The sequence below is a fragment of the Neoarius graeffei genome, chromosome 17 (genome assembly GCF_027579695.1).
Source record: "Neoarius graeffei isolate fNeoGra1 chromosome 17, fNeoGra1.pri, whole genome shotgun sequence".
Lineage (NCBI taxonomy): Eukaryota > Metazoa > Chordata > Actinopteri > Siluriformes > Ariidae > Neoarius > Neoarius graeffei.
Genome location: NC_083585.1, coordinates 34732380 through 34876558, shown reverse-complemented (window position 1 = coordinate 34876558; position 144179 = coordinate 34732380). Strand labels below are relative to the sequence as shown.

The 144179-nt window shown below is 40.0% G+C and overlaps 5 protein-coding genes across 8 annotated transcripts in view; 1 reads left to right on the top strand and 4 right to left on the bottom strand.

Annotated features, from left to right (window-relative positions):
- The window catches only part of arrb1 (arrestin, beta 1), a 73052-nt gene extending 62172 nt beyond the window's left edge, over positions 1 to 10880 (bottom strand). Inside the window, exons 1-5 of the mRNA XM_060944098.1 lie at positions 10791 to 10880; positions 1355 to 1385; positions 958 to 1018; positions 710 to 754; positions 365 to 561 (exon numbers count right to left, since the gene is read on the bottom strand). Coding sequence (XP_060800081.1) covers positions 365 to 561; positions 710 to 754; positions 958 to 1018; positions 1355 to 1385; positions 10791 to 10795 — 339 coding nt within the window. The 5' untranslated portion in view covers positions 10796 to 10880. The remainder of the gene's footprint in view (positions 1 to 364; positions 562 to 709; positions 755 to 957; positions 1019 to 1354; positions 1386 to 10790) is intronic.
- Positions 10881 to 13968: 3088 nt separating this feature from the next.
- LOC132901596 (protein Atg16l2) lies at positions 13969 to 69114 on the bottom strand. 2 transcript variants are annotated; one of them, XM_060944095.1, is made up of 18 exons: positions 68712 to 69112; positions 68276 to 68342; positions 65037 to 65088; positions 64553 to 64626; positions 60598 to 60849; positions 58434 to 58499; positions 56299 to 56391; positions 54565 to 54618; positions 43436 to 43541; positions 39715 to 39820; positions 34879 to 34949; positions 34643 to 34714; positions 29975 to 30095; positions 27740 to 27845; positions 23108 to 23257; positions 21841 to 21888; positions 15439 to 15540; positions 13969 to 14856 (listed from the first exon to the last, which is right to left on the bottom strand). In XM_060944095.1, the coding sequence occupies exons 1-18, from the start codon at positions 68863 to 68865 to the stop codon at positions 14763 to 14765; spliced, it is 1788 nt and encodes a 595-aa protein (XP_060800078.1). In that variant the 5' UTR covers positions 68866 to 69112; the 3' UTR covers positions 13969 to 14762. The 2 variants fall into 2 exon arrangements, with proteins under 2 accessions (XP_060800078.1, XP_060800079.1); XM_060944096.1 differs by lacking the exon at positions 13969 to 14856 and having other exon boundaries at positions 15451 to 15540; positions 21841 to 21883; positions 68712 to 69114.
- On the bottom strand, positions 44861 to 50820 carry LOC132901597 (uncharacterized). Its single transcript, XM_060944097.1, has 2 exons — positions 47209 to 50820; positions 44861 to 44972 (listed from the first exon to the last, which is right to left on the bottom strand). Exon 1 carries the CDS (start codon positions 49683 to 49685, stop codon positions 48540 to 48542), a length of 1146 nt encoding a protein of 381 aa, XP_060800080.1. The 5' UTR covers positions 49686 to 50820; the 3' UTR covers positions 44861 to 44972; positions 47209 to 48539.
- Positions 69115 to 75903: 6789 nt separating the features above from the next.
- wdr62 (WD repeat domain 62) lies at positions 75904 to 134587 on the bottom strand. 3 transcript variants are annotated; one of them, XM_060944094.1, is made up of 31 exons: positions 134101 to 134587; positions 128531 to 128622; positions 128368 to 128430; positions 126230 to 126287; positions 125719 to 125889; positions 125146 to 125283; positions 123462 to 123644; positions 123145 to 123305; positions 120803 to 120974; positions 118373 to 118498; positions 118112 to 118272; positions 116236 to 116324; positions 108435 to 108563; positions 108232 to 108302; positions 106522 to 106643; positions 106353 to 106428; positions 104622 to 104733; positions 104465 to 104528; positions 104040 to 104165; positions 103717 to 103847; positions 103412 to 103473; positions 98412 to 98711; positions 98156 to 98289; positions 95353 to 95459; positions 93035 to 93157; positions 92053 to 92161; positions 91527 to 91617; positions 91020 to 91062; positions 88924 to 89598; positions 86590 to 86675; positions 75904 to 76920 (listed from the first exon to the last, which is right to left on the bottom strand). In XM_060944094.1, the coding sequence occupies exons 1-31, from the start codon at positions 134239 to 134241 to the stop codon at positions 76675 to 76677; spliced, it is 4362 nt and encodes a 1453-aa protein (XP_060800077.1). In that variant the 5' UTR covers positions 134242 to 134587; the 3' UTR covers positions 75904 to 76674. The 3 variants fall into 3 exon arrangements, with proteins under 3 accessions (XP_060800077.1, XP_060800076.1, XP_060800075.1); XM_060944093.1 differs by having other exon boundaries at positions 91020 to 91086; positions 98421 to 98711; XM_060944092.1 differs by having other exon boundaries at positions 91020 to 91086; positions 134101 to 134586.
- Positions 134588 to 142817: 8230 nt separating this feature from the next.
- LOC132901141 (melanocortin-2 receptor accessory protein-like) lies at positions 142818 to 143569 on the top strand. The gene is made up of 3 exons (XM_060943494.1): positions 142818 to 142920; positions 143017 to 143113; positions 143506 to 143569. Exons 1-3 carry the CDS (start codon positions 142818 to 142820, stop codon positions 143567 to 143569), a joined length of 264 nt encoding a protein of 87 aa, XP_060799477.1.
- Positions 143570 to 144179: the final 610 nt, after the last annotated feature.

Sequence of the window (144179 nt, the reverse complement as noted above, 5' to 3'; positions counted from 1 at the left end):
TGCTGACGTCGGCAAGGGAAGAGCTTCTCAACGCGCCGTTTTGACGCGCCATTCTCAAATATTGGGCATAGTTTGGTTTACACATTATGAAATTTCTAGCCACTGGGGTGACTTAAGAAGGTCAGAGGAACTCATTTTAACGTTAAAAAACCTCAGAAAGTGAAAATTTCATGCCATGGGACCTTTAAAAAATGTCTTTGTACTTTTGTCAGTTAAATAAAAGTTCATGTGAATTAACAAATCACAGATTTTTGTTTTTATTGCATTTGGAAAGTTGGAAAATATCCCAACTTTTCTGGAAATGGGGTTTCGATAATATCATGAGTAGTATCTGTAATTAATGGGACATCAGCAAGGAGTTAACCTCAAAGGTGAAGGGATAGGCATGCTCTCCAAGCTTTTTAATCAGCCGCTCCTGGAGGCGTGTCAGGATTTTCTTCTCTTCAGGCACAGGAGGGAATGCCTGTATATTGGCCACAAAGAGGTCCTTTCGAAATGTTAACCCAAGAACATCCAAGTCCTCTCGCCCATAGCGGAAAGCACATGTCAGCGTTATAAACACTGTGGATGAATGACAAGGAGCCAGACACACTAAGTACTCTACCTGTTCAATTATTAACATAAAATAGAAAAAAAATCCTATTTGCTAATATAAAAACATGCTGAAAAGAATATACTGGCCATAAGGTTTCATAAAACCTTTTCTCACCTTTCCTTTCTTTTAAGTACTCTGGATCAATTAAAACCACACCATCTACAAAATGAAGGGGAAAGAGTTATAGGTCCAAAGGGCAGGCTACAGGTTCAGTCTCAAATGTTTAGCCAGAGCGTAGATAGAATACATCAAACTTTTTTTTGTTTAGTTTTGTTTTTAATAAGTTAATTTTTCAACATTTAACAAAACATTAAAGACAAAGGATAATATAAAAACAATAACAAATAAAATAAAAGGCATACCAACAGGCTCTACAATGTCGACATGGTCAACAAAGTCCCTCTTGCCAAGATACACAGTTAGCTTAAAAAGATGAAATTGAAGCGAAATTGGGGTTTCAACACAATACTGCATTTCAAATTATGTTTGACATAATATTAACTACATATGGTGAAATGTAAATCTGTAATGCTTATATTAATAATATTGCCTTTAATTAATTTTAAGACATTTTTTGTTATAATCATGGAAAATAAAAGTATAAGTGAATTTGCATAAATGGTAAATTATGCCATCATGTTGCATAATGATCTATTTCAACCAAAAGAACAGCAGGTAATCAATATCACTTATCACTTTAATTCATTCATGGAAGAGATTTTACACTTATGTAAATTGGAAAAACAGAATCTAAATTACCTTTCCATTTGGACTTGCCTTCTTGAATACCCTGTGTGAAGAGGGGGGGAAAAAAGCAGTTCAGTAATGTTCTTTTTCATCTCCAGTTTCAAAAAAGCATATCAGTCACAATACCCATAACTGCAGCTAAATGAACCTATAAACACAGACAGCTTTTGTGGATGTGAAGGTGAAACACAGTATTAGGGTAGGAACTGCAGTTTATAAGTGACATTGTTAATCTGACATGGTTTTCCTGTTCATAAATATGGGGTGTCACCTCAGTGACAGTTTGTCTTTTCCTTTAGCCAATGGACCACTTTCTCCAAGCACTGATGAGTGATTCACCAGATCTATTCACGTCACTTTATCTAACTTGTCAGGTTGCATCCGGGCAAGTATATTTTTAGCAAAAGCATAACTTTTAAAATGGATAAATTGTTAAAGTTTTTATTTTTAATTTAAACATGCAGAGGGCACATCAGGGCACTTGCCGTAATCAGCAAACAGCGTTTATTTTGGGATTTTGTTTGACTTTAACTGTAGGACTTTAGACATGTTAAGAGAGCCAGTGAAACAAAACACAATAAGATTTAATTAATGAAGTGTAAAGATGTATAGAGATTTTAAACATCTCAGCATACTATATATCAGTATATTAAAGCATGGTTTTTAACCTGTGTAAATGTATAAACTTAAAGTATCAAGATATTTATGAAACTTCTAACATAAATCCAGTATGAATACGCAGCTAGCTAATGAAGTTTTAATTTAAATATAGCTCATGTACAAATAATGTATTACTCTAACCATAGTAGTATACCTGTAGTATATCTCAGCTAACAAAAAAAACAGACTATATTAATAATGCTATGTTTTTAATATACCATAAATTATTTAATTATGAGAAAAACAAATTGGTCGAGGACTAAAATATGAATAGCTTGTAATGTTCTTGGCTACCTTAACTATTGTTGCATTTGACTTGCCTCTGAAATGGGAAGTCAGAGCTTGAAATCATGTCATTTTTTTTTTTTTTACCTCCATGCATTTGAAATACAAAGTAAAAAAAAACATGGACAACCCAAAGTCCAAAAATGTTGGGACAGTGTATAAACAAAAAACAGAATGAAGATTTGCAAATCATGGAAACACTATTTCATTGAAAATCGTACATAGACAACAGATCAGATGTTGAAACTGAGAAATTTTATTGCTTTTTGAAAAACATATGTTCATTTTGAATTTGATGTCAGCAACACATTTCAGAAAAGTTGGTACAGGGGCAACAAAAGGCTGAAAAAGTTGTGCAAAGTCAGTAACATGACTGGGTATAAAAAGAGCATCTCAGAGAGGCCAAGTCCCTCAGAAGTAAAGATGGGGTGGGGTTCACCACTCTGTGAAACACTGCATGGGGAAACAGTGCAACAATTTAAGAATAATGTTCCTCAATGTAAAAATGCAAAGAATTTGTGGATCACGTCATCTGTGGTACATATCATTAAAAGACTCAGATAATCTGGAAAAATCTCTGTATACAAGAGACAAAGCTGCAAACTAACATTGGATGCCTGCGATCAGGGACACTGCCAGAAATTTTGGGCCCCCCAACTTTGCCCACCCTGGTCACAATTGCACTATTGTCATTATTTGACTTTTGATAGCCCATGGACCTTGAGTTTGTGACTTTGTTATTACATTTTATGTATTAACCTACCAGGGACTAGATGAAAACTGGTCAGTGACTAATTCTGGTGCATTTACAATCACACATGAAAATTCAAGATTTTGCCACATGCCTTCTTGTGCTAGGACAATTGGTAGTGAAATGTGTGATGTGACTGCTAATAAATCATAGAAAAAGTTTATTAGCAACACTTTAATCTAGCAAACTGTATATGGCGCTCGCTCATTAAAAACTTCAATCCTAAAGCATTTATGGGTTGTATTGCTGCTTACCTCCTTCTCCAAAGGGGGGTTCAGTGGTTTGATAGGGTGGAGGTCTCCCTGAGGCTGAATCTCTGCATATTTAGGGCACCCCATTAGTTATGAAACTGGTTATTAGCACTAGTTATTAGCACCACCATAACGTAATATTTCATCTTGTTTATCACACAAGTCAGTTCAGTTATTAAAATGGAAAAAATGTCACTGTACAAACTGTAAAAGTGTTCTCTTGATAGGCTAATCCAACCACGTTCATACTGTTCATTTACCATTCGCTAATATTTTGAACACACGTGAGCGATCGCTACCTTTCTTTGGGAAAAACTGAGTGACCAGTTGCCTGCCTCTCCGGTCCCTCTCAGCTTTCAGCTGCCTTTCTTTACGTTTTTGACAGCCACTCTTCATATTTAGCGATCATAGACTGTACGCACTCCACTGCTGGCTGGCTGGCTGCTGCACCGCGACACAGTAGCAAGTAGCGTTGCACTGATCAGCACACAGATTTAACGCATCGCGCTTCTACCAGAACTGGACCGTACCATTTCGCAAAAAGGGGAGGGTTAAATGACAATATGTTGAAGAACTCAAGAAATAGACAACCTTGTTCAATTAGCTCATTTTACCAGATGGAATATTGCATTGTTGTTGTTATTTCAAAAGTCTTATTAAAATCATTAAAAGCATATTATCAGCCCCTTAAAGGGCCCCATGGCAGTGGTGGGCCCCTAGAATTGTTCTAACTCCCCCCGGCGGCGCCCATGCCTGCGATCATCCGGCCCTCAGGCGACACTGCATTAAAAGTAGACACGTGTCTGTAGTGGAAATCACTGTATGGGCTCAGGAACACTTCAGAAAACCATCTGTGAAAAGAGTTCATTACTTCAGCCACAAATGCAAGTTAAAACTAGGTATAAACAATATCCAGAAACACTGCCACCTTCTCTGGGCCTGAGCTCTCTTACGATGGCCTGAGGCAAAAGTGGAAAATTGTCCTGAGTTCTGACAAATCAAAATTAGAAATTCTTTTCAGAAATTATGGACCGCACATCCTCCAGGCTAAAGAGGAGACGGACCATCCGGCTTATTATCATTGCACAGTTCAAAAGCCAGTATTTGTGATGGTATGAGTGTGTATTAGTGCACATGGCATGGGTAGCTTGTACATCTGGGAAGACATCATTAACGCTGAATGATATATACACGTTTCAGACTAATATGCTGCCATCCAGACAAAATCTTTTCAGGGAATTCCTTCTTTCAGCAAGACAATGCCAAACCACTTTCTGCACATATTAAAACTGCATGGCTCCATAGTATTAAATAAATAAAATTTATTTAAAAAAATGCTAAACTGGCCTGCCTGCAGTCCAGACCGGTCTCCCATTTAAAACATTAAATCACATTATGAAGCGCAAAATATGACAAAGGAGACCCTGAACTGTTGAGCAACTGAAATTGTATATCAGGCAAGAATGGGAAAACATCTCTGTTTCAAAACATCAGCAACTGGTCTCCTCAGTTCCCAAACGTTTACAGAGTGTTGTTAAAAGTAGAAGTGATGCTTTTTGAAATGTGTTGCTGATATCAAAATGATCATATATTTTTCCAAAAAAAAATTTCAGTTTAAACATTTGATATGTTGTCTTTGTACCATTTTCAATGAAATATAGGGTTTTCAAGATTTGCAAATTATCATCACATTGTTTTTATTTACAGTTTACACAGCATCCCAACTTTTTTGGAATTGGGGTTGTACAGCTCCATGGTCTTTTTTTCTTTTCTTTTTTTTTGTTAGCAACAATCTAACAAGCTTGTTATGAGCTGTGATGAGATACATGTTCCTCCTCAAAACCATGAACTGCATAATCAATGTTATAGAATTAACAGCAATGTTTCTGCATGTTGATTGCTTACTTATCGCTTTGCTTACTGTGCGCTGTTCTGTTGATTTGACATCACTCCCTGAACTTGGAGGAACTTAGAGATGAGAAGATTACTCCAAGTTCCTAAGTAGGAATTTCCAGTTAAAGGGACCAACTCACCCTTCCCAGAGGCCTCTGCACCAAGTAGCAAGTCGCCATTTTCTCATCCATCCATATTCCACTGTTTGAAAAACTATCCGCAACAATGCAACAACATCCTAAGCCAGAGATCATAAAGTGTAAAATTAAAATTTAATGAAAATTTATTTTTGAATATTTTTGTCAAAGTAGTTATATTTAAAATTATCTTGACCGATCCATTCCATTTTCATATGGTTATTCAATTGTAATGGACAAGAACCGGTCTTGGCCGTCTTGCAGGTGACCACGAAGGAAAGAAAGTAAAGTATTGGCATATTCTATTCAAAGCTTCCACGTATGACATGTAAATGAAGAAAAAGTTAAGGTGGGTTTCAAAAGGATCACCAACAGTGAATTTGCAAAGTAGAGGTCACATGCTTTCAAAATAAAAACAAAGTAGATTCTGGGAAGGCTGAGATGGCCCCTTTTACCATTGTTTGACATCGAGATTCACTTTCTCCTGGTAGGGTCCCTTTTCTTTCTCCAAAAATACAACATACTGACATAAAAATGGTAATTGTAAATCCATGTTTCGGTGCCTGGATTCCAAATGCTTCTGCAAATTGTAGTGACTCATTTATTTCTCTTTTCCTTAGCTTTTAGCAATCTGTAAAAAGAGCTGGGAGGCTAATTTGTAAGTTAGTTCCACGTACTGTGCCATTACAGGCAGGCATTCTTATTTTCCTCTCATGTACTGAGGACAGACTGGGTGCGACAGTGACTATCACCTCAAGGTAGAAAGTGGTATTACAAGATGGATGGTCAATCCTGACGCAAGGCTAGCTGGTTAGGATGTACTGTAGATATCTCAGCATGATACACAGACATCTTTGACATAACATCAAAACTGTTATTTCTTCCCATTCTGTTGATAATTTCAGTCAAATTTTTTAAACGTTTTAAAATAAAATTATGTCTTTAAATTTTTGTTTTGTCTCATTTGGATAACGTATCTATAGCCCACCCTTATAAAAGAAGTAGGGTTGACAGTCAATGGGCCTCATTTATAAAGCTGGAAAAATGAGATTTTTTTCATAAATTACTCAGGAGCAGTTACACAAGAAAATTGGCATTCTTGAAATGTAATTTCAAGGAAAAACTGTGATACATTTTATGCTTGTGTGTATAAATTTACACATAAGACCTAACTAAACCTCAACTGCCTTTAAAATAAAAAATTGTCAAGAGTTATATACAAGTTACATAGACAAGCTTAAATAGCTTATGTAAGTGCCTTGCAAAGTACCAGTGTTGTAGCTGAGTCACTAAACCTTGAGTCTGAATCCAGTCTCGAGTCCCCAGTGTTCAAGTCTGAGTCAAGTCCAAGTCATTAAAAAAAAAAAAAAATTTGAGTCGAGTCTGAGGTGCTAACCCCCCCCCCAAAATCCATTTTCATTCCAGCTTGTAATATGACAAAACAGGATAAACACACATATATATATATATATATATATATATATATATATATATATATATATATATATATAAAATATGTGTATATATATATATATATATATATATATATATATATATATATATATATATATATATATATATATACACACACACACACACACACACACACACACAGAGCTTTACTATTTATTAGGTATGTGTTTGAGAAACATGAACTTTTTTTTTATTCCATAAACTACTGACATTTCCCCCAATTTCCACATAAAAAAATATTGTCACTTAGAGCATTCAATTGCAGAAAATGACAACTGGTCAAAATAAAAATAGATGAGTTTTTAGACCTTGAATAATGCATAGAAATCAGGATCATATTCAATTTTAAACACAATATTAAATGTTTGAACTTAGGATGTCAGAAAATCAATATTTGGTGGAATAACCCTGACAATTAATCACAGCTTTCATGCATCTTGGTATGCTCTCCACCAGTCTTTCACACTGCTTTTGGGTTACTTTGTGGCACTCCTGGTGCTAAAATTCAATCAGCTCAGCTTTGTTTGATGGCTTGTGACCATCCGTCATGTTGATCACATTCCAGAAGTTTTCAATGGGGTTCAGGTCTGAAGATTGGGCTGGCCATGACAGGGTCTTGATCTTAGGGTCCTCCATCCACACCTTGATTGACCTGGCTGTGTGGCATGGAGCGTTGTCTTGCTCGAAAACCCCTGCCTCAGAGTTAGGGAACATTATTAGAGCAGAAGGAAGCAAGTTTTCTTCCAGGATAGCCTTGTACATGGCTTGATTCATGTGTCCTTCACAAACAAAATTCTGCCCCATTCCAGCCTTGCTGAAGCACCCCCAGATCATCACCAATCCTCCACCAAATTTCACAATGGGTATGGGACATTGTGGTTTGTAGGCCTCTCCAGGTCTCTAACCACTAGATGACCAGGTGATGGGAAAAGTTGAAAATTGGACTCAGAGAAGTTGACCTAACTCCAGTCCTCAACAGTCCAATCCTTATGGTCTTTAGCAAATCTCAGCCTGGCTCTTCTTTGCTTCTCATTGATGAAGGGCTTTTTTCTTGCTTTGCATGATTTCAACCCCACCTATAGGAGCCCATTTTGAACCATACTTTCCATGCACTTAGCCCCCAAAATATCAGAGACCCACCTCCATGCTTCATAGTAGAGATGGTGCACTTTCCGTCATAGGCCTTGTTGACTCCTCTCCAAACATACCATTCATGGTTGTGACCATAAAGGTCAATTTTGGTCTCATCACTCCAAATGACTTTGTTAGATGCTATTTGGCATATTGTAAGCATGCCATTTTGTGGCACTGGTGCAGTAATGGCTTTTTTCTGGCTTTTTTTCCCGACTGTGCAGCCCATTTTTGTTCACGTGCCTCCTTATTGTGGATCTTGAAATAGTCGCACCATTTTCTTGCAGTGAAGGCTGTATTTCAGCTGAAATAGCTTGAGGGTTTTTCTTTGCATCCCAACCAATTTTCCTGGCAGTTGAGGTTGAAATCTTTGTTGGTCTACCTTGGTATCAACAGAACCACTAATTCTCCACTTCTTTATCAGACTTTGAACACTACTGGCCCGCATTTTCAAATCTTTGGATATCTTTTTATATCCTTTTCCTGATTTATACAGTTCAACTACCTTTTCTCACAGATCTTTCACTTTCCACATTCCTCAGTAGCCAGCAAAGTCAGTGCAGCCCCGGGTGAAATGTGCAGAGGTCTCACAAGAGCTACAAAACTATTTATACCCAGGCACTAATTACAATCAAACATGTCACCAGTGTGGAAACTTATCCTTAATAACCAGTTAAACCTGGGTTTGTCAACTTGTGTGTATATCATCAGGCCAAACATTCAGGGATATGTAAACTTTTGATCAGGGCCATTTGGGTGATTTCAGTTATCATTATTTAAAAAGGGAACACACAATTAGGTGACAATAAATGGCTTCACCTGACCACTATCCCTAAATAAAAGGAAGGTCTTCTGCATGATCATTCATTTTCCAAAAACTGGCCAATATTTCACAAATTCTGCCAGGGTATGTAAACTTTTGAGCAAAACTGTACCTTTGCAATTTATCATCACTTACATCTGGAGTTTATCCCAACCAAACTTAAAGGGAATCAGATGAATTCTGTAGATAGAATTTGAAAAAGTTATGTAAAACAAAAACAAAAAAAAGTAAAAATTATAAAATAGCCGACTTCCTGATGGGTGGTAATACAAGCCAGTGGGAAATACGTCTGAGATGGTGATGACAATGTGACCACTAAAAATCATAAATATCAGATGAACTTTGTGGAAACTACAGAGATAAACTCATTCAGAAATGTTAGGGGGCTCTATAGAGTCCACTGCCCACACTCAAGGCAAATGAGCAAACACTAATAAAATGTTTAAATATGCATTTTAAAACTAGGGGCACTGTGGAACTGATGAAACATGCATATGCTGCATGAAATACCAAATCAAAAGTTGTCCTAAAACAACTGCATGTGTCATATATACCCTTCTGATAAACCAAAATCCATATAAACCCTACCTGCAGTATACCTAATTTCATATAAGTGGTGCTATAACTACTGTATGTCTCATAATTGCCACATTGGTGTTATCAGGGTTGGGCCATAAGTAACACTGCATGATTTCAGGCTAATCAAACCAAGCATCAGCAAGTTATGCCCACTTCCTGTTCTGGAGTGGCATCTCATGCAAATCAATTTCCCATCATTACGTGTCCGTTTAAGATATTCAGTATTCCTTCACAGTTTTTCACCACATATGTCTGGAGTTGATACCAAAAAAATTGGCAGAATCCAGTGAAATCTGTAGAAGGGGTTCAAAAGAGTTTGTAAAAATCTTGTGAAAATGTAAAATTTGAAGAACGATTGAAAGGCCAGTATTGCTCTGACATTCATGTCCATGATGATATTCATATCTGCATAAGTAAACTTCTGACCACAATTGTATGTGCGTCATGTGTCCATAAACCGTTGGGCATATAGTGTATTTTGTTTAAACCTATGGTTTTATAAGTGAGGTTGTGTGATACAGTTATTAAGTTATAATTACAAGCCTAATTATTGGGCAGCTAAATTAAAAGCTTATAATAAATTAAATGCTTAAAAGGCTTAATAAAAATTTTCAGTAACCCAGTAACTTAAAAACACAAAGTCAACCTGACTATAACAACAATTTTAACAATAAAACAAATGGAATATGATACACTGGATTTTAAAGTATGTCCTTGAAAACAAGCAATTTTGGTTCTGTGAGAAGAAAGTTTGAGGAGAAAATCTCTAATTGTTATATAAATAAAAAAGGCCCTGGCTGGAAAATGTTTGATAATCCCTATGCTAAACCATGCGAAAGTACATTTCTGCACTGTAATAATCTTATAATAAAGTGTTTTAAAAAAACATTCATGTGTTCATCAATACATTGCAATACAGGGCCACTTACTTGCCTTCGTGATAAAATATAGAAAGTAATGTATTCTCTCCCTGACGGCCATTTACCTTACACTCTTCACCTCATACATAACCACTTTTAGAACAATAGAACCACACAGAAATAGCCCCACAGAAACACATACAGTTTCATACAAACTGAAGTTGACTGTGCAAGTCTTAGAAACAAACGGAGATGAAGATCTAGATAAGGTTTTAGACATAAATAGCCCTTTTAAATGGGATTATGGCCAGCTGTTAGAATGGATGTTTGCATCAAAACCAGACAAATCAAGCAAGACACTTAAAAATGGACTTAATAAATAAATAGATGTAAAGAAAATGGTTGGGGTGGAAATGCATATCCCTCCCATGTGTTTAGCCACTACATACTTGTGTTCAGGGAGACATTTAACAACCAAATGGAATTCTGATGGAAGGACCCATCACAGGCCTCTGGAGGATTTCTCTCCAGCTGTTGTTAATATTTCACTGTGTACTATACAGTAATAGCAGAGAGATTTGCTATTACTGTAAGAGGATAATTACCTCATTATCCTGCTGAGAGCACAGATATGGTATTATAGCTTACTTCCTCTTCAGAGAGGCTCAAGTAATTTAGAACTCTGTTGATATGGTTCCATGCTGTGTGTGAAATATCAACAGTCATGTAGTGACCAGCTGCATCAAAATGCAGCATGACACATTGACAAATATAAAACATTCACAGATAAAGTACTTTTATAGAACAAAATGGGCAAATAGAAAAAGGGGCAACTGCATTACAACATTTCCATATAGAAAATATATAGCTATATACCAAAGAAAATAAGATAATGTGAAAAATAGTGATTCTATAGGACATTGGGCAGATGTGCGTTATTTGTCAACCTTTTTTTGCCATAAAATTTCAAGCATATTTCTTTATCTTCTAAAACCAGCTATAAAGCATCGCACTGGCCACGGATTTAAAAAAAAAAATGTTGTACAGTATATATTTTAATCTGTTATTAAAAGTTATATAAATAAACAAAAAACATTCACCAAGAAAGACAGATGAGGACTAGAACAGTGATGTAATACTCTGCCACATGTTTGGTTTCCCTTGCAGCATTGATTGTGATAAAATGGTTGTCTTACCTTGTGCCTTTATCGCCCATGATAACTTGAGTGCTTTTCTGCTTTGAACTTGCAGAAAAAAGAAATAGATAAATAAATAAATTAATTAATTAAGGGGCTGAGAAGGAGCAAAAGGGAAAATTCACTTATGCACACAGGCAAGATGATGCAGCCTCTGTCATGTAGATATTTTTCCTGCAGTTTAAACACTCTCCAGCTGAATTTAATTACAGAAGCGCTCTACTTTTGCCTGTCAAAAAGGTTCCCCCTTCACAAAGGAAGCGAAAGCTGGTGATTCCCTGTTCTGCTTGGCGACGACCTGCTCTGTTGCTATTCAGTTAGACATTCCTCAAACGAACTGTGTTTGGGGGGAAAAAACTGCATCAGAAATCCTGAGATTTAAGAATCTTCTGTTTGAGGTCCAATGTGAGGCAGTGCTGCTGCTTTTGCTATGTCTCCATCTCCCGCCCACACTCCCTTCCGCTCTCTCCCTCGGTCACATGCATACACAGATGCTCTCCTACACACAGACACGCATGCGCTCACACACACACACACACACATATACATACATACACACAATTTCCCTCCCTCTCGCTGTCTCCTCTTTCAAAATGAAGGGGTATGTGTACTAACAGTACTGAGTGGGGAGTAACTAGCTCTAAATAAGACATTTTCTGCTTACCATTTTGCTCCACCAAGCAATGACAAAGAACCAAAATTCAATCTAAACATTCACTGCCAGCATAAAGGTTCACTGCAACATAAGAAATAGACTTAAAGAAATAAACCTTAGAACAGTTATACAGCAACTTAAATCATTTAAAAAGGTACTGACTGCAAAGTCATCTGAAATTATTATTATTTAATTGTGCATGGCATTTTCCTATGTCCCGCAAGAACAATATCATGCAGACAAGATGTGATCATTTTGATGTGCTGAGGGTCACTTTCTTCCATTTTGGGACCGAATATCCTACTTATCAGAGCCAAATAGTATGGCCCCACGGAAACAACCTAACGCAAGGAGCTTGAACTAATTAGCATAATTATGGAACTGGGTCACACCAAGATGGTGACGTGCAGAAAACATCGTGACTCTGCATCGACATCAGTTTTGCGTCGAAAGTATGCAATTTGTGGTTGACATTCGCAAATAGATCCATGAAACAAAAAGACAAAAATACATCTTTTCTCAGTTACTGTTTGTGTGTTTTCTTTCTCTGGAAGGTAAAAACATTAGGTGTATAACTCCATACTCAGACTCACCAATCCAAGACAAGCACTGCAAATTCATCATCAGATTTCATGCCTGTTTCATCCTTTAGTCGATTCCAGCGGTCAATCTGTCCTTCACAATGGCCTTTTGGTTTTCATCACTTTTCTGGCATGCTTTCTAGCTGATTCACGTTCATATTTTCCTTTTCTTTTCAGCTGGCGGGAGAGCAAAGTCCGCCATGTTTGCCCATCCGACTCGTTTTGGTTAAAAGTAGGTCAAACACGCCCTACAGTGGTCACGTGATATTGTAGCTCACTTGCTTCAGCAATCATAAAATGCAGGACGCATTTTATCTCGGCAAAACATTTACATATAGGATACATGGTGTCTGCAGCAGCGAAACATCTCACAATTCCAACAGCCGTAGAAATAGAACATTTTTGTGCAGAATTCAACTTTGCAGTCAGAACCTTCAAAATATTCTGCAAGACCCATCCATTTACTAGAGTCACAGGGGAAGCTGGAGCTTTGGGCGAGAGGCAAGGTGGACCCTGGGCAGGGTGCCAAACTTTCACAGGGCCAACACAGTGACAAACAACCATTCACACCTATGGGCAATTTAGAGTCACCATTTAAACTCGTCCGCATGTCTTTAGACTGTAGGAGGAACCTGAAGCAACTCTGCAATAATAATGTTTAATTTATATATCATCTTGCTCAAAAGATGCTATATAAAAACAGTCCCATTAGAAATGCACTTTCAGAAAGAATGCTAATATATATAAAATTGAGCTGAATGTATTTACTAGCCAAGCTCCATCAATTTCAGCACAGTTTCATCTCCACAGTTTGTTCCCCATATATTGCTAGATAATTTACAACGTCTACACTCCAGTGCTATAATGTGATTTTGAGAAATGTTATGGTTATCAAAAATGACAAGCTTTATCAAATCATTAGCATAGATAAATCAAATTTTATTACAACCTATATACTGAAAAGCCTGTATTTGTTTCAGTAGTGACTAATAAAGCTATTATTAGGTCAAATTACATTATAATTACTAAAATAAAACTTAAAGAAACATGTATATATGGGATTGTAGATGTCGGCACGATGCAGCAGCAGTTACAGTATATGAGTAAATGGCTTCATAACTTTAAAAAAAAAACCACCTTCCTGCCATTATTCAGTATATTACAGAGCCTAACCTCACACCACAGAGGAAAACAGTGTGCTGACACTGTGATTCATGCTGATGTATCCTCCAAAGTGGCTCCCAGAAGTGCACAATACAAAAAACCATGTATTGTTTAAAAAAATAATAAAATAAAAATAAAAAAAAAATAATAATAATAATAATAATAAAAATCACAAAATAGGACTTGGTAATGGTCAGCAAAATGGTAAGAAATTTATTTATCTAGTAGTTGATATATAAACATTCAGTACAACTATATTGAGAATTAGTATGTAAACAAATCTATACACTCCCTTGTACAAACTTCACTGGATATCTTCAACAAAAGAGAATCTGAATGCATGAGGTTAGGCAAATTAAACCCCTCAGAGTGGGTGAAGAAGCACTGCAGCACAAATCAGGTACTGATACACAGACTAAACTGGTGTATTTTATACTGTACAATTCTAACACAGACATTACAAAAACAGACAGCCCGTATAAAATCTATTTTTACACTTTGAAATATAATTAGCTAATTTCTATGCACTTAAACAGATGATATTAACAATGGAAATATGAGCATTACACAGAATGTAACCAACCATCACCTTTCAACCTAGTTTCTTGCTATTTGTGATTTTGTTACCAGGATTTCAATCTTTAAGGCAGTATGTTTAAGTGAATGTTTGACATATTTTCAGAGCACACTTCAAATGAGCTTCACACTAAGTCAATAATTTTGGGGGAAATCAAGGTATTTAATCAATCAATCAATCAATCAATCAATCAATCAATCAATCAATCAATCAAGACTGCTTTATAAAACCAGACCAAGAGAAATTTAGTATGCTTGTGGTGCTTTGTTTCTATAATTAGTGAATACATACAAGTTTTGGTGTATAGAACATGCTGTTCCTCATATGCTGAACATGGATGTGTGGATGTTCTTGACCCTGGTGTGTAATTCAGCAGTAGAGTGTACAGCCACTTAAATCCAGCTTCAGAAGTCACTCCACAGAATGGCACATCGGCTCTTATCAACACTCACCATATACTCGCCTGACATTGACCAAGCCACTGCGTTAACTGAGGTTCTGAAATACACAGTGAAGTCTTGTTAATCTCAGTGATTTGGCCTAATCAAGATGCGTCACAAACCAAACAACTATGCAAATATTTCTGATGGAAAATTATGCAAGTCATATCATGGACTGAAAAACATCTTTCACAAAATGTAGATAAAGGACAACACTGTCCAAGAATATGGGTAGTAATTAAATTAATGTAAAATGGCAGAATTAGTGTAAAAAGACAGAGTAAAAAAAATGCAAATGACAAGCATTGTAATACACACTGATCTAATCTTAAAATCTCAAGTTGATATCTTTAATGAAACTTGTATAACTCGCTAGACAAGTTGTAAAACGTTTGGTTGTCTGGCTGGCCCATTACTGATAGCAGATTCTATTCACATCAACATAATCTGAGATCCACACAAAAGTACCCCCTTGACAAGCTGTTATTATACAGTTTCAAAGTAGATTGCCAATTAACGATAAATTCATCTACTGGTAATGCAGTTCAAACAGTATTTAGTATTCAATTTCTCTCTGTGTTCTCTTGTCATTAATAAAATAAAACAAACTATTTTAGATTACTAATGGAATTCTGGATACCTGTGCATGTCTGGTAGCCGTGTTTCCAGGTTGCCTGTGCTAATGTTCCAGATGTACACGCTACCATCAGCAGAGCCAGCTGCCAGGTAACTTCCATCTGGACTACAATCAATTGAAGAAAGCAAATATTTGTTAAATCACTTCAGAAATAATTGATACCATTATTTTATGCTATACCAGAATGCATAATGTCACCATTAACACATTTACTGTAAACAGCTAGCAAAAATTATGGGACCACAATACTTGGAGGATGTTCACACAGCTTTTTTACAACATAGCAAATAAACAAATCAGAGAAATGACAAAATTTTTGTTTAATAAACTTTTTGGCTTCATAAAGCATATCAGAATCAATTAAATTATTTTTATTGATGACAATTGTTTTCAAGATCAAGTAGAGGGGGGAAAAATATGGAACCACTCAATATTGAGGAAAAAAAAGGTATGGACTCATCAACCAAAAGACAGACAGACTATTAATTTGTTGGTCCTCCTGGGCAGCTCTAATGACAGCCTGAACTTTTTTGAGGTATGGCCTTGAAAACAATAAATGAAAAACAATATTCTCCATCAAGCTAGTTCCAATATTCTTGAATAGCAGGTGACAGATCAGCTTTGCAGGATGGAGCCTTGTCATGGACCTTTTTATTTCCACCATAAATTATTATTTGTTTACTTTGTTTCTTTCATCCATTTCATGTGCACGGGAAAGAATTTGTGAACACTTAAAATCAAGACATACATTTGTGAATCATATTTTGCGTGTTTGTGTTGAATAAGACTGTTCCAATTCCATATCCATTAGCCCCTCCCTCTCTGGTATGAAATTACACAGGCCTTTTAGGATGACTCAATGCTTTCTGGTCCTACTGTTGCCATAGAAACTGCTAAGTGTATGATTCAACTGGGAGTGAACCGCAGACCTTCATCCATATCATTTCTGAATTGTATCCTCTTCCTGTTCTTGTCTCGTCTTATATTACACTCAGCAATTACACATCATGCATGATTTACAATAAGAAAATGGTAGTCACAAGACCAAAAAAAAAAAAAAAGGCTGTTTTGGAGGGGATAGCTAATGGCCTTTTTCCACTGCATAGTACTGGCTCAACTTGACTTGACGTGGCTCAACTCGCTTTTGGTGTCAGTAGTTCTTTTTCCACTCCAGCTGGTTGTCATAGCAACATAGCATGAAATTGCTGTGATGTAACACAACATGTATAGTAACGTCTTTAATATTATTAATACTACTACTATTCACACGCATTTTTGTAGCTGTGCATGCAAAATGGTGTTATGTCAAGCTGAAGATACTACAATTAGTCACATTTCTAATGTGTTGTGTTAAACAAACAAACAAACAAACAAACAAAAGCTGTTTAAAAAAAAAAAAAAAAGTGGTGTCCGAGCTGTCAGGACGTAAACGGTAATGGCATAAAAAGGACCATCATTTTATAAGCAGCAAAAAAGATGCATTGTATGTTCTAAAATGGTATAATGGTGAAGGCACAGGGCTTTCAATCAGAGGACACAGGTTCATGTCCCTGCTCAGCATATTTTATTTGGGGAAAGTTTTGCTGTAGGTAACTCATTTAAAATTAGCTGCCCTGCCCCGATATTTTGCCTAACTCTCTGTTCTTTTAAAAAACAAAAAATAAATAAAAATAATTACGGGTTGACCGAGGTTTTGTAATAAATCAAACATCCTGGCATGGCATTACTTGGACTGAAGCAGGATTCCATCTCTCTTATTACTAAAACGTTAAGGTCTTGAATGGTTTCTTATGAAAAGCAGGAGCCTTTGGTCTGTGGCTTGCTTTAAAATGCTTACTGACTACAGAGATCGAAGGCAGAGTGGATGTACACTCATCAGTTTTACCACCAGAGAGTTAGACAAAATCTCAGTACAGACTGGCTAATTTTAAATGAGTTAATTGCAGTTACTTTCCCCAAATAAAACATGCAAAGCGGGAATACGAACCCACATTCTCCAACTGAAAGCCCTGTGCCTTCACCATTACACCATTTAAGCATATACAGCGCTTTTTTTTTTTGCTGCTGCTGTTTGTCACTTGTAAACTGATGGCACTTTGACATTACAATTACTTTAACAATTTTTAAACCATTATTTTCTTTATAACAGCATTTTCAAACCTATTTCACTGATTACATACAGTACATACAGTGGATATAAAAAGTGTACGCACCCTGTTAAAATGATTTTTTTTTTTTACATCAGAAAAACCTGAGACCACGATAAATCATTTCAAAACTTTTCCCACCTTTAATGTGACCTATAACCTGTACAATTCAGCTGAAAAGCAAACAAATCTGTTCGGGTGGAAAAAAAAAAAAAAAAAAAGTACAATTAGCTGGTTGCATAAGTGTACACACCCTTAAATTAATACTTTGTTGAAGCACCTTTTGATTTAATTATAGCACTCAGTCTTTTTGGGTTCACACCTGCCATCAATTAAAATGACTATTTGGAGTTAATCAAAGTTCAGACATTTACTCAGTTGCATCCTCCAGCAAAAGCCAGGGTTCAACAGAACGCTTACAAAGCATCAAAGAGATCTCATTGATGAAAGGTATCAGTCAAGAGAAGGGTACAAAATTTTTTTCCATGGCATTAGGTATACCATGGAGCACAGTGAAGACAGTCATCAAGAAGTGGAGAAAATATGGGACAACAGCGACATTATCGAGAACTGGACGTCCCTCCAAAACTGATGAAAAGACAAGACAAAAACTGGTCAGGGAGGCTGTCAAGAGGCCTACAGCAACACTGAAGGAGCTGCAGGAATTTCTGGCAAGTACTGGTTGTGTACTACATGTGACAACAATCTCCCGTATTCTCCATATGTCTGGACTATGGGGTAGGGTCAAAGAAAAACATCCAGGCCCGGCTAAATTTTGCAAAAAACAAAACAAAACATAAAAACCATCAACTCTCCCAAAAGCATGTGGAAAAATGTATTATGGTCTGATGAAACCAAGGTTGAACTTTTTGGCCACAATTCCAAAACATATGTTTGGCGCGAAAACACTACTGCACATCACCAAAAGAACACCATACCCACGGTGAAGCATGGCGGTGGCAGCATCATGTTTTGGGTTGTTTTTCTTCAGCTGGAACAGGGGCTTTAGTCAAGGTGGAGGGAATTATGAACAGTTCTAAATACCAGTCAATTTTGGCCTAAAACCTTCAGGTATCTGCTAGAAAGCTGAAGAGGAATTTCATCTTTCAGCACGACAATGATCCCAAAAAAAGTTTTGGAATGGCCCAGCCAGAGCCCAGACCCAAATCCAATTGAAAATCTGTAGGGTGACCCTGAAGAGGGCTGTGCACAAGAGATGCCCTCACAATCTGACAGATTTGGAGCGCTTTTGCAAGGAAGAGTGGGCAAATATTGCCAAGTCGAGATGTGGCAGACTGACAGACTCCTACCCAAAAAACCTGAATGCTGTAATTAAATTAAAAGGTGCTTCAACAAAGTATTAGTTTAAGGATGTGCACATTTATGCAACCAGCTTATTGTATGTTTTTTTTTTATTTTTTTATGTCCCCCCCCGAATATATTTTTTTTCAATTGAATTGAAAAAAATTGAATTGGTTATAGGTCACATTAAAGGTGGAGAAAGTTTTGAAATTATTTATCATTTTGGAATTTAATTATTTATGGTCCGTTCTTGAGCATATGGGCTTAGGCCCTGACTTTATTAACATGATCAAAGTACTATATTGTAATCCTAAAGCATCTGTGTTAACTGGACAATTATGCTCACGTTCTTTTTCTTTGGGAAGGGGTACGCGTCAGGGCTGCCCACTTTCACCATTGTTATTTGCTTTGTCATTAGAACCTTTAGCTCAGGCTGTCCGTCAATCAGAGCAAATTCTACCGATTAATGTAAGAAATACATCTCATCATATCTCTTTGTATGCTGATGATATTCTTTTGTTTGTAAATGACCCTGTTTCGTCAGTGCCTCATATTCTGTCATTGTTTAATCATTTCAGTGATCTTTCAGGTTATAAGATAAATTGGGACAAATCTTGTTTTCTTCCCTTAAATTTTGACCCTGTCTCCTTGCTTCTTCCTAGCACCGCACCTACCGTAACATCATTTAAATATTTAGGGATAGACATATACCCCTCATTGCATGATATTGCAAGCAAAAACTTCAAAAAAATTCTTTCTGAAGTCAGTACAGATTTATCAAACTGGTCATGTTTGCCTAAGTCATTATATGCACGAATTTCTGTAGTTAAAATGAACGTTTTGCCACGGGTTAATTTTTATAGTGCAATGATACCCTTACCACCCCCTGCACACTTTTGGGACCACCTCAACTCCATTCTAAGGAAATATATCTGGAATGGGAAACGTGCTAGGATTAGGCTGTCCACTATGCAACGCTCTAGGGAGGATGGAGGTTTATCTTTTCCTGACTTTAAAGTTTATGCCCAAGCATTTGTGTTGCGCCCCATATCAGTCTGGTTTAATTTAAATAAAAATGTGGCATGGAGAGCTATTGAAGAGTCAATGGTCACCCCCTATAATTTAAGAGATTTGGTTTTTTGCAATGTTCCTACTCGGCAATGCGCCCTTCGTTTTGGTCCAATCATAACCCATTTGTTATCCACTTGGAAAGCTGTAGAAAGACAAACAGGATCTATATCAAAATGGCATCATCACTTTCCACTTTTTAATAATAATGGGTTTCTGTCTGGGAGTACCCCATTTAGATCTCCTCAATGGTCAGAGTGCAACATCACAATTCTTGGAGACCTGTATGATGACAAAGGCTTAAGAACATTTCAGGACCTGAAGTCGAAATACAATATACCAGCCTCTACTTTCTACTTATACTTACGCATCAGATCAGCTCTTAATGCTCTTGGTGTTCCTCTTGACACAAAATTACCAGTGCATAGTATTCGCAATGTTATATATTTCAATGACTTCATCCCTTCTTCTGCTTCATCTATTTACTCCTTTCTGATGAAGAAGTTATACAAGCCTCTTGGAGTTGTAGCAGTTTGGTCAAAAGATTTAGAATGTGACCTGAAAGATATCTTTTCTGATCAGACATGGGAGACAATCATTATGTCATCTAAGAATCCTAATCATCAAATGATTCATTGGAAACTAGCACACAGAGTATATTTAACACCACTTAAGCGATTTCATATGCGTCTCACTACCTCACCTAATTGTACTTTGTGTTCAGATGGAAAAACTGGAACGTTTTTACATTTTTTTTGGGAATGCTCAGCACTGGTACCTTTCTGGCAATGGCTATCTGTTGATATTTCAACTCTGATAGACACAGATATTATTATAACTCCAAGTCTATTTTTTCTAAATGATTATTCCAACCTCTCACTGACGCTTTTCCAGAGCAGCCTACTTTTGGCTGCTTTTACCGCAGCCAAAAAATTGTTAATCAGCCGATGGAACCCCCCACATGTTATGTGTAGACGTCTATGGGCTCTAAGTTTACTTGATATTATATCTATGGAACTCTCAACAGCCCGTATACATGGTGCCAGATCGCAAACTCTAAAGAGGTGGAACCGTGCTTTTGATGAGGTCAAAACCTTTATTTCTGATACTCATGTTTAAGGTGCTGTGTACAGTTGCTCTGTAACTTTTTTTTTTTTTCCACTTTTTTTTTTTTTTAAATTTATTTACTTTTTTGCTGGAAAATATGTTTCGTTTCTATACACTTGTATACCAATGTACTTTAAATGTTTATATAACATGTAAGATTACAGATGCTCACCACTGGGTTGGGTTGGGGTGGGTGTGAAGTGTTATACCTCTGTATTTGTGTTGATTATGAATATGTGCATCATTATAAAATAAAAAACAATTGGTCAAAAAAGAAATTATTTATCATGGTCTCATTTTTTTTTTACATCAGAAAAACCTATCATTTTAATGGGGTGTGTACACTTTATAGCCACTGTATATTCTTACGCTAGGCTGCTAGGTAGATACTATATGAGATTCTAAGTTCACACAAAGGGTAAGACAGAAGTGATGGTGGAAAAATTAGGCTATATCAAATAGGAAAATATTTTTCCATTAAAATTGTAATTCTTTCAAACAATCAAAAACAAATTTGAACAGTTCGAATGGAATCTGTGCCACATTTTGAATCTGACACTTTACTGATCATCCTAAAACTAGCACTACTCTTAATGTAAAAAAAAAAAAAAAATGTATAAAATGACCCTTTTATCTGGAAGGATGAAGGGGGGAGGGGGGGGGGAACTTAGACTCCTTTACCAAAAGATTCATGCCATACAACTCAACAGTGATGACTTTTGGTCATTTTATTTATTTAACTTTGTTTGTACTTAGGCCCATTTTAGTGTTCGTGTCCTACCTGAAGATAGCCTTGGTGCTGTCACTTCCACATTTGAAGCCATCTGCCCTAGGATGATTATGTAGAAAGAATAAGGAAAAGTGTTAACCTACAGTAATTTAAACAGATCACTAAAACAGATCTGCTATTGTAGCAAACTTGGTTACTATAATATCTGGTCAACTGGTCAGCACAGTGAAGCAGCAGATAGTGCTGACATGTCACCCCTCAGTTCGATCCTGAACTCAAGTGCAGACTTTTGCAGGTTTCTCCCAAAACATGTCAGGAGGTGAAATGGCAACAATAACACTGTCCTTATTGGTGCCATGAGAACAGTGATTGGCATCCCATAATTATTAAAGAGAAATGAATGAATATAATGACACTGAATACACCATTACTTTCTTATCCCCCCCACCCCTTTGCGGCCACTGATCTGTCTCCCCTCACTAGCTGGGCCATCAACTCTCTATTGACCATCTGCATCTCCTATAGCCCCCCCACCACCACCACAGTGTGTCACCAGGAGTTGAAAGTGATGACTGGTTATCCAGGAGGCACGGTGGTGTAGTGGTTAGCGCTGTCACCTCACAGCAAGAAGGTCCGGGTTCGAGCCCCGTGGCCGACGAGGGCCTTTCTGTGCGGAGTTTGCATGTTCTCCCCGTGGGTTTTCTCCGGGTGCTCCGGTTTCCCCCACAGTCCAAAGACATGCAGGTTAGGTTAACTGGTGACTCCAAATTGACCGTAGGTGTGAATGTGAGTATGAATGGTTGTCTGTGTCTATGTGTCAGCCCTGTGATGACCTGGCGACTTGTCCAGGGTGTACCCCGCCTTTCGCCCGTAGTCAGCTGGGATAGGCTCCAGCTTGCCTGTGACCCTGTAGAACAGGATAAAGCAGCTAGAGATAATGAGATGAGATGAAAAGAGACTGGTTATCCAATCTCATTGTGTCTCTTACCTCTTAGCTATGCTTGCGATACTGAACTAAACTCACAAAATCCTTGAATTTTCTATGCTTAAATTATTCATTTCCTCACCAGTAAGTCGCCTCTGACAAATGATCTTAGATTAATGTATAATTCATTAAACTAAGGTGTCAGCAAGTTCGGCATGAACTTCTTGACGATGAACCTATTCACCGATTACTTGATTATACTGTATGTGCAGAATGCACACAGTTTTGTAGCCACTGTCTGGCTAAGTTCCTATTACAAGCCTCAATGCTCTGAAAATAAGATTTAGACTACAGATATCTGTGTTCAGAATTATGTGAATCAATTCTCTGTACCTGAAGACCTTTCTGGTATTGCTCATTCTCAGATCCACCAACTGCAGGCTCTCATCTCTTGAGCAACTTAGTAACTCTCTATGGTTGGGTGAGATGTCAAGTGAGGTCACCCTACCTTGTAGGGGAACCTCCTGAGTGCAGCTCGCTGCCCTGTAGGAATATGGGGATTCAAGATACAGATTATTGCAGAGAAAAAGTGATAAAGTGCACTGAGAGTAATGACTTGGAAGATAATTTTTTATATTTTCATAAAAAGTTTATGTATAACAATTTTTATGCACACAACAACTGAAGAATTAATCAGTTGCCAGCATATAATTTTAAGGATATAAATGTAACAATTATACTGAATATACATTATTTAGAGTTTAAAAAAAAATCAATGACAGAAACTCAAGAACTTTTAACATTTTAAGATAAATAAAATCACTTCAGAGTAAAATCTACACATCAAAACAAGGAAAATGTTGATACTACTATGACAAAAGTTCTTAAGACATCTCTGTTTGCTGCATGTTTCATATAATTCACTGTAAGTGTCCAACATCGACACCCATTTTGAACTCTATAGGACAAGTATGCTTTCACTTAATGATTCCTATAAATTTATCACAGCAATATTTTAACCATCAAAATAATCATTAACATTTTTGTGTACTCAAATGACTTAATAAAGCAGTTAAAAATTCATGTGACTACCGCATTTAACTATGACAATACTTTATTCTATCATTACTTTAAATTATACTTTTTACCCACTTCTTTGAACTTGCTTTTACAGTTTTAGAGTCAGAGCCTTTAATTCAGATACAAAATCAATCAAAAGCTATAGGACAGTAAATAAATTAGCCTTTTCTAATTCTCGCTTAGGCCTTTAAGCAGATTTTTTTCATCCAAGTCTCAGGATAGCCTGGTTGATTTACCTGCACAAACCAGGGGAGTGATCTGTAAAATCTCTTAAATTTGAAACAAATGATCCCAATTTGGCTACAAGTAGTCCATCTTCTATGACAAAGAACAAACTTTACTATACATTAGAACTGTTTTGCTAATATTACATCTTATAAAAGACGGATTCTGTTATAAAAAAAAAAAGTTTTTTTAATGACCTTTTTATTTATTTCAATAACACCACTGAAACCCAGTCCAAAAAAAAAAAAAAAAATATATATATATATATATATATATATATATATATATATATATATATATATATATATATATATATGTAGTATAATATCAATTTAACAAAAGTGGTATGTATACTGGGTGGTGTGTCTGCATGTTAAATCACTGCATAGGTCTTACACTTGGCAAATTTCAAAAAACAGAAAAGCGCTCTGCAATTAAAAAAAAAAAAAGTAATGTATTTTTTCTCAAAGGCATATTATAGCACATCTCAACTCTTAGGGACTCAAGGAGGCAATTAGCATGTGGGCTGATGGTTGCTAGGCGACAGGCAAGCAGTTGGCAAAGCAGCAGCTGGAGGTTACTGCTGCTTAGATTGAATGAGAGATGACAAGGGCTCAGGCGTGGGCTGAATTATACGTTCATTTCTTGAAAATTTCTAAATGCGGAAGCAGCACACAGAAATCACATAGCATTTCTGGCTTAAAAATCAACATCCTCAAGCAACGTTGTTTTAGAATGCATTTCTAAAAGGTTGTTTTAGAATGCATTTCATATCTTAAATCCTTTTTTATGGATACTGATGGTAAATTTTGCCATTGATATTGTAGTATTGGTTGCGTCACCACATGGATTTGTTTATGACTTGCATGCAAAGCAATCAAACTGCACCTCTACAAGATTAGGAACCAGAGGCAATTTTGGATATGACTAGCTCTCTATTACCCCTTTTCCACCAAATTAGTTCCAGGGCTGGTTCGGGGCCAGTGCTAGTGCTGGTTCACAACTCGTTCAACTTGCGAGCCAGCTGAGAACCAGTTTGCTTTTCCATAGCTCGTGGTGCTAATGGAAGCCACGTCATTACGTCGCTGTATACGTCAGTTACGTCGTTGTATACGTCATTACGTCGTTGTATGTCAGTTACGTCGCTACGTTTGCATAAACCTTGGCGCAAATATCGAAGCAAAAACAACACGGAAGAAGCAGCAGCAGCAACAATAATAATGGATGACTTGGCGTTTGTACAGCTGCGGCTTCTCGTCGCTTAAAAATGGCGATCTTTCGCGGTCTTGTTATTGTTGTTGGTCTTAACAACTCCGCCCCCCCGCTGACGTAAGCGGTTCTTTCCTCTGGCCCAGCAGAGAGTTGGTGCTAGCCTGGAACCGGTTTTTCTGGCCTTAGAGCCAGTTCTTTGTCAGTGGAAACAGAAAACCTGGTTCCAAACTAAGCACTGGCCCCGAACCAGCCCTGGAACTGCTTTGGTGGAAAAGGGGCATATACAGGTCCTTCTCAAAAAATTAGCATATTGTGATAAAGTTCATTATTTTCCATAATGTAATGATAAAAATTAAACTTTCATATATTTTAGATTCATTGCACACCAACTGAAATATTTCAGGTCTTTTATTGTTTTAATACTGATTATTTTGGCATACAGCTCATGAAAACCCAAAATTCCTATCTCAAAAAATTAGCATATCATGAAAAGGTACTCTAAACGAGCTATTAACCTAATCATCTGAATCAATGACTTAACTCTAAACACCTGCAAAAGATTCCTGAGGCTTTTAAAAACTCCCAGTCTGGTTCATTACTCAAAACCGCAATCATGGGTAAGACTGCCGACCTGACTGCTGTCCAGAAGGTCATCATTGACACCCTCAAGCAAGAGGGTAAGACACAAAGAAATCTCTGAGCGAACAGGCTGTTCCCAGAGTGCTGTATCAAGGCACCTCAGTGGGACGTCTGTGGGAAGGAAAAAGTGTGGCAGAAAACGCTGCACAACCAGAAGAGGTGACCGGACCCTGAGGAAGATTGTGGAGAATGGCCGATTCCAGACCTTGGGGGACCTGTGGAAGCAGTGGACTGAGTCTGGAGTAGAAACATCCAGAGCCACCGTGCACAGGCGTGTGCAGGAAATGGGCTACAGAGAAGCAGCACTGGACTGTTGCTCAGTGGTCCAAAGTACTTTTTTCGGATGAAAGCAAATTTTGCATGTCATTCGGAAATCAAGGTGCCAGAGTCTGGAGGAAGACTGGGGAGAAGGAAATGCCAAAATGCCTGAAGTCCAATGTCAAATACCCACAGTCAGTGATGGTCTGGGGTGCCATGTCAGCTGCTGGTGTTGGTCCACTGTGTTTTATCAAAGGCAGGGTCAATGCAGCTAGCTATCAGGAGATTTTGGAGCACTTCATGCTTCCATCTGCTGAAAAGCTTTATGGAGATGAAGATTTCATTTTTCAGCACGACCTGGCACCTGCTCACAGTGCCAAAACCACTGGTAAATGGTTTACTGACCATGGTATTACTGTGCTCAATTGGCCTGCCAACTCTCCTGACCTCAACCCCATAGAGAATCTGTGGGGTATTGTGAAGAGGAAGTTGAGAGACACCAGACCCAACACTGTGGATGAGCTTAAGGCCGCTATCGAAGCATCCTGGGCCTCCATAACACCTCAGCAGTGCCACAGGCTGATCGCCTCCATGCCACGTCGCATTGAAGCAGTCATTTCTGCCAAAGGATTCCCGACCAAGTATTGAGTGCATAACTGAACATAATTATTTGAAGGTTGACTTTTTTTGTATTAAAAACACTTTTTTTTATTGGTCAGATGAAATATGCTAATTTTTTGAGATAGGGATTTTTGGTTTTCCTTTACTTTTTTGCCAAAATCATCAATATTAAAACAATAAAAGGCTTGAACTACTTCAGTTGTGTGTAATGAATCTAAAATATATTAAAGTCTAATGTTTATGAGTACATTACAGAAAATAATGAACTTTATCACAATATGCTAATTTTTTGAGAAGGACCTGTATGACTTAGCCATATCTCAGTCTTCACATAGTAACAGAAAGTGATTATTATTAATCTGGGTTTCTTCTTTGTAACTAAAACTCCAATTCCAAAAAAGTCGAGAAGCTGTGTAAAACGTAAATAAAAACAGAATGTGGTGATTTTCAAATCATGGAAACCCTATATTTCACTGTAAATAGCACAAAGACATCATACCAAATGTTGAAACTGAGAAATTTTTTGTGGGGTTTTTTTTTGGAGGGTTTTTTTTTTTTTAAATCTATATGCTCATTTTGAATTTGATGCCAGCAAAACATTCCAAAAAAGCTGGGACAGAGACAAGTTTACCACTGTGTGATATCATCTGTTCTTTTAAGAACACTGTAAACATTTAGGAACTGAGATCAGTTGCTGTAGTTTTGAAAGAGAAATGCTGTACCATTCTTGCCTGATATATAATTTCAGTTCCTCACCTGTCCAGTCTTTCCTTTGTCATATTTTGCATTTCATAATGCACTTAATAACTGCATATTTGCAAAGATAGTCCCATAGGTAGAGAAACTTGGGGAAAACATAGCCTAATGCTTCAATACACCAATCATTCCCATACTGTTCTAGACTGATTATTGATGATTATAGACAATTTGCAATCAGCATCAATGCTAACAAATTACTGCAAGGTATAACAATAAAAGATGTTTTCTTACCGGCTGTCCCAGAAGCGTATTTTTCTGTCAAAATGGCCACTGATTATGTAATACTCTGAGCACACTACGTCACTACAGTAGGATAATACCTCAATCGTCTGTATACCTAAATAAAAATAGAAAACAAACAGGAAATCAAGTGAGGAAACCTTCACAAAGAAGAATAAAATTGTGGATATCCATCAAAAGATGATTAAAAGAATTAATAGAAATTATATTTCTGCCAACAACTGGCTCTCTGTCAAATTGGAAAATAGTGCAACTATCTGTGACATTATCACATTATGCATCAGTGGGCTGTATAGCTTGTTCAGTAGTGGCATGACTATTTCCAAGTGTTGGAATATCTAGATTTAGTGACAGCATGTGCAAACCAAAAAGATCTGAAAGGTGTATGTGAAAGACAAGAGAATTATCTAACTGCCAAAAAAAAAAAAAAATTCAACCATCCACTGCACATAATTTCAAAAAAGTGGAAGATCATAGAAAATAATACAAAACAAACAAACACAAAAAGTGTACATAACACAGATTTAGTGTTATTTGTAAACATTCATTTTGTACTCATCTTTTGTATGACTTGGGAGGTCATACAACTACACGTCTTTCAGGTCTGGCTGAACAGCATGGTTTTTATTAAATTTATTTGTATTCAACTTTTCAATATTTAAAAGATATAATTATAGATGTATTTAACTTTATGTTCATCCAGCTTTATGTTTGGCCTCCAGAGACACACATGGTTTATAGTGCATATATTGTTTAAACGTACATCCCGGTTATAAAGAAAGACATCCTAAATTTAAATCAGGGTATTTTGTTATACTTTGCCAAATACAGTCCCTTTTCAATAAAACATCAAAGTGTAGACTTTTAGCTGATTTGAGAGAGGATAACATGCTGTAGTAATTAAAGTGAGTGACTCATTCACGAATCATAATTATGGGTCTTTCGATTATGCGTCTCATTCACTTGTCACATGACCACTGTATATTTTCAGAGCAAGAACGATTGATTTGTTTACGAATCATAACTGTGGGTCTTTTGGGTCTGAGTGTCTCGTTCATTATTCACATGACTAATATTATTACTGGAGGAGAGCTTGCTAATGTTAACTGGTCAACCAGAACATTTCCATAGCTAGCTAACTGTGTGTAATATAGCAATTGAATAGATGCTTAACTTGTCTTTCCGTTGGAACGAGTTCATACATTAGGGATCTTCAGTAACCAGGTAAGTTACCATAAAAAAAAAAAAGCTACCATACAATGAACAATATGATGTTTTTTTTTATTGATAAGTGCACTGCTCTTATTTGGACAACTGAAGTAATTGGTGGTTTCAATTGAATAACTCAATAGGCTATGGTACAAAAGGTTGCTTTAGAGCTTAACAGAAAAAAGAACTTAACTTATACTTTACCAAGTGAAGCAAATCATGTTTTTATTAGTGTTTGGAAACCATATAGGGTGGCTACAGTGCCACATTAGCACCAATGAATGAAATGAACAAATGATTTAAAAAAAAAAAAATTTTCATTTTACTGAACGATAGTCAATGATCCGCGTTAGTAAAAAGATCCGAACTTCCCATCACTATTACAGCCCTAGCCACAGTGCACATATTGTGAAAAACATGTCCAAGCCCAGTCTGAAATTATGGAAAAATAAGGTACATGTTCTCTACTTGCGAACAGATGGTGAAACAAAGACAATATGCTATTTTCTGATGACCAAGAACTATGCTATTTTCTATGGTTACTTTACTGTAAAATTCATCATGAAGCTTGCAGCTGAAATGGAGCAACTGGATATTGCATAGTAACAACCACCAAGATGCATTCCATAACACAAACTTGTATTAAGCTCATAGGCTTGGATCACCTGGTGCAACTGACATAACGCTAATGTAATAACATTAGCTTTAAGCTGCTTTACACTGTCCATTTTTCATCATGAGGATGCTGCAAACAAAAATTATAAAAGCCTGAAAGAAGTTCTTAGTCATCAGTATCTGTATTACCTGCTCACTGACAGCCAATTTAGCAGCTATGAACCAAAGACAGACAGACAAACAAGGTCCTGCAGTATCAGAAATTCTGGACCAAAATCTCTTAAATGTGAATGCTATGACAAATGTGTGAAAACAGTTACCAATAGGGGCAATATTGCATTTTAGAATTATCATAAGAAAAATCTGGAGCACAGCGCAATACATGTGTGTTGATAGACTTACATGCAGCACGTTGCAGGTCCCAGATTTTTACAGTCCTGTCTCCACTCCCAGTCACCACCTGCCTTAAGTTACATTTAAACCTAGCTGCTGTCACTTTACGAGAATGGCCCGTCAGCGTAAACTAGGAAAGCAGAAAAGAGGCATGGAATTGTAAACATGGAGTTATTAAAGGACATAAAACTGGTTTAACTGGCAGCTTAAATCACTACAGCCACAATATACAAGTCCAACTCTCTCTCTCTCTCTCCCTCTCTCTCACACCTACCTCAGCGTAAATGAGTACACCCCCTTTGAAAAGTAACATTTTAAACAATATCTCAATGAACACACAAAGTTTAATATAACATCTGTTTAACTTATAACGTGAAAGTAAGGTTAATAACATAACTTAGATTACACATTTTTCAGTTTTACTCAAATTAGGGTGGTGCAAAAATGAGTACACCCCACAACAAAAACTACTACATCTAGTACTTTGTATGGCCTCCAGGATTTTTAATGACAGCACCAAGTCTTCTAGGCATGGAATGAACAAGTTGGCGACATTTTGCAACATCAATCTTTTTCCATTCTTCAACAATGACCTCTTTTAGTGACTGGATGCTGGATGGAGAGTGATGCTCAACTTCTCTCTGCAGAATTCCCCAAAGAAAATAAATTTCTTTACACCACAAAAGTGAAGGTGACAAGAAGATCAGCAAAGCTTTACTTATCAGTCAGAATACTGTAGCAAAAGTGGTACAAAAATTTAAGAAAGATGGAACTGCAACCATCTCACAGAGACGTCCAGGTCGTCCACGGAAGTTAACATCTCGACAGGAGCGTCTTCTGATGAGAAGGGTTGAAGAAAATCGGCATGAAAGTTCACTGCAGTTATCTTAAGTAGCAGAAAGCCAAACTGGGGTGACTATTTCCCGTGACACAATACGGCGTACACTGCAGAGGAATGACATGCATGGATGCCGTCCACGAAAGAAGCCTCTCCTAAAGCCCAGGCACAAAAAAGCCCGCCTAGAGTTTGCCAGGGCCCATGCTGACAAAGATGAAGACTACTGGGACTCTATACTCTGGAGTGAGGAGACCAAGATAAATGTTTTTGAAACTGATGGCTTCAAAACTGTATGGCATCGCAAAGGTGAGAAATACAAAGAAAAATGCATGGTGCCTACATTGATGGCATCATGAATTCACAGACATATTGCTCTATACTGAAAGAGAAGATTCTACCATCACTCCGTGCCCTTGGTCGTCGTGCACTTTTCCAACATGATAATGATCCTAAACACACATCTCAGGCCACTGTTGGATTTCTGAAGAAGAACAGGGTGAAAGTGATTCAGTGGCCAAGTATGTCTCCTGATCTGAACCCAATCGAACACCTCTGGGGAATTCTGAAGAGACAAGTTGAGCATCACTCTCCATCCAGCATCCAGTCACTAAAAGAGGTCATTGTTGAAGAATGGAAAAAGACTGATGTTGCAAAAATGTCGCCAACTTGTTCATTCCATGCCTAGAAGACTTGGTGCTGTCATTAAAAATCATGGAGGCCATACAAAGTACTAGATGTAGTAGTTTTTGTTGTGGGGTGTACTCATTTTTGCACCACCCTAATTTGAGTAAAACTGAAAAATGAGTAATCCAAGTTATATTATTAACCTTACTTTCATGTTATAAGTTAAACAGATGTTATATTAAACTTTGTCAACATTTTGGAAATTGTTTATGTTCATTGAGATATTGTTTAAAATGTTACTTTTCAAAGGGGGTGTACTCATTTATGAGCAATCGAGCACTGATTGGCGACTCTATTACTAGAATATCAGCTCATACACCGTGAGTAGAGAAAAACAAAATGGCAGCTTTGTGAGCAAGTATTTAAAAGAAACAGAAATAACTAAAAGAATATACAACCCCAATTCCAAAAAAGTTGGGACAAAGTACAAATTGTAAATAAAAACGGAATGCAATCATTTACAAATCTCAAAAACTGATATTGTATTCACAATAGAACATAGACAACATATCAAATGTCGAAAGTGAGACATTTTGAAATTTCATGCAAAATATTGGCTCATTTGAAATTTCATGACAGCAACACATCTCAAAAAAGTTGGGACAGGGGCAATAAGAGGCTGGAAAAGTTAAAGGTACAAAAAAGGAACAGCTGGAGGACCAAATTGCAACTCATTAGGCCAATTGGCAATAGGTCATTAACATGACTGGGTATAAAAAGAGCATCTTGGAGTGGCAGCGGCTCTCAGAAGTAAAGATGGGAAGAGGATCACCAATCCCCCCAATTCTGCGCCGACAAATAGTGGAGCAATATCAGAAAGGAGTTCGACAGTGTAAAATTGCAAAGAGTTTGAACATATCATCATCTACAGTGCATAATATCATCAAAAGATTCAGAGAATCTGGAAGAATCTCTGCGCGTAAGGGTCAAGGCCGGAAAACTATACCGGGTGCCCGTGATCTTCGGGCCCTTAGACGGCACTGCATCACATACAGGCATGCTTCTGTATTGGAAATCACAAAATGGGCTCAGGAATATTTCCAGAGAACATTATCTGTGAACACAATTCACTGTGCCATCCGCCGTTGCCAGCTAAAACTCTATAGTTCAAAGAAGAAGCCGTATCTAAACATGATCCAGTAGCGCAGACGTCTTCTCTGGGCCAAGGCTCATTTAAAATGGACTGTGGCAAAGTGGAAAACTGTTCTGTGGTCAGACGAATCAAAATTTGAAGTTCTTTATGGAAATCAGGGACGCCGTGTCATTTGGACTAAAGAGGAGAAGGACGACCCAAGTTGTTATCGGCGCTCCGTTCAGAAGCCTGCATCTCTGATGATATGGGGTTGCATTAGTGCGTGTGGCATGGGCAGCTTACACATCTGGAAAGACACCATCAATGCTGAAAGGTATATCCAGGTTCTAGAGCAACATATGCTCCCATCCAGACGACGTCTCTTTCAGGGAAGACCTTGCATTTTCCAACATGACGATGCCAAACCACATACTGCATCAATTACAGCATCATGGCTGCGTAGAAGAAGGGTCCGGGTACTGAACTGGCCAGCCTGCAGTCCAGATCTTTCACCCATAGAAAACATTTGGTGCATCATAAAATGGAAGATACGACAAAAAAGACCTAAGACAGTTGAGCAACTAGAATCCTACATTAGACAAGAATGGGTTAACATTCCTATCCCTAAACTTGAGCAACTTGTCTCCTCAGTCCCCAGACGTTTACAGACTGTTGTAAAGAGAAAAGGGGACGTCTCACAGTGGTAAACATGGCCTTGTCCCAACTTTTTTGAGATGTGTTGTTGTCATGAAATTTAAAATCACCTAATTTTTCTCTTTAAATGATAAATTTTCTCAGTTTAAACATTTGATATGTCATCTATGTTCTATTCTGAATAAAATATGGAATTTTGAAACTTCCACATCATTACATTCCGTTTTTATTTACAATTTGTATTTTGTCCCAACTTTTTTGGAATCGGGGTTGTAGTCCACCCCCCCAAAATGCATCCTGTTCCACACTCCAGCCCAGTCAGTGGCAGTAATGCACCTTTAAGTTGGTTTGCCAACCACCAAAAAAAAAACCCTAAGGAAGAAAAATAAGAACAAAAATGGCGAAGTGTGTTACTGAACCAACTGAGGATGAAATAAAAACTCGGGAAACCCCCCCAAAAAAAATGGCATAAAAGTATTTGATGGTAAGAACGTATCCTTTTTTAAAATTTTTCAAGAATTGTTATTATAGCATTTTTCACAAATTGCTTGTCATTTCGCCGGTTCGTTTACATTCTAAGCAGAAATTATTTTGTCGGAGGTTTTGTATAAAAAAGTTATTTATTTATCAAATTTGCAATAAAATAAAAATGCTCTGTTTCTCAAAATCCAGTAAATGTGGACAGAATAACAGTTATTCCACTCAGTCTCGTTGTACATGGCTTATAGCCAACTCGGCACTACACGCCTCATCGGCTATCAGCTCATGTACGACTCGATTTCATGGAATAACCGTTAAATAAATGTGTGTATATGAGAGAGACATATACACATCCACAAAATGTCACTCAGATCCGTGATTTATTTCGTATGAAAAATGAGTTTTTTTCAACACGAGAAGATAAACTTCATATCTTCAAGCCAATGTGTGATTATTTTTATTATGTAGACACATTCACAAAAAGTACCCAAATTTATCAAAAATAATTAATCAATTTCTTCATTCAGAGATACACACACACTTGCATCTCCACTAGAGATGCTTATAGCGAGTACACACCAAGACAATTTGGTTACACAAAAGAAAAGTCGTCACATCTATATTGAATGTGAACTGAACTGTAAAAATAGTTAAACTAATTATAATTTTAAAAACTTTCAATATCCATCTTTCAAACAACACTCATCAGCTGTTTTTAAACCATCACAATATTCAGTTTGCAGGTACCTTAAGTGTATAAATGGGATCATTTTCTCCATTTACAGCAGCACAAAGTTACATGACACCTCTGAACATAAGCAGACACACCTCACACAGCATGTCTTAATGCAGCTCTGTATGGACGATGCTCTGCAGAGCATGATTCAGGGAAACAGTAGAGTACATCAGTAGTGCACAACCAGACAGAGTGGGGGATGGGGTCTATTACCTTTGGAACAGAGTCATCCAACCGCCATATAAGAGCAGAGTTGTCATAAGATCCCGCTAAAATTCGGCTGCCCTGATGAAGTTAGGGAAAACACGCAAAATGTTAGTCTATAAAGAAATTCACACTCGGCTCAAAAAACCAAGACTCATTAGGCAAAGTTTCGAATCGCTTAAGCTATTATCATCATTCCATCTGATGTGCCTCCTAAACAAAAATGACATCATTTGTACTCATACCGTAGAATCAAACTCAATGCTGGTGATGCCCTCATTACTCCCATCTAGTGTCCCTCTGTAGTGCAGCATTCCTGAAAGACATATTTTCAAAATATCTTGATGTCCATCACAAATATTTTTGTCATAATAAATCACAAATGCTAATATTGTGGCGGCATGATGATGCAGTGGTTAGCACCGTCACCTCACAGCAAGAAGGTTCTGCATTCGAACCTTGCAGCCAACAAAGCCCATTTGTGTGGAGTTTGTATGCTCTCCCCATGCCTGTGTGGGTTTCCTCTGGGTGCACCAGTTTCTTCCCATAGTCCAAGGACATGAGGATTAGGTCAACTGGTTACTCTGAATTGTCTATAGATGTGAATGGTTGCTCGTCTCTGTGTTAGCCCTGAGATAGGTTGGCAACATGTCCAGGGCGTACCCTGCCCTCTTGTCTGAAGTCAGCTGGGATTGGTTCCAGCTTCCCCACTGCCTCTGACGGATAAGCAGTAACATCCAATGGGTGGATGGATTATTTACAACCCCAAATCAGAAAAAGTTGGGATGGTATGGATAATGCAAATAAACAATAGAAAGCAGTGATTTCTAAATTTACTTTGACTTGTATTTCATTGCAGACAATAGGAAACCAAGATATTTCATGTTTTGTCTGGTCAACTTCACTTCATTTGTTAATATACATCCATTTCTGCATTTTAGGCTGAGCAACACATTCCAAGAAAGTTGAGACAGGGCAATTTAGGGCTAGCAATGAGGTAAAACAATGAAATAATGATGGGAATTGAAAAAAGTGAGCATGGGATCATCTACAGTCTCCTCCAAAAGTAAATTCTTTTTTTTTTTGTTATACACTGAAGGCGGGGCGGCACGGTGGTGTAGTGGTTAGCGCTGTCGCCTCACAGCAAGAAGGTCTGGGTTCGAGCCCCGTGGCCAACGAGGGCCTTTCTGTGCGGAGTTTGCATGTTCTCCCCGTGGGTTTCCTCCGGGTGCTCCGGTTTCCCCCACAGTCCAAAGACATGCAGGTTAGGTTAACTGGTGACTCTAAATTGACCGTAGGTGTGAATGTGAGTGTGAATGGCTGTCTGTGTCTATGTGTCAGCCCTGTGATGACCTGGCGACTTGTCCAGGGTGTACCCCGCCTTTCGCTCGTAGTCAGCTGGGATAGGCTCCAGCTTGCCTGCGACCCTGTAGAAGGATAAAGCGGCTAGAGATGAGATGAGATACACTGAAGGCATTTAGGTTTGAGATCAAAAGATAAAGAAGACAATGGGGAAAAAAGCAAGCCATACTGAAGCTTAAAAAAAAAAAAAAAAAAAAGAGGGAAAACTGATCAGAGCCACTGCACAAGCACTGGGTATCGCCAATACAACAATTTATAATGTCCTGAAAAAGAAAGAAACCAAATGGTGTACTACTAACAACCAGAGATCAAACTGGTCAGCCAAGGAAAACAGTTGACAGACAAACTTGAGAGCTTTTTTAGAGCCAGGATTAACCTCTACAAAGTGATGGAAAGGCGAAAGTGTGGAGCAACTAAGGTTCTTCTCATGATCCAAAACTCAATGGTCAAGCACTACAAACATAGTCTTATGACTTGGGCTTGTATGGCTGCTTCTGGAATGGGCTCACTGTTTCAGCCTTTATTGATGTAACTCATGATGATGGCTGCGGAATGAATTCAGAGGTCTACAGAAACATTCTGTCTGCTAATTTACAGAGAAATGCATCCACTCCAACTGAGAGGAACTTCATCCATGTGTTGGCAAGGCCATGTGTCAAATCACACTGCCAACATAACAAAGGACTTCATCAAGGGGAAAAAGTGGAAGGTTTTAGACTGTCTAAATTAATCACCAGACCTTAACCTAATTGAGCATGCATTTCACCTGCTAAAGAGGAGGCTGAAGGATGAAACGCCCAGTACAAGCCTGGAAGACCATCACAAAAGAATAATGCAACAATTTAGTGAGGTCAGTTGGTTACCTACATGATGCACTTATTGCAAGCAAGAGATATGCAACCAAATAAGTGTTATTGACCAAGATCTTCTGTTGCAATACTTTTTTTTTACCGAAAAATTGGATGGTCTCCATCAAAAGGTGCCATGGACCAAGTTTAACACATTTAGCTATAAATATCAGGAAATGAAACCTGAAGTCCTGGTCCATCATCTCATTCATCTTTTGAACTCAAACCCAAAATGTCTTCAGGTGTATAGCAAAAACAAACCTCATCAATGTTCTTCCGAAAACTACAGGTACTCCTAGTGCATCTCAAACAATTAGAATATCATGAAAAATTACAAAAAATCTGAAATTTAATTTAAAAAAGTAAACTTTAAGACATTCTATATTCATTACACACAATGCGAAATATTTCAAGCCTTTTTGTTTTAGTTTTGATGATTATGGCTTATAGCTCATGAAAATCAGAAATCCGGTATCTCAGGTTATTAGAATATTTTCTAAGATCAATCAAAAAAGGAGTTACAATACAGAAATGTCCAACTTCTGAAAAAGTATGTTCATTTATACACTCAGTTGGGCTCCTTTACCACAAATCACTGTATCAGTGCAGCGTAGCATGGAGGTGATCAACCTGTGGCACTGCTGAGATGTTACTGAAGTCTAAGTTGTTTTGATAGTGGCCTTCAGCTCGTCTGCATTTTTGGGTCGGGTGTTTCTCATCTTCCTCTTGACAACACCCCATAGATTCTCTATAGGGTTCAGGTCAGACAAGTTGGCTGGCCAATCGACCACAGTAATATCATGGTCAGCAAACCATTTGGTAGTAGTTTTGGCAGTGTGAAAAGGTGCCAAGTCCTGCTGGAAAAGGATAATGGCAGCTCCAGAAAACTTTGTCAGCAGACGGAAGCATGAAGTGCTCTAAAATCTCCTGGTAGACGGCTGCATTGACTTTAACCTTGATAAAACACAGTTGACCAACACTGAACAGTTGAACTGGCACCCCAAATCATCACAGACTGTCAAAACCTCATGCTGGACTTCACACCTTGGATTTTGTGCCTCTCCACTATTCCTCTAGACTCTAGGACCTTGATTTCCAAATGAAATGCAAAGTTTACTTTCATGTGAAAAGAGGACTTTGGACCACTGAGCAACAGTCCAGTTCTTTCTCTCCTTAGCCCAGATCGGACACTTTTGATGTTGTCTCTGGTTCAGGAATGGCTTAATGATATTAAGAACACGACAGTTATAGCCCCTTTCCTGAAGTCATCTGTGTGGTGGCTCTTGATGCACTGACACCAGCCTCAGTCCACTCCTTATGAAGCGCTGCCAAGTTCTTGAATTGACTTTTCTTGACCATCCTCTCAAGGCTGCAGTCATCCCTGTTGCTTGTGCACTTTTTCCAGCCAGCCTTTTCAGCAACAGCCTTCTGTGCCTTACCCTCCTTGTGGAGTGTGTCAGTGATCATCTTCTGGACAACTGTCAAGTCAGCAGTTTTCCCCATGATTGTGGTTGCGTGTACTGAACTCAACCGAGGGATACACAGTATTTATACTGTTTTACTCAAACGCAAAATCCTCAGTTTTTGTTTTTTATTTTTGTGCTGTAGGCCAGAGTTATCAAAATTAATACAGAAAAATGCTTGAAGCATTTTAGTTTACATGTAATGAGTCTAGAATTTATTAAACTTTAAATAATTGATGGAAAATATTGAACATTTTCATGATATTCTAATTGTTTGAGATGCACCTGCATTCAGAAAACCTTCCTTCTGTTAACCCCCTGCTAATACAGCACGTGTGTTTCTTTTTTAGGGTTTAATTACTGACTGGGTTAAGCCTTCATGTAAGCGTTTATATTAAGGTGGCCTGATATACTGTAATGCATTGCCGTCACTAATGTATTTAATAATGTACATGCATTTAAAAACTACTTTATTATTACTACTTTGCAAATGAAGCCATTTCATTTGAGAACTGTTCAGTAAGACTGAGAATTACCAGTATATACCATCAATGACCGACTTACTGGAACCATTAATAAAGAAATGCCTTAGTAAAAGAATTTGACTGCCGGGGGCATCGTGGCTCAGGTGGATAAGGCGCCATACCATAAATCCGGGGACCCGGGTTCGATTCCAACCCGAGGTCATTTCCCGATCCCTCCCCGTCTCTCTCCCGCTCATTTCCTGTCTCTACACTGTCCTATCTAATAAAGGTGGAAAAAGCCCCCAAAAAATAATCTTTAAAAAAAAAAAATAAAGAATTTGACTGCCTTTGCTTGGCTGAGACTTCCAGCAGGACCATGATCCAAAACTTGTGTTAATATATAGAGAGAAATGTTACATTGGCCACAAAATCAAGCTTTTGATATGGAATCCCAGTCCTCTGACTGAAACTCCTTTGAAAACCTGGGAGAAGAGCTGATAAGAGTCCACAAGATGATCCTGGAGCTGAAGGTATTCTGCGTTAAAGAATTCTCTCAGACTCCCTGCTCTGTATTCTCCAATCTCATCCAGCATTACAGGAGAAAACTCATTGCTATTACACTGACAAATGGAGGTTGCACGAAGTACTAAATGCAGGGATATTTAATTTGTGAAAATGTTCTTGGAATAAGTTTACATCCATTAAAGTTTAGATTTCACACACATTTTTAGTATGAGACTAAACTAATTAATCATAAAACACACATTTTAAAATCATTTTCAACCTAACTTTCCCAAGTATGCCAATAATTCTGGACCTGACTGTGCGCCAAAAAAAAAAAGTGGTCACATATGACCATTAGTTTGACTATCTCAAAGTTGATTATTATAACCTTCTTATAATTTATCACTTCCTCTTCATTACCACTTGTAGTTGTGCAGTACCTGAGCTGATGTCCCACAGCTTAATCACCCTGTCTGTGCTTCCAGTAGCCAGCATATTCGAACTTGGGCTGAATCTCACTGCATTGATTCCAAGCTCATGAGCGTCCTGCACCAACAGAAAATTTTCATATCTGACACAAAACACACTTTCTTTGCCCTGAATTCACACAGCACTTCCAAAATCAGATAACATTAGCAATCCTTGTATTTGAAAATGTTACACAACGAGATTAGAATGTTCAATGAATTCATTCAGACTGTACTGTAAATATACAACAGCATAATTTATTTAAATTCAAGAAAAGAGAAGTGAGAAGAAAATGAAGCCCTAAATTTAACCTGGTGATGAACATAAACTACAGCATAAGCAAACTGACATTTCTAACTATGACTGACCAAGAAGTCCTGAACTACTTGTAGCGAGAATAATTTAGGCTGGAGACAGTGGAATGCATATGTGAAATGAAAACAAAAACAGTGCTGGGTGCCTGTGTGTGACAGAGCTGCACTGTGCAAGAAACTGTTCTGCAGAAATGTATAAAGGCCTTTGTGGCCCACACCATGGAACATGAGCTTCCTTTCTCCAATTGACATAAATCTAAAGCCACATTTATGTCAGTCTGTCTTATTTTCTCCCCTCATGCATTGAGTAGTAATTTCATTTACAAATAATTTAATTTGACTAACTCGGTTTTTCCGAAAAATGGAAATGTGATGCCATGTGGGGTTGACAACTTTAAGTAACTGACTCAGTGGAATAACAGAAGTTGTTAAGAAAACTATATTCTAAATTATGAATTTGGAATAAAAAAGTACAGAGGGTGGGTAAGGCTTGATGTCAGAAAAAATTAATAATGTTCATTTAGGGTCATTTGCCCAAAAAGCTTTGGAACCCCTTGAGTAACTCGTAATATTTATGGTAAACTTAAAATTGGGGATCCTATATCCCATTCTTTTGGCATGAATATAGGTAGCACATTACTTGCGTTGTGTGAAATATTAGACAGAATAATATAGATATTTACGTAGTGCCTAAAAGCAGAGCTCCTAATGAGTGTATGAGCAAAATATTTTCAAGTGCACTAAATCGACCTAAATAGAATAATAATAATAATAATAATAATAATAATAATAAAGCATATGAACCATCGACTTGCGTAGTGTATTTCGTGTCTACAAATTCCCACATTGTCTTGTGACAGTGATACAATACTGAGATACCCAGCACAGTTACGAATACATATTTATTCCCTTCTTCGATACTGTATGCCATGCACCAGAAACAACACCATGGCATTTATTATGGTGTGACTCTGCTGGGTGCCTGGTGGACAGCAGTGAAACAGTACTTTCATTTTACATCATTACTATACAGTTACGATTGAATATCAAACGTGACATGTCAAACAGTTGTCTGGTTACATCAGTCACGTCCATGTGCATTGGAGCCACGGTGCACAGCCGCAGATTGCAAACCGCACACACACCATTAGGACTAATTAGCATGCACCTGTTATTGATTAGAGCGCAGTCACAGTGCAAACATGTAACATACAGACTTTGCGAAAGCCTTGTATTTATCATCACTTTTCTGGTTTTGACCCCGTTTAAGTTTTTGGACTCAGAGTATTGTATTACCTCTGATATCTTGTCTGTGCCTCACTGGACCACTGCCTATTTTTTTACTCTGCCTCGGTCTATGTTTTGGATCCGTTTGCTCACGTGTTTTAAATAAAACTTTTCCTGTGATTACCTCCGTCCATCGCTCTTACATGACAGAAACTATCAACTGTCTAACAAGCTAGTGGACTAATAAATCGGTTTTAACTAGTTTTATGTGAACCTGTCGTGAATAATTTCCTTAAAATGTGTTAGTAAATAACCCCATGTTATTTAAAAAAAAAAAAAGCAAGCACTGGATAAAAATCCATCCATCTTATGGAAATAAAGATACAAATTTCATTGTCTGGTGGTCAAGTGTTTATGAGATACATTGCCTTGAACTTATGGTCGGGTTCCCTGTGGTCGTACACGTTCACTGTTCGTCATATGCATAGATGTCAAATAGTCAAGCCATCAAAAATCAGGTTGGTGCATTTCTCTTAAAGTGCCATTCCACCATTGGATGTATTCTTTGGCATAAAATACAATATATTTTGACAACATATATAAATGGTATCACTAGATAGAGAAATCTTTTAGCTTCAAAATGATATATCAAACATAATTTTTTGACAACGACAAGTATATTAATTTTGCGACCAAAGTCACCTACCCTTTTAATTTCCGCGCGTGATGTCATCGGCAGGTTCCCCTTCTTGTGTACCGTGTGACGTGGCACATATTATCAGCAATGGCGGATAGAACGCGATAAAAATAATACCAATAAATCTAGCTAATACCAATAAATCTAGCTAACTGAAAGATTAACTCAAAATTTTTCGCAATTTTTTTGGCCCCCATATACGAGGAGAAATGACTCTCTCACTTTGGGGGTTTCCTGGTCTAAAAATAGACCGACACGTGGTACACAAGAAGGGGAACCTGCCGATGACATCACGTTTCACTACCGCGCGGAAATGAAAAGGGTAGGTGACTTTGGTCGCAAAATTAATATACTTGTCGTTGTCAAAAAATTATGTTTGATATATCATTTTGAAGCTAAAAGATTTCTCTGTCTAGTCATGTTGTCATAAAATATATTGTATTTTATGCCAAAGAATACATCCAATGGTGGAATGGCACTTTAAGTTTGGAGCTCTGCTAATATCTACGAGCTAATTTGGAAGGATGTAAAAAAAAAAAAAAAAATTGATTATTAAATCAGCACATCGTTTTCTTAATGCGTTTGAGACACAGATGGTGTAAACTTACTTTTAAATGGATAACCTGCATTTGCTAGCAAACATTTCACGGTGTTGTCTTTTAGACTAATGTTTAAAATGTTCGCCGAGCATAATAGCTTTGGGAGGCCACAGGATGAGATATAACAGATCCTATAGATATAACTGATCTTCATCACACCTCCTTTGCGACTTTAAGTTTCTATGAGGGTCGGCAGTGGAAGATAAAACTATTGGAGAATATTGGGGAAATGCAAAGAGAAGTCTTGTTGGTATGTTTGCCATACTGTAGAAACACAACAAATTCAAACGCACATTTGAACAATTATCACGGCATATGATACTTATGTCCAGAGAAAGGCATTGGACAGCTACAACTTACTATTGTGGAAGCACTGAACAAAAAAAACTTAAGCATGGATTCACCACAGGCTTGAAAATTAACAAAATAGTACTGATGTGCAACTGCTCAACGTTGTGAAGATCCCCATTTTTCCTAAATGTGCTTTCAGAATTTAAAAGGTTCCCTGCCTCTAATTACTTTATAAGCATTGTGTTACAAAACACACATGAATACCAAGTCTGCTGTGCAGGAATAGCAGCAGCATAAGTAGGCAGATGGCACTGTTCTTAGTACGGACTCCCTGACCTCATGAGCAAGATGTTTGGCGACTGTTGCTGGGATACAGACCTGACCTCACTAACTCATTCATAAACACTTAATACAGCTCAATATAGCTGGTCTTCCTGATATGATGTGTGTGCAGCCAGTATTTAAATTTGAAAATTACCAATAAACATTTCCTGATTCGATACAGGAAAAGGTATCAGCCCCAAGCCAACTAAATTGCATGCTTACTGGTGATTTGAACACTTACCACAGCATGAATGACTTTGGTTGGGACTCTAGCTACTAAGCAAACTCCTAGAGGGGTACAGAGATCTTCTCCCAAACTGCTAACTGAATTACCTCGCCTTTTCTTTCTGAGGACACAAACACACACAGACAACATACATAAATACATGCACACATTATAAACTATATATTATATATAATAGTGTTATGTGTTTTAAAATATATATATATATAAATATAAATAGTGTTTTACTGGGAAATACACGACCCGCATTTTTCATAACAACTACATCCGAGACACTGAGTAGCATATTTTCTAATAGAATTGTTTTGATTAACTTGTGTAGTTTGTTTGTGCATATGTTTATATAATAAAAAGAAAATTACATGTTGGCTCGAAGATATGAAGTTTATCTTCTTGTGGTCAAAAACTCGTGGTCCTCACCAATTTCTATAAACTAACAAATAACCTCAAGTGACAACAGATTTCAATATGGAGTAATTTTTCCCAAAAAGTAAACCAACATTCAGAGGCCAGGTGAGGGAAAAAAAAAAAAAAGTAAGTAAAACACTTTCTACCTCCACAATCATTGAGAGATCAATTAACAGGTCACGTGGTACTAACGAAATGCACAAGATTAGTTAATAAGTGTAAGGTAATAACCTCTACAAAAGTAGAACTTTTTCCAGTTTGGCGTTCTAGAGCACTCACGCCTGTCTCACCATCATGGGAAGACGAAAGGACATGAGCTTTGACCTCAGAAGCAAATGTTTCTGCTCATCAATCTAGGAAGGGTTATAAGGTCATCTCCAAATAATTTGAAATTCACCATTCTTGAGTGAAAAGAATTGTTTACAAACTGCCTTCAAGACAGTCACCAGTCTTCCCAGGAGTGAGCATCCCAGCAATCCAAGGGCAGACCATTTAATGCTCAGAAATACAATAAAAAAAAAAAAACCTCAAGAGCTACATCCTGTGATCTGTAGGCCTCTGTCAGCCCATTACGGGCCCTATCTTATACCCGGCACATAGCGGCACCAAGCATGATGCAAGTCTTTGCTAGTTTGAGACCAATGCAGTTGTCATTTTCCCACCCAGGACCCACATTGTTTAAAGAGCAAATGCATTTGCACCCATGGGTGTGTTGGTCTTGAAATGAGGTAGGCCTGTCATGATAAATTTTGTTGGATGATATATTGTCTCAGAAACTATTGCGATAAACAATATTATTGTTGACGTCTTTACAAGACAATTTTATGCCACGAGTAAAATAATGATCATGCAAATACACCCTTTCAGAGAACAGTAAACTTAATTAAGTTTATTTAAGTGTTTATTTAATAACTTAAGTGATGAGACCAAGATAAATGTTTTTGAAACTGATGGCTTCAAAACTGTATGGCATCGCAAAGTTGAGGAATACAAAGAAAAATGCATGGTGCCTACAGTGAAACATGGTGGTGGCAGTGTCCTTATGTGGGGCTGCATGAGTGCTGCTGGTGTCGGGGAGCTGCATTTCAATGATGGCATCATGAATTCACAGACGTATTGCTCTATACTGAAAGAGAAGATGTTACCATCACTCCGTGCCCTTGGTCGTCGTGCACTTTTCCAACATGACTAAACACACATCTCAGGCCACTGTTGGATTTCTGAAGAACAGGGTGAAAGTGATTCAGTAGCCAAGTATGTCTCCTGATCTGAACCCAATCGAACACCTATGGGGAATTCTGAAGAGACAAGTTGAGCATCACTCTCCATCCAGCATCCAGTCACTAAAAGAGGTCATTGTTGAAGAATGGGAAAAAGATTGATGTTGCAAAATGCCGCCAACTTGTTCATTCCATGCCTAGAAGACTTGGTGCTGTCATTAAAAATCATGGAGGCCATACAGAGTACTAGATGTAGTAGTTTTTGTTGTGGGGTGTACTCATTTTTGCACCACCCTAATTTGAGTAAAACTGAAAAATGTGTAATCTATGTTATTAACCTTACTTTCACGTTATAAGTTAAACAGATGTTATATTAAACTTTGTCTTGTCAACATTTTGGAAATTGTTCGTGTTCATTGAGATATTGTTTAAAATGTTACTTTTCAAAGGGGGTGCACTCATTTACGCTGAGCACTGCATCAACAGAAACCTGGTCTGAAGTCAATGGTGCAGTATTTACTGTTATTTTAAGGGCGCGTTATCAAGATAGCCAGGTGAACAATGTATGTACACTCTGCTTGTTACACACTCAGATGCACAGCAGCGCAAAAGATTAAAAAAAAAAAAAAAAGATTACAATGTGAAAGATTGTGTACATCAAGATCTTTAAAAAAAAAAAAGTCTCAATGACGTCATAACACAGTGGCATACAAAATTTGGGCACCCTTACTGAAAATGTCTGTTACTGTGAATAGTTAAGTGAGCAGAAGATGAACTGATCACCAAACGGCATAAAGGTAAAGACGATACATTTCTTTTCAGCGTTTTATGCAAGATGTGTGTATTATTTTTTGTTTTGTACAATTGGAGAGTAAAAAAAAGAAAAAAGGAACACCATGCGAAAGTTTGGGCACCCCAATACATTTGAGTTCTCAGGTAACTTTTACCAAGGTTCCAGACCTTAATTAGCTTATTGAGCTGTGGCTTGTTCAAATTCTTCGTTAGGAAAGGTCAGATGATGCAGATTTCAAAGCTGTATAAATTCTCTGACTCCTCAAACTTGTCCCTAAAATCAACAGCCATGGGCTCCTCCAAGCAACTCCCTCGCATTCTGAATAATAAAATAATTGATGCTCACAAAGCAGGAGAAGGCTACAAGAACGTAGCAAAGTGTTTTCAGGTAGCTGTTTCCTCAGATCGTAATGTTATTAAGAAATGGCAGTTAACAGAAACAGTGGAGATCAAGGTGAGGTCTGGAAGATGAAGAAAACTTTCTGAATGAACTGCTCGTTGGATTGCTAGAAAGGCAAATAAAAACCCGTTTGACTGCAAAAGACCTTCAGAAAGATTTAGCAGACCCTGGAGTGGTGGTGCACTGTTCTACCATGCAGCGACACCTGAACAAATATGACCTTCATGGAAGAGTCATCAGAAGAAAACTGTTCCTGCGTTCTAGCCACAAAATTCAGTGTCTGAAATTTGCAAATGAACATCTAAATAAGCCTAATGCATTTTAGAAACAAGTCCTGTGGACTGATGAAATCAAAATAAAACTTTTTGGTCACAATGTGCAAAGGTATGTTTGGAGAAAAAATGGTGCCAAATTCCAGGAAAAGAACACCTCTCCAACTCTGAAGCATGGGTGTGAATCGATCATGCTTTGGGGTTGTGTTGCAGCCAGTGGCACAGGGCACATTTCATTGGTCGAGGGACGCATGGATTCGAATAAATACCAGCAAACATCACACCATCTGTAAAAAATTGAAGTTAAAAAGAGGATGGGTCCTACAATAAGACGATGATCCAAAACACCTCAAAATCCACAATGGAATACCTCAGGAGGCAGAAGCTGAAGGTTTTGCTCTGGCCCTCACAGTCCCCTGACCTAAACATCATTGAAAATCTGTGGATAGATCTCAAAAGAGCAGTGCATGCAAGACAGCCCAAGAAACTTGTAGAACTGGAAGCCTTTTGCAAGGACGAATGTGTGAAAATCCCCCAGGTAAGAACTGAAAGATTATTAGCTGGCTACAAAAAGTGTTTACAAGCTGTGATACTTGCCAAAGGGGGTGTTACTAAGTACTGACCATGTCAGGTGCCCAAACTTTTGCTTCAGGTCCTTTTCATTTTTTGGTATTTTACATCTGTAAATGATGGAAATCATCTTCTTTTGGCTGCTCCTGATTAGGGGTCACCACAGCGGATCTTTCATCTCCATTGCTCCCTGTCTTCCGCATCCTTCTCCACCACACCTGCCACTTTCATGTCCTCTCTCACCACATCCATGTATCTCCTCTTTGGCCTTCCTCGTTTTCGTTTGCCTGGCAGCTCCATCCTCAAAATTCTCCTTCCCACATGCTCTACATCTCTTCTCAGGATGTGCCCATACCATCTCAGTCTCATCTCTCTTAGCTTAATTCCCAAGCTGTCCACATGTGCTGTCCCTCTGATGTGCTCGTTCCTTATCCTGTCCAACCTCCCATTGCAAACCTTAACATCCTCAACTCCACCACCTCCAACTTTGCCTCCTGTCTCTTTGTTAAGGGTACGGTGTCCAATCCGTACATCACAACTGGTCTCACTACTGTCTTATACATCTTACCTTTCACTTTTGCTGGGACTTTCCTATCACAAATGACTCCCGAAACCCTTCTCCAACTGCTCCACCCTGCCTGCACTCTCTTTCTCACCTCACTATCGCAGCCCCCATTTTCCTGCACAGTTAACCCCAGATACTTGAATTCACCAACTTTCTTTATGTCTACTCCTTGCATCTTCACTACAATCTCATCCCCATTCTCATTGATGCACATGTATTCTGTTTTGCTACTGCTCACCTTCATTCCTCTTCATTCCAATGCATACCTCCATCTCTCCAAACCCAACTCAACCTCCTTTCACCACATATCACATCATCCGCAAACATCATGTTCCATAGTGACTCTTGCCTCACTTTGTCCGTCAAGCTATCCATCACTATGGGAAACAAGAAAGGACTCAAAGCAGATCCTTGATGGAGTCCCACCTTCACCTTGAACCATTCAGTTGTTCCAACTGCACACCTCACTGCTGTTTCACTGTTCTCATACATGTCTTGCACCACTCTAATATACTTCTCATTCACTCCACACTTTCTCATACAATACCATAACTCATCTCTCGGCACTCTATCGTATGCCTTCTCCAGGTCTACAAACACAATGTAGCTTTCTCTGGCCTTCTCTGTACTTCTCCATTAACATTCTTAAAGCAAAAATTGCATCCGACGTACGCTTCCTTGGCATAAACCCGTATTGCTGTTCACAGATTGCTACCTCTCTTCTCAATTTCGCCTCCAATACCCTTTCCCATTGCTTCATGGTGTGGCTCATCAGTTTTATTCCTCTGTAATTACTGCAGCTCTGTACATCTCCCTTATTCTTGTATACTGGGACTAGCACACACTCTACATTCATTTGGCATCTTCTCATTCTCTAGGATCTTATTAAACAAGCAAACAAACACAACCTCGTTAGGAACTCCACAGCCGTCTCACCCAAACATCTCCAAGCCTCAATCGGGATACCATCTGGTCCGATTGCTTTCCCAGTCTTCATTCTTTTCATGGCTGCCCTCACCTCGTCCTTATTTACCAACTCTGCTTCCTGATTCGCTGTCTCCAATGAATCTGACCTTTTCTCTCTTGAATTCTCCTCATTTAATAAATCCTCAAAGTACTCTTTCCACCTTCTTAATACACTCTTTGTCAGTACATTTCCATTTACATCTTTCATCACTCTTCCCTGCTGTACATCCCTCGTTTCCCTGTTTCTCTGCCTAGCTAGTCTGTACAGGTCTTTCTCTCCTTCTTTGGTCTCCAGTCTTTCGTACAACTCCTGGTATGCATCTGCTTTCACCTTCGCTACCGCTCTTTTTGCCTTCTGTCTCGTCTCTCTGTATAACCACCTGCTTTCCTTGTCTCTCTGATCGTCCCAATTCTTCTTTGCTAGCCTCTTCTCTTTTATAATTTCCTGCACTTCTTTGTTCCACCATGTCTCCTTGTCTTCCTTCCTCCTTCCCGATGACCACCCTAGCACCTTCCTTGCTGCCTCTCTTACTAATACAGCAGTAGTATCCCAATCTTCTGGCAGACTTCCATGACCACTCAATGCTCGTCTCATTTCTTCCCTAAACTCCTTCTGATGTTCAACCTCTCTTAGCTTCCACCACTTAATCTTCGGCTCCACTATTTCACGCTTCCTCTTTTTCACTTTCAAGCTCATCCTGCACACGACCACTTGATGTTGTCTAGCTACACTCTCCCCTGCCATCACTTTACAGTCTCCAATCTCCTTCAGGTTACCCCTTCTGCAGAGTGTGTAGTCCACCTGTGTAGATTTTCCTCCACTCTTAAACGTCACCCTGTGCTGCTCTTTCTTCTTGAAGTATGTATTGACTTTTGCCAAATTCATCCTCTTTGAAAAATCAACCACCATTTGCCCTTCCACATTTCTCTCGCTTACACCACATCTGCCCATCACGTCCTCATCTCCTCTGTTTCCCTTGCCAACATGTCCGTTGAAATCTGCTCCTATCAGCACGCGCTCCTCCCTCGGTATACTTTCTACCACTTCATCCATCTTTTCCCAGAAAGACTCTCTCTCTTCATTCTCACATCCAGCCTGTGGGGCGTACACACACACACAACATTGATTACCACTCCTTGAATCTCCAACTTCATGCCCATCACTCTGACACCCTCTTCACCAACTCTCCCCTCAAAACAATACCAGCACCATTTCTCTTTCCATCGACTCCATAATAAAACAACTTGCATCCATCTCCAATGTTCTTGGCCTTGCTTCCTTGCTCCAAGTACACAGTCTGAAGTGCATGGCACAAGGGCATTTAAGGCATGTCCAAATCCACTACATACTCTCACCTGTAAATGATGGAAATAAAAATGTAATATTGCGGAAAATATTAAAGAAATGTCATCTTTACCCTTATGCCTTTTGGTGATCGGTTCATCTTCTGCTCACTTAACTATTCACAGTAACAGACATTTTCAGCAAGGGTGCCAAAACTTTTGCATACCACTGTATTTATTAGGCCATTACTCACTGATGCCTTCTCCCACACCTGCTTCACTTCAAGGAACTTTGGTAGAATCCTGCTGATGCCATAAATGTCCTGTTTGCATGCTTTCACATCATGCATGAGTAGATCCATTTCCTCTGCAGACAAGCATTCTTTCCTACTATTAAGCAAATTCGCCATTATAATAGCAATCCGTCAAGGTATAAGCGCACCTGGCTTTTAAAGGGAGTGGGAGATGACACGCTGGTTTATTCCATGTTACGCTCAAAGCACAGCCATGATTAGTTAAGAGACTAGATACAACCCTTTTGAACCATGCACCTGGTGCTGTGACCTTTTTTTTTCCACCATTAAACTAGCAAAAGTGGATTTGGACATACCCTAAATGCCCTTGTGCCATGCGCTTCAGACTGTGCACTTAGAGCATTCAAATAGGGCCCGAAATGTTTGTGTTCATGACTGCACAATCAGAAAAAGACTGAACAAGCTTTCATGGAAGGAAGGCTAGGAAAAGAGCATAAAGAAACCAGCATGACTTAGGTTTGCAAAATTGCATCTGAAAAAACCACAAATGTTCTGAAAAAATATCATTTGGTCTGATGAGAGTACGGTGGAGATGTTTGGTCATCATTCACAGCACCATGTTTGGCGAAAATGAAACAGTGCATCACCATAATCACCCCATTCCAACTGTCAAGCATAGTGGTGGATGGGTGATGAGTTGGGTTTGTTTTGCAGCCACACACTGCAAAAAAAAAAAAAATGATATCTTAGCAAGTGAAAATATCTTGAATAGTTGAAACGATGTAGCATTTCTTATTAGAAGAATACAAGACACCAATCCTGAGATTATTAAACCAGTTCTAGATTACAACCAACTTATTCTAAGATGTCTTATCGAGTAAAAATATCTGTCCATGCAGCAAGATAATTTCACTAGTATTAAGTAATTTTCTCCTCAAATTCAGTTTTCAATTTTTTTTGCAGTGCAGGGCCTGGGGAAACTTTGGCCCTGTCCACACGGCAACGGATTCAGGTGAATCTGATAAAATTGTTTATCGTTTCGGCCTGGCGTCCACACGGCACCGGCGTTTTGGGTGCCCCAAAACGAAATCTTTTGAGAACGGGTTCCAGAGTGGAAAGATCTGGCAACGGCGCCGTTGCGAAGTCGTCTGGATGAGTAGAACGGATTTGTTTACGATGACGTCACAACCACATGTGCTTCACGCCGGGTAGAAGTGTAACGAACTCGATGCGAGTTGTCAACAAATCCTATAACTTGGTTCATGAAACGCGCTTACAAAATATTTTCACTGTGAATATTTATTGTGTAATGGTGCAAAGTGAGAGAGAGAGAGAGAGAGAGAGAGAGAGAGAGAAAATAGCCCTTAGGGCAGAGCCAATCCCGCCAGCAAAAATAGGGAAAAAAAGGCGCGATCTCACCTCTTCAGATGTTGGTTTAAGTCCTACAATACATTCCTCAAAAAGGGCGTAGAAGAACAAATTAATCCATCAACGTGTAGCATTCAATTTATTACGGACCATTAAAGACGCTGCCTTCCGCGTAGAATCATACGTCATCCTCGCCGCCATATTGGATGGGGCAAAGCGGAGAATAAAGATGCCTCATTCATGTGCTGCATTTAACTGTACCAACAGGTTTACCGTCCAAACGAGATCACATGGGATTACCTTTCACAGGTGAGACTGGAAAAATACTTTTCATTGTATTTAGTCATTATAACGTAACTTTACGAACAGATTTTCCTGACTTTGTGGCTAATATGAAGTCTCGTGCATAATAGTTTATGCGCATGCGTCCTTACTTCTTCTGTTGTCCTGGTGTCTCCGATGGGACCGTCTTACAGCGCACCTAGAGGTGTGGCATGTGTATTGCATCATTTTCAGCAAGCGTTGCGTTGGCACATGTACCTGATATTTTACTGATCCGTTGCCCATGTGGACGCGATATTTTTTTTAATAACATCTCGTTGCCGTGTGGATGTAGCCTTAGTCATTGAGACAACGATGAAGTCCCCTTCATACCAGAATACCGTATGCTTAAAACAAATGGGAAGCCATCTAACCAGCAGCTTAAGCTGGGTCAAAATTGGGCCATGCAGCAGGACAATGAGCCCAATCACCCCGGCAAATTGATACCTGAATGGCTTTAAAAATTAATTAAATTAATTAGAATGAATAAGTAAATAAATAATAATAAAAAGGTATTGAAATGGCCAAGTCAAAGTCCAGACTTCAACCACATTGAGATGCTGTGACAAGATCTTAAGAAAGCAGTGCAAAAACAAATGCCCTCAAACATTAATGAGCTGAAACAAGGTCGTAAAAAAAAAAAGAGCGGCCTAAAATGTCTCCAAAATGATACGAGATCCTGATAAACCACAGAAAATGTTTACTTCAAGTTATTGTTGCTAAGGTGGTTTGGCATATTACTGAATTACAGGGTGTACTTATCTTTTCCCATGTTGTTTCTGAATGTCGGTTTACTTTTTTTGGAAAAAAAAAATGATTACATAGTGAAATCTGTTGTCACCTGAGGTTATTCGGTTGTTAGTAGAACTTGGTATGGATTACACACACACACACACACACACACACACACACACACACACACCAGTTCTTTAAGTACTGATAAATAAAAGCAGAGAATTGAAGCAGGGTGTACTTTCTTTTTCCCCGTGACTGTATATGAACATCCTTCTGGTATTTTGACAAGCTCTAATCTGGCCCCTTTTGAAAAACAGTTTGTCTAGAACAAGAGTGACCAATCTCTTGCCTGGTTTATATCCTATTGACAGACCATTACCAGGTACTTGGCGTAAATGGTGACACTTCAGGGTATTAAAAATTGCAATTAGATCCCTTATTATTTTATATCCAGCCATTTGGCATGCAATTTGTAAATATAATATTGGATTTCACTTGTATGCTAATCATACTTTTTGCTTTAGTCAGATTGAGCAGCCCAGCTATGCAAAATGGAACACTGGAAAAACCTAAAAGCTTGGATGAACAAAATCTTAATTTCACTCAAATTCTGATAAAATAAAAACACGTTTGGCCACAGTAAGGTTGCTAATTTCAACCTAGAGGTTGAATTTTTTCAGTTAAACCAAAAGCTATGGTTAAACTAGTATCTTTGTTTACTGTGTCATTTGATTCCCTTGTACTTCTATCACTACTACTGCTACTGCTTGCCTATCAGACTACTACTTTTTGCACATTTACTCATTTTTTGCACTGACTCAGCATTAATTGCAAATCTCATTAATACGCCTCTTATTTGTGCACATTTTTATCTTAACTTGTCTTTTCTTGAATTTTCTTTACTGTATTGTTTATTGTTCATTGTTAAGCTGTACCAAACCAAATTACCACCAACACAGTTTTGTGACAATAAAAGAGTCTTGCAGCACTAAGAGAGTCTTGCATTATCTTGGACGTACGTAACATGTCTAAAATTGTTTATAAGAAACAAGAGACAAAATATGAAATATGTTAACCCTATATGACAGAGGAACCAGTGTACGCGCTCATAACTTCTAGTTTGCAGTATTGTAGTATGTTGCATGTAAAAACTTCAAATGGTTTAGCTTGGGCTGATCTGAAGCGGTATAGTCCATTCCAGTCACTTCACTCCTCTGAAGTGTTTTTTTTTTCCTTATATTGCAGCTAAATTCTGGAATAGCATCATGCTAATTTAACATTATGAAACATTCATAAGATGATGAGGACTGTTATTATTTCTTGGCTTTAGTTACTTGTGTTTGATCCTGTATTAAACAATGTCTCAGAGATTAAAGAGAAGAATATACGAGTCACACAATATGGTACCAATTACAGTGTATATACACACAGTAAATTTGGTTGGTAGTATATTAAAAATATGGTGAAAATACCCTAAAGATTACAGATTAATACAATGCTAGGGTTCTCTGGAGAAAGTGAACTGGACACAGTAGACACAAAGACATCTATTTTCAGTGTGCTTCTCTCAAACACAACAATAGCAACACTGTTCTTTTTTGACAAGTCCTACACACACTCATTTTGGAAATGCTCGCTGGTTTATAAAAATAAATAATAATAATAATAATAATAATAATAATAATAATAATAATAATAATAAATTATGCCTGCAATATGTCTTGGATCCTAGCCCATAGTTTCTCCATATAACCAAAGAAAACTAGTCTGGACTTTTCTTGTATTTGCTAATAAAAAGTCACATTACAGCACTTGCAAAACAAGTCTACAACGTCTCAGTATTAAACTACCTTTAATGAGGAATTGAATCTTCAACACTTCTATTAATTGACCATTACATTGATTCATCTAGTTCCAAGATGCTATCGGTACTTTTGGAAGTATGTAAGTAAAAGGAAGATGTTTACTCACTCAAAAAGACCTCTGATTGAGCCAAGAATCCGAGGAGAAGTAACTGAAGCTGACCTAAGACCAATAATAATAATAATCGTCAAGTTAAAAAAAAAAAATCAAGTAAACAAAAACCACACACGCAAGCACCCACCCTCACATATTGCTATATACTGCATTAACATATTAACAAGACCATAAATAAATTACCTGTGCTAAGTAAAATAATAATAAATAAATAAATAAAAAGGTCAAGGCTTACTTAAAAGAACTGGTTATAAAACTACTGACTTTGGTAAGTAATTTCACATTATAAAAACAAGCCAATCCTGGGGAAAAGCGTTAACAGAAAAGTGATGGATCATATAAAGAATAACATATGGATGGGTCATGCTGTTATAGAAAAATAATCCAGTCTGGGATGGAGTGATACAGCTAAACACAGATTTGTTATGAAGTGTGTTATTCCTTATATCACACCAGTCTGCCAACAATTCAAATTTTTAATTTACCAAATGACCAGCACATCTCAGTTTTTAACCATTTATTGTTACATTTAATATTATGAAACATTCACAAGATAAATTAGCTCCTGTTATCACACAGGAACAAGAAAGCACAAAGTCCTCTGTTCTGAATACTCCCGTGGAGGAAAGTTTATGCCCAGGTCAGACAGCAGAAAAACGCATGCTGCGACCTGTGATCGTTCAGGTGGCGACTGATCGCAGGTGAACGCAGGCATTTTGCGTCAAATCCTTCGTTGTGGTCAGACGTATTGCAAGATGCAAAGTTTTTAAGCTGTTACGACAGGATGCAACCAGTCAGAAGCAGATGCAGCTAGACGCAGGTTGACGCAGCGCGCAGAAAACCTTTAAAAAAATAAGCCCATAAGACTGCTCACAGGTTGTTGTAAACTATTTGCAGGTGCAGTCCGTGTCTACCTGCGATGCATCGTAGCCATCTCTGAAGACTTGTCTTCCCCTGCATCAGCCTGCGTCTAGCTGCCACTACCTGCTTCAACCTGCAATTGGTCGCTCAAGTGTTGCAAGACCACCTACCTCTACATGCCTCGACCTGCTATTTGAACCGACTGGAAGTGAAATCGCAGCTGAAATGTGAACAGATTGCGATCCACTTGTCAACCTGCCTCAACTAAAGACCCTCTCCAACACTGCCATTATCTGTGTTGTTGTGTGGCCTACCTGCAATTTTGTTATCACAGGTAGATGCAAGTAGTTGAAGACTAGTTGCAGCCTGCTGTCTGACCTGGGCATTACGGTTACAAATCCTGAAACTCCTTCAATAAATTTTATACAAACATCTACTCAAAGTTTCTTAATCTGTGTATCAATTGTCTTAATCTGTAGATTATTAGACTTTAGTGAATAAGCTGTTACTTTAGAAAAAAGTAACATTAGTACAAACACATGATATAAACCTATCATTTGTGTGACAGCCAAAACTACCGTCAGAGCTGTGCTCTTATTGACCTCAGGAATTCAACAGTGCTGTGGTACAAGGCATACTATTATTATTATTATTATTATACAATGCAATAGTATCCCTTTCACTCTCCTAAACACTGTATTTAAATCATTACAATCCACAGATTGTTACAATAATTTCACAACCTTAAAGTCTTTGATTTGATGGAACATTTTATTTCAAATCTGCTGATGTTCTTTTGTCAATTTCTGTGGTTCTTGTGAATAGATAGTTGAATTGTTATTACTGTAAAATCATATGTGCTGTTACCTGAAAGCTCGTAATTTGATGCTTTCCAAATCCTCTCGACTGTCATTCCTGTGTAGTAATGGTGATGATGGTAGTGATACACTTTGGGGTACTCTGGGGAAGAAACATTTTTTTAGAATTCTCTCTGAACATAAAAATGTGATAAATCCTGTCATGAAGACTAAATACATTACTGCTGCATTGGAATCGGGGGAAAATGCTTTCTCAGGAGGGTGTCTGATCTAACTCTCGTTTCTGGTCTTGTGAGATACCTTCTGCACCCTAAAACTTTATTTTTTGAAGGCATCATCAATGTATCTTCGATGCTACCTATTACCCATAAATCTGTGTGGCAGCTCTTTCAGCAACGGAAAAAAAAAAAAAATAATTAAAAAGCTGGTGGACCAAACTTCACATAAAAGTGAATTCATATAAGGTTTTTTTTTTTTTTTGGGGGGGGGGGGGGGGGGTTGCTTATATTTTTGAACAGTTACCAAGAAATAAATGTTGTATAGGTTATAACCCCTTGACTGTAATAAACTAAATTTGTTTGATATGATTTGTAAGGTCAACTAGCTAACATTACGGTTTAGTTACTCGGCTTGCTGACATTACAAATTCCCGTAAATGCTATCCTAAAAGGCGGTTCAAAATGAATATTCTTAGATGATGTCTTCAGTGGAAAGTCATGCTTTGTGAGACACTTGTCTATTACGGCAGCATGGCAACAAGGCAGTAATCTTCGGTTTCAAATGCAGCCAACATTCAAGACCAAATCTAGAATCCTACACACTACAATCAACTTAAAAAAAAAATAAAAAATAAAAAAGGTACAATTTAAATGGGAAATGTGTTTCAGTTACACTATGTTCACTATAATTTCCAGGGGTACCAGTAATTATGGTACGTGTTTTGGTTGAAAATAATTATTTCTTGATGACATTTGTTTTTCTCTGAATAAGTTTATTTCAATAAAAGGTTGGATTTCTCATTTTTTCAGTGGGAGATGAAACTACTTCACCAAAAAGTGAATTTTTTTCTAACCCTTTTTACTAATCTACATACATAAGTGGTGCCAATAACTATGGAGGGAACTGTACACTGATAGCATTTACCATTTGCAATATAACTTCATACTTATACATTGATGTTTATTTAAATGTTTGCTGTCTTGTTTGTATTGATCTTGGAGCAAAGGTCAAGTCAAATTCCTTGTACCGGTGTGACCTTACTTGGCCAGTAAAACTGATTCTGAACTCATAGTGCTAAAAACATCAATCGTTGCTTGTCATGATTACATTTTCGTCGCCGGTCCATTTCCTTGACTCGGTACATCATACACTACAAAACTTAAAAAGGTCCCAGTCAACAGTAATTAATTACAAAGAAGGTTCAAGTCTTGACATTAAAACTATTAATCTTAGAATGAATCACTGCTATGTTTATTAAAGTACAACTGCTTCAAGAAGAACTTTATTCATCACATGTACACTTGTGAAATTCCTTTCTACATTTAACCCATCCGAAGCAGTGATCACACACACATGCTAGCAATGAGCATACACACATACCCAGAGCAGTGAGCAGCCACGCTACAGCACCTGGGGAGCAGTTGGGGGGTTAGTTTAGGCAATAGTGCTAACCACTACACCATCTGCCAGCCTTCAAGAAAAGCTGATAGAGGCTTTCGCCTAATTTATTCATATTGCACCCCTGAAGCTATTTCGAATTAGCAAACACAAAACAAGAAATGTTGAAAACAAACAATGCATCCAAAACACTCAGGATTAATCAAGTTTAAAGTTCTTCAAAAAGATATGAAAATAAGCATAAGTACAACTGTAATTTCAAGAAGACTGCAATCAGTTCAACTAAACATTGACCATTTTTCTAATTTTGTGAGCACGCCTTACAAAAAATTAAATTTAACCCAGTGAACTAATATATAATTTGGATTTTAGCCAAATATTTACATTAATTTACAACAGAACTTTTAAGTAACCCTAATAATTTACGTTTGTGTAACAATCACAGATTTGTGTCATTTACTGAACCACCATTTTTTTTTTTTTCAGTGTAGATCCCATTAATTTCAGCCAAATAAATAAATAAATAAATAAATAAATCTAAAGCTGATATTCAGCATGATCACGTACTTGTCACTGTTCAAATTTTCACTCGCAGCCACCTCAGGTTCCTTATGAAGATCAGCTTGCCTGGCTCTAAAGAAGCAATTTAAAAAAAAAAAAAAAAAGGGGTGTCAGCACTGCAGATAGGACCAAAAACATTTTTAGATGCAAGGGTCAAGGATTAGCTGCTATTTATTGTGAAAAAGAATAATATACACTTTCATATACAGTATATTTTAATCATTTAATACTAGAGGAGCTCTGTTCTTTGAAATTAACATGATCATATTTCATGTTTAAAAAGAGAAGAAATATTTGCTGGACTGTCCAGTCAACTGCATTCTCATACATTTTACGTGCAACTGGTAAAGGCCACAGGACTGGATTGGTTATATGATACTGGTGGCTACAGTTGAGGCAAACGTTTACATACACCGAGGCTAAAGACATTCAAAACTCAATTTGTCACCACTCCACACATTTCATATGACCATGCATTTCTTGTTCTCAGTGAATTAGAGTATCTACTTTAATTCTATAAAAGGTCATTTAAAAACAGACATTTATTTCACCTTTTATTTACTGTATCAGATTTTTAGTCAGTCAAAAGTTTACATACACACCGTTAATATTTGGTGGCACTGCCTTTTAATTGCTTGAACTTGAATCAAAACACTTGCTTCTCACAATATTTTGCCAGAATTTTTTGCTCATTCCTCCAGTGATAACTGGTGGAACTCTGAGCGTCCTTGCTCATACTTTTTCAGTTCAGTCCACAAATTTTCTATGGGATTCAGGTCAAGATCTTTGTGATGGTTACTCCAATACTCTCACTTTGTTGTCTTTAAAATCATTTTGTTACAGCTTTGTAGGTATGCTTAGGATCACTGTCCTGCTGGAAGACCCAGTGAATTCTAAGGATATTTTATTGTAGTATATCAAAACAATCCTTCCTCATGATGACATTTATTTACTGACATGCACCACTCCCTTTTCCAGCATATGGAACTCTAGGACTTTCTCTCATCTCATCTCATTATCTCTAGCCGCTTTATCCTGTTCTACAGGGTCGCAGGCAAGCTGGAGCCTATCCCAGCTGACTACGGGCGAAAGGCGGGGTACACCCTGGACAAGTCGCCAGGTCATCACAGGGCTGACACATAGACACAGACAACCATTCACACTCACATTCACACCTACGGTCAATTTAGAGTCACCAGTTAACCTAACCTGCATGTCTTTGGACTGTGGGGGAAACCGGAGCACCCGGAGGAAACCCACGCGGACACGGGGAGAACATGCAAACTCCACCCAGAAAGGCCCTCGCCGGCCACGGGGCTCGAACCCAGGACCTTCTTGCTGTGAGGCGTTAGTTTAGGCGACAGCGCTAACCACTACACCACCGTGCCACCCTACTTTCTTTCTGATGGATGTATATAATTTGGTATCTGATGCCTCCAACACCTTCACCAGTTCATGTTGTTGTCTTGGGATTCAGTTGAATCTCATCTCATTCTCATCTCATTATCTCTAGCCGCTTTATCCTTCTACAGGGTCGCAGGCAAGCTGGAGCCTATCCCAGCTGACTACGGGCGAAAGGCGGGGTACACCCTGGACAAGTCGCCAGGTCATCACAGGGCTGACACATAGACACAGACAACCATTCACACTCACACCTACGGTCAATTTAGAGTCACCAGTTAACCTAACCTGCATGTCTTTGGACTGTGGGGGAAACCGGAGCACCCGGAGGAAACCCATGCGGACATGGGGAGAACATGCAAACTCCACACAGAAAGGCCCTCGCCGGCCACGGGGCTCGAACCCAGGACCTTCTTGCTGTGAGGCGACAGCGCTAACCACTACACCACCGTGCCGCCTCAGTTGAATCTTTTCTGAAGAAAATGTATTCGTAACTGGGAGTGACGTGCCTGTTTCCTCTTTGTTTAAAGAGGCTGTCAACTTGGTGTATACAAACTTTGACCCACTTGAATTCTGATAGAGTGAATTAAAGCTGAAATAAATTGGTTTCTAATCAATTGTTTTAAAATGACCTCTGATGTGAACAAAGTAGATGCTTGACTTACCAAAATAAACATATAATAACGTGAAATGTGCAGGACTGCAAAAATATCTTTAGCATAAGTATATGTAAACTTTTAGCCTCAACTTCACCTCCTCACTCCCTCACCTCAGTCTCCTCTCATTGCGGTGGTTCATGCGAGCAGCAGCCTGTTCTTTCAAGTGAATCATGTCCTCTAGGACATCTGAGCCATGAAGTTTCTCCTTTCTGTAAACCTCATCCAAGTGCTGACAGCGCTCACGCAGAGTGTCATACTCACTCTTGAGGAGTAAGTTGCTATCAGTCATCATCTTCACATCAGACTTCAGTCTGCCTTTCTCTAATTCCACAGCCATGAGCCTGTTCTGAGTGTCATACAACCTAATATGAAAGAACAATGTAGACATTTCTACTGTAATAGACGCTAAAATTTTCACTCATACGATGCTTCATTTTATGTTGCACATATGTTTATGGTTAAGGCCACCTCAATGAGAAGTGCAATGGAGAAACAAGCAATAAGACAAAAGTACATAAAAACTCAACAGATAAGGAGGGAAATCTCTATTACAGAGAATTGAGCCAAAACATAACAGTGGTCAAAATTATGCCTTATAATGTTATTATAATCTCTTGGGATATACAAGCTGGATGTCTGTGCACACGGATTCTGGAATGAGCAGTTAAGGCGTCTTAATGGATGACATCCTACACTGCAGCCAAAAGAATATAACGTAATTTAATGAATACAGATCCTGAACTCAGACATGCATGTACACTATATTGTGTCTAGGTTTAAAGATTCATGAGACAAAAGTCTTGAAATCAAATGTACAAGTGAACTTGTTCTGAACATTGTAGGAAAAGATATCAGATGATAATCTGAATGAGCAGATGTTTAAAATTATAATATTCATTCCATAATCGATACTTCTGATAGATAGATATAAAGATGCATCTATCCAACGAAATAAACCTTTCAACGTCCTCTGGTTTCCCCAATAAACAGGCGATTGCGTTTCTTGCAGGAGATAAACTCTACACAATTCTGCAGTGATGCAACAAAAACTGATCCTTTAAACACCTTTGCTTTGAGGACTGTATTAATGTATTCATGTGCTACATCTACTTCAGCCTGTCTGTCACTGGTTATTGTTTTTTTTCACACACAGCATTAAGATTGTGTTTCACATGAGACAATCAACGTGTCACACTACAGGATGTTTAAATCATAAATATTAGCCATTTAAAATTTACTGTTTAAATCATGGCTGACACAACTGAAGTGCGAGTAGATGAAGGGGTGAGGTTATATTTTACATACCCTGTACCACAGGACAATCTGGGAAGATAATTAAGATCAGCCTATCATTAAGATTACTATCATTAGGAGGGAAGAACCGGTCCAGGCTTTAGGGGAAAAAAAAAAAAATTATATATATATATATTTATTTATTTATTTTTTTTTGGCTTGGCCAAAACTTTGTAATTTGAATAGAGTATTTTTACTTCATTCAATATTTCCATAACTTGTAGTCATTTTAAAAGATGCTGACTGCAAATTCGTCTGAATTATTATTATTATTTTTTTTAATTGCGCATGGCATTTTCCTATATCCCGCAAAAACAATATCATGTGAACAAGACGTGATCATTTTGATGTGCTGAGGGTCGCATTCCTCCATTTTGGGACCAAATATCCTACTTCTTGGAGCCAAACGAAAATGGCCGAATGCAAGGAGCTTGAACTAATTAGCATAACTATGGAACTGGGTCACACCAAGATGACAACACACGGAAAACATTGTGCCTCTGCATCAACATCAGACAGTTTTGAATCACAAGTATGCAATTTGTGGTTGACATTCGCGAATACATCCATTAAACAAAAGATGAATACATCTTTTCTCCGTTACTGCTTTTGTTTTATCATTTCTTTCTCTGTAAGATCAAAACATAAGGTGTATAACTCCATACTCAGACTCACCAATCCAAGACAAGCGCTGCAAATTCATCAGATTTCATAACTGTTTCATCCTTCAGTCAATTCCAGTGGTTTAACCATCCCTTCACGACAACCTTTTGGTTTTCATCGCTTTTCTGGCGTGTTTTCTAGCTGATTTGCTTTCATAATTTTCCTTTTCTTTTCCGCTGGCCTTTAGCTGGTGGGAAAGCGGAGTCTGCCATGTTTTGGTTAAAAGCAGGTTAAACACACCTCACAGTGGTCATGTGATATTGTTGCTCACTTGCTTCGGCAATCTCCAGAATCATAAAATGCGGGACACATTTTATCTCGGCAAAATATTTACACATAGGATACACGGTGTGTGCAGCAACTCAAATCAACTTCAGATCACTGTGAAACATCTCGAAACTCCAACAGCAATAGAACATTTTTGCCCAGAATTCAACTTTGCAGTCAGAACCTTTAATAGATGTACAGTTATGATAAACTATTAATTGCATAAGTACTGTTTAACCTTTATCATTTCTATATAAAAGCACTTTGAAATCATTTACAGCACTGTGTAAAAGTCTCAGGCAATGAAATGCTGTAAAGAATGTAATGGAAAAAGTTGTGTGGGGTTTTTTTATGTAACAAGTGCTCTAAAGCAAAGATGCTTTTGAAATTAAACATTTTCTAAATTAAAATAGACATTAAAAATGCAAAGAGCAGTAAACATCCATTATCTATAACCGCTTATCCTGTGCAGGGTCGCGGGCAAACTGGAGCCTATCCCAGCTGACTATGGGCGAGAGGCGGGGTACACCCTGGACAAGTCACAAGATCATCAAAGGGCTGAGCAGTAAACAGTACAAACTAATCAATCTGTGTCAATAGTTTGTGTGACACATTTTTAAAGACACATGCTTATCAGTAGTCTCAAGCACACTGTTCAGTTTTATAAGGAAATTGTTTAGTAGGTTTTTCGATACAGCTTTTAATTATTGGTCACAGTTTCTCTGGTGATTTTAAAAAGTAAGTGCAACCACTCACTTCTGTTTTTGCAGGTAATCCCTGACATTCTTCCCCCCCAGAAAGTAGTCCTTTATGTAATATGTTACCTTCTTTACAGACATACAAAAATGTTTTTAACATTTAATTTTGGCTGGAAAAGTAATGTTTGGGATTCTAAAATGTTTTCTTTAATAAAGCAGAAGTTGTAAAATGAACATCTAAAACAAAATATTAGTATTAAAAAAAAAATAGGTTGCCTAAAAATGTTGCACAGTGTTGTGTTTATTGTAAATTCAGCAGCACATTTTAAATTTGATGAAAGACCAAAACAGAAGGCCCTGGGATATTATATTGTGAGCTAGTGTCATGTTACTAAGCAAAAATCAGATCTTTTTCACAATTTGATTGTACACTATATGACCAAAAGCATGTGGACAACTAAGTACTGAACATACCATTCCAAAACCATTTGCATTATTACTGAGTTTTTCCCCTTTGCTGCTATAAGTCCCCAATCTTCTGAAAAAGCTGTGGGGATTTGTGTCCATTCAGTCACAAGAGCGCAAAAGGCTGGGCACTGATGTTGGGTAAGAATGGCAATTTATCCCAAAGGTGTTCAGCAGGGTTCAGGTCAAAGCTCCGTGCAGACCATTTGCGTTCTTCCATTCCAACCTTGCCAAACCATGTCTTCATGAACTTCACTTTCTGCACCAAGACAATGTCATGCTGGAACAGGTTTTAGTTCAGCCCCTTAGGTCCAGGGAAGTTTAAATCTTAATACTACAGCGTGGCATAGACATTCTAGGCAATTGTGTTTCTCCAACTTTGTGGCAATGGCTTGGGCGAGGCCTACACATTGTTGTGAGAAGGAGCTGTCCACATACTTTTGGCCATATAATGTATGTAGCAACTCATCATCATACTGACTTACAATGTGACTTCTCACAGTCTGTACTGATGTTCATCACAGTGTTAAGAAGCAAAACTGAACCAACTTTATTCAATCCAAGACCATCGTACTAACTGAACGCGTCCACAAATATTTATGGTATGTTGTAAACAACATTTGCTTAAAATGTTGAGATGTGTTCAAACAAGAATGTTGTGCACGGATATCTGGCTTACCTGGCATGTTGCTTTTCAAGAAAAGTGTCCTTGATTTTTATCTCTTGCTGCAGCTCCACTACTTTGTAAGCAAGCTACAATAACAAAAAGAAAAAAAAGCAAAAACAGAGAAATAACCCTAGTTAGCAAGAATCTATTCAGTGAAACAGAACAACAAGCAGAATCAGATTTGTAAGCAGAGAGGATTTGCTCACAGTATGTAACAGAGAACTTCTGTGCACATGAACACAAAAAGCAAGCAGATTTTTTTTTTCCTCCCCACACCTATTATTTTTCTACATGGCCTTAAAATGAATAACCCGTGCCTTTCTTTTTAAACTTTGAGAATCTGAAAAAAATCTTGAAGTAGCAGACAGACATTCAATACAAATATATACAGTATTCAATAAAAATACAAGTACTGTCAACTGGAATTTACAGCTTGGAAATTCGAGGACTGATCAGTATAATGACCGGTTGGTTTGTAACTGGCACTGCTTCCTACCTCCCCAATGGCTGTCTCCAGGGATGGCAAATTCTCAGATGAGGAAAACGGTCTACAAAATAAAGCAACAAATATATAACACTAATAAAATATACTGCATTTTTGGGGATATACATATGTACCTGGGGAAAAATGGGTAAATCAATTGAGCAGAGCCAAATTTATTTGAACATGCCATGCCAGAAATAAGGTACAGTGTATAAAGTAATATTTAAATGTCTCAAGGCATAGTTAGACTAGCACACATGTTCACTTTCAGGATTTCTCTGGATATTACACAGTGTGGGTTTAATAATGGAGAATCCTTAATCCTGACTGCCCTGATTGTGTTCATAATTAAATATTTGCAATGACTTATGTAAATAATTTTAAGATGTTATATAAAATTTACAGGCTTATATAAATACAATGCTTAAGGCTCTTGGCTCCTGATTAAAATGTTTCAATGCCAGTACTGTCAACCTGCCACTGTTGGGCCTGCTGCAAGGCTTAACACACACTGTTCCAGGCATACCACATCATGCCTGACCTTGTGCTCTGACATCAGCTTCCTAACAATCCAGAATACACACACAAAAATGAACGAAATAAATTCACTGTACTGTACTTGTATACTATGTGACGATAAAGATTCTTATTAAAAATGCTGATAACAATGAGACTGTCTGAAGGGCTTGTTAAAGTGCCACAGTTTCACACTTAAATCACAATGTATACTATAAATCGAAATTTTTCAAAAATATTCAAATTCCTTTTTCGTACACAACGGTGACTTTAGTGCCAATTAAGCAGGGAAATGTCTTTGCTAAAGCAATAACAGGCAAAAAAATAAACATGGTAGGGGATTTCCTTTTTCATTTTATACACAGTATAAGGTAATGGTCTAAAGTATCATTTAGGAATAAAGAGTAAAGTGTAAAATATTCGATTAAAATGTATTTCAGAATAAATTTTTTCTGAGTCACCATGGAACATGTTTGCGGATGATATCGTGATACGTGGTGAAAGCAGAAAGGAGGTTGAGTTGGGTTTGGAGAGATGGAGGAATGCATTGGAACGAAGAGGAATGAAGGTGAGCAGGAGGAAAACAGAATACATGTGCATCAATGAGAATGGGGATGAGTGTAGTGAAGATGCAAGGAGTAGACACACAGAAAAAAAGTTAGTGAATACAAGTACCTGGGATCAACTGTGCAGGAAAATGGGGGCTGTGATACTGAGGTGACAAAGAGAGTGCAGGCAGGGTGGAGCAGCTGGAGAAGGGTTTCGGGAGTCATTTGTGATAGGAAAGTCCCAGCAAAAGTGAAAGGTAAAATGTATAAGAGAGTAGTGAGACCAGCTATGATGTATGGATTGGAGACCTTAACAAAGAGACAGGAGGCAAAGTTGGAGGTGGCGGAGTTGAGGATGTTAAGGTTTGCGATAGGAGTGACAAGGTTGGACAGGTTAAGGAACGAGCACATCAGAGGGACAGCACATGTGCAGAGCTTAGGAATGAAGCTAAGAGAGATGAGACTGAGCACATCCTGAGAAGAGATGCAGAGCATGTTGAAAGGAGAATGTTGAGGATGGAGCTGCCAGGCATACGAAAACGAGGAAGGCCAAAGAGGAGATACATGGATGTGGTGAGAGAGGACATGAAAGCGGTAGAGAAGTATGCGGAAGACAGGGAGCAACGGAGACGAAAGATCCGCTGTGGCGACCCCTAATCGAGAGCAGCCAAAACAAGATGATCATCTGCTAGTTTAGTGTGTTTTTAAATGATCACATGTGAGATACCGGCAGCACAGTGGTGTAGTGGTTAGCGCGGTCACCTCACAGCAAGAAGGTCCGGGTTCGAGCCCCGTGGCCGGCGAGGGCCTTTCTGTGTGGAGTTTGCATGTTGTCCGCGTGGGTTTCCTCCGGGTGCTCCGGTTTCCCCCACAGTCCAAAGACATGCAGGTTAGGTTAACTGGTGACTCTAAATTGACCGTAGGTGTGAATGTGAATGGTTGTCTGTGTCTATGTGTCAGCCCTGTGATGACCTGGCGACTTGTCCAGGGTGTACCCCACCTTTCACCCGTAGTCAGCTGGGATAGGCTCCAGCTTGCCTGCGACCCTGTAGAACAGGATAAAGCAGCTAGAGATAATGAGATGAGATGAGACAAACTTTTAGAGTAAAATGTCTTTGAGATGGGCGGCACGGTGGTGTAGTGGTTAGCGCTGTTGCCTCACAGCAAGAAGGTCCGGGTTCGAGCCCCGTGGCCGGCGAGGGCCTTTCTGTGCGGAGTTTGCATGTTCTCCCCGTGTCCGCGTGGGTTTCCTCCGGGTGCTCCGGTTTCCCCCACAGTCCAAAGACATGCAGGTTAGGTTAACTGGTGACTCTAAATTGACCGTAGGTGTGAATGTGAGTGTGAATGGTTGTCTGTGTCTGTGTGTCAGCCCTGTGATGACCTGGCGACTTGTCCAGGGTGTACCCCGCCTTTCGCCCGTAGTCAGCTGGGATAGGCTCCAGCTTGCCTGCGACCCTGTAGAACAGGATAAAGAGGCTAGAAATAATGAGATGAGACAAACTTTTAGAGTAAAATGTCTTTGAGATGGGCGGCACGGTGGTGTAGTGGTTAGCGCTGTTGCCTCACAGCAAGAAGGTCCGGGTTCGAGCCCCGTGGCCGACGAGGGCCTTTCTGTGTGGAGTTTGCATGTTCTCCCTGTGTCCGTGTGGGTTTCCTCCGGGTGCTCCGGTTTCCCCCACAGTCCAAAGACATGCAGGTTAGGTTAACTGGTGACTCTAAATTGACCGTAGGTGTAAATGTGAGTGTGAATGGTTGTCTGTGTCTATGTGTCAGCCCTGTGATGACCTGGCGACTTGTCCAGGGTGTACCCCGCCTTTCGCCCGTAGTCAGCTGGGATAGGCTCCAGCTTGCCTGCAACCCTGTAGAACAGGATAAAGCAGCTAGAGATAATGAGATGAGATGTGAGATACCATTCATGAACAAAAATGCTATATGGTAACATAGAGAACATGCTTAGAGCCTGATGGTGGTTATTTTGTAGTGTTTCTGTGAAGCTGCTTGTGTAAAGTGAAGTACATTGAAACAAGTGTGTAGTTAATAATGGCTGTGGCCAAGTCATAATTACACTTTAATAGCTATTTGGCACCTCGGTTTTTGAGAGTTTACTGAACTTTTCAAGTCGTTAATCAAATAAATGTCTAGTTTCCGAGTTGGCAGTCATCAGCAGGGGCATGCAGGAGTGATTACCTCGGCGGGGAGAGGAGGCCTTGGGTGATTAGTGCACTTTGCGCGCAGTGCTCGAGCAGGTTGACATCTGCAAGACAGTGAGAAAGAAAGAAAGCGCTCGGGTTTATCTTCAGAGTGAGAGTTCAGGCTCGGGGAACTTTTCTGCTGGCGTTCAAACACTCAGCTGTTTACACTGCGCGCTTTCTTCCTTAGCAAACAAAGCTCTGTCTCTCTGATTTCACAGTTTAGCCGCAGCGCAGAGCTGGATTACACTACACACAGCTCATTTGTGTTTAAACAAGTTTTTTTTTTTATTTAAAAACAACAATAAACCCATTAAAACAGCGGATATGTCGAGAGCTGAAAACAGAACCGCCCAGTTAGCATGAGTGAAAAACAACAGCTAGCAAGGTGATTTAACAGCCTAACCTACTGAAGTGACTTTAACATAGCCTACATGACTGGATCACATCTTGGAAGACGAGCTTCTGCGCCTTATCGCGATACTTCAGCTGCCGGATGATGTGCCGTTTCCATGGCTCGGACTGTTTTGAGTCCGGGCTCGTCTTGGTGAGCTGGACCCCAGGCTTCGTGGACTCCGTACTGGCCATGATTAAAGACCTCACCGGTATGTCATTCCAAAGGCATGGCCCATGATGGATTTCCGTATTACGGGCCGATATGAACGACCGAGTTAAACATGGCAAAGTGTGGCTAAAAGCACAAACCGACCGGAACTTGTTCGATGAGTCCGCGAGAACTGCTCCCAGCGTCAGAAGGCAGGCGAGCTCACGCCTCCACTTCACACACACGGAAAATGCCCAGATCTGTTCCTCTCCAGCACCAACACACAGACAAGGAAGTTGTCAGCTTTTTCCCTTTTTGACTAACACGGACACGTCTAATAATAAACAACAACTTCACACGTTTATATTAGCCAAAAAGTGAAAAACAAAAAACTTTGCTTTCGATACTCTTACCGATTAACCGGTATGGAAAAGTTTTGATTGTTCTGTCTGATTACAACAACCTGTGGGGAAGCATGAATATATCTAACTCAGGATTTAATTCCAGTAACTCACTGTTTTTATTTATACACACACACATACATTCTACAGTGGTGCTTGAGAGCTTCTGAACCCTTTAGAATTTTCTATATTTCTGACCATCAGATTTTCACACAAGGCCTAAAAGTAGATAAAGAGAACCCGGTTAAACAAATGAGACAAAATATTATACTTGGTCATTTATTTATTAATTAAGGAAAACAATCCAATATTACATATCTGTGAGTGGCAAAAGTATATGAACCTTTGGTTTCAGTATCCCCCTTGTGCAGCAATAACTGCAACTAAACGTCCCTGCACACCGGCTTGGAGGAATTTTAGCCCGTTCCTCCGTACAGAACAGCTTCAACTTGGTGGGTTTCCTCACATGAACTGATCGCTTCAGGTCCTTCCAGAACATTTCGATTGGATTAAGGTCAGGACTTTGACTTGGCCATTCCAAAACATTAACTTTATTCTTCTTTAACCATTCTTTGGTAGAGCGACTTGTGTGCTTAGGGTCGTTGTCTTGCTGCATGACCCACCTTCTCTTGAGATTCAGTTCACGGACAGATGTTCTGACATTTTCTTTAGAATTCGCTGGTATAATTCAGAATTCATTGTTCCATCAATGACGGCAAGCCGTCCTGGCCTGGCCCAGATGCAGCAAAACAGGCCCAAACCATGATACTACCACCACCATGTTTCACAGATGGGATAAGGTTCTTATGCTGGAATGCAGTGTTTTCCTTTCTCCAAACATAACGCTTCTCATTGAAAGCGAAAAGTTCTATTTTGGTCTCATCCGTCCACAAAACGTTTTCCCAATCGCCTTCTGGCTTGTCCATGTGATCTTTAGCAAACTGCAGATGAGCAGCAATGTTATTTTTGGAGAGCAGTGGCTTTCTCCTTGCAACCCTGCCATGCACACCATTATTGTTCAGTGTTCTCCTGATGGTGGACTCATGAACATTAACCAATGTGAGAGAGGCCTTCAGTTGCTTAGAAGTTACCCTGGGGTCCTTTGTGATCTTGCAGACTATTACACACCTTGCTCTTGGAGTGATCTTTGTTGGTTGACCACTCCTGGGGAGGGTAACAATGGTCTTGAATTTTCTCCATTTGTACACAATCTGTCTGACTGTGGATTGGTGGAGTCCAAACTCTTTAGAGATGGTTTTGTAACCTTTTCCAGCCTGATGAGCATCAACAACGCTTTTTCTGAGGTCCTCAGAAATGTCCTTTGTTCGTGCCTTGATACGCTTCCACATGTTGTGAAGATCAGACTTTGATAGATCCCGTCTCGTCTCGTCTTCTTCCGCTTTATCCGGGACCGGGTCGCGGAGGCAGCAGTCTAAGCAGGGAAGCCCAAACTTCCCTTTCCCCAGACACCTCGGCCAGCTCCTCGGGAAGAACACCGAGGTGTTCCCAGGCCAGCCGAGAGACATAGTCCCTCCAGCGTGTTCTGGGTCTTCCCCGGGGCCTCCTCCCGGGGGGACATGCCTGGAACACCTCCCGAGGGAGGCGTCCAGGAGGCATCCGAAAAAGATGCCTGAGCCACCTCAGCTGATTCCTCTCAATGTGGAGCAGCAGCGACTCTACTCCGAGCTCCTCCCGAGTGACTGTGCTTCTCACCCTATCTCTAAGGGAGCGCCCAGCCACCCTGCGAAGGAAACTCATTTCGGCCGCTTGTATCCACGATCTTGTCCTTTCAGTCATTACCCAAAGCTCATGACCATAGGTGAGAGTCGGAACGTAGATCGACCGGTAAATTGAGAGCTTCGCCTTTTGGCTCAGCTCCTTCTTCACCACGACGGACCGGTAAAGCGACCGCATCACTGCGGAGGCTGCACCGATCCGCCTGTCGATCTCACGCTCCAGCCTTCCCTCACTCGTGAACAAGATCCCGAGATACTTAAACTCCTCCACTTGAGGCAGAACTTCTCCACCAACGTGGAGAGGGCAAGCCACCCTTTTCCGGTCGAGAACCATGGCCTCGGACTTGGAGGTGCTGATTCTCATCCCAGCCGCTTCACACTCGACTGCAAACCGCCCCAGTGCATGCTGAAGGTCCTGGTTTGAAGAAGCCAACAGGACAACATCATCCGCAAAAAGCAGAGATGAAATCCTGTGGTTCCCAAACAGGATTCCTTCTGGCCCCTGGCTGCACCTAGAAATTCTGTCCATAAAAATTATGAACAGAACCGGTGACAAAGGGCAGCCCTGCCAGAGTCCAACATGCACTGGGAACAGGTCTGACTTACTGCCGGCAATGCGAACCAGACTCCTGCTCCGTTCGTACAGGGACCGGACAGCCCTTAGCAAAGAGCCCCGAACCCCATACTCCCGAAGCACCCCCCACAGAATACTACGGGGGACACGGTCGAATGCCTTCTCCAGATCCACAAAGCACATGTGGACTGGTTGGGCAAACTCCCATGAACCCTCGAGCACCCTATGAAGGGTATAGAGCTGGTCCAGTGTTCCGCAACCAGGACGAAAACCGCATTGTTCCTCCTGGATCCGAGGTTCGACTATCGGTCGAATTCTCCTCTCCAGTACCCTGGAGTAAACCTTCCCCGGGAGGCTGAGAAGTGTGATTCCCCTATAATTGGAGCACACTCTCCGGTCCCCTTTCTTAAAAAGAGGAACCACCACCCCAGTCTGCCACTCCAGAGGCACTGTCCCTGACCGCCACGCAATGTTGCAGAGGCGTGTCAACCAAGACAGCCCCACAACATCCAGAGACTTGAGATACTCAGGGCGGATCTCATCCACCCCCGGTGCCTTGCCACCGAGGAGCTTGCAAACCACCTCAGTGACTTCGGCTTGGGTAATGGACGAGTCCACCTCTGAGTCATCAGCCTCAGTCTCCTCAGTGGAAGACATGACGGTAGGATTGAGGAGATCCTCAAAGTATTCCTTCCACCGCCCGACAATGTCCCCAGTTGAGGTCAACAGCTCCCCACCCGCACTGTAAACAGTGTTGGCAGAGTACTGCTTCCCCCTCCTGAGGCGCCGGACGGTTTGCCAGAATTTCTTCGAGGCCGACCGATAGTCCTTCTCCATGGCCTCCCCGAACTCTTCCCAGTTCCGAGTTTTTGCCTCCGCAACTGCCCGAGCTGCAGCACGCCTGGCCTGCCGATACCCGTCAGCTGCCTCGGGAGTCCTGGAGGTTAACATGGCCTGATAGGACTCCTTCTTCAGCTTGACGGCATCCCTTACTTCTGGTGTCCACCACCGGGTTCGGGGATTGCCGCCACGACAGGCACCTGAGACCTTGCGGCCACAGCTCCGAACAGCTGCGTCCACAATGGAAGTAGAGAACATGGTCCACTCAGACTCAATGTCCCCCGCCTCCCTCGGAAGCTGGGAAAAGCTCTCCCGGAGGTGGGAGTTAAAGACCTCCCCAACAGAGTGCTCGGCCAGACGTTCCCAGCAGACCCTCACCATATGTTTGGGCCTGCCAGGTCTGTCCAGCTTCCTCCTCCGCCAGCGGATCCAACTCACCACCAGGTGGTGATCAGTTGACAGCTCAGCCCCTCTCTTCACCCGAGTGTTCAAGACATAGGGCCGGAGATCAGATGAAACGACTACAGAGTCGATCATCGACCTCCGACCTAAGGTGTCCTGGTGCCATGTGCACTTATGGACACCCCTATGCTCGAACATGGTGTTCGTTATGGACAAACCGTGACTAGCACAGAAGTCCAATAACAAAACACCACTCGGGTTCAGATCGGGGAGGCCGTTCCTCCCAACCATGCCCCTCCAGGTGTCACTGTCATCGCCCACGTGAGCATTGAAGTCCCCCAGTAGCACAATGGAGTCCCCAGTCTGAGCACTCCTCAGTACCCAGGGACTCCAAGAAGGCCGGATACTCTATACTGCTATTTGGGCCGTAGGCACAAACAACAGCAAGAGCCCTCTCCCCAATCCGAAGGCGCAGAGAGGCGACCCTCTCGTTCACTGGGGTAAACTCCAACACATGACGGCTGAGCTGGGGAGCTATAAGCAAGCCCACACCAGCCCGCCACCGCTCACCACGGGCGACTCCAGAGAAGTGGAGAGTCCAGCCCCTCTCGAGGAGCTGGGTTCCAGAGCCCAAGCTGTGCGTGGAGGTGAGCCCGACTATCTCTAGCTGGTACCTCTCAACCTCCCGCACAAGCTCAGGCTCTTTCCCCCCCAGCGAAGTGACATTCCATGTCCCAACAGTCAACCGCTGTGTCCGGGGATCAGGTCGTCGAGGCCCCTGCCTTCGACTGCCACCCAATCCACATTGCACCAGTCCCCTACTGCTACCTCTGTGGGTGGTGAACCCACAGGAGGTTGGGCCCACGTCACCTCTTCGGGCTGAGCCCGGCCGGGCCCCATGGGCAAAGGCCCGGCCACCAAGCACTCGCATACGAGCTCCAACCCCGGGCCTGGCTCCAGGGTGGGGCCCCGGCTGCGTCATCCCGGGCGACGTCACGGTCCTCAGATTTTTCTCCATAGGGGTTTTGGTGAACTGCTCTTAGTCTGCCTTGGGAAACCCTGACAGGGGCATAATGCCCCCGACAACATAGCTCCTAGGATCATTCAAGCACACAAACCCCTCCACCACAATAAGGTGGCAGTTCTAGGAGGGGCTTTGATAGATCCCTGTTCTTTAAATAAAACAGGGTGCCCACTCACACCTGATTGTCATCCCATTGATTGAAAACACCAGGCTCTAATTTCACCTTCAAATTAACTGCTAATCCTAGAGGTTCACATACTTTTGCCACTCACAGATATGTAATATCGGATCATTTTCCTCAATAAATAAATGACCAAGTATAATGTTTTTGTCTCATTTGTTTAACTGGGTTCTCTTTATCTACTTTTAGGACTTGTGTGAAAATCTGATGATGTTTTAGGTCATATTTATGCAGAAATATAGAAAATTCTAAAGGGTTCACAAACTTTCAAGCACCACTGTATATATATAGGACCCTAAGGAATCACATTAGTCAACTGATAGAACAATGGTTTTTTTTTTTCATTATACACTGTTAATTTGTCAACCATTGTGAATTTAACTAATAAATCCTAGCCTACTATTATACGTGAATAAATTATAGACAAAGAGTAATTATTAGAACCAAGTCCAACAGTGTCAGTAAGGAAGTTGTCAGCTTTTTCCCTTTTTGACTAATACAGACACATCTAATAACAACTTCACATGTTTATATTAGCCAAAATGTGAAAAACAACAAAACTTTGCTTTCTATACTCATACCGATTAACCAGTATGGAAAAGTTTTAATTGTGCTGTCTAACTGCAACAACCTATGAGGAAACATGAATATGTCCAACTCAGGATTTAATTCTAATAAACCTCTATGTAAAAATAAATAAATAAAATCCTTATATGACCCTAAATAATCAAATCAGTCACATTAGTCAATTAATAGAACAATGGTTGTTGTTTTTTTCATTATACACTGTTAATTTGTCAACCATTGTGAATTTAACTAATAAATCCTAGCCTACTATTATACATGAATAAATTATGGACAGTAATTATTAGAACCAAGTCCAACACTGTCAGCAATTTAACTTCAATATGTAAACAACTACTACTACTTCTTTTGGCTGCTCCCGATTAGGGGTCGCCACAGCAGCTCTTTCATCTCCATTGCTCCCTGTCTTCCGCATCCTTCTCTACCACACCTGCCATTTTCATGTCCTCCCTCACCACATCCATGTATCTCCTCTTTGGCCTTCCTCGTTTTCGTTTGCCTGGCAGCTCCATCCTCAACATTCTCCTTCCAACATGCTCTGCATCTCTTCTCAGGATGTGCCCGTACCATCTCAGTCTCATCTCTCTTAGCTTCATTCCCAAGCTCTCCACATGTGCTGTCCCTCTGATGTGCTCGTTCCTTATCCTGTCCAACCTTGTCACTCCCATCACAAACCTTAACATCCTTAACTCCGCCACCTCCAACTTTGCCTCCTGTCTCTTTGTTAAGGTCTCCAATCCATACATCATAGCTGGTCTCACTACTCTCTTATACATTTTACCTTTCACTTTTGCTGGGACTTTCCTATCACAAATGACTCCCGAAACCCTTCTCCAACTGCCTGCACTCTCTCACCTCACTATCGCAGCCCCCATTTTCCTGCACAGTTGACCCCAGGTACTTGAATTCACCAACTTTCTTTGTGTCTACTCCTTGCATCTTCACTACACTCTCATCCCCATTCTCATTGATGCACATGTATTCTGTTTTCCTCCTGCTCACCTTCATTCCTCTTTGTTCCAATGCATACCTCCATCTCTCCAAACCCAACTCAACCTCCTTTCTGCTTTCACCACATACCACGATATCATCCGCAAACATCATGTTCCATGGTGACTCTTGCATCACTTCGTCTGTCAAGCTATCCATCACTATAGCAAACAAGAAAGGACTCAAAGCAGATCCTTGATGAAGTCCCACCTTCACCTTGAACCGTTCAGTCGTTCCAACTGCACACCTCACTGCTGTTTCACTGTTCTCATACATGTCTTGCACCACTCTAATATATCTCAATATGTAAACAAAGACCAAAATCAAAAGTAAACAGACAACTCAAAAGTAGAAAAACAATTCTTTATTATCAAAAGCTGATCGTTTAAAAGTTAAAATGTATTTACAAGTAAAAATGGTCAACAACAAAGCCAAAGCATGAGCCATGAACATGCATCTGCAAACACCTACACTGCAGTGGGACACAATGTGACCAATTCAGCAGGTATTGTGCAACAGTCCTCAATGCAGGGACAATATAAAGCAGAACATGTACATGTGAAAGTTTTATCATATTAGTGATACAACAGAAACAGGTCAAAAACAAAACTACAACAAACTTGTGAGAAATAATGAGAATGCTCAGTGGGAGACATTCAGCTCAAGTAATACTGTTCAATTTTAAATGAAATAATGACATACCATTATCACCACCCACCATCATTGCATTAAAAATGCTCTGCCAGCTGATCATAGTCCAAAACCTCAGTAAGACATTTGTTTTTCCCCTTTAATTCATTACCTATTTGTAGTTTAGATGGCTGGAACTGTTTTTCTTAAAAAAAGTTGATTTATTAGAAGGACCATAAAATGCAAGATGATTTGGCTGAACACACTGCCTTTCAGAAAAACCATGTCAGAAAAAGTTAGACTAAGCACATTTAAAAAAAAAAATTCTGCAGTAATAAATAATTTGTGACAAATGCTGCCAATGTAGAGGAACTAAATATGCTTTTGTGCAAAAAACAAAGTATGTAGATGCGTGTAAACAGACAGCACAATCAGCACTGACTATAACTGTAACTGATTTACTGTCCACGTTGAACCATATGGAGATAACTCAATTGTAGTCCAACTTCTTTTCAGCCATGCGCAACAGTAGCATCTCCGAATATCTCTCTAGAAGGTCCATGGCACGATCATCCCTAAGCTGACGACCTGGAGAGTCTTCTGGAAGTTGTGGGACAGCAGAGTTCAGCTCCTGGGGACAAAGAGAGTGAAGGTCCTGTAGAATCCCGCCAAAGGTCTCCTGCAGCATGCTTTTCATCTGCATCTGCTGCTCTGACAACTCGCTGATGCCCTGCAACTATATGGAGAGGTAGAAGAGAGTTTGGCAGTGACAATGCAGCTACTGACACTAGTTTCTCACACAATGACATTATTTTGAGTATGCATTTTCCACATATCCTCTTCATTCTTAATAAGTAGGAGTCAACTGGGATGCCTCTAGCCTAGTCCTTGTTAGTGAATTGTATGTCAGAAATACCCTTTAAATACATTTCAAACCGAAAGGAAACTATTCGGCCCTGTTAATAACTGCTGGCAGTTTTGCAGCCTAGAAACGCGCCATCGCTGGTTATTTGCAGTGTTTAAAATTTTTTTTTGGGGAAAAAAAAATTGCCTTGTATTTTTGTGACATGCTTTCGTTTGTTTTTATTCACCAAGTGTGATCTTTTTAGACGGCAAGAATTGCATTTGTGCTAGGACAACAACGATTGTTTACTAGTATGTGTGTCAGTACTGCACGTGCGTTATCTAGCAGAGTTAGATTTACAGATTTTGTTGCCAGTTTAAAAAAAAAAAATTATCCACATGGTTTGGTTTGACTGAGATCTTTATCTTTAATGAAGCACAAAGTTAATGGACAAGTAAAAAGTGACAATAGGATCGCACCAGAAAGTTATAAACTTATTCCATGGTAGTCCCATAATCGAGGTATCAGGGTTTTGGTACGTGGGTAAAATTCTACAAAAAAACAAAAGCAGCAGCCAATATGTCAAAGCAGCAAGTGAACATTACTGACTTCTTTAAGAAATCTAACAATGGAAAGAGATCCAACACGCAAAATAACTAACACTGGACAAGTCTTGCAGTGACTGCTATTAGCGCATAACAAATCATGTACTTCTTTTGGTTGCTCTTGTTTGGGGTTGCCACAGCAGATCATTATGATCCGCATATTTGACAACCCTTCCCCAATCTATCCGGGCCTATAAAAACTTGAAAACAGGTCAAATTGGCATGAAATCATCAGAGAGGCTTTACTTTCATTAGTTTTATAGCAGAGCCCCATACTTATAGAAACGCATCAACCTGATTTTTGATGGTTTGACTGTACGACAAACATGTACCACCACAGGGAACTTGATCATAAGTGCAAGGCAACGCATCTCAAACGTGACCACCAGACAATGAAATTTGTATCGTTATTTACATAAGACAGGTAGATCTTTATCCACTGCTTATTTTTAATTTGCTTTCTAAAAATAATGTGGGATTATTTACTAACACATTTTACAGAAAATATTCATGACCGTTTCATATAAAACTAGTTAAAACAGTTATTAGTCCACTAGCTTGGTGGACAGTTGGTCATGTAAGGGTGATAGACGGATAAGCGCAGGAAGGGCTTTACTGAAAGCACGCTGGCAAACAGATCCAAAATGTAGACAAAGTCAAAAAACAGGCAGTGAGCCAGAGACAGAATATCAGAGGTAATACAATACTCTCAGTTCAAAAACACAAACACAGTCAAAACCAGAAAAATGACAAAATACAAGACTTTCGCAAAGTCTGTGTGTTACTGAGAGTCCTTATAAGAATTTGCTCCAACTTGGAACAGATGCATGCTAGTCAGTCCTAATGGCATGCATACACTTTACAGTCTGACTGCGCTCCCGAGCTCCAAAGCCTGTGGCTGCGAAAGATGTAACCAGACAACTGTCTGAAATAAGTTTGATATTGGATCATAACTAGGGCTGTACGATATATCAAATATACTCGATATATCGCTGAAAATTGTGTGTGCGATACATAAAATTATTATATCGTAACTATCGAGTATTTTATGGTCATCTTCCGACTTGCGTTTGTTGTGTTTGTTTAAAACCTTTTCCGGTGGTTTTCTCCCTGTCCCTCAGGCAGTAACGCGAGAGGCTGCCTAAGGGGAAAGAAAACAAAAACGTCACGCACTCGCCAACCAATCCCGGGCGACATCTCGGTGCTGAAAGGAACTTCCGGGAAGATTTTCTAGTTTCGGTTGTGTTGCCAGATTGGGCGGTTTTAAGTGCGTTTTGGCGGGTTTTGAACATATTTTGGGCTGGAAAACGTCAGCAGTATCTGGCAACAGGCGGGAAGATTTCCTAGTTCCGGTTTACAGCGCTGACTCAGTTCGTGCAGTCGCTGGTGCTGCATAGGCTACCGTGTAAGCTCTGTCAATTTCAACGACAAATTAAAAATGGAAGCGGACGAATTGGTTCCTAAAAGAACTAGTAAGGGGTCAGTCATCTGGCATTTTTTGGATATCGCGAGGAGGACGTGGAACAGCAAATGCCAGTTTGTAAAGTGTGCAAAAAAACCTGTCATCACGAAAGGCAGCAGCACGACAAATATGTTCCATAAACTCACCCGGTACAGTATGAAGAGTCTCTTAAACTCCGAACTACTTGCCCACGAGCTAAAACCCCCCACAAGCTAAACAAATGACCCCAGCGGCCTCGTTCTCCAGAGCCCCCCCATATGAGGAACCGAGTCAGAGATGGAGAGCTATAACGGCTGCAATCACTCACTTCATTGCCGAAGACATGATCCCAATTAGTATAGTGGAAAAACCAGGCTTCCAAAAATTACTAAACACACTCGATCCCAAATATGAGTTGCCTGGTCGCAGACATTTTACAGAGAAGGCAATACCGGAATTCTACACATCTGAGAGGCAGAGCCAGAAAACATTCAGTTCAAAAGTGTGCAAAGAGAAAAATGATGTTTTGCAGATCTCTCTCTTCTCTCCCTCAATCTCTCTCTCTATTGTGAATGTTCCAGTGGTTCTCAGTAGTCAGGTTAATAGCTTAGAGATCTATTTTTTAAAATAATTTAATGAATGAGCACTTTTCTTATTTAGGCTAAATGTCTTTCTCAGTGTTGAGCCTGCACTTTATTGGTTTGAGCTCTGAGCAGCTCTGTATTGTATTGCCCCTTTGTTGCAATTTTCAAGACTGTTTTTGCAGTTTGTGCCACATCTTTGTTGAATAAAAATAGTCTTATTTCAATTCAATTGTGATTAATCACAAACATGAAAATGTAAAATGTGTTGTTGAAAACCACCTGTAAAGTTAACCAAGAATGTTATTTAATCTGCAGGGATTGTAGTGAAAACAGTAAAGAGTAAAAGTTAGATTTCATGGGGTCCTTTAGAGGAGATTTAAATATATCGAGATATATATCGTATATCGTGAAATGGAGAAAATGTATCGGGATATTCATTTTTTCCCATATCGCACAGCCCTAATCATAACTACATAGTAGTGCTATAAAGTGAAAGCACTGGTGCACTGCTGTCCACCAGGCACCCAGCAGAGTCGCACCATAATAAATATTGTGGTGGGGTTTCTGGCACATGGCATGCGATGTCAAAGAAAGGAATAAATACATATTCGTAACTACGATGCGTCTCATTATTGGTATCACTGTAACAAGACAATGCAGCAATTTATAGACAGAAAATACACTCCACAATTTGATGGTTCATATGCTATAATAATATTCTATTCAGGCTGATTTTGTGCCCTTGTAAAGATTTTGCTCATACACTCATCAGGAGCTCCACTTTCAGGCAGTGCCTAAATATCTACATTATTTTTCACATATTACCCACCTAAATCACGAGATCAAGAACATTTTATATTACATTACAGGCATTTATAACAGGTGTGCTTATTCAGAGCGACGTATAACAAGTGCAAAAGTCAGGTACAAGAAGTGCTGAACTTCGAGACAAATGGCCCTTTTCCACTACCTTTTTTCAGCTCACTTCAGCCCGACACGGCTCGCGTTTCGACTACCTTAGAGCAGCACGACTCAGCTCGCTTCAGCCCTGCTCAGCTCCCAAAACTCGCACGATTTTGGAGTGGGGCTGAAGCGAGCCAAACCGAGCCGAGTGGGGCTAGGGGCGTGAGCAGACACTCCCCTGTGCACTGATTGGTGAGGAGTGTCCTCACATGCCCACACGCCCCGCGAACACACTGGGATCTGTAAACACCGTAAACCCGGAAGAAGAATTACGAATTACGAGAATTTCTGAAGCCTTATGCGCCTCGCCTCATCTATACGCTCTTGCCAGTATCTGTTGGCGTTGTCGGTGACAACAAGCCACAGCACCAAGACCAGCAACACTAACGACTCCATGTCCTCCATGTTTATTGTTTACTATCCGGGTCGTGAGACTACCGCTTAAAAGATCACTGATGTCACTGTTTGCGCCGCCTAACGACATCACGTGACGTCCACCCACTTTCGCTAACTCCACCCAATGTGTCCACCCACTTCCAGCCAGCACGGTTCAGCGCGGTTGTAGTCGAAATGCGACTCCAACAGCCCCGCTCAGCTCGACTCAGCCCAACTCAGCACGGCACGGCTCAGCCCAACTCAGCCGCGTTGGTAGTGGAAAAGCGGCAAAAGTTTCAGTGCCGACTGAACAAGCGAGAGAATAAACACTTTGTGTAAAACACTGCTGTTGAAGTAACAATCAACAAACAGCCAAGGAAAACAAGCCAACCATACAATTGAGATGATAAAGTACAATTAAATAGAGAAAAAAATAAAACCCCAACAGCTAACCCTAAATACACAGCCTGGGTTGGTCAAAACCGCTACGTGATTACACAGTGGGCAGGGAAGCAGGGGAGAGGTGCAATCTTCAGTCTATGCTTGAAGGTGGTCAGGGAGTCAGCAGTTCTGGCCTCGATGGGAAGGTCATTCCACCAACGGGGAACCAGGACAGACAGCGGTCTTGAGCGGGCTGGACAGGAGTGGAGAGGAGGAGGGGCCAGGTGACCAGTAGTAGCGGAGTGTAGGGATCTGACTGGTATGTAGGGTCGGATCAGTCTCTGGGGGTATGCTGGGCCTAACCCCCTTGACTGCCTGGTAAGCCAACACCGTCTTAAATTTGATGTGAGCTGCAACAGACAGCCAATGAAGGGCAGCAAGCAGAGGGGTAATGTGGAAGGAACATGTTACAGTTGTGCTTACAAGTTTACACCTGGCAGAATTTGTAAAATATACCATTCTTTAAAAAAAAAAAACCCACAAGCGATCAGGTAAAACACATTACTTTTATTTTAATGGGATCCAAATTAAACCATAATGCATCACAGAATAATGCAATCATTAAACAAAATGTAGCAAAGAAAATGAGGTGATCCTTGTTCAGAAGTGTACATACCCTTAGTTCTTAATACTGTGCATTTAACCCCTTTAGCATCAATGACGGCTTGCAGTCTTTTGTGGTGGTTGTGTAGGAGCACCTTTATTTTCTCAGATGGTAGAGCTGCCCATTCTTCTTGGCAAAGTGTCTCTAGGTCCCGTAAATTTTTGGGTTGTTTTGCATGAACTGCATGTTTGAGCTCTCCCCAAAGTGGCTCAATGATACTGAGGTCAGATTGTGATGGCCACTCCAGAACCTTCACTTTATTCTGCTGTAGCCAGAAAAGGTTGACTTGGCCTTGTGCTTTGGATCACTGTCATGTTGGAAAGTCCAAGTGCGTCCCATGCGCAGCTTTCGAGCTGATGTGTGCAAGCTGTCCATCAATATTTTCTGATATGCTGCATTCATCTTGCCATTAATTTTGAATAAATTCCCTGTGCCTTTGTAGCTTACACACCCCAAAATATCAGAGATCCACCTCCATGCTGGTGTACTTTTCGTCATAGGCCTTGTTGACTCCTCTCCAAACATACCGTTTATGGTTGTGACCATAAAGGTCAATTTTGGTCTCATCACTCCAAATGACTTTGTTAGGTGCTGTTTGGCATATTGTAAGTGTGCCATTTTGTGGCACTGGCGCAGTAATGGCTTTTTGCTGGCAACCCGACTGGGCAGCCCATTTTTGTTCAAGTGCCTCTTGAAATAGTTACAGCATTTTCTCGCAGTGAAGCCTGTATTTCAGCTGAAATAGCCTGAGGGTTTTTCTTTGCATCCCGACCAGTTTTCCTGGCTGGTGAGGCTGAAATATTTGTTGGTCTATCTTGGTATCAACAGAACCACTAATTCTCTACTTCTTTATCAGACTTTGAACACTACTGACCCGCATTTTCAAATCTTTGGATATCTTTTTCCTGACTTATATAGTTCAACTACCTTTTCTCACAGATCTTTAGCGTTCCCCATTGCTCAGTAGCCAGCAAAGTCAGTGCAGCCCCAGGTGAAACGTGCAGAGGTCTCACAAGAGCTACAAAACTATTTATACACAGGCACTAATTACAATCAAACATGTCACCAGTGTGGAAACTTATCCTTAATAATAACCAGTTAAACCTGGGTTTGTCAACTTGTGTGTATATTATCAGGCCAAACATTCAAGGGTATGTAAATGTTTGATCAGGGCCGTTTGGGTGATTTCAGTGAACATTATTACTTAAAGGAAACACATCGTTATGTGATGATGAATGGCTTCACCTGACCACTATCCCTAAATAAAGGAACAGTTTTCTGCATGATCAGTCATTTTCCAAAAACTGGCCAATATTTCACAAATTCTGCCAGGGTATGTAAACTTATGAGCACAATTGTACCCATTTATTTCCCATTACCTATTTACTTTGAGATGCAAATGTTGCATTCTGGTCAGTCACAATGCACTATTTTACATCTATATTTTAAGAATTATTCAGGGGAGGACCCCCAGCCTTTTTTCCCCCCACACTGCGGTGACTTTCGCCTCTGCCTACTACTTTTTTGCCCAAATGCCCCTTACTCCAAAAGTTATTGACAGGGCTGGCTATTGAAAAACCATCAGACAATTGACCTTGCTGTGACCTTGACCCAGTTTGGTCAACTCTAAAATCTACTCGGTTCATCTGCTGGTTACAATGATAATTCCATATAAATCCTACAAACATTCAATCATTCTTTCTTGAGATATGCTAATGAGAATCTCAGAAGGACACACAGACGCGAGAACTAGGCATGTAACGATATATTGTGCAATAAATTGTGCTTAAAATTTATGGTGATTTGAACTGATGAAATAAATGAATCCCAATTATCATCAGGCTGCATATTCTCTCAGTTTTTCCTAGCTGTAATTGCATTTAGGTGTAATAAAGTAGTGGGCATGCATGTGACTTCACCCTAGGCAGAAGCAACACAGCTCTAATGCCGCAAAAACATCACTCTCACAAACACAAAAGCAGATCTAAAATGAGAAAGAAGAAAAGAAAGCACAACTTTATTCAACTTTATACTTGTGAAATTTCCTCTTTGCATTTAACCCATCTGAAGCAGTGAACACACACGAGCAATGAGCACACACATACCCAGAGCAGTGGGCACCCATGCTAACAGCGCCCGGGGAGCAATCGGGAGTTAGGTACCTCGCTCAAGGGCACCCCAGCTCAAGGCCATCCCATATTAACCTAACCGCATGTCTTTGGACTGTGGGGGAAACTGGAGCACCTGGAGGAAACCCACGCAGACATGGGGAGAACATGCAAACTCCACACAGAAAGGCCCCTGCCGGCCGCTGGGTTCGAACTCAGAACCTTCTTGCTGTGAGGCGACCGTGCTAACCACTACACCACCGTGCCGCCCGGAAAGGGCTGTTTATATGACTGACTGTACAAATTGATTTGAAAAGAAATCAAAACCATCTTTTTACAGACTGCCAAAAGCAAAAAAGAAGAGGAGCAATTGGAGGTTGGATAAATGCTCTTAAAAGTTTAAGAAAAGGCCTAGTTGTTATTAACTTTTTCATTTTTAATGAAAGGAATATTAGTTAATAAGCCAAATTCACAAATGTGGGTAAACTATTGCTGTTGGTTATTAAGAAAATGAAACAAAAGGGTTTTATTATTTAACAAAAGGAATATTTGAGTTGATAAAAACTAGGAACATAAATGTTTTTTAAAGGCATCATGGGAAAATTGAATCATGAACCCAAGATCATGAATCAGAAGTAATCATGAATTGTTACATGCCTAGCAAGAACAAGGATGGACAGACAACCGTAAAACACAATAGCTGCGTCCAAAATCACTACTCCCTACTCACCATCTAGGGAATTCTATATAGAGGACTATATAGTGAGCTCTTTGGTAAGATGAAAAAACACTTTCGGACACTACTCTGCCACGCCATTATTTACGTCATTACTTTCACACAATTAAAACGTGCCAGATCAGTCGGCTGGTGGGTTTTCAAAATAATAAATATATGCATGTATGTTTCTGATAAATATACATTATACTGAGCGTATTTTCCACATTAATCAATACAAAAGTACTTTGTGTCTGCTGCATCTTTCAGTTCTTTTAAATCAAGGCTGAATACTTTCTTCTTTGCCGCTGCCTTTTATTAAATCAAATTTGAGGCTTTTGATTAATTCCTCGCTCTGCAGTGTAACTTTTATTTTTGCATTTTAGCTGTCTTATTCTATTTTAGCTTATTCTCTTACTTGAATGTCTGTTTATAATGTGCGTTTCTTTCTCCATCCATTCACCCCAACACACTACAGTATAATTGCCATTTTCGCACCACAACTTATAAATTTGTCTCATGCCCATTGTCATAAGGAAAAACAAACTACTGCTGTACTCAATCTAAAATACTTAACGGTCCTTATGAAACAGCTTTTCTTTCAGCGCGACCGCAATGAATGATGGTTATATATTGCTTGGTTAGTGGCCATCGGTTGTACACTACTTTTCACGATGCATCGTGCAATACTATGAATCCACTATATACGGTGTAATAATTCTCACTATACGTTCAGACAGCACTACGAAATGGTGAACTCACTATATAGTCCACTATATAGTGAGTAGTGAGTGATTTCAGACACAGGGAATGCCTCCACCAGTCAGTAGTGGAAGTATAAGAATTGACATTTTCTCTTAAGCACATGAATCATCTCATCAACAAACCACATTACAAACAAGAAGTAGGCAGATGGAGAAGTAACCTTGTGACTTCTCGTCATAGAAATTTAATACCATAAAGCCAAAAAGTCATCATAAACAGATGAATAATTACTACATTACGGTCCTTGGAATCTGTTTTATAATGTGTTATAAAGGTGTTTTTCTGGAACAAAAATAAACTGCCACTACAAAAATGTTATGCTTTTCAAAGCCAACTTTTATATGGTATTGTAAATTACTTTTTAAATCAAGTAAAAAGTAAAGTAAGATATTACGCAAGCTGTTAATTTGTAACGGGCATGATGCTGTGTCAGAGCAAGCACTGACTGCCAGAGCAAACAAAAATTAAAAGATCCATTCAAATAAAATTGTTAGTGTGATGATGTGAGCAGTAATGTCTCATCTCATCTCATTATCTCTAGCCGCTTTATCCTTCTACAGGGTCGCAGGCAAGCTGGAGCCTATCCCAGCTGACTACGGGCGAAAGGCGGGGTACACCCTGGACAAGTCGCCAGGTCATCACAGGGCTGACACATAGACACAGACAACCATTCACACTCACATTCACACCTACGCTCAATTTAGTGTCACCAGTTAACCTAACCTGCATGTCTTTGGACTGTGGGGGAAACCGGAGCACCCGGAGGAAACCCACGCGGACATGGGGAGAACATGCAAACTCCGCACAGAAAGGCCCTCGCCGGCCACGGGGCTCGAACCCAGGACCTTCTTGCTGTGAGGCGACAGCGCTAACCACTACACCACCGTGCTGCCCCGAGCAGTAATGTGGAAAATGAAAACTGTCCCAACAAGTCTAGTACTGCAAAGAGGTTTAACTCACTTTACTATAAAAGCTGGCTGCCTTCTGCATGGTGTGTTGGAGCACATTCACCATCTCCTTACATGCCTGCAGATTTATAGTCTCATCTGAAAAGACAAAGACAGGCAAAAGGATGAAAACAACTTGCACATCTGCTAAAAAGTTGCCTTGTCTAATTACACTGGCAGAAGAAATCTAATTGAAGAATGTATTAAGATTTAATTATGTTAATCATCCTAATGACAATATTTAGTAAATTGTTTATGCAAAAACAGAAGGTTTACACACCCTTTTAATTTGGACATCTTACTACAGGGATTATTGAAGGTCAAGATAATAATTACTTTTCTTTTGCAAGAGTCTTCTTAGATGGAAAAATTAAGTAGAGATGAAAGTGGAGTAAAGAAAAAAAAACCTGAACTTCTGAAAGTCAAACTAAGATATGGGGCGGCAACGTCCCCCGAAAATATTTTAATAACAACACGCAAAACCCTGCATTCTAGTGCATTTTAGTACTTATTTTCACTAAAACAAGTTATAACTTTTAAGCCTTTTTCTTTCATGTACATTAATGATTAACATGTCAAAAATATCAAATTTAATTCCCCTAGTTAATGAGTAATTTTCAGGAGTGCATTTAGAAAACGCGGTGATTTTCCTGCTACACAGTTCATTACTTTGAAAAAAATCAGACAGTTGAAGGTAAACTCAGCAAAATCCCAAAACAGTGCTGTTAAAAAGTAAAGGTCTGTTAGAGTTTCTAAAGCTTTCAGGTTTCAATGTTGGGGACATTGAGCCTCGTTTATCAATATTTTAGTAGGAGTTGTGCGTTTGCAGAAGCTAAACTAAACATTTCCAATTCATATTTATGCGAGTTGAAGCCAATTGTTAACATTAGTTCGTATTGTCTGTAAATTTAAACACACCAATGAATACCAAATTTCTCATGTAAATCAGGGCCATAGGGTGTGTGTGTGTGTGTGTGTGTGTGTGTGTGTGTGTGTGTGTGTGTGTGTGTCACACACTGACTGGCAGCCTGAGTGCATTATGTAACAAAAAATAAATTACCATTGCTAGTTTTAGGCAGCTTAGAAACCGGCTCTTCCATTATTGCTGTTTCTTCCATGTTTTCTTGATGTTGTGTTCGAGAAACGGCACTAAAACTTAGCTTCGAAGCCACAAAATGCAACTTTGATGGAAAAAAATATATAATAAATTGCTTACCTCTCTTCACATCGAAAGAAGGAGGAAAGTTTTGCTTGTTTTGACATGGCGAATTATTAACACAAGAGGAAATACTTGTAATTCGCAACTAAAAAGACTGCGGCTACACTGGCAGCTTGAACATGCTTTCTAGTGCGATCGTGTTGCGCTTGCGCAGAACGTTGTCAGGAAGGCGCGCCTAACGAGCTCCGGCATGCGCGCCGTTAACAAAGAACACCTGTCTTTAATCAATGAACTATGTTTGGGCTATTTAAGGACCGCGCCCATGCAAGGACGATGCGAAGTATTACGCCGCGTCTAGGAATGCGAAAATTCCGAAAAATACATTTCTCCATTCGGAAAACCGGAGATTTTCAAGAGTTTTGTCAAATATCCGGATTTCCAGAAGACTTTCATCCCTGCTTAAGTCCAAGTTGGTTTCTGGTATGATTCTATGAAGGTTTCTCAAAAACATGGGAAAAATCAAAAAGGACAATTTAATTATCACCATTAAGCAGGAATATTCCATTCCAAAAAAAAACCCACATATGCAAAGCTCTGAAAATCCCAACATGTCCTATTTTATATTGTCTCTAAGAATTGCATAGGTTCTGTCAAAACCCAGAAAACCTTAGGCAAAAAAGAAAGTTTCAGAAAATGTTTTAGCAACCATTTGAAAACGAACTGGGTACACCTTCTATAACATATGACCAGCACAATATAAACCCCTGTTTTGCACATCTCTTTAAACTAGTGGATCCTGGCTGTTTTGCTACACATAGACTTAATATTTAATAAGGAGGTGTCTCAAAACATGATATTAAAGAGCATAACTCTAGTATTTATGCCAGTGATTTTATTATATGCTGTATGTGTTACTCGCAAAACTAAGAAAGTGATTTTTAAAAACACTACAAAGAGTGGATGCAACAAAATGAATCTGTTCCAACATAAAGAACCAAAAAGGTGTGTAAACTTTAGCACATGGGCCTGTAATTTTAGCTATAGTTTTCATTTGTGGTTTATATACTATTAGCTTCAGGTCTTTTCTTAACTGCTAACATTACACAAAGTCTAGTGAGGGTAAATGAGCAGAACTACAAAGAATTTTGGGGAGAAAAAAAAAATCATGTCATTTAAAGCACACAATACCTAGGGGATCAGGTCCATCTTCTGTGAGCATGGATATTGCTGACTCTATGTTGCAATGACCCATGGACTGTGCATTTTCCACATTCTTTCCTGGTGATTCAAGAGAGTCGTCTTCAACTACTGCTTTCACAAGGTCAGATGAGAGACTGTGGGACATCCTGGGTGTCAGTTTCTCCTCAACGTGACTGATCTGATTTCCTACCGACTTCATCTCTGTTGGATTCACCACAGCCTGTCTACACAGAGGATTCAGAGGCTCCACCTGGCTTTTCAGAGCATTCAGGGCAGTAGGTGGTGATTGGGAAGACAGGTCCAAGTGGAGAGTCGTGTGGGCACTGAGATTATCTAGAGCAGGAGATGCCGGAGGAAGTGCTGGAACTGGAGGATGTGTCTGTGAGGCAAGAGGCTGTTGAGGAAGGAGGCTTTCCTTGCTGTTTTGGGTCACACTATGATCTTGATTAGGCAATGAGGCTTTCCAGAGAATTTCACTTCTGTGACCATTTCCCTGCTCTTGACACACATCGACTTTCTCACCCGTAGATTTCATCTTGGCAATGGTAATGTCCGTGCCACTCTGACAGGAGGCTTTTGAGGCATCAAAATTAGTGCTGTCAGGTTTGGGGACAAATATGCCTGGATCACTGTTGTTGGACTCTTCTAAGATTAATACTTTCTCTGTAATTTATAAAAAAAAAAAAATTAAATAAATAAAAAAATTAAAAAACACAAATTGAAGTACTGTTTAAAAAAAAAAAAAAAACTGAACACACCTATGGACCAATGTGACCATGGTCAGGAATGTCAAAATTATAGATAAAGAAAAGAAAACCGTAAGTAAAGCAGCTGGGAGAGACATACACCAGACAGATCATAATACAATTGATTTGTCAATACTCAAGCATCGTCCATAAGAAATATACCTAATGCCACACAAGGAATTATGTAAAATATAGAAACAGGTTTCTATCTCTCTATGCATTGCCTCTGTTTGTCCAGAGATCAGTTTAAATCTTCAGATAAAAAGCTGAGAATTGGCTAGACAAACGTTTAGCAGAGCTTAACAAAAGTGCCAGTACAGTTTGATATTTACTGATGTGAGACATTAAGGCTACATCCACACGACAACGAGATTTTTTTTAAATATCGTGTCCACATGGGTAACGGATCAGTAAAATTTCAGGTCCATATGGCAACGCAACACTTGCTGAAAACGATGCAATACACATGCCACACCACTACGTGCGCTGTAAGACGGTCCCATCAGAGACACCAGAACAATAGAAGAAGTAGATGCATGCACATAAACCCCTTCTTCTGTAGCATTAGCCACACAAAGTTTTGATTATTAATCAGTAGCGTAAAACGAAAGAGGCGGAAAGAGGAATGAACGGGGGTAGATGGAAGCCAGTACGCCAACATTCTGATATCCTCCAGAATTCTTTAATGGTCCGGAATAAATTGAATGCTACACGTTGATGGATTACTCTGCTCTTCTATGCCCGTTTTGAGGAATGTATTGTCGGACTTAAACCAACATCTGAAGAGGTGAGATCGCTCCTTTTTTTTTTTTCCTATGTTTGCTGGCGGGATTGTTTTTGTTTTTGGAAAGCACACGGGCGGTGTGTGGTTTGGTACTGCTTCCGCAGTGTTTGGACTAAAGACTCTGCCCTAAGGGCTATTCTCTCTCTCTCTCTCACTTTGCACCATTACACAATAAATATTCACAGTGAAAATATTTTGTAAGTGCGTTTCATGAACCAAGTTATAGGATTTGTTGACAACTCGCATCGAGTTCGTTACACTTCTACCTGGCGTGAAGCACTGACAGTCATGTGGTTGTGACGTCATCGTAAACAAATCCGTTCTACTCATCCAGACAACTTCGCAATGGCGCCGTTGCCAGATTTTTTCACTCTGGAACCCGTTCTCAAAAGATTTCATTTTGGGGCACCCAAAACGCCGGTGCCGTGTGGACGCCAGGCCGAAACGATAAACAATTTTATCAGATTCACCTGAATCCGTTGCCGTGTGGACAGGGCCCAAGTCTATAAGGTAAATTTACTGCTAGAATGTAAATTAAAGGACATGGACCTTACCACTTTTCTTCTGATCACTTCTTATATCATTTGAACTACAGGTCTTAGAAATTAGTGGTGAATTGCCCTTGGAGGAGGAGGAGGAGGAGGAGGAGGAGGGGAGAGAGAGAGAGAGAGAGAGAGAGAGAGAGAAAAGGCAACAGGTAAAAATCACAGTGCGAAATGTCCATTCCAAAAGGTTAGTTGTGACTGCACCATTAAAGGACTCTAGGGGTTGTGCAGAAACATATCACATGTCATTTGTTATTGATGGTACTGAATGCTGCTGTTATACTTATGGGCAAGGTTTCAAACCTGAAGGAAAGCAAAAACTAAAGATAACGGATGCTTTGGAACATCTTCCTTATAATAAACCTAGGACAAAATATTATTTATTGACCAAAGCAACATTACCAGTCCCACTTAGAAAAATGCTGTCTAAATCTCAAATAACAGATCTTATGACCATTTAATCTTACCATGTCTGATAAATAGCTCATTGGTTCCAATTGCACAGTGTTACAATACCTCTGTCCTTTCCATGCTGCTGGATTCATCTGGAATACGAGGCAGGCGAACTCCAGGTCTGCACAAAACACTGCTTCCTGCCACTGTACCACTGCAGGAATATTAAGACAAAATATTAACTCCACGCTAGATTACTCTACCTTACATTAAAAATCAAACGAATCGTCAGACATCTACCATAAGCTTTCCAAAGCTACAAAATAAACTTGCACAACTAGCTGGTTGCTCTCAATCTACCTAAATATTAATTCATACTGTTTAATAAGTTTGAGCAAATAACCATTGCATCACACTTTTTTTTTGCATGTACTAACAGCAGCACTTTCATCATTTCTACTGCTATTTACATAATATTCACCAAATCAAAATGTATATAATTAGAATTAAACTGGAGACAACTATTTTAAAATTTAATTTTACTTTCTCCATCATTACAGTTATGACAATATTCAGCCAGAAAAATTTTGCACAGTTTCTCTTATAAATCTGCCTACTCAGGTTCTGATTTCACACACCAGTCACTCACCGTATGCGATTCTGGAAGCGCGAGAGGAAACGGGTAGAAAGGCTTAGACGAGGGTTGAGGAAGTTCTCGTTGGAAGGCTGCAGATTGCGCAGGTCCGTGTTAAACTTTTCTATAAAATAGTTAGAATAAGGGAGTTACAAAAAAAATAATTGCTCCAGTTTCAGGATCATACTATATTAGCGACCTCTATTTTAAAGATCAGATCTAGTTCATTAGTTCATTGCAGTTCCCCTCCTGCGCTTCATGGGGAAAGTAACAAAACACTATTCTAATGCATAAAATACAGCTATTAGAGCCAATACTAAAAAGTGGTGACATTACAATGGTTTTATTAATGCTGTGTTCACATATATACCGGTACGATAGTGGTATAACTGTATCGATACAAAGTATACTGGTACAGTTTAGTGCATCTGTCCACACTAGCGAGAAATGTTTGCGGTTTTCTTTCACGGTAGTTGAAATGCGCGTGCGCGAAACGTTTCCGTGGTTACCGAGTAACTTCCTTCCGAGAATATGGCGGATGAAACAACGTGTGTGTGCTTTTTGTTGTCAATGTACAGTCTGTATTTCTGGTGGTCATTTATTCAGTCGAATCGTATAAAACGAGCGAGGCAGTTGAGAAAGAAACAAAGAAAACCAATCTCCGTTCTTCATTATTTTATTCAGCGAAGACATCGATTGAGGTGTGTGACTTTGCGCATTATATTTGTATCGATACAGAACCGCTTCATCTGTCCACACTACAGCGAAGCGCTACAGTACCAATACTGTACCGGTACGAAACCCATACATTTGTGGGTTTCGTACCGATGCAGTTATACCGCTACAGTACCGGTATAGTTGCTAGTGTGGACAGGTGTTGCGGTACGAAAGTAGTATCGTATCGGTACAAAATCCCTAGTGTGGACAGGGTATAAGTCAAAGGTGATTTAAAACAATACTCGTAACCAGTAAAGCAGTAGTGAGAAGGTAGAAGCACCATTAGTTTCCACTGCTAGAGTGTCATAATGTTGGCGCAGTAGATTTGCAGGCTCTTCATCCTCCTCTTCCTCCACCCCAGAACTACCCATGGAGCTTGCCTGACTGAGCGAGTCAGTGTCCTCTAAAATGCACAACATTCACATAAATGTATACATTTAGGAACAGAATATAGTACAATATATTTATCAGTGGATCAAAAAGTTATTTTTGATTATTATTAATGCGTCACATCATTATGAATAACACGTGTGAATTTGTGTGTCACTGACAAATGGATGTACAGTGATTTCTGAAACGTGAGAACAGCGTGCCTCCTCTAACCAATACCAGCAAAAGATCTCAGCCACAAAGTGAGTGAAGGAAGGAAGGGGGGAGGGGGAAACCCACCACACTGACATAGTACAGTATTGTGGTCTTTTGTGTTAGTCAGTCTAACTGGTGAATTCTGTGATGTTTTGGTTCATATTAGATCCATTTTAAACTCTGTATTGCAGACAGTGGCGAGGCAGGTAATGATGCAGGAATCAGAGAACACAGAGAGAGGAGGAACAGCTAGGTAGTAATATGACATATTTTAAGGGATTTTTAAATACTTTATTTTAAAGGAAAACTCCAGGATTTTTTTTTTTAAACCTAGGCAGTGGCCCTTCTCCCCCATCTCTTTGGGCCCAAATATTTACTAAGGACAAAAACAACTGACATCAGTCCAGTAGAACACTAACCAGCAACCATAAAACAGCTGTACAATGTAATTCTACAGGGTAATCATCCGTGTCAAAGTAAACCACTTTTCTTCACCACTGACAGGTTCATAATGTTGTTGTAAGTCTCTAACAACATGGGGGGAAAAAAATCCCGACAGAAATACTCCTGTGTCCGTTTACCTCAATAATTAAAGAAACCGTAACCTCTCTCTTCTTCCGGTCTCTAACGCAGCACCCCATTTCGTGCCTGTACTTGATTTTTGCATGGGGGCCATTTTCTGATGTTTACAAAAGGAGAAGATTTCCAAAATAACGTCCAAATATTTCGCAGATTATGACAAAAGTGCCTGACAACATGGAAAGGATCCCTTTTGTAAACAAGTAAGCTAGGTTGTCTGCCCAAACAGAGCCAGCTATTTCATTTCCTCTTTACTCATCAGGGCACAATGAACAAATTGCGCCATAATTTTCGTGGTCAAATTTTTGTTAATTCATGTTGGCATTACAATTTAGTTATGAAATAAAACAATCAGTGAATACTTAAAGTTCTCATTGACAAAATTAACATTGCCTAGAAACCACCTAATGGTAGCCTATAGCAATCTGTATTGTTATACAAGAGCTGTATTTCTCAGGGACCCAAGCACATTGGGCAATAATCTTCATGAAGCAGCTAGTCCACACCACAGTTTCTCCAAGAAAATGTATATTCTACAAACGAACAAATAAATATTCTGCACACCACTTTTTACCAGTCTGCAATGATCTGCCTTACTTTGATCACAGAATTCATAGTTTACCCACTTTTTTCTTTTTTTAAACTCCTTATATGCACTGATCAGCCATAAAATTAAAAACACTGACAGGTAAAGTGAATTATATTTATGATGTTACAATGGCACCTGTCAAGGGGTGGGATGTCTACAGTTCCCTCACCTGGACTTCTGCTAGCTAGGCAACAATATCTCTGCAAACATAGGAGCCTTTGTTCCTGAGCCCTACAAGGACAATGTGCCTCCAGATGGGTCAGAGGATGAAGAGCTACAAGCGCAGGTAGATAAAGGACAGAGTGAAGGCAATGGATGTGGGCGAGGACATGCGTGTATGCAGAAGCGGGCGTGGTCATGGGTATGGCCGGGGGGGGGGGGGGGGGGGGGGGGGGGTGTTATTAATGAACTATAGACACTTTCAAGGAACTTAAGAATTTTTAGAACTTTTGAACTGTAGACTGCGAGGGGCAAAAATACATGGAGGGGGACAAAAATCCTCTCTTTCTTTTTTAAATCTACATTTTGTAAATATGTTAACATTCCTAAAATGGTACATATATACACACACACACTATTTATTTATTTTTAAATATGGAGTTGTGAGAGTGTTTGTCGTAAACTTTACAAGCAGATTTGTCCATTTCTGATTTTTTGTAAAAAGTAAAATCTGACTTCAAATGCCCATATCTCAGTGGTATAAAATCAATCAAATTTCTTGATCTAGGCATCATTGTAAAGCTTTTTTTAATGGCCTTTCATGAAAATACAATAACTCAATTTTGAAAATCTGACCCATGTGACTGGTTTTGTAATGCAGGGTTACGTATATATTAGCAACTCACGGTCATGAGCCTGGCCACTCTCAGCTGAGCAGGCACTGTCAGGACTCAGCTCCTCCTCTTCTGGATCAATGTCAACAGTTTCACAAAGTGCCTTCACATCAAACTCCCTACAAGAATCATACAGGAATGCTCATCAGAAGCAGTAACACAAATGTGAAACCATCCATCCATTCCACACTGCATACACACATGCTATCAGTACTACAGCGAGCATTAGAAAACTAAAGCGCATGTACAGTGTCAAGAAAACAGAGGGGATGGGGAGAATCCAAGTTGGGACAGATGAAATTACAATGTAGCACATGTTAAAGCATGAATGCGGAGTCAGAGGCGTGGTCGAGTGCCGGTTTGTTAATGGAGAGCACGGCTGCAGGAGGCAAAGCATTTACATCTGGGATTGATTAACTCTGTGTGCGTGTGTGTGTGTGAGAGAGTGTGTGTGTGAGACACTGACTTAAGACAATCCAGAGGCCTTGCTGGAGCTGTCCGAGTGAGGCATGGGGTGGTCAGCAGAGCAGAGAGCGACTCAGCGACTGCTGCTCCTGTCTGGGATGGCCCAGCTCACAGAGACCCCCAAAGTCAGTTTCCTGAACCTGTGGCTTCCCTCCCCCCTCCTATTCTGTCTCTTCAAGGTGAAACACTGGGGGCAGCACATGTGGTGAAGGTGCAGTGTGTGGACGGGGATGTCCACTGGTGTTCATCAGGATCCAATTCTGGGGAGAAAATCATAGTGTAGTGGTTCATCCCCGGCTCACCCATCCACTGATTGTGGGAACAAACTGGCCAGGGTGTAAAATGCTTGTGAAGCACCCATTTGCGAATGGGTCCAGTGGTAGTCAGGCACGGTTTGAAATGTGCACTGCGTTATCTGGGGAGGAGGGCCCAGGGCCATTCATGTCAACTCCGCATCAGGGGGACATGGAGGGTGGGGAGGGCCTCCGGGGTTTCCCAGCGGAACAGTCACGCAGTGAGACTCAAGGACAGGCGGTATGGAGTGACACTGGATGCTCAGACGCAGGAAGAGACATTATATTACATGCATTTAGCAGACACTCTTATCCAGAGCAACGTACAACGTACCCAGAGCAGCCTGGGGAGCAGTTAGGGGTTAGGTGCCTTGCTCAAGGACACTTCATCCATTCCTGCTGGTCCAGGGAATCGAACCAGCAACCTTTTGGTCCCAAAGCTGCTTCTCTAACCATGAGGCCATGGCTTCAACAACCCAATTGTTGGTCCTGAAGAGCCAGAGGGAACTCCTGTTCCATGCAGCTCATCATAATCCCACGGCTGGATACTTGGGTTAGGATAAAACACTGAACCGTCTCATGGCCTGCTTCTATCTATTGGATGGGAATTTGTGGCAATGTTCACAGGTGGTGTGCGACATGCCATGAACGTCAGCTGGTGAACCTGCTGGCCACCCCAAAAGTGCCCTCTACAATTAATCGAGATCCCCTTCAAAAGAATTGGTATGGATCTGGTTGAGCCATTAGATCGGACTGCACAAAGACACCACTTTATTTTAGTCATTGTGGATTATGCAACACGATACCTGGAAGCCATGTGGCTGTGCAACACTTCCACACACAATTTTGCAGAGACACTAAGATTATCTCCCAAGTCAGGATTCCAAAAGAAATCCTAACTGACCAAGGCACCACATTTGTCACAAATTATTGGGGGTTATATTAAATTGTACCAGTGCATCATCACCCACAGAGCGACAGGTTGGTCATACAGTTTAACCAGACACTTAAAAACCATGATTTGTAAGATTTTGCTGGGAGAGATACAGAATTGGGATAAATGGCTCGAGACCCTTTTATCTGCAAGCATGAGAGGTCCCACAAGCCTCCACAGGGTTCTCCCCATTCAAATTATTGTATGGTCACAGACCTCATGGCGTCCTGGACGTTATCAGGGAAAATTGGGAAGAGGAGCCTCCAAGAGTACAAATGAAGTTCAGTACATTCTTGACCTGTGAGCAAAACTCCACACATAAGCCAGGAGAATTTGCTACAGGCAGAAGAATGTCACTCCCAGCTGTATAATAGGGCTGCACACCTATGTAAGTTTGCACCGGGAGATAAAGTGTTTGTTTTATTACCCACATCAAGCTTGAAATTACAGGCGGCCCCCTGGCCTGAGATGAGCGGTGGGGGTATATGGACACAGATGCATGGTTGAGCATGGGTTTGTGAATGGCAGTTGAAACCTGGGGCTGATTAACAGTGGTGCATGTGTCCATGTGAGTTTTCTATTGCAGTGATGACTGAGGGATTAAAAAGAGGGGAGAAAGCTGAGAAGAGTGAGTCAAGATACACCACAGAGCTGTAGGTGTGTGCCCGTGTGTCTCAGAGTGAGACTGCGAAGCAATAAAGCAGCTAAAAAGCACAAGTAAAATGAATAAAGCGCGAGTCAAAGCAATCCGCCTGTCTCCATCTCTTCAGTCTCCCAACCCCTTGAAGTGTTACAATAACAGACAATTATCAACGAATGTCATTACAGTCGGGACATGAAAATAAACGACGACAGTTAATAAAGTTAGCCAACAGTGTGAGCATGGGAAGTGAGAGCATCTCTATGGAGTTTACACTATGTGAGCAAGTGAAAAAAGTAGAGCATGTAAAACAAACAAGTGCTTAGGTTTTGCATTAGAACTGAAACACTTCTTAAAATCAAAGCTTATCCATTACACATCAAAAACGCAACCAGTGTGAATTGGCTGTGGTAAAGTTTGGTGGTATAAGGAAGTAACAAATCAAACAACTGTTTTGTCTGTAAGGCGTTTTAAGGTACTTACGCCTCTCCTACGGTGGACAGAGCAGTGCTGTTGGCTGGGTACAGAGCATAGTCATTCCCCTCTGAAGAGTTGAGCCTTGGGCTAAAATACTGCAAGTCTGTGTCTTGAAGCACAGAACTAAACTGTACAGACACCTAGGGTGTACACACGCACGCACACGTTTTTATGTACATAAATACATATCCACTGCAGAAAGCATATGGTCTGTATAAACAGTTATAAAGCTCTATATAACAAATTATGAACAATAACATACACTACAAACCCTCTCGATGTCCTCCTCTTCATATGTATCACCACCCTCCTCTTCTTCATCTAAAAGACTATCTAGACTCTGAGGGTGAAAGTCCACTTCATGTCCCTCTTTCTCTTCTACACATTCCTCATCAGCCTCCTCCGCTCGACTTGGAGTGTCAGAGAGGGGGAGCTGAAGGCTCCTGGTCTCCAGTACTGAACGAATAGCAAATGGATCAGCATGTGCAGCCCAGCGCCCCTGTGGCTGGTACTGGGGGACTCTCTGTGGATCCACACTGCTACTGCTGCCAACTCCAGCACCCTACACACATTATGAAAATTGAAAGATTGAAAAAAATATGCTAATTTTATTTAACTTTTTCTTTCTCACTATTGGTTACAGTGGTGCGTGAAAGTTTGTGAACCCTTTAGAATTTTCCATATTTCTACATAAATATGACCGAAAACATCATCAGATTTTCACACAAGTCCTAAAAGTAGATAAAGAGAACCCAGTTAAACAAATGAGACAAAAATATTATACTTGGTCATTTATTTATTAAGGAAAATGATCCAATATTACAAATCTGTGAGTGGCAAAAGTATGTGAACCTTTGCTTTCAGTATCTGGTGTGACCCCCTTGTGCAGCAATAACTGCAACTAAACGTTTCCAGTAACTGTTGATCAGTCCTGCACACCGGCTTGGAGGAATTTTAGCCCATTCCTCCGTACAGAACAGCTTCAACTCTGGGATGTTGGTGGGTTTCTTCACATGAACTGCTCGCTTCAGGTCCTTCCACAACATTTCCATTGGATTAAGGCCAGGACTTTGACTTGGCCATTCCAAAACATTAACTTCATTTTTTAACCATTCTTTGGTAGAACAACTTGTGTGCTCAGGGTCATTGTCTTGCTGCATGACCCACCTTCTCGTGAGATTCAGTTCATGGACAGATGTCCTGACATTTTCCTTTAGAATTTGCTGGTATAATTCAGAATTCATTGTTCCATCAATGATGGCAAGCCGTCCTGGCCTGGCCCAGATGCAGCAAAATGGGCCCAAACCATGATACTACCACCACCATGTTTCACAGACGGGATAAGGTTCTTATGCTGGAATGCAGTGTTTTTCTTTCTCCAAACATAATGCTTCTCATTGAAAGCGAAAAGTTCTACTTTGGTCTCATCCATCCACAAAACATTTTCCCAATCGCCTTCTGGCTTGTCCATGTGATCTTTAGCAAACTGCAGATGAGCAGCAATGTTCTTTTTGGAGAGTGGTGGCTTTCTCCTTGCAACCCTGCCATGCACACCATTGTTGTTCAGTGTTCTCCTGATGGTGGACTCATGAACATTAGCCAATGTGAGAGAGGCCTTCAGTTGCTTAGAAGTTACCCTGGGGTACTTTGTGACCTCACCAACTATTACACGCCTTGCTCTTGGAGTGATCTTTGTTGGTCGACCACTCCTGGGGAGGGTAACAATGGTCTTGAATTTCCTCCATTTGTACACAATCTGTCTGACTGTGGATTGGTGGAGTCCAAACTCTTTAGAGGTGGGGTTTTGTAACCTTTTCCAGCCTGATGAGCATCAGCAATGCTTTTTCTGAGGTTCTCAGAAATCTCCTTTGTTCGTGCCTTGATACACTTCCACAAACATATGTTGTGAAGATCAGACTTTGATAGATCCCTGTTCTTTAAATAAAACAGGGTGCCCACTCGCACCTGATTGTCATCCCATTGATTGAAAACACCTGACTCTAATTTCACCTTCAAATTAACTGCTAATCCTAGAGTTTCACACACTTTTGCCACTCACAGATATGTAATATTGGATCATTTTCCTCAATAAATAAATGACCAAGTATAATATTTTTGCCTCATTTGTTTAACTGGGTTCTCATCATCTACTTTTGGGACTTGTGTGAAAATCTGATGATGTTTTAGGTCGTATATACGCAGAAATATAGAAAATTCTAAAGGGTTCACAAACTTTCAAGCACCACTGTAGAGGATCCTTGTACAAGGTGCCAATAACTGGTAGGGCCCAACTGATGAGGGATTTTAGGCACTGATGACAATTTTTAAAAAAATTAATAAATTTAAAAAGTCGTGGTTTCCAATAACCAATATTATTGGCTAATACTAGGTACTGGCAGTACAATGAAAATAGCAGCAGAATTGTTTTACCACTAGTGCAATTAGCTGAAATTGGTTAACTTCATATTAGCACCACTTTCCAAATGTCTGGTTGATCAGAAGAAAAATTATACCTACCAACAATTTAAGAAAATCCCTATAAATGGATATTTTTACTGAAAGTTATTTAAATAGTTATTTAATTGATCAACCTAAAAGATGGCTAATTGTCCCCTCATACTCACTATATGCTCAACTAAAACAATGCATGGTCACTCAACTGGTACTTGTAAACAAACACAATCGCAAAAGTTTGTGTGGCCTTGTAATGACTGCTACTTGAATTGTAATATTACCACATTCATCAGTGTCTGACAAGGTTTATGTACTAACCCAATGTTCCTGGGTTATCTTTAATAAAATTGCCAAAATACTTTGGAAATGCGTCGTGTGTTTGTTTAAAAAATTTGACCAGAATCCGTAAAATTACACCAAGGCAAACTAGGCATCAATATAAAACTAATGAAATGTTCTTCAAGGAAAAGCAGATTATAAAGTCATGCCACTACATCCATGGTAGCACAGGAGGACCACTGAATCTAAGGTAATCACCAAGATTCTTCTGTGTAAGCCAAGAAAGCAGACAACAATGGCAGCTTCCGAGCCGACTGCCAGCGGGTCAAAGCTGATTTTGCCAGAGTCCGTAATTAAAGAAATTGGTAACTAATTATTTCTAAAGCCTGTATTGGTCGAGAAAAAATAAAAAAAATAAAAAGTGGTGAACATTTACATAAAATTCAATTGTGTCAGCAAGGTTTTGAAAAAACAGTTAGTGCTAATGATAGCAAGCCATCAGCTTGTCATTTTAAGATTAGCCCAGGTTTATGGCACGATTCTAGAAGCCACGTTCCGACTCATTTCTGGGGGGGGGGGGGGGGGGGGGGGGGGGGGGGGTGTCTGTTCAATAATTCAATGCATTTCCTTTAACAGAGTAAAAGTTTGATATAAAGACTCTCTACAGAATAAAAGTTGAAATGTTTTAAAGCTATAAAAAGGGAAACGTTATGTTTTAAAGCTATAAATTCTGCATTTACAAAAGGCATTCATCCCAGCCCATTCTTTGTATCAGTTGACAACAGTCACAGGTGAGTAAGGAGACTTGGGACGGGAGAGATCTGGGAGAGTTTGTATTCCCATTAATTAATTTCGACTAATCAGGTTTTAGATTACATCAGAAGTTAGATATTGCCCCTTAGAGTAGCCGAGAGTTAATTAACAAATTAATTAACCTGGAGTTAATATCTTGCAGTATAGGTCATTTATATTGTCAGTCAATTTTTGGTAAAATTCTTGATGTTTTTGAATTTGAGACATGAATTGCTAAACAAATACTACGGATAAGCTAAATCTGATCATTGTAATAGACTAAGCAGGCCCAGTTTAATCTTGAAACCAAATTTTAGCCTTGTATCTTTTCAATAAATTTTTTAAATCAAGCTTTGCAAAGTCCACATTTTGGTTATTTTTGTGAACTTCTTTCCTCCATTTGGCAAAACTGACTCAGGGATTTTTACTCAAAATATTTTCAAAAGGTTTTAGTCCCAAGTGGCTGAAAAAATAAGCTTCAGCTACTTACCTACATGCACCAATATAAACAATTTAAAAGCTGCAAACTTGGTTAAGAAATTGACATCTGAAAATCCTACCAGAGCCAATTTTGCCTGTTTCCAAGAGACAAAAAAGTGCTTCATGAACTTTTAAAAGCCTTTGCATTTGTTTATTATTCAAAATAGAGGCACAAAATTGATGGGAGTTCACACTGCCAGAAGGTAATGTTGCTAAGAAGCTATTAAATGCTAAAAGTATCTGCAAGCTTTACTTTTGCAGATATGGAGTCACAAAAATGTGCATTTTCAGCTTTGTCAACCGCCGAATTTTGGTGGTACCCCTAATCATCATCTCTCAAAAACCATTAAAGATAATGGTTTGAAATTTTCTGTGCGGTTTTTTTTTTTTGCTCTCTATGCCTTCTTGCTAAGTAAAAAATATTGCTTCTAACACCATTTTAAAATTTTGACTGCCGGTACCTACTGATAACCCCCCCCAAAAAAAAAAAAAAATCTTCATTAAGCTAGAAATGTATTAAAATATTGAGAATAGTACAAAAATGGTCAAGCAGGCCTAAATGCATATGGAAAAAAACACCAGAAAATTACTTTAAATTAGACCTAGATACATAACTAGCCTATATAGATAAGTATTCATCTGGAAATATGTACATTTATGTGTTTTCAAAGTATAGTCTACTTAATTAGAAAAAAGTTTAATCCATTTTCTCTCATATATATAGCATAAATGCAATGGTAATACAACTGAGATACTTCAGGATGCTTTATGCATTTATTTATATAGGAACTACACAAAAAATAACGATTTGTACATACGTCATTAATTTTTGTGTACAACTGAAACTGACCTTTTTAAATCGTAGATATGGCATTGCTACTCTGCTCAACTGATTGATGTGTGCCATTTCAAACACTTGTGTTGCCAACAGTGGAGATGCAGTGTGTCCTCAGGTGGACAAACTACGCAACAACACTCATAACATGGTTAAAGGATCCATCTCCCGTCTCTCCGTTTCTTTTTTGCCATTTATAAGTCATTACAAATGCCGATACCAATTTAATCGGCAATTAGCTCACATTCAGCCAATAATATTGATATGCCAATTTATTAGTCAGGCCCTAGTAACCGCCACTGGCTGCCTTCATATTCACTTCAACAATAGCCATGTGTATTGCAGGCCTGTTTTCTTTTACCCGGAGATACCCTTCCTTTTCATAAACTATTTACCCACCAAAATCAGTTTTCGGAACATACCAATCTGCGGGCCCACATAGGGAGTCGGCCATTGGTCTGTGGCATCAGAATATCCAGACTCTCTAAAGTAAATAAATAGACACTTGATTAATCAATACACATTTGTCTCTTAGCTCGAAATCACATGTGAAGGATTACTATCTCAAGAAACTGATTTCATATTCAAAATTAATAATCAAGCCAACCTAAAATCAATAAAAAATTAACTTAGGCAACATGCCAATAAAAAGGGATGACTGAACTAACACCAGAACAAGACCACATATTACAACAGTGGCTTTCGAATAAAATTTGGATCCACTAACCTACTGCAGTGTCTAGTCTGGCTGGAGTCCTGGGATCTTCGACATCCTCCTTTTCCTCCAACAAGCTGTTTTCTTCTCCCTCTTTTGGCTGAACCACTCCACTGCATGGTACAGTGATGTAGGTTTCTCTCCTTTATGAGAAAATGGTAAAAATAAAATTGGTCTAGAACTGTCTGATGATGTGATCTTAAAAATAAAATCCTGGTAAGAAACAACAGGTCTAACACATCATCCAAGATTCACACATCTGAGAATAATTTAATCAGTGACTACCAGTATTTTAAGAGGAATTTACTAAATTCCTAAGTTGTATTAAGTTATACCTGATGGCTTGTTGTTTGCAGGTGACTTTGATCATGTTCCTCAGTCCTGCTCTCCGTTTTCTCTCAGCCAGTCTCTTCCGCATCGAGTTAGTCATTTGTGAGCACAGCCGCCACACAAACACACAGCTAACACATGCACACATTGCATACACCCCACAAAAAAACAAAACACAATTTAACACTTATCCTTTGCATTTAAATTTATATTGTTTTACTACTCTATTATTTATATTTATTTCTTAATGCATTACAAACACTGCACTAAGCTGTATTTATTTACAAGAAAATTAAGGATTATAGTGAATTCACCATTCATTTGCATTCTGCAACCAAACAAAAATCACTGTAAGTAATATCACCACATGTAACCAAAATAAATACCTTGTTTGATAAAAAGAGAAAACAAAGAAACGAGGGACGCATACCTATCGCCACAGACAGTAATTAGATGCTTGCAGTCTGGACTGAATTTCATACCAGTCACAATTTCTGTGAAGAATGAGATGGACATTTACAATCAAAACTTGCAAAGTGTTATTATTTAAAAAATAATAAAAATTTATTAATTTTAAAAAAAGTCACCAGAATGCCCAAATAACGTTGCCACACACTCTCCAGTCTCATAATCAAAAATACAGATGCTCTTGTCCGAGCAGCTGGTGGCCAAGAACATCCCAGAACGATCCAGCTGAACCTGAAAGCGGTTAGGAGGAAAGTTATACATTTACCGATAAATAAATACAGTCACAAATAGTCTGCAATATTATTTCAAAGGACTCTTTGAATTTAAACAACTTTAAAGGAACAGTCCACCGTACTTCCATAATGAAATATGCTCTTATCTGAATTGAGACGAGCTGCTCCGTACCTCTCCGAGCTTTGCGCGACCTCCCAGTCAGTCAGACGCGCTGTCACTCCTGTTAGCAATGTAGCTAGGCTCAGCATGGCCAATGGTATTTTTTGGGGCTGTAGTTAGATGCGACCAAACTCTTCCACGTTTTTCCTGTTTACATAGGTTTATATGACCAGTGACATGAAACAAGTTCAGTTACACAAATTGAAACGTAGCGATTTTCTATGCTATGGAAAGTCCGCACTATAATGACAGGCATACTAACACCTTCTGCGTGCTTCGACCTTTGAAGGTATCAGTGCGCTGTCGAAGCGCGCAGAAGGTGTTAGTACGCCTGTCATTATAGTGCGGACTTTCCATAGCATAGAAAATCGCTACGTTTCAATTTGTGTAACTGAACTTGTTTCATGTCACTGGTCATATAAACCTATGTAAACAGGAAAAACGTGGAAGAGTTTGGTCGCATCTAACTACAGCCCCAAAAAATACCATTGGCCATGCTGAGCCTAGCTACATTGCTAACAGGAGTGACAGCGCGTCTGACTGACTGGGAGGTCGCGCAAAGCTCGGAGAGGTACGGAGCAGCTCGTCTCAGTTCAGATAAGAGCATATTTCATTATGGAAGTACAGTGGACTGTTCCTTTAAAGAGTGCAATCTGAGTGCAAATACGTGACATGAATAAATCTGCATCTGATTCATGGAACAGTCATATGACAACAAAACAAGTGGTGATGAATCAGTTTCAGCAGCATGACGGTAAGCTCCTGCCCACTAGTCCCTTATTTGCATGTGATATGCATACAACACTGATTTACCATCACATACGGTACTGTGCAAAAGCCAAGGACCACCCTTCTGTTTTCAATCAACTGGCCATTCAGTGCTTATTGTTAATTTTTAGGTAGCAAATAATAATGGGAAAACGTACAGTACATTACTTCAATTCAATCAAACAGCCATACAGTACTTAATCATACACGTCCAATGATCAATAATGTTGAATATTACAAATTAAATATTTATAGATTTTATACTGTTTTTACCTTTGAGCAATTTGAAATGTAATAAAAAAATCATGCAAATGTCAACAGTTAAAACAGTATGAAATTTGTAAATATTATTTGTAATTCTGAACTTTAATATTAACCTTCATAAATAAATACTGAACAGCAGTTTGAGTTCAGTGCTGAATTAAGTGTACAGTAAAGAAAGATATCACATTGACCTAAATAACCAGTGTCTTTGCTGAATTTCTGGAAATCAAAAATGACTTCAAACGAATAAAAGCTTGTAGGATGCTGCTGACACAACCACAGTAATCAGATAATGATTGGCGCACCAAGGTAAACGATTACATATTTACAGGAAACTTGATCTGCCTTATCACTTAAATCAGTGTGTTAATGGATCTTTTTCCCCATTGCTCTTTTACTGTAAAACTACATGCCCTAATACACACCTTAAGCACTGTGCCATCATCAGTCAAGGAGCCCTTAAAGCACTTTTTCATCTTGCCACTCTTCACATTGTATACTCTGAAAAATAGCAAGCAAATCGGGAAATCAACATTCCTCCTCCCCCTCCCCATTTAGCGGTATATCACAAACGCATTGACAAACAGACTGGACCTAATGTTGCGATCTTGGCAGGCAATGGCAGTGTGTGTGAGTGTGGCGTCCAGGTCCATGTCATATAATGTACTTTTCTCCACCACATGATGTGACATTGAGAAAGCCAGGTCTTGAGAAGTCTGTAATGATACAGCCATGCCATACAGTTAGAGGAAAAAAAAAAAAGATATCTACTCATATAGTGTAGCGCAGGGGTCTTCAATCCTATCCACAAAGGGCCAGTGTGGCTGCAGGCTTTCATTCCAACCAAGCAGGAGCTACACCTGATTTCACTTGTTTAATCATTTCACCCTCGTCTCCAGTCAACAATCAAGTGAGCCTCCAATTTGGCTGTAATGAAAGCCTGCAGCTACACCGGCCCTTTGCGGATAGGATTGAAGACCCCTGGTGTAGCGGCTTAACATGAAATTTTCACCAGAATATTTCACTTGGTGAGCAAAGCATGAAAATTGGCACACATGTAGATCAAACCATACTGTTTCCAAAACAATCGTTGGCCATCGCGATTTCCGCCATTTTAAAGATGGCCGCCGCCATTTTCAAAATGGCGTCATTTTCAACAACCAAATTTCCGAAATATGGACATATATCTTTATCGTGGTCATTTTTTTGGCCGGATTTTCACAATTTTAATGTAGAAGGCTTTGGTTATTATGTGAGTGAAGTTATAATGACTATTCTTTCAAAATAATTCAACCTGGATCAAAACTGTCCAGGAGCATGATAAAAGTTTGATTCAAAAGGGCAACTAAGAAACTGTTGTTTTATATTCTCAAAAGAGTAAATTGCAAACACTACCAGGGCCTGGAATGTGTGTGACAACGCCACAGAAACGTTCCGTAGTCTAAGCAAGCCATGTGACTCTTTGACAGAGCAAGACATTGATGTCATTGAGGAATTTGTTGTCATCATGTACGATCGGTCAAGCATTTCAACGAAAGTTAATGAGACTCGTCTTGATCTTTTTGCCTGCAAACAACGGCCTTATAACAACATCCCACCATCCAGAGCTACCCTAGTCGAACACATCAAAAGATCAATTCTACAGGCTGGACACACATGGGGTCAGTCACTTTGTAAAACGCAGGAATTACCATCACCATCAAGTTGGGGTTGGACAAAAAATGATGGGGTTTGGGTGCCGTATTGGACATCAGTAGCACCTACAGCAGCATCATGTCAGGAACTGGTCAAGTGTGGATGTAGAAAACACTGTTCTGGCAACTGTAAATGCTTTAAATCAGGACTGTCTTGCACTGCTCTCTGTAGATGTAACTGCTCAGAAGATTAGATCCGCTGAGTCTTAGTGTAAACAGCTATTTATAAAAAAAAGTCTATATTTCTGGAATGTCTTGCGCATGCGCATTCACGTTAGTTTTGTACAAAATAACTATTATGGCTATGGGGAGTCATATTGAGGTAGATATTAGCAAAAGAAAAGAATTTAAATTAAAAATGGTACATATAATAATAAAACTAGTAGGCGAAAACTGTAAAAATGACACCATTTTGAAAATCATGGCAGCCATCTTGAAAATGGTGGAAACTTGAGTGGCCAATGATGATTTTTGGTCAGGTACATGCAGACAAAGTTTCATGCAAAATTTGGTGCTTTGCTCACCAAGTGAAATATTTTACCAGCTATCCGCTCCACTAATATGACAAACAATATAAAACCAGTCAACATGATAAGCGCAGCCTATTTACCTTTTCAGCTGAGCGGAAGTAAATGCTCTTGTCAGCACCACAGCTTACCATGGACACCTTTGGACCAACACCTACAACAATTTTAAATAAATAAATAAATAAATAAATAAAACACCCACACCTATTCCCTAGTATGAGCAGTTTGTAATCTTTAAATGCTTGCACAACATGCAATCAATATTTAAGACTTTTCTCTCACTGACCTGTAAATTTCATGGCAGTGACAGATGCCGAATGGTCATAAAATGTCTGTACAAGACTGTAGCTTTTGTCCATATTGAATAGATGTATGAGTCGATCGCGACCAGCTGAGGCCAACAGATGCACACCTGGTTTATATATTTAAAAAAAAAAGGGGGGGGGGGTTAATTATTTTTGAAACATCTCCTGTAAAATCAAAATTATATCTAATTAGTTCACATCAACACAGATCTATACAGCTATCATTTGTTTTACTGCCAAGGTTACATAATGGCAAATGTTGCACTTCACTGCATGGCTGAATGGATCAGACTGTTCAGGTCTGGTGGCAGCAAGCTTCGGCACATTCTGTCAAATATGGAAATGTCCATAAGAATTGATGAATGGGTTTTCAGTCAGAGGCTACGTTTACATTAGACCGTATCTGTCTCGTTTTCTTCGTGGATGCACTGTCCGTTTACATTAAACCGCCTGGAAACGCCGGGAAACGGGAATCCGCCAGCGTCCACATATTCAATCCAGATCGTGTCAGCTCCGGTGCTGTGTAAACATTCAGAATACGCGGATACGCTGTGCTGAGCTCTAGCTGGCGTCTCATTGGACAACGTCACTGTGACATCCACCTTCCTGATTCGCTGGCGTTGGTCATGTGACGCGACTGCTGAAAAACGGCGCGGACTTCCACCTTGTATCACCTTTCATTAGAGAGTATAAAAGTATGAAAATACTGCAAATACTGATGCAAATACTGCCCATTGTGTAGTTATGATTGTCTTTAGGCTTGCCATCCTTCCACTTGCAAGTGGTAAGTGATATGCGCTGGGATCACACACACAGCGGCTCAGTTCCGAATCATGGCTTGTGCACTTCACTCGCGCGCTCTGTGAGCTGTGCAAGGCCGGAGTGCGCACCCTCCAGAGGGCACTCGCTGTTCAGGGCGGAGTGATTTGGAGCGCAGGATGCCTGCGGAGCCGAGCGTTTCCGTGTATTGGTGTTGCTGTGTGCACGCAAATCGTGTATTGGTGTTGCTGTGTGCACACTAATCGTTTTAAAAACGTTAATCTGATGATCCGCTGATACGGTCTAATGTAAACATGGGCAGAGAGAGGGGGTAAAACAGTTCATCAAACATTATTATTTCCAATGCAATTAAAGCACTCCTCTTGAAAGTAGCACATTTTTATACGTTCACTAATGTAATATAGAGAATTAATGGGCTGACACAATGGATGTCAAGCAAAAGCGTTACCCAACAGCTTTAAAGAAGGTCAGCTCAATACTTCAGCCTGTAGCAGCAAACGTTCTGAAGTGAGATACAATATAAACTTTGTGAAAAGTCTGTTAATTTGACAGTCACAGCCTTTATAATAATCTGTCAGTCAGTACAGGCATTTGCACATTATGTTTACTAAACCAGTGAATGAAAATACAAAAATGTCCCAAGCCCCAGAAAACAGAGCAGCTGTGATGCGTGATGTGTGCAGTGCTGCTTCTGGTGTAAAATGGGGTTAATCTGCAAACCTGAAGTACCCAATTTCTTCTTGTTCAGGTCTTTTAAATATGTCATTGTACTGAAAATTATTGGCATCTTTTGTCCCGAGAGCGTGTCTGAACACCCATTCTTGTGACTTTCAGCCCATCTAGCTTTTATACCATGACAGTGTTGCTCTCTGCATCAAAATATTTTCAGGCACAGCATTCTTTTGCAATGGCATATCCTCTCCCAGACTTCCTGAAGATCTGTGGACACTTCTAGTTGCAAGGAGACTGCAAATTACAACTAACAAGCATGTAATCAGAAATGTTTCTCATCTCATGGCAGGAATGTCGGTTTATAATTATTCTAACAATATTACTGTTCAAGCGCACTTACAGAATGCCATGTAGTTGTGGTCTGTTGCACTAGCCCAAGAAAGGTTGGTTGGTTAGTTAGTAATAAATAAAATAGGGACAACAAAAGCTGCCAAATCTGAGAACCACTTAAAATGCTGTCACCATATTTTGTCCCAGCTCACACCAGCTACTTCCTCACAAGACTCAGTCAGTGGTCAAAACAACCAGAGTCACGTCAAATGACGACATTTTCCAAAAGCACCAAACAGAGAACAAACAAAAATCAACATTAACCGACTCAACAACCAATTTGAAGAAGAAGCAGCAGCCTTTATGGTCACACGCACACTCAAGCACAGTGAAATTCATCCTCTGCATTTAACCCATCTGAAGCAGTGAACACACGCACACACACCCAGAGAAATTTACTACCTCAGGCATTTTAGTAGACAGGAAGCCATTTAAAATAGTCCTTGAAAACTTCAAAAATCAACAGTACAACGCCCCAGGGAGAAAGCTGTTGTCCAATAAAGCTATTCCCAACCTCTATAACTGCAATAAAATGTGAGAGTTTTAGTCCATCCCCCGACTTATTCCACTATAATTTTGGAGATAGTTAATTGAGTATGCATATTCTGCTACTAGTACACCCCTGCCCTTTTGAACTAGTTAAATAGTTTGGTAACCAAAATCAGGGCTCGAAATTCGCGGTGGTCCGGTCACCTGAGGCGACTTAATTTGTCATTTGGCGGGTAATTGCTGTCACTAGCCAGCCCGGCTGGCTAGTTGAAAATAAAAAATATATATGAAGCGAAGATTCAGACTAGGGCTGTGCGATATATCGAATATACTCGGATACATCTCCGAAAATTCTGAGAGATACATATAATTGGCGGCACGGTGGTGTAGTGGTTAGCGCTGTCGCCTCACAGCAAGAAGGTCCGGGTTCGAGCCCCGTGGCCGGTGAGGGCCTTTCTGTGCGGAGTTTGCATGTTCTCCCCGTGTCCGCGTGGGTTTCCTCCGGGTGCTCCGGTTTCCCCCACAGTCCAAAGACATGCAGGTTAGGTTAAAGGAACAGTCCACCGTACTTCCATGATGAAATATGCTCTTATCTGAATTGAGACGAGCTGCTCCGTACCCCTCTGAGCTTTGCGCGACCTCCCAGTCAGTCAGACGCAGTCAAACGCGCTGTCACTCCTGTTAGCAATGTAGCTAGGCTCAGCATGGCCAATGGTATTTTTTGGGGCTGTAGTTAGATGCGACCAAACTCTTCCGCGTTTTTCCTGTTTACATAGGTTTATATGACCAGTGATATGAAACAAGTTCAGTTACACAAATTGAAACGTAGCGATTTTCTATGCTATGGAAAGTGCGCACTATAATGACAGGCGTACTAACACCTTCTGTGCGCTTCGGCAGCGCATTGATATCTGAGCTCCGTATCAATGCGCTGCCGAAGCGCGCAGAAGGTGTTAGTACGCCTGTCATTATAGTGCGCACTTTCCATAGCATAGAAAATCGCTACGTTTCAATTTGTGTAACTGAACTTGTTTCATATCACTGGTCATATAAACCTATGTAAACAGGAAAAACGCGGAAGAGTTTGGTCGCATCTAACTACAGCCCCAAAAAATACCATTGGCCATATTGAGCCAAGCTACATTGCTAACAGGAGTGACAGCACATCTGACTGTGTCTGACTGACTGGGAGGTCGCGCAAAGCTCGGAGAGGTACGGAGTAGCTCGTCTCAATTCAGATAACAGCATATTTCATTATGGAAGTACGGTGGACTGTTCCTTTAACTGGTGACTCTAAATTGAGCGTAGGTGTGAATGTGAGTGTGAATGGTTGTCTGTGTCTATGTATCAGCCCTGTGATGACCTGGTGACTTGTCCAGGGTGTACCCCGCCTTTCGCCCGTAGTCAGCTGGGATAGGCTCCAGCTTGCCTGCGACCCTGTAGAACAGGATAAAGCAGCTACAGATAATGAGATGAGATGCCTATAATTATTATATCATAACTATCGAGTATTTTATGGTCACCTGCCGACTTGCGTTTGTTTCGTGTTTGTTTAAAACCTTTTCCGGTGTTTTTCTCCCTGTCCCTCAGGCAGTAACGTGAGAGGTTGCCTAAGGGTAAAAAAAACAATAACGTCACGCACTCGCCAACCAATCCCGGGCAACATCTCGATGCTGAAAGGAACTTGCGGGAAGATTTCCTAGTTTCGGTTTACAGCGCTGACTCAGTTCGTGCAATCACTGGTGTTGCATAGGCTACCGTGTAAGCTCTGTCAATTTCAGCAACAAATTAAAAGTGGAAGCGGACGAATTGGTTCCTAAAAGAACTAGTAAGGGGTCAGTCATCTGGCATTTTTTTGGATATCGCGAGGACGACGTGGAACAGCAAATGCCAATTTGTAGTGTGCGCAAAAAAAACAGTATCAAAATACTCGGGTCTTGAAATAAATGCACATTAGTCATGAACAATGGTAACTACTCTCTTTTGTGTTATTTTTGACAGAAGTAAAATTCATACATGAACAAATTTTGGCGAGTTGATTTTCTGTTTGGCTAGTTACTTTGGAAGGTAACTAATCCGGCTGGCTGGTGAAAAAATATATGAATTTCGAGCCCTGAAAATAATAACTAAACCATTGATTTCTTTTATAACAATGATCTGTTTATTTCTGGCCAAAATGCACAAAAGAGAATGATGGTTTTGCTGATGAATCATCCAACCCAAGTTTTGTATGGCTTAATGGGTTCTTTATGGACAAATCCATTTCTTTAAAAGAAAAGAAAACCCATTTTTAAAACACAGTTAGGAAGATAGATTATGATATAAACTAACGATTCATGTGAATAACTGAAAATAAAGAGCTCACACAACTAAGATATCCATCTCCAAAAGTCAAGTTTCTATGCAGAACGGACGATTTCATGGTGGCCACCATTGCAAATATTTTAACCAATCAGAAAAATCGCCCCGATCGTTTCCGGCAGTGCTCTGACGTCATTTGAGCGCAAGACACAGAAGCGCCGCATAGCGAGTAAGACTTTAAGCTGCCCCTGGCTGGAGATTATTTCATTAAAAAGTTTATATGAAAAAAAAAAACAATTTAATTCCATTTCTCTAACAAAAAAGTGGAGGGAGGAAGATAATACTGATGTCACTGATAAACAGCGAGGGAAGAGTGAACAGCTGTTGTATTCCTATATGACTGAATGCAGGGAGGTAACTTTTCATATGTATAGCCCCGGTACAAGTAGTGCTGCCATGACAGCCTCATTCTGCGGACTGTAACCTTGCTAGACTACCTACAAACAGATCTTCATACAATCAAACTTACCTAAATCTGTTGAAGAGGCAAGTGCGCAAGTTTTTACATGTTCCTGGCAGCATAAACACTTGTCAGCATGCTCTCGACTCATTCATAAAAACCTTCAAGACGTCACCAGGCTAGCCTACCGTAATTACCATAGTAGTGTCCAACCCCCACAGCAATGCAGAAAGAGGGTAAACAAACACTGCTCTATGCAGCTCGTGTGCTTGGAACATTTTGAAGAAAATTGTTTCACTCAAACAACTCGGATGCACCGGCATTAGTAATACTGTACAAGCCAGCGCTGAATCCAGATGCGGTTCCCACAATCTTTGGCCAAAAAGCGGACAAGACAAACGAGACAACACGGTCAGTAGTCTGCAAAAGAGAAGTTCAAAGGGTAAGAAAACACTTTATGGCTTCCCCAAGTTTTTATTAAGCATGATATGTTATTTTGAGTTCCTTTGGGCATAAACGTAATAATTGCTGATGCAGCTACAGTAAGTGGCTTGATGTTTGTTGGGTGTCTTGCTTTGATTTAGTATTGTCAAGTATTGTCAGAAAAGCCTCGGTAATGACTAAATAAAACAAGCCTATAAATATTGTTCACTTGTGTGTAACTAATTGATATGGTAATGCTTGTTTTTCATGATCATCATCGTTATTCGTGTCATTGTCCGAAATACTCAAGGAAATCAGTGGAGAAATGTCACTGGCACTATGGTCCATTTTGTCGAATATGGCCGTGTATTCTAAGGTGGGGTTTACATTAGACCGTATCAGCGGATCATCAGATTAACGTTTTTAAAACGATTAACATGCACACAGCAACACCAATACACGATTCGCCTGCACACAGCAACGCCAATACACGGATACGCTCGGCTCCGCAGGCATCCTGCGCTCCAAATCACTCCGCCCTGAACAGCGAGTGCCCTCTGGAGGGTGCGCACTCCGGCCCTGCACAGCTCACAGAGCACGCGAGTGAAGTGCACGAGCAGTAATTCGGGACTGAGCCGCTGTGTGTGTGCTCTCAGTGCATATCGGGTATGCGCGTCACTTACCACTTGCAAGTGGAAGGATGGCAAGCCTAAAGACAATCTCAACTACACAATGGGCAGTATTTGCATCAGTATTTGCAGTATTTTCATACTTTTATACTCTTTAATGAAAGGTGATACAAGGCGGAAGTCCGCGCCGTTTTTCAGCAGTCGCGTCACATGACCAACGCCAGCGAATCAGGAAGGTGGATGTCACAGTGACGTTGTCCAATGACAACGCCAGCTAGAGCTCAACACAGCGTATCCGCGTATCTCAATGTTTACACAGCACCGGACCAGATACGATCTAGATTGAATACGTGGACGCTGGCGGATTCCTGTTTCCCGGCGTTTCCAGACGGTTTAATGTAAACGGACAGTGCATCCACGAAGAAAACGAGACAGATACGGTCTAATGTAAACTTGGCCTAAGTGACGTCACACTTTAAGGAATCCATTTGGAGTTCTTTTAGGTATACAGGAATTTGTTTGTGGAATAACCGACCTCGATCAGTGCAATCTAGTCAAACACGTGATAATTTTAAGAAACAGTTTTTATGGAGCAAATTCCAAACCCAGTTTTATGATGTGTATATAACTAATTTTTCATCATTTTGGTGCCATTTCTGTAATCTAGTTGTACTCTGTGATAATTACAGTTAGTATATTTTTTTGTTTATGACTTTCATCATTGTTTATACAATTTTGTCAATTTATTGTCTCATATTTTATTGTTTCCTGCAGTCATCGAGAGGACCACATTGGAAATAAGTGTATTTTATACTTTGTGTTATCCTCGGTGCTATTTATACTATATCTTTTACATGTATGAATTTTACCAAATAAATCCATACCATACCAGGAGCTCGGGTGTTTCCAGCAATATTTCCGCCTTTTTCCGTACAAGTGCATCCTCCTGGAATGTTCACATGAATCCTGTATAGTAAAGCAGTGTTTCTTTACCCTCTTTCTGCGTTGCCACGGGGGTTGGACTGTCTATTACGGTAGGCTAGCCTGGGGACGTCTTGATGAAGTTTTTCATGAAAGAGTCAAGAGCATGCTAAGCATGCTGGCGAGTAGTATAACACAGTTTCAGCCTCATTTTACAGGTAAAGAGTTCAGGTTCGTCCATAAGTCAGGGTTGCAGCTCATGAATACACTATTTCAGATGTGTAGTGGAAGAGAAGAAAAAAAAAAACACCCGACATTGTCACCTTAGTAGACCTTTCGCTTTGCCCCTTCAGTACTGAAGTGTACACTCAGCCTTGCGCCCAAATGACATCACGCATCGCCCTTCCAACAGGCAACATGGCAGCCCCCTGATGGTATTACAGCAGCGATACAAAAACGCTCACAACTTTCTTATAAATGGTCAAACATGCCTGAAACCTTTCTTACAGGCTCTCAATATTACAAGCTACCAACCCATGCATGCATTTACTTTGTATTTTCTATTCCTTTAATGTTAAATGTGAGCTGATTTGGGCAATTACCCAGCCCTAGTTCGGTGAAATTAGTTTTACCTTTTCCATCAGAAAATGTGTTTGGTCTGCTGCAATAATTAACCTCCACTGAAATGTTGCTGTAACTAAAAGAATAACTTGCCAGTCTCTGTGGGAGTGAAGGCCAGACATAAAATCTCAGAATCATGGGCCTCAATCCTCAGAAGTTCATCCATGAACTGAAGTCCATAGATCCTGAGAGAGACCAATAAAGGCAAACAAAATGAGTAAACCCTAATTGTTTGACAAGTCTAAATAGTTTTCTAACTCAATGTCCTTTTAAACTATGCATCAAACACACTGACTATATGATAACTATGGCTCAAATATTCACAAGGCATAGCTTGTATTATTACCTAAATACAACCCCGATTCCAAAAAAGTTGGGACAAAGTACAAATTGTAAATAAAAACGGAATGCAATGATGTGGAAGTTTCAAAATTCCATATTTTATTCAGAATAGAACATAGATGACATATCAAATGTTTAAACTGAGAAAATGTATCATTTAAAGAGAAAAATTAGGTGATTTTAAATTTCATGACAACACCACATCTCAAAAAAGTTGGGACAAGGCCATGTTTACCACTGTGAGACATCCCCTTTTCTCTTTACAACAGTCTGTAAACGTCTGGGGACTGAGGAGACAAGTTGTTCAAGTTTAGGGATAGGAATATTAAACCATTCTTGTCTAATGTAGGATTCTAGTTGCTCAACTGTCTTAGGTCTTTTTTGTCGTATCTTCCATTTTATGATGCGCCAAATGTTTTCTATGGGTGAAAGATCTGGACTGCAGGCTGGCCAGTTCAGTACCCGGACCCTTCTTCTACGCAGCCATGATGCTGTAATTGATGCAGTATGTGGTTTGGCATCGTCATGTTGGAAAATGCAAGGTCTTCCCTGAAAGAGACGTCGTCTGGATGGGAGCATATGTTGCTCTAGAACCTGGATATACCTTTCAGCATTGATGGTGTCTTTCCAGATGTGTAAGCTGCCCATGCCACACGCACTAATGCAACCCCATACCATCAGAGATGCAGGCTTCTGAACTGAGCGCTGATAACAACTTGGGTCGTCCTTCTCCTCTTTAGTCCGAATGACACGGCGTCCCTGATTTCCATAAAGAACTTCAAATTTTGATTTGTCTGACCACAGAACAGTTTTCCACTTTGCCACAGTCCATTTTAAATGAGCCTTGGCCCAGAGAAGACGTCTGCGCTTCTGGATCATGTTTAGATACGGCTTCTTCTTTGAACTATAGAGTTTTAGCTGGCAACGGCGGATGGCACGGTGAATTGTGTTCACAGATAATGTTCTCTGGAAATATTCCTGAGCCCATTTTGTGATTTCCAATACAGAAACATGCCTGTATGTGATGCAGTGCCGTCTAAGGGCCCGAAGATCACGGGCACCCAGTATGGTTTTCCGGCCTTGACCCTTACGCACAGAGATTCTTCCAGACTCTCTGAACCTTTTGATGATATTATGCACTGTAGATGATGATATGTTCAAACTCTTTGCAATTTTACACTGTCGAACTCCTTTCTGATATTGCTCCACTATTTGTTGGCGCAGAATTAGGGGGATTGGTGATCCTCTTCCCATCTTTACTTCTGAGAGCCGCTGCCACTCCAAGATGCTCTTTTTATACCCAGTCATGTTAATGACCTATTGCCAATTGACCTAATGAGTTGCAATTTGGTCCTCCAGCTGTTCCTTTTTTGTACCTTTAACTTTTCCAGCCTCTTATTGCCCCTGTCCCAACTTTTTTGAGATGTGTTGCTGTCATGAAATTTCAAATGAGCCAATATTTGGCATGAAATTTCAAAATGTCTCACTTTCGACATTTGATATGTTGTCTATGTTCTATTGTGAACACAATATCAGTTTTTGAGATTTGTAAATTACTGCATTCCGTTTTTATTTACAATTTGTACTTTGTCCCAACTTTTTTGGAATCGGGGTTGTACATGTCTCTCACCGTAGGTTTCCACTACGATCCCCAGCTGCCAGGTGCTGGCCATCAGGGCTGATTCCTAGGACTCGGATTCCAAATTTGCCATCTTGGTTACCCTCTGCTTTATCTGGTGGGGCCTTCAGATGCCCAATGTCATTATCCACATACACAATCTTCACCAAGTCCTTTAATGAACGAACATATATGTAATAAGAATATATGGCATATTAGCTGGGAAAAGTACACTGTCTTAGGAAACTCCACTTGGTACCACAGTGTACTTACCTGACTGTCAAGGTTAGAGCTTTGATGAAAATCACCGTTCCAAAGACGAAGGGTGTTGTCAGATGAACAGGTCAGGAAAGATCCAGGCAACAAAGCTGCATGTGAATCTTCCAACTCCGGGTAGGTCTAAGAAGAAAGTTTGGATGTATAGAAACTGTTACAGTACAATGATTAAAAAAATCTTTGCAAAAACTTCAAACACAAGTTTTAAAAGGTGCCATTATACCTTTTCCCCCCCACACACATTGACACGGTTCCCTGAGATCTTCATGAAAAGTCTGACATGTTTTGGTCAAAATACCATAAGGATAAAGCACCACAGCTCCCTTCCCAGCCTGTCTAAACAGCCCTGTTCTAAACAGCTGATTGAGTGTCTGTTCCTTTAAATGATAATGGGCCACTGCTCACCCCTCCCCTCTCTTCCATAGGCCAATTAGGTAGCACTTTTCTTACGAACATTCGTTCCCAAGGGCAGTTCTCAAGCCATGAGTGGAGATACTCAGATGAGGGGGCAGCATAAATCTGATGAGCTCCCCTTGGGACATTGAAAGAGATGTTCAAGTGCATATCCTGGACCAATTTTTTTTTTTTTTAATATGAAAGCATGTCCCTTTACACACTCATCCAGAAGGGTAATTTTGCACAAGGCCATCTGTCTACAGCACAAAAAAAAATAAAATAAAACGCATCTGGAAAAATCCCAAGGGAGTCTGGAGCCAGATTCGTGACGTCACCTGCGGAAGCGCCAGCAGGCTGAGAGAGCTTGCACGGTTTCAGTGCACAGCCTGTGTAGACCAAGCGCTCCCATTTCTCTCTCGTTGTCCGGTCTTTTGGAAAACGATGAGTACCAATCCCATCAAAGTTGGTGTTGCTACACCCTCCTACGATACATCTGTTAACCATTTTAATAATTACGTGATAACATTGAAGAAATTTGCAGAAAACCACCAGGTCGTTTTCTCATAAATAAACCAGCGCTGACGTAGGATTCAGAAGGAGGCGTCCCGCACGCGACGTCACGAAAATCAGTGTTTCCCGGGAAATCCAAATGCCAAGTTTTTTCAGAGGCGGACCAATTCACCTCAAATGGCTTGATTTCAACTGAATTTTTCTGGTATTGCGCAAGGTAAAAAAATTGCACAAAATGTGACAGATATTTGACTAAAGTTTAATATAAAATAGGAGAGTTACATTAATCTTGCTCCTGAATTTACCCATGATATGCACTTTAAATCTGAATGGGTTTTTGAAGCACACATTTTCTGAAATAGACATCCCAAAGGAAACGGACCATGCTGAGTCATTTTAAAGTTTGTGGTTTGGCAGGCACTCTGGATACCCAAATGTACTACTAGTGCATCTCAAACAATTAGAATATTGCAAAAAAGTTCAATATTTTCCATCAGTTATTTAAGAAAGTGAAAGTTTAATACATTCTAGACTCATTACATGTAAACTAAAATGTTTCAAGTATTTTTCTATTTTAATTTTGATACTGTGATCACTGTGATGATTTGGGGTGCCAGGTCATCTGCTGGTGTTGGGTCACTGTGTTTTATCAAGTCCAAAGTCAGCGCAGCCGTCTACCAGGAGATTTTAGAGCACTTCATGCTTCCATCTGCTGACAAACTTTATGGAGATACCGATTTCCTTTTCCAGCAGGACTTAGCACCTGCCCACAGTGCCAAAACTACAACCAAATGGTTTGCTGACCATGATATTACTGTGGTTGATTGGCCAGCCAACTCGTCTGACCTGAACCCCATAGAGAATCTACGGGGTATTGTCAAGAGGATGATGAGAAACACCCGACCCATAAACAGAGACAAGCTGAAGGCCGCTATCAAAGCAACCTGAGCTTCAATAACACCTCAGCAGTGCCACAGGCTGATCACCTCCATGCCACACCACGTTGATGCGGTAATTAGTCGTGAAGGATCCCCAACCAAGTTGAGTGTATAAATTAACATACTTTTCAGAAGTTAGACATTTCTGTCTTGTAAATCCATTTTTATTGATCTTAGGAAATGTTCTAATAATTTGAGATACTGGACTTTTGATTTTCATGAGCTATAAGCCATAAATGATCAAAATTAAAACAAAAAAAAAAAGAAGACTTGAAATATATTTCACTTTACGTGTCATGAATACAGACTGCATGAAGGTTTACCTTTCTGAATTAAATTACCAATAAATAAATAAATAAATAAATAAATAAATAGCTTTTTCACGATTTTCTAGTTGTTTGAGATGCACTAGTATGTGTACAAGCACTGAAAAAGTTTTTTTATAATTGTGCCCATTAAAACAAATGTAGCCATTTTAAATTAAAAAAAAATCCATTCAAAGAGTATATGAAAATTGCGTACATATGAGATAATAACTGCATTAAAAAAAACGTGTGTGCATTAAGTATGAAATGAAAGGTACCTCAACACTCCAGACACAATTACTGTGGTACAGGGAAGAGTAGACCTTCCCTACATTGTTGACATCATGCACATCCCAAACATAAACACTGTGGTCATTATATACACACACGAGCTGGCCGGTCACAGGATCATGTGTCAGGGCCAAGGTATCTGGATACTCTGCTTCTGGCCTATATGCAAGCAATGGAAAAAGAATGGTGTAAAATTAAAATTGGCGATTTATAGCAATCACTCACAATCATGTTTAACAGGACCACAAATGATCCAGTAAAAATCACTACTGACTGTAAAACAGGTTGTCATTGTCTCATCTCATCTCATTATCTCTAGCCGCTTTATCCTGTTCTACAGGGTCGCAGGCAAGCTGGAGCCTATCCCAGCTGACTACGGGCGAAAGGCGGGGTACACCCTGGACAAGTCGCCAGGTCATCACAGGGCTGACACATAGACACAGACAACCATTCACACTCACACCTACGCTCAATTTAGAGTCACCAGTTAACCTAACCCGCATGTCTTTGGACTGTGGGGGAAACCGGAGCACCCGGAGGAAACCCATGCGGACACGGGGAGAACATGCAAACTCCGCACAGAAAGGCCCTCGCCGGCCCCAGGGCTCGAACCCAGGACCTTCTTGCTGTGAGGCGACAGCGCTAACCACTACACCACCGTGCCGCGGTTGTCATTGTGATCTTCCTATTTAGTTTATGGAGCTAATTAAACTCTTAGGCTCCCATTACATGGCAGTTATAAATATAGAGCAGCTGAGAAGATCACTGGTGTCTCTCTCCCTTCTCTTATGGATATCTATAACTCCCGGCTCACCCGCAAAGCCATCAGGATCGCAGGTGACCCCACCCACCCATCTCACAGCCTCTTCAGCCTGCTGCCGTCGGGGAGGAGACTGCAGAGTCTCCAGGCCAAAACCAGCAGGCTCAAGAACAGTTTCTTTCACCAGGCGGTCAGGAGGCTCAACTCCCTCCCTGTTCTGCCCCTCCTCCCCACTCTGCCCCCTGCCACAGATTCTGCTCGCACACACCCCTTCAGCATCTGACATGTCATCCTCACAGTTCCCCCCCCCAACACACACACACATACATCTCATCGTTCATTAACACACTGAACTCAGGGACTGCACATTCACTTTACCTCGCCCATTTGCACTATTCCGCACTACCTCACCTTAACAGCTCCTAGTTTGTTTATTCTGCTTATTTCATGTTTCATGTTTACCTGCTATATCTCAAGTGCCCTTGACTGTTTGGTTATCGTACCAATTTGTGTGTGTGTGTGTGTGTGTGTGTGTGTGTGAGTGTTTAGTCTAGTTAATATCTAGAGTGTTTATACTGTTTATATTGTCTGTTTGAGTGTTTAGTCTGTCTTGTTGTTATCTAGTGTTTATACTGTTTATTTATACTGTTTATATTGTTTGAGTGTTTAGTCTGTCTAGTTCCTATCTAGAGTGTTTATACTGTTTATATTGTTTGTTTTTTTCAATTATTCAATTTTTATTTATTGCATTGCCAGTTTGCACCGTGGGTCAGAGAGGACTGATATTTCATCTGTGCTGTATGTCGAGCATGTATAGCATATTTGACAATAAAGTTGACTTGACTTCGTTTGTATTTCCCACTTCGACTACTCTCACCCACTGGATGGCATATACACGCTCTGTTTCGCTTACGTGCAGTCAACACACACTCCGCGCAGCCAGGGTGTTGCGTGGACTGTCTGAGTGAACCATGCGCATGACAAAATTTGCATAATGTGCACCGTGCACACACAGTGCGTGGACTGTCCCCACTGAAGTACACTTTGACCTTAACTCATCTTTTCAAATCTCCAAAAGCTCCCCCAACTCAGAATTCCTCCCAGGTCAGCAAGTGACAAATCAACATTGTTGCGCACCGGCAGTAAAGAAAATAGCACCTCTTACTTTTAATAACCTCCAGTATACTGTATATACTAGTATTTGCTTTCGATCAGCCAACAGAGATATAATAGCTTGTTAAACCTATAAAACTAAGTACACAGTTCACTGATTTGAGCAAGTAAATAAACTCCTCACAGTTAGCTAGCTAGCTTGTTGCTAATAAAAGATGAATATGGAGGCACCTATGCCCCCTCCTTCAAATTAACAGACATTGAAAATGACATCATTCTAACCTTTGACTTCCCACTTTTGAGGCAAGTTAAATGGAGCATATAAACCAACGTGAAGAATAATCTAGGGGAATTGCTAGAATAAATGTCCTAGATACAAATATCTATCAAGACAAACAACTAGAACAGCTAGAATCTATATGTTTTGATCTATACATCCTGAAAGACGACTCTTACTGAGGCTGCATGCCCTGCGAGACATCCACTCCTAGACAGTGGGGCCGGTGCAATGTGGTGATGTAATGCAGGTTTTGTGGGCTAAAGACCCGCACTGTGCCATCTGCACAGCCACAAAAAACGAAAGCTTCACTCACAGATAAACAGCGTGCTGAAGATGTCTGCAAGAGAAATCATAAAGACAAAAATAATATGCAACTTCAAAGGATGAGTTTTCGACAGACTGAAACGATATTCAATACTGTCACAATGGCTAACATTAGACATATGTCTAACGTGTTTATAATGGCGAGTTTTTCCATACAATGGTGACTTACTTTGAGGTCAACCCATAGATCCAGCTGCCGGTTACTATTGAACTGGCACAGCAGACCAGTATGGGTGATACAGTAGGTACTGCTTGACACAGTGCCACGACCACATGCCAAATCACAGAATTCACTATTCTGATGTTCTCCTAGCAACCCTGATCGACCAATCAAGGGCACAGTACTGTTCACCTACAAGCAAAACAATGTACAACAAACAGCAAACATTCTAAACGTTACATTTGTTAACATACATTTAAAATATTACTGTTTTAAAATCATAGCAGATCATGACATTTATTTCAGAATCAAAACCGAAAGCATGAAACCAGAGTGTTCTGTTTTAATGGAAATGAGTGGATATGGTGTTCATCTGTGGGAATGACTTAGAGAGCAATGCAATTTAGTACAAATGTCAGTAATAGTAGTGTGGAAAAACAAAAGGACAAAGAAAGGACTTTCCATCTCTTTCCACTAAATTCTGTGCAGTCAGTGTCAATGGAGCACTTGCGTGTGACGTCACAGCCGATCCAGATTGTGACAGATACCATCTTGTCGGTCAAACGCCATATTCCGCCTTCTACTTCATTCTGGTTCTACTTCTTCTGCTTCTACTTCTACCTTTTCTTCTGGAAAACCCTACTATATACAATTCTACTACAACGGCTGCGGCTACAAGCTCTCCCTACCTGTGCACGTTTTTTATGTTTTTTGTGTGTATTTTTGCGTGTTGCTCGTCTGTACCGGACTTCAATATCCACTACAACCGTATGGACTTACTGGACATTGGTTTCCAGCAGAAAATGACGGTTTGTAGCGATTTCCATCGCATGCACAACATTCCGGACAAGATAGCGAGACCAGCGGGGTCTCCGTGGATTGTTATCGGAAGCAAAGCGAAGGAGGCGGCGTCGGGAGCGGAAGCAAAAGCGAGGCTGCAGGCAGAGCCGGCCTGTTGACTAAGCTCAGAAAACAGCCACTCAAATCTCCACTGCTAAGCCTCTACCTCTCCAACACTAGATCCATGGTAAACAAGACGGACGATTTGGAATTACAGCTGGAATTACCTTATTCTATTCTATAATCGGCTGGTCAGTGCTATACTCAATACTTAAGTGACTTACCCGTCCAATGAGGATTGTTATTTTCTTGTTTACAAGATGCCACATCTGAGTCGCTGACAAATCCTGAATTTCTGTAAAGATAACTGTCCAGAGATTTATAAGCACGCAGTGCTTCACCACTGAACAGCGAGGGAAAGTTAATGAGGTAATTATACACGTCTGGGTATTCCGGTGGCAGTTCAAAATCCACTGACACGGTCGTGAAAACTACGTCCGGTAAGCCATAAGGGTCACTAATCTGTAGGTCGTTTATTTTAGACATGTATCTAGTTATCTGTTCATTAGAAAAATGAGCCGTGTAGTCCGTCGGTTGAAATTGATCCATTCTGTGCACGAGTGCAGCAGTATTCAGCGGTGTTTTTTACCGACAAGATGGCGGCTGTGTACTTTCCGGTCACGTGACTGCAAGATCTCTATTCAGATCAAATCACAGGGATAATATAAAGTCAGCCAGTCATTATAGCATAATACACATTGTAATAATGATTGGCTATATATTATGACACTTTGCTTATAACAGTCACTTAAATTCATTCTCATCAATTTAAGAATGAAATTATTGTTCTTACACGTCTCTCCTTGGAGGCATCCAAATACCAGAACTTCACGTGTCGGTTTCCTGCAGTGACAAAGTAGCTACTGTCCTCAGAGAAGGAAACAGCCAGCACACGACTAGACACTTTATTGGATGCAATAACAGTCCCCCTCTGGAAAACAGTAATTATTCACTCGAAACCTAAAACCATCAAGTTTATAAATAAAATCCTCTTGTAACATTTTAATTGCTGCGGCTCGTGCCAAAAGAAAAAAAAGAAAGCAAGAAACAGCAAGTCTCCTAACTATTACAGGTACAGAATTGCAATGAATGCAGCCATAGTCAGAAACTCCTCAAAATGTAGTGAAAAATAATAAAAGAAAAGAAACAGAAGCCAATAAAAACAACTCATAACTTAAAAAAAAACACCCATATATTTTGAAGAAAGGAAAACAAATATAAAAATGGTACATTAAAATAACTGGCAATTTAATAGTCTGTTGCATCTGTTACAAAAATATTCCACTTCCTTGGGGGGGGATGGTGACAAGTGGACCAGTTGTAAAATTAAAGTTGACAACTCGTAAGAAGTCACTACTAAACTTACTTTCCACTCCCAGACGCTGACAGTCCGGTCATGCTGAAATCCCACAGACACAACGTAGCAGCCATTAGTAGAAAAAGCAACACAGGCAACTCCATACTTGTGGCACTGGACCTCTGCCACCTGAGTACGCTCCGCCACATCCCACACTCTTACACAAGGCATGTGTCCACTCTGCTCAGACGAATGAAATGGAAGAGAACAACAGAAAAAAAATTATGTGCAAAACTCATACTACTGTGGAGGATTTACTAAGCAAATTAATTTGGTCAAGCATTTGCAAATGAAGGAAATCCGTATTTATTTATAAATTAATTATTTATTCATCACTTATTGGCCCATTAAATATCACACTGAACAGAAACAAACAAAGATTACAAATAAAATCACCAGTAAGTAATGACACTATTAAACATTTTTTTTTCAAGATTACTTTTCAGTTTTTATTTAAATAATAACACTACTGGGCAATTACCAGGAGGTTTCTTTTTCCGAAATATTTACAGCCACTTACCTCACCAGTGACCAAATATTTTCCATTCTGTGAGAAAGCCAATGCACTGAAGGTTTTTCTGTAGAATAAATACAAAATAATGCAAGTTTAGTAAGATCCACTAACCAAGGACGCTTAACCTCACCTCTAGCCACTGGATGTTTATTGGAAAACAATTGTGTAAATTTATGAGAAAAAAAGAGTATCCCATATGGGGCGGCACGGTGGTGTAATGGTTAGCGCTGTCGCCTCACAGCAAGAAGGTCCGGGCTCGAGCCCCGTAGCCGGCAAGGGTCTTTCTGTGCGGAGTTTGCATGTTCTCCCCGTGTCCGCGTGGGTTTCCTCCGGGTGCTCCGGTTTCCCCCACAGTCCAAAGACATGCAGGTTAGGTTAACTGGTGACTCTAAATTGACCGTAGGTGTGAATGTGAGTGTGAATGGTTGTCTGTGTCTATGTGTCAGCCCTGTGATGACCTGGCGACTTGTCCAGGGTGTACCCCGCCTTTCACCTGTAGTCAGCTGGGATAGGCTCCAGCTTGCCTGCGACCCTGTAGAACAGGATAAAGCGGCTACAGATAATGAGATGAGATGAGTATCCCATATTTAACTATACACAACCCTTATTTACACTTTGATTTTTTTTAATAGTTTGTCACCTCAGACCTGACCAGGATAAAGCAATTACTGAAGATATTTTTTTTAAACATTATTTTTAGATGAAGACTTTTTTGACCAACTACTAACTAAATAACTAACTACAGGAGGCAGCTACCAACTCTTCCAAAAATACACAACCTGTTTACATTACTTTTCAATGAAGCATCAAAATTATAAAGAGAGAGGGAGGGAAAAAAGGGGGGGCATACAGTTCATGCAGGGTACAAACAGCGATGTAACACTTGTTTTTTGGAGGGAAGAGACCCCCCTCCACACACACACACACACACACACGGTTGCGTGTCCTGATTGAATTTCAGGTTCACACAAAACAGAAATGTCCCCAATAACTCTGCACATGACTGGCATTTTAAATCAGAAACAAAAGTTTTACCAAGCGCAAGATTTTTCTTTGTATAGGAGTCAGTGATTACAATCTGGGATTAAAATCTGAAATTAAACAAGCCAAAAGAATTAAAGATGTGTAATGCCATTAGACAGCAATGTTTATTCCAGTCACATTTCTCCAAAGCAATTACCCATTACACGAAGTACAAAAAAAAAATCCAAAAAAGTACTACTTTTCAGAAATAAGTTGTTGATAGGCAATTTTCAGAGAAATCTCTCTGAAAGTCCTATAGTTACCAATGTACTATATTCAGGGTGTGATTTGTCAAAAAACCAGAAGGGGGGATGTTTTTTTTTTTTTAAATCATGAAACGTCACAAAATTAAGGTAACAATAGGCTAACAGCTCAATAACATCCGATGATATCAAATGAATAACACTAAATGAAAACAAACACTAAACCAGAGATAGTAAATTCATCTTCCTATCTCTCTGACTAAATACACGAACACTAACACAACAAAGTTCACATTGCTTGTCGCGTTGCTGTGATGTTTCTCTCCCTCCGGATTAAATGGACAGTGACTCGAAAATCACTAAAATACATGAATACTAAATGAACAGTTTGCTCTGATGGCGCAGTTCACATTGTGCGCAGCTTTCCGATTTAAACTGTTTTTTTTCTCATCCTTATACTTCCTGTTTCATGGACTGTAACGGATTTGCTTATTTAGTAATTTTAATACAGAATTTACTTTGAAATTATAATCAGACACTCCAACGCCCCCCTAAAAAAAAAAAAATTGGCCGTGAAAAAGGTGTCATCCGCCAAAAGGCGCGCTGTTTGCATCCCTGCATAGAACGCAAAGCTATTGTTATTATCTACAATGTATCTATTTGCTGGGGACGTTCGTGAACATCAAAGCTGCCACTTCGGGTCATTTTGAAAGTGAGTGCAATGTAGACCATAGAAAACTGTGTCACAACATACCTGTCATGTCAACTTTTTTTTTGGCTTGTTTGTTTTATTGACGGGGTTGTCCCCGAGGATTTTTTTTCAGCAGAGATAAAAACCAGAGGGGGGGATGATCCCCCCCATCCCCCCCAGCAAATCGCACCCAGACTATATTAATTCAGATTCAACTCCTCACATACCTTGACGTATTAAAGATGTAGCTTTGCTTGTTAGTCTTTGGATTCAGGAGCACGATGACGCATCTGAAACAGAACAACACCAAGTTCATTAGCGCTAGGTAAACCAATCACTAAACGTAAGCACTAAGGGGTGTAACTCAAGCCATGTCAGCTTTAATCCTACCCTGCAGGGTATGCGACGGTGCCTGTATTAGTATCGCAGGCTAAACCACTGTTGCTGGTTGTGGTGATACCCAGAACTTTCTCCAGAACAACCTGCAAGTATAAACAAATCTTTAGCAAAGGCAGTATTTAAGGAAAACAAATGATGTTATGTAGCTAGCAAGAGAACTCAAAGTTTCGGTACCTAGGCCCTTCTCAGTGTAATTTTAAGCCAATCATCAAAATTGATGTGCTGCCATTTCAGGTGTTCCTTTGTCACACAACATGCCCATTTAATTGCTAACTAGCTTTACTGACTGACTGATCTTGTAATATTCATCTAACAAAGCTGTGTAGTCTATAAATAAATTTGGATAATTACACTATGTAACAATTTTTGTTCCTATGTACTAAATTTTATTTTCTAATTGCTTAACAGGTAGACTGCGTTTCAGATTTTTCAAGTGTAGGTCATAAAAAGAATTTCCCCTGACACCCAATTATTTTTGTTTAGTGGACCGAAAGCTACCGAATTTGAATCACAGACTTCCAACTTTATTAGTTCTTTAAAATAGAACAATTATGAATTTAGGGCCACATGGCCCTAAATTCTCCACTATTTTTTCTTGCTTCACCATGATGCAATTCAAGATACTACGTCATGCATCATGTGGTGGGCTTTCCCCGGTCGCGCAAGGCATTGTGGGATACAAATTTGAAACAGGAGAGAAAAATGGAAGATGTGAGTGTGCGAATGAAATGTGAAAGACTGGCTACAGTAACGGAAAATGAGAAGAAAAGACGTTATGTTGCGAAGGAAAGGAAATGCAGGACAACACTAATAAATATTGGCGATCAGTGAGCACCTCGGTGTGATCAGCTATTTGTTTAGCGACAGAATGATGGAACTGTCAGTGCACGGTCAAGAAGGGGAGGGCAGAGTCCACCAAAAGAGGGTCAGGATGTAATTCCAATGGTGTAGCTACAACAGCCCCACCAGGCACACGAAGATAAATCCCACACCGCCTGCACAGCCGCTGCGACATCGCCAGGCATCATCGCTCAAAACATCGTGTCATGGATCCACAAAGCGAGCACAGAAACACCGCCACACAGAGCAATGGTATGTCCCAAACCACCTGCACAGCCAACGTGATGCCACCAGGCAACGTTGCTCAGAGCACCACCGCACAGAGCACTGGACAATCCTGATGTTAAAAAGAGCAACAAGCTCACTGCAGTCCATAGCAAGGAGCACAGGCATCACCCACAGCAGACCAAGGCCTGGAGGAAACAGACACCAAAACTGGGTCCGGAGCTTCATCACAACCGGCAGACAAAACACTTAAACAAAAAGCAAACATCAAAATACACAAAACACACACACACACACAAAAAAAGGGAAAAAATTAAAAGCTCCAGTGAGAAGCAACAAATTCACCTATTTTCATTGAGAATGTACAAATGTGCATATTTTCATTCACAAAAAACACCCTTATAAATCAAAATTAACAAGTATTTATACTAATGTTATTTAAAAAAAAACACAAAAGATTTAGAATCTAGTAGTTTTTCAATATTTACAATTATATTGCAGCCCATTGTGCTGTTCTTCACCAGAACCTCAACCAGCTCCACACTGTGTCATAGCCCAGGAAGCCCCAAAACACTGCCACAAAGCTGTTACATTCGACTTCCTCCTTCCTATAGAGCTTCTCGGGGAACTCCTTACTCTCCAGGATCTTCTTTATTTGTAGTCCAACAAAAGACACTAGCCTTGACTTTTGCCTTAGACAGGTGAAGAAAGAAGTCTTGAAGGTATCTGAAGGCTGTCAACTCCTTATCGAGAGCTGTGAAATATTGTTTCATTTGGCCCAATTTGATGTGCATCAGCACCTTCTGAGGGTCCACCAATGGCTCCCACTTGGTTCCTCCACGCAGTGAAATCAGTCCGCTATGGCCAGTCCTGCCTTTGGTACTGCACCTTGGTGTCCCTTCTTTCCCAAAGACAAAGATAGCAGAGAAACTTGCTAAAACCTCACTGGCGAGCCATCAGGAATGCCACCATTTTGAAGTCTTTGATGACTTCCTGCCGTACCCATCATACTTCAAGGAATGCAGCAATGTGTTGATCCTGTTGTAAACCTCTTTGTGTTCAGGAAAAAAACCAACGTATTTTGAAATAAACTTGAAGTTATGTGAATGAATTCACATGTAAATAAGTAAATTTCAAAATACCAAATGACCTGATCTGGTCACAGAAGCAAAGTTTGAGGGGAATAAACTCAATTCAGTTGTTAACTGTACAATGTTTCTTGGACAGATGCTCTAAACGTAGATATACATCAAGAGCTTTTAATGTGCATGAATTATTAGAAAGGCAGGACAAGAGAATTTTTAAGAAAGTAATGTATTTAAGCCAACACCCTCTAAGGGAATTGATGCCAAAGAAAAATAGAATAAAGTACAATTGTAGAAAGAACTTCAGCTGCCGCCCAAAAGTTAACACTGATCATTTTAAGAAGTCTTATATAAATCGTGTAATTTTTAGATATGACCTTGCACTATAAGATTAATTTTCTACTTTCAATGTTATTATTTGATATATACTACATTGTATTCATATTTTTATTGTAGTTATATTTTGTAACATATGTATGTTTTATCTTGTGACGAAATAAAGATAAGAGCCATTTTCTACTTTTGCTGTATAAGCAATTAGGAAATAACACTTGGTACACAGGAACGTGTGTATATATATATATATATATATATATATATATATATATATGGGCGGCACGGTGGTGTAGTGGTTAGCGCTGTCGCCTCACAGCAAGAAGGTCCTGGGTTCGAGCCCCGGGGCCGGCGAGGGCCTTTCAGTGCGGAGTTTGCATGTTCTCCCCGTGTCCGCGTGGGTTTCCTCCGGGTGCTCCGGTTTCCCCCACAGTCCAAAGACATGCAGGTTAGGTTAACTGGTGACTCTAAATTGACCGTAGGTGTGAATGTGAGTGGTTGTCTGTGTCTATGTGTCAGCCCTGTGATGACCTGGCGACTTGTCCAGGCTGTACCCCGCCTTTCGCCCGTAGTCAGCTGGGATAGGCTCCAGTTTGCCTGCGACCCTGTAGAAGGATAAAGCGGCTAGAGATAATGAGATGAGATGATATATATATATATATATATATATATATATATATACACACTTTAGAATTTTCTATATTTCTGCTTAAATATGACCTAAAACATCATCAGATTTTCACACAAGTCCTAAAAGTAGATAAAGAGAACCCAGTTAAACAAATGAGACAAAAATATTATACTTGGTCGTTTATTTATTGAGGAAAATGATCCAATATTACATATCTGTGAGTGGCAAAAGTATGCGAACCTCTAGGTTTAGCAGTTAATTTGAAGGTGAAATTAGAGTCTGGTGTTTTCAATCAATGGGATGACAATCAGGTGTGAGTGGGCACCCTGTTTTATTTAAAGAACAGGGATCTATCAAAGTCTGATCTTCACAACACGTTTGTGGAAGTGTATCATGGCACGAACAAAGGAGATTTCTGAGGACCTCAGAAAAAGCGTTGTTGATGCTCATCAGGCTGGAAAAGGTTACAAAACCATCTCTAAAGAGTTTGGACTCCACCAATCCACAGTCAGACAGATTGTGTACAAATGGAGGAAATTCAAGACCATTGTTACCCTCCCCAGGAGTGGGCGACCAACAAAGATTACTCCAAGAGCAAGGCGTGTAATAGTCGGCGAGGTCACAAAGGACCCCAGGGTAACTTCTAAGCAACTGAAGGCGTCTCTCACATTGGCTAATGTTCATGAGTCCACCATCAGGAAAACACTGAACACAATGGTGTGCATGGCAGGGTTGCAAGGAGAAAGCCACCACTCTCCAAAAAGAACATTGCTGCTCATCTGCAGTTTGCTAAAAAGATCACATGGACAAACCAGAAGGCAATTAGAAAAAATGTTTTGTGGATGGATGAAACCAAAATAGCACAATTTTGGTTTAAATGAGAAGCGTTATGATTGGAGAAAGGAAAACACTGCATTCCAGCATAAGAAACGTATCTCATCTGTGAAACATGGTGATGGTAGTATCATGGTTTGGGCCTGTTTTGCTGCATCTGGGCCAGGACGGCTTGCCATCACTGATGGAGCAATGAATTCTGAATTATACCAGTGAATTCTAAAGGAAAATGTCAGGACATCTGTCCATGAATTGAATCTCAAGAGAAGGTGGGCCATGCAGCAAGACTGACACTGAGCACACAAGTCGTTCTACCAAAGAATGGTTAAAGAAGAATAAAGTGAATGTTTTGGAATGGCCAAGTCAAAGTCCTGACCTTAATCCAATCGAAACGTTGTGGAAGGACCTGAAGCGAGCAGTTCATGTGAGGAAACCCACCAACATCCCAGAGTTGAAGCTGTTCTGTATGGAGGAATGGGCTAAAATTCCTCCAAGCCGGCGTGCAGGACTGAGCAACAGTTACCGGAAACGTTTAGTTGCAGTTATTGCTGCACAAGGGGGTCACACCAGATACTGAAACCAAAGGTTCACATACTTTTGCCACTCACAGATATGTAATATTGGATCATTTTCCTCAATAAATAAATGACCAAGTATAATGTTTTTGTCTCATTTGTTTAACTGGGTTCTCTTTATCTACTTTTAGGATGTGTGAAAATCTGATGATGTTTTCGGTCATATTTATGCAGAAATATAGACAATTCTAAAGGGATATAAACAGTGTAAGTGAAAACTGAGCAGCGTGATGTTGTGTAGTAATTAGCACTGTTGCCTCACAGGAAGAAGGTTCTGGGTTCGAGCCCTGTAGTCGACAGGGGCCTTTGTGTGTAGGGTTTGCATGTTCTCCCCATGTCTACGTGGGTTTCCCCCACAGTCCAAACACATGCAGGTTCGGCTAACTGGTGGCTCTAAATTGCCCACGGATCAAGCTTGGAGAGGGATGGGCTCCGCCAAGTTTAAATACCCCAGACGCACCAATGATGGACTGTTAAAGTCATCAGTGGTGCCCTTACGGCTCTTGCTGGTTATGGGACGAAGAAGAAGAAGTGACAACTAGTGCATTCACCAAGACTCAGTGTTGTGTTTCTATTTTCTCTTCAGCCGAGTTTGGATTAAAAATAAGAGACATTAAAAAAAAAAAGTGTGCAGTTGGAACTGGGAGTCGATCAAAAATGTGTCGGCTCTCAGATGGAAATAAAGAGTCGACCACAAACTTTATACTCAGTTCCACAGTGTTATAGATAGATAGATCTTTATTGGTCCCTTTGGGGATCGATATTCGATCGATTATCGGTTTAAATATCGATTTTAATATCGATTCAACACTTGGGGATGAGTTTTATTCTGGTCACTGTTGAAGATTTAGATGATCAGAAACAGTGGTGTTGTGTTCACTGGAAGCAACTTCCTGAACTTATGAACAGTTGATCATTGCGCAGGTCAGGGTTGCCTGAAAACGGGTGGAATGGCGTGCCAAGCGGAACAAAGCGCTGAAGCGGACCGCTGGTTCTGTAAAAGCCGAACCTCTCCTAGCGAACAGGTTGTATACACACCCGACTGTGAAGGTCCCTCTTGTGGCTCTGTCGAGTGTTTCGTCGCGCGTTCACTGGCACATTACTGCTGCTGGTTTTCTTCACCCGGGAGGTGAAAGAACTTGGATTTAGTCCTCCAGAAGAAGCTGCTCCTTCCGCCATGGCGAGTCAGTGCACAGACAACTGAACTTCAGAAGCGCTTCGGATGGCACTGCAGCTTTGCGTTAACGGAACTTTTAGCACTCAGTATGTTTACTTCGTAAAAGTAACCAGTATAAAACACGTCATGAAAAAAAAAAGTTGTTCGGCTGTTCAGAAAGCCACATAAAATCACACTGAAGCCTATAATAAATGAATCAGAAGTGTGGAAAATAGGTACATATTAATAATAACACTACACGCAGAAGAAGGAAAAAAAACATCCTTTTGACGACATTGATTGGGCGGTGCACAGGTTCAAATACAGGCCCTGTCCTAATTCAATATGTTCCCTTCCCTTAGTCCATTTCATTCCCTTCCTAGTGATGCGGAAACGACAATTGCCCACCCAACCCCCACACTCCTAAGTACAAGTGTCTAGGGGAAGTGCCAGTCGCGTCGTTGGTGTTGCTTTTCTTCTTCTTCGCCTTCTCGTTCATAAACCCCAAAACATTCATTATTGCCACCTAGTGGAGAATTTCAAAAACGTTGAACTTCGATGCTGTTCGTGTTCAGAGTGATACAATTCATCAAGAACTGATGATAGTTCAGGAGTATGTGATTTAAAAATCTCATCTCATTATCTGTAGCCGCTTTATCCTGTTCTACAGGGTCGGAGGCAAGCTGGAGCCTATCCCAGCTGACTGCGGGCGAAAGGCAGGGTACACCCTGGACAAGTCGCCAGGTCATCACAGGGCTGACACATAGACACAGACAACCATTCACACTCACATTCACACCTACGGTCAATTTAGAGCCACCAGTTAACCTAACCTGCATGTCTTTGGACTGTGGGGGAAACCGGAGCACCCGGAGGAAACCCACGTGGACACGGGGAGAACATGCAAACTCCACACAGAAAGGCCCTCGCCGGCCACGGGGCTCGAACCCAGATCTTCTTGCTGTGAGGCGACAGCGCTAACCACTACACCACCGTGCCCCCCTGAAGTAAATAGTATTATTAATTAATTGGAAAGGGGGGTAGGATTAAATAAGCTAATGCTTCTTCCTACTCCTTTTCAAACATGTTAATACTGTTTCCATTGTTTTTAATTGAATTAAGTGTTTTTATTTGTTCTTTTGCTCGTGTTTGTTTTTTTCTCTTCTGTTTTGTACTACTTTGACATGTTTGAAATAAAGCCTTCATTCATTCATTCATTCATTCATTCATTCATAGTTTAGTTTATTTCGAACATGTAAACAAACAATGAATAAATAAGCAGAAAACAAGAAAAGCAAAACAGCATTTGCACAAGAACACGTAAAAAGCCACTAAATTAGAAAATAAACCATAAATAATATAGGTAATAATAATATAATATCAAAATCAAAGCAAAAGAAAACAAAACAAAAATACAAACAAGGACGCACTAAGCAGTTTTGAGTTTACATGTCCGAAAAGGAGTGGGCTGAAGTAAAAACTTATTAATGATCAAGAACTGATCATCATCATCACATCAAGCTTGCTCTGATTCTTTTGACAATATCACACCAAGCATTTCTGTCCATCATCACAGTAGGTTGAGTCCAGAATTACAGGTTGGTCTAAGTCTTTGAAGGCCTTCCAGCACTTCTATGACCATGAGATGGATTCCAAAGAATTAGGTCACCGATCAGCTCATCTTTACTTCGGAAACTATGCCTGGCAAACCTGAGTCTTCTTTCTCATATAAGGATGATTCTCCAACTATGGTACATTTTGACCTGGACATTTTCAGAGAATGTAACATTTTTAAAATAAATTAAAATATTATTGGTATACTTTGTTTTCCCATACTGCCGATACCTTCCATGAAGTTGGCTCCAATGATTTTTCATGAATAATATAGAATTTTCGGCCTTTTTTCTAGACACGGCAAAGAAATCATCATTTCCATCACCTAACAAAAAATGTGTTTTAAAGCAAAAATGTTCAAAGATTTTATGATATAAACATATTTTATCAAAGATCACACTGACATCTGTCCAAATCTAACATTTATTTATTTCTCAGAAATGTAAGTGTAATGATTTTACAATGTTAATTCTGAAAAACGCTTAATATTATGTTACTCTGAAACCTTTAATTTCATAGTATACACTTTCAAATCAGATATTTTTCAACTCATATACATATACCCTACCTTCAACATCACACCTATCAACACAATAACAATCATTGCCTTAACTCTATTTTCAAAATGTGTTTTACCTAAAAACATGTGTGGTTGTGGAAAAGACATGGGGTGGTGGAAATGACATTACAGATATAATTGGTTTTCCACTGAGAGAGAGAGACAAGAGAACAGTAGAATCACAATCAAAAATCAGTCTCACAGATCATTTTGGAAAAAAAACACTGTAAAACTTGCTGTCTAACAGGACAGGGCATATTTGCATTTCACGTCTTTGTAATTTGTTCTAAAAACAATACCAAGATGAATTAGTTAGACAGCAATATTGAAAATCTTAACAATCATAGTGAATAACAATATAACAATCACCTATGACTGACAGTGACTATGTGAAGGACTGTGTGCACTTTACATTATATTTTTACTTAATACAAGAAATTAAGGGCGGCACGGTGGTGTAGTGGTTAGCGCTGTCGCCTCACAGCAAGAAGGTCCGGGTTTGAGCCCCGTGGCCGGCGAGGGCCTTTCTGTGCGGAGTTTGCATGTTCTCCCCGTGTCCGCGTGGGTTTCCTCCGGGTGCTCCGGTTTCCCCCACAGTCCAAAGACATGCAGGTTAGGTTAACTGGTGACTCTAAATTGACCGTAGGTGTGAATGGTTGTCTGTGTCTATGTATCAGCCCTGTGATGACCTGGCGACTTGTCCAGGGTGTACCCCGCCTTTCGCCCCTAGTCAGCTGGGATAGGCTCCAGCTTGCCTGCGACCCTGTAGAACAGGATAAAGCGGCTAGAGATGATGAGATGAGATGAGAGATGAGACAAGAAATTAATGGATGCCAACATTTTTGCCAAAATAGTATTTTATTTTCCATTGTTTAGGCAGCTTCAGCATCATACTGTGAGATTCTGTTCAAATTGTTTTTTTCTTCTATGAAGCCTGAGCCATTTATTTTATTAGTTTATAATTATTGTTTAATTTAGTCTTTAGGAGAGACTGCCTGCACACAGTACTAGTATTAATAGTTTTTTTTCTTACATGAAAGCTGGGGGCGGCACGGTGGTGTAGTGGTTAGCGCTGTCGCCTCACAGCAAGAAGGTCCTGGGTTCGAGCCCCGTGGCCGGCGAGGGCCTTTCTGTGTGGAGTTTGCATGTTCTCCCCGTGTCCGTGTGGGTTTCCTCCGGGTGCTCCGGTTTCCCCCACAGTCCAAAGACATGCAGGTTAGGTTAACTGGTGACTCTAAATTGACCGTAGGTGTGAATGTGAGTGTGAATGGTTGTCTGTGTCTATGTGTCAGCCCTGCGATGACCTGGCGACTTGTCCAGGGTGTACCCCGCCTTTCGCCCGTAGTCAGCTGGGATAGGCTCCAGCTTGCCTGCGACCCTGTAGAAGGATAAAGCGGCTAGAGATAATGAGATGAGATGAGACATGAAAGCTGAGGCATTTATATTATATTTGAAGGTAACTTCATGTTGTGCTGTGAGGTTCTCTGCACTTTAACTTTTGAACCAACAGGAGCATTTGGATAAGTAAAGCCTATTTTTCTGCATGTTTGTAGTCCTGGTAATCTTTTATATTGGTAAAGTTGTTTATAGGACCATTTCTCAGTGTCTTTGTTTTTTTAATCAATAGTTTTTCAGTAATAACTTAATATTTAACATATCACTCAATTTTAATCACAAAAAGAGAAAATCGCAACAATTTCTCGCAGCTTTCACTTCCTCCCGCAATGTAATCGCAACAAAAACCTAAAAAACACCGCAACTTTCATCGCAATTTTTTGGGAAAAAAAACCCCGCAACATCAGACATTTTAGCCCGCAACAATCACAAAAAAGGCCCGCGGAATCCTGGGGGACTGGAAAGTATCCTGAATATGTTCAGGATATTAAGTATCCCGGCTTTGCGTTTGCGCATGTAAACACCTTTTCCCAAATTCAGTATGCCGAATAAGCCCTTATCCCCGTCTCTGAGAAATCAGGAAATGCTCGGTTACGGTCTGATCGTGCGCTGGTATAAATTTACCATGCGCAGACCGATTTTTTCCCCGGTCAACTTCCGGGAAGTCTAAATTTACCATTTCTTGCTACGATTTTGTACCGAGCATTTCAACACATTTGTGGACTAATAGAACGCGAATTGTGACTACAATTGTGAGATTTGATTATCAGTAGACAAGAATGGTTTGGATTGAATTTTATTAGTATATATGTAAATGAAGTTAATAAAGTTGTTCAAAACACTTTACATTCTGACTTAAATCAATAGACCCTTGTCTGTGTCTATGTGTCAGCCCTGTGATGACCTGGCGACTTGTCCAGGGTGTACCCCGCCTTTCGCCCGTAGTCAGCTGGGATAGGCTCCAGCTTGCCTGCGACCCTGTAGAACAGGATAAAGCGGCTACAGATAATGAGATGAGATGAATAGTAGTGAATACTTTACGCATGAGTTTGACATTATTTCATTATTAACTTTAAAGTGAAACAAGGTCAAAGACCCAAAGTCTGACCTAGGGACAGAGGCAAAATGGCTAAAAACACATATAAAATGCCTCCCATTTTATAGAAAACATCATAGTTGAACCATTATTATTTTTTTCCAAGTCCCCCTTAATGAGTAGTAAGTGTGGAAAAAAAGTAGAAATGTTCTTTGTTTTTTAAAATATCTGCCAGGGACAAGAAATGCACCATAGTTGAAGAATCACCCATAACTTCTGAAATGGGGGCAAGATTGCCATAAAGTTGGGTTTTTGTAGGATGTTCCTGCCATGAGATATTGAGGATGGCTCTGAGCATCCCGGTATATAGTTGCCATTTAGTCTCATCTCTCATCTCATTATCTGTAGCCGCTTTATCCTGTTCTACAGGGTCGCAGGCAAGCTGGAGCCTATCCCAGCTGACTACGGGCGAAAGGCGGGGTACACCCTGGACAAGTCGCCAGGTCATCACAGGGCTGACACATAGACACAGACAACCACTCACACTCACATTCACACCTACGGTCAATTTAGAGTCACCAGTTAACCTAACCTGCATGTCTTTGGACTGTGGGGGAAACCGGAGCACCCGGAGGAAACCCACGCGGACACGGGGAGAACATGCAAACTCCGCACAGAAAGGCCCTCGCCGGCCACGGGGCTCGAACCCGGACCTTCTTGCTGTGAGGTGACAGCGCTAACCACTACACTACTGTGCCGCCCGTTGCCATTTAGTGTGTTCTCCAATTTTTTTGTAAGGGTCCAGGTTGAAAAACCATAGAGCAAAACAGATTCAACTACAGCATGGAAATAGTTTTTCTTAACTTCGTTGGGAAGATTTGATTTCCAAATAATTGAGAGCCATTTAAGAGCTGGCAATTCTGACATCCGAAAGAACTGATGCCACACAATAATTTTCTCCATTCTCAACTCCAAAATCCAATACACAGTCCTGGCAATGAAATCTAGTGCCATTTAATTCAATATTCCATTATCATGATTCATACCGGTATGATTTCATGGAGAGGGTGAGCAGCTTCAAATACCTGGGTGTTCACATCAGTGAGGACACTTACTGTAACACCACACAGCTGGTTAGGAAGACTCAACAGCGACTGAGGAGGCTGAGGAAGTTTGGTATGTCGCCCAAGATCCTCAGCAACTTCTACAGCTGCGTGATTGAGAGCATCCTGACCAACTGCATTACTGTGTAGTACGGCAGCACTACGGCTATGGACCGCAAACGCCTGCAGAGGGTGGTGAAGACTGCTGAGAGGATCACCAGAACGCCACTGCCCTCTCTGCAGAACATCTACCACTGCAGAGTCCACAGGAGAGCTGCCTCCATTCTCAAGGACCCCACCCACCCCCAGCATGGACTGTTCACATTCCTACCCTCAGGCCAGAGGTACAGAAGTGTGAAATGTGAGACTGTCAGGCTAAAGAACTCTTTCTTTCCCACCGCCATCAGACTCCTGAACAGCTGACAGGACTCTATAACCACAGACTACCTCCCTGTAAACTGTCCTTGACTGTTTACATTTGTTTACATTTGTTTGCACATTACTGCCCTTTTTGATGCTACGTCCGATCATTGCTTTATTTTTGTATTACACGACCTATTTTGCACTACATTTACCTTTATTTTGTACTATACTGGGTGTTTTTTGTGGGTTTTTTTTTTGCTTTTATTTTGCACTTGCCTTTACTTTGTATTATTTCTTCCACCTGTTTATTTATTTGTAATTGGCATTCATGGTGGACAGCAAACTAAGAATTTCATTGTGCAAGAGGACATGTCCTTACTGTGCATATGACAATAAACACTTTGAACTTGAACTTCGAATATGCCATCTCCGGTGTTTCAAGTTTACTGATTATTTATCTGATAGATCTTACAGACCTATAGAAGTCAACAGCTTGTCTTGGCCAATGTGCATGGACTACACATATTGTAATTAGTACGGTAAATTCATTGATTCAAAGCGTACCAGTGTCATTACAATTTGGGCCATAAGTATTTGGACATTTGCACAATTTTAATAATTTTGCCTCTGTATACCACCGCAGTAGATCTGAAACGAAGTCATCAAAATGTGATTGAAGTGGAGACTTTTATCTTTAATTCAAGGAGTTCAACTAAAACACTGTATGAACCGTTCAGGAATCACAGTCATTTTTTTACACAGCTCCTTCATTTTCTTAGGTGCAAAAGTAATTAGACATTTGACTAATAAATAGCATCATGGCCAGTTATAGCCTATTTACTTATTATTTCATGACTATTTTATTTGCATGATTTTTTTCCCCTTTCAAATTCATTGTCGTGGTTTACTGTGATAATACTACAAAGAGTGTGGTACTGTCCAAATACTTACCGTATGAACCCAACTGTAAGAGACATAAGCAAACCAGAGGTGTTTGCTTTCAGACTACACAGGAAGCTTGGTCTTCCCTAAAATTTAATTGAAATATGGCAATGAAATGTTTCTATATTAAATGTGACCTCCATGATTATTGGCACCCCTTGTAAAGATTCGTAAAAAGGGTTAGAAAAAATATGCCCTCTCTTATGTTCTCTCCTCTTCAGCTCACCCCACAGGTTTTCAATGGGGTTCAGGTCAGGGGACTGAGATGGTCAGGGTAGAAGCTTGATTCTGTGATCAGCGAACCATTTTTGTGTTGATTTGGACATATGCTTCGGATCATTGTCCTGCTGGAAGATCCAGTGACGACCCAGTTTTAGTTTCCTGGCAGAGGCAGCCAGATCTTGATTTAAAATGTCCTGGTATTTCATGGAATCCATGATGCCATGTACCCTAACAAGGCTTCCAGGGGCTTTGGAGGAAAAACAGTCCCAAAACATCACAGAACTTCCACCATAGTTGGAATCGGGTTCTTTTCATTATATCCATCCTTCTTTTTACGCCAAACCCACCTGGAGTGTTTATTGTCAAAAAGCTCCATTTTTGTAACATCAGACCAAAGAACACGGTTCCAGTCAAAGTTGTAGTAGTGTTTCACAAACTTCAGGTACTTACATTTATGGTTAACTGACAGAAAAGGCTTCTTCTTTTTTTTTTCAAACCATCCAAATAATCTGTTGGCATGGAGGTGGCACCTGATGGTGGTTTTGGAGACTGGAAACCCCAAGATTTTACTTTTCCTTGTAATTCACCAACAGTGATCCTTTGGGGATTTTTTTTTTTGCCTTTCTTACCCTCTTCACTGTATCAGGGGGTAAAATAAACTCGGATCCTCTTCCAGGCAAGTTTGTAACAGTTCCAGTTGGTGTCCAGTTTTTTATTATTGCCCTAACAGTAGAAATGGACATTTTTAGGTGAGTAATTTTTTTTTTTTGAGAACCATTCCCTGACTTATGAAGGTCAACACACTTCCCCTCATTTGGTTTGTGTGTTCTCTCTTGTCTTTCCCATGTTGATGGATGACTAAGGGAATTTGGCCTCTGTGTCGCCTCATATTTGTTCCCCAGTTAATCAGGAAGTCACGGATTACAGCTTGAAAGTTCCTACACACTCCAATCAACTCAAAAATCTCCAGTTTAAATGGGAAACGTCCTTCAGTTACATTGTGTTCACTATCATTTCCAGGGATCCCAGTAATAGTGCCACATGTGCTTTTGTTGAAAATAACTGCTTCTTGATGAGGGATTTGTTTTTCTTTGAATAAATTAATTTTATGTACTGTCTGTTATATCTATGAGCTTTCACATGCAAAACAATCCACACAAATGACAATCCTTTGGGATATGTGTCATTCTTTAATCTCTAGTATATGAACGAGGGATAAAAGAATGACACAGCTCTAAAAGGATTGTCATTGTGCCCTTCACATTGTGCCCTTTCAGTCAGATGGTGTTTCATGGGTGGAAGTTTTAATGGAACAACGCAGCATGTTGACGTTTTTGAGTTACTCTTTCAGTGAAGCCAGTGACGATGGAGAAGTCTAACTCTTCAGCATATGAATGGACATATGAATATTACTATGATTACCTGGATCCTGTAGCTGTGGATGCAAGTAAACTCAAATACAATAGATGTGAGTTTGTCTTGTGTCTGAAATGGATGCATGTAAGTAATCCTTAAAATTGATCACAAAATGCAAAATATCAGCCTGTTCTCTAATTTACTTTAGATTCTATCGTTATAATATTCTGGATCACTATGGCTGCCTTTATTGGACTATTATTCTTGATTCTGTCAAGTATCTCAGGAACTAAGCAGCTCCCAAGGTAAGGGCTAACCAATACTTTCAGTATTCCAGATTGCCATGAATTGTGTAAGAAACCATTGCAAATAATTAATAGTATATTAATTAAACATTAAATACATGGTTGTTAGATTCAATATTAACCAAAATATTCACTAATATTTTAGCATGACATCACTGATGATGTTCACTTAATATGAGAAGCCATTTTGATTCCAATTACTGTGACAAATTAACTTTTAAACTCACATTAAAATACTATTTTGGTCTATACAGGCCAGTAATACTCCAAGTAATTGTGTCAAGCCTAGGATCGACAGTTACAACATTTAACTAATTATAAATGTAATCCATTATATCTCACTTGATATTGTAGAGATAAATTGGTAAAAACAGATCTCTTGTGTTGTACAGGCATCAGAGTGGTAGGAGAAAGCCAAGAAGAGAAAGAAATTCTTCCTCTAAAACTGTGGTGTGATGATTGTTCAGACAAAAAGACGTCACCGTGCAGTTTGAGTGCAGAATGATACGTTTTACTCTCAGTTGTCTGAATACTCTGGACCAAACAGACACAGTAAATATCTACATAAAGAGTTGTTCTGTTTTATGCTGCTTTTATTTTATCTTCACAGAGAAACAAGTCTCACCTTCCTCTGTCTCTGTTGTGTGTGTGTGTGTGTGTGTGTGTGTGTGTGTGTGTGTGTGTGTGTGTGTGTGTGTGTGTGTGTATTTACAGTAGGAGGTATGTAAAGGTTTGTGTTAATATTCATCAGTATGTCCTGTATGTATGTATGAACTCCTGACATGTTAAATAAAGCAGTAAAATATAAAATGTACATTCCTGGTTAAATAAAGTGAATTAAGTTGTATTAGAAGGCAAAAAGAGATCACAGTTATTACAGCAGTTTTCAGACCATTCAAGATAAAGTAATAAGTTAATTATATTTGAAGTGGAAAGGGAAACCATCAGTATGTTTAAATCTAAATAATCCCAATATTATAGCTTTTATTTGGACAGTAATTCATGTATACCCCTAACATATAATAGACTATAATATATTATTATTATTATTATTATTATTATTATT

Bases quoted from the DNA above. Each gene is read 5' to 3' on its own strand.
- LOC132901597 (XM_060944097.1), bottom strand. From the start codon at position 49,685: ATGGATGAAGTGGTAGAAAGTATACCGAGGGAGGAGCGCGTGCTGATA.
- LOC132901596 (XM_060944095.1), bottom strand. From the start codon at position 68,865: ATGGCCAGTACGGAGTCCACGAAGCCTGGGGTCCAGCTCACCAAGACG. The intron at 65,089-68,275 runs GTAATCACTCCT...TTTATTTTGTAG, and splicing joins GGCCTCCTCTCCCCGCCGAG to ACCGTTTTCCTCATCTGAGA. The intron at 58,500-60,597 runs GTGAGGGAGTGA...TTGCTTCTTTAG, and splicing joins CGCAATGAGAGGAGACTGAG to AGCCAGGCAAGCTGATCTTC.
- wdr62 (XM_060944092.1), bottom strand. From the start codon at position 134,241: ATGGCGGAAGGAGCAGCTTCTTCTGGAGGACTAAATCCAAGTTCTTTC. The intron at 126,288-128,367 runs GTATGTGAGGAG...TTTATTCTACAG, and splicing joins TACATCTTTAATACGTCAAG to AAAAACCTTCAGTGCATTGG. The intron at 104,166-104,464 runs GTATGCGTCCCT...TGCATGTGTTAG, and splicing joins ATTACTGTCTGTGGCGATAG to CTGTGTGTTTGTGTGGCGGC.
- LOC132901141 (XM_060943494.1), top strand. From the start codon at position 142,818: ATGGAGAAGTCTAACTCTTCAGCATATGAATGGACATATGAATATTAC. The intron at 142,921-143,016 runs GTGAGTTTGTCT...AATTTACTTTAG, and splicing joins TAAACTCAAATACAATAGAT to ATTCTATCGTTATAATATTC. The intron at 143,114-143,505 runs GTAAGGGCTAAC...TGTGTTGTACAG, and splicing joins GGAACTAAGCAGCTCCCAAG to GCATCAGAGTGGTAGGAGAA.